The sequence below is a fragment of the Xenopus laevis genome, chromosome 4S, assembly GCF_017654675.1.
Source record: "Xenopus laevis strain J_2021 chromosome 4S, Xenopus_laevis_v10.1, whole genome shotgun sequence".
NCBI classification, from domain to species: Eukaryota; Metazoa; Chordata; class Amphibia; order Anura; family Pipidae; genus Xenopus; species Xenopus laevis.
Genome location: NC_054378.1, coordinates 46053595 through 46197773, shown reverse-complemented (window position 1 = coordinate 46197773; position 144179 = coordinate 46053595). Strand labels below are relative to the sequence as shown.

The 144179-nt window shown below is 37.5% G+C and overlaps 1 long non-coding RNA gene across 1 annotated transcript; it reads right to left on the bottom strand.

The window, feature by feature from the left end:
- Window positions 1-45889: 45889 nt before the first annotated feature.
- Window positions 45890-105999, bottom strand: LOC121393253. The gene is made up of 4 exons (XR_005960901.1): window positions 105892-105999; window positions 97178-97258; window positions 52531-52639; window positions 45890-46229 (listed from the first exon to the last, which is right to left on the bottom strand). It is a non-coding gene; the product is annotated as an uncharacterized LOC121393253 (long non-coding RNA).
- Window positions 106000-144179: the final 38180 nt, after the last annotated feature.

Genomic DNA, 144179 nt, shown 5'->3' with positions numbered 1-144179 from the left:
GTAAAATTCCACAGTCATATAAAGTCAAAAGGCTGCAAGCTGAGTGTTTTTGTAGAGTATGTTGTTTATGTATTTTACAATATGTCTATATATATATCTATAGATAAATGTAGATATATATTCACACACAGTATATATAGGAGGGCTATGTTAAAAGCAATCATCTTTTGCATACCAAGTCTGTGGTTTGGAAAAAAGCAACATTCAGAAAATTGTAATGCAGTGGCATAATATCCTATTTTTAACATTCATAACATGAACCATTGCCCTGCCAGCACTTTGCTTTACAAACGTGTTACTCTCTTCTTTATAGATCTGATGGAGAAATCACAAGAGAGATAATTGTCTATAAACTGGGCTTGGCTAGAGTTGCACACACACACACATCTCATTGCATTTGAGTATGGGGTCTCTGAGCAGGCCCAGCTGGGAGAGCACAGCCATCAGAGCTCTGTTGGTGCAGACAGAAGTAAAGTAAACATGCGTGGTCATTCAGCAGGCAGTTAGTAGACTTTGGACAGATGAACGGGGCTGGGGAAGACCACACACAACCCCCTTTGCAGACCACACAGGGGCCAGACTGAGATGGCTTTGCACGCAACACACACCCTGCCTGCTCTCCTCCCACAGGGCTGACATTTCCTCTGGGCTGGAACCATTAGCTGTAGCCAGAAGCCTGATACCCTGGCCTGCTCCTCTAAATATTTCCTGTCTGCTCCAATGCTGCGAGCAATTGATTCAGAGCAGCGGTTGTTAGACTGGAATTAAGAAAACATAGCCCTGTTATTTACCTTAGTGAGTCCTGTGTGGGTATCGCTCTTCCCTTTGAGCCTTTCTATGAGCACTGTCTAGGGCTTGCATTATCCAGACACTGCTGTAAAGTTTAATCCTCCACTGTCAGAGTTAAAAAGCAATTTGCACATTATTAGTGCAAGCCTAAGTAGAATTATCATTTTTCTTCTTGATTGTTCTCGTTTTATCCATTTATTTCCAAAGCAGGGGAAATTGGTGTAGATTAAATAGTGTTTTAAATCAATGAACAACATACAGGGGCTGATTTATCAACTATTGGTTAATTTTACTAAATGATAATGACAGCGACTGCTCAGCAAAGCATTACCGGTAATTAGATTTAACAATGTATTTTGCATGCTGAAACGATTTGCTCCAATGCAGGAAATAATTTCTGAATTGTTAATCCTTGTATGCAAATTGCAATGGGGATTAACAATGTTCATGGGTAATTGTGTGGAGCACTGGAAAGCGTTTGGACCCGTGGTTCCCTCACCCACACCCCTAGGTCCTACAATAGTGCTAGATGTGGGTTTGTGGGGGCAGGTCTTAGAATGGAATGGTGTGATGTGGGGGGAATTATGGGTCTTTACCTAGTCCCCTCTGTCTACAGGCCCCTCTATCGTCGTAGGGTCTGGTCCTTGTTAGTTACACCGCTGACTGTAAATAAGTATCAGAGGACAGATATAATTCTGTTAGGCATTTGGAACCAGAAGTAATAAGCTTAAGCAGATCATATAGAAGATTTCTCATTAGAGTATCCTCTAGAATGCACTGGACTACTGGCCTTGAAGAGCTATATTTTAATGATATTTTTAAAGTTTTTGAGAACTAAATAGTATATTAGCATGTTTCCTCAACACTATAAATTACTGGAAAATTCTCTTGCTTCTGTAATTCATTTAGGGTGCCTACTTTGAAGAGCTAGGGGGTGCAAAAGAGTCAGTTTTGGCAAAGGCTTAAAAGTCCCTTTAAAGTCCAAGTGACCATCCAATTCAGATTAAAGCAAAGAAAACCATCAGACTTGAAGCTTAGGTTAAAGGCAAAAAAATAAAATCCAATTTTTACTTTCTTTAATGAAAAAGAAATCTATCTCTAATATATTTTAATTAAAAAATGTGTACCGTTTTTAAAATAACTGTATGCAGTGAAATTCCCCCTTTGTGTTATTTGCTCTGACAGCTACAGATAGGTGGTCCCTAACTGCTCTGCAGGGAAAGATCAGACTTTCAAACAGCAGGGGGGGGCCCTCTACCGAACTTCCCTGACCTCGAGCAGCTTTGTTTGTTTCCCTGTAAAGCAATCGGCTGTGTAGAGATTTGTATCCGCAGACCTAGTGCAGTCTGTATATTCTGATTATTAATCAGTCTTGCTGTATCGGCTTCTATGGCAGATAATTTTTGACTTGTGCTGTTTTGATAATTTATGACGATCCCTAAGCTCAACCTCCCAACTGAAGGCCAAACCACACTGAGCATGTGCACGGTGTTGGTGTTGCAAAGATGTTTAACATAGTTACAAGATGAAAGCCCCTTGCGGCCAACTTTGAAAACATAAATTATTTGTTTAATTAGGCTTCTGGTGCAGTAAATTCATGTTTATGTTTAGTATACAAATACAGCATTTCTAGCATTATTCTATTTTAGACTTTAGTTCCCCTTAAAGACCAGTATATAGTTAAATAGGTGATGTATGCCTTTCAAAGCAATGTTGCTCCAAACAGATGTTCCTGAGCTGCCACCCTAGTGATTTTGTAGAATATTATCAAGGGTTAAAATATAATAGCCCAGAAGCTATAGAGATAAGAAATGATGCAACATTTTACCAAATTCCCCAGTGGCTCACTTGATGCAAAAGGTGGTATTTTTGCATTGATTCTCTGTTATCTCTGTATTCACACAAACAATAATCAAACATCATTGACTTGTTCGTATTTTGGAAAAATTCCACCAATTATATTATTTAGTTGTCCAAAGCTTTAGAGTCTTTGTGATTTTAGGGTTCCAGATCTGGATTTGCTAAATGCCAAGGATATGGATTAAGCTTGCTCTATAGGTTCTGAGGTTCCACAGAATTCCATTACAGCTCTCTTTTTGAGTCTTTGCTGACATGTAGATCATCCATGGATAACACTAGTATTTTTTCAATCTAAGTGATTAGGAACACAGAGCAGCACTTTCCCCTGAAGGGTATGTGTCCCAGGATTCAAGACCTGAGAGTGGTGTGAAAGAACATGGTCAACAATATCATGGTTACTGTGGGGCAAGGATGGAGATATTACTTAAATATAGGGATGTCGCGGACTGTTCGCCCGCGAACTAATTTGCGCGAACATCGACAGTTCGCGTCCGCCGAATGTTCGCGAACGTCGCGCGACGTTCGCCAATTTGGGTTCGCCTTAGCTGGCGCTTATTTTTGCCCTCTCACCCCAGAGCAGCAGATACATGGCAGCCAATCAGGAAGCTCTCCCTCCTGGACCACCCCCACACCCCCTGGACCACTCCCCTTCCATATATAAACTGAAGCCCTGCAGCGTTTTTTCATTCTGCCTGTGTGTGCTTGGAAGAGCTAGTGTAGGGAGAGAGCTGTTTAGTGATTTGAGGGACAGTTGATAGTAACTTGGCTTGTAATCTACTTGATACTGCTCTGTATTGTAGGGACAGAACTCTGCAGGGATTTGAGGGACAGTGAGTTTAGGTTAGTTAGCTTTGCTGACTAGTAATCTACCTTCTACTGCAGTGCTCTGTATGTAGCTGCTGTGGGCACTGCTTCTGATCTCATCTGCTGACTGCTGTAATAACCCAATAGTCCTTGTAAGGACTGCTTTTATTTTCTTTTTTGTTTTTTTACTTTGCTACTATAAGAGCCCAGTGCTATTAGTCTAGCTGTGTTGGGGAGTGGGACTGGTGTGCTGCTCCTCCTAGTAGTTCACCACTACCAGCACCAACCAGAGTCAAAATTGTTACAAAGTATCTTATTTGCACCTGTTAGCTGTTCTGAGCTCTCTGCCAAAAGCTAATTAAGTTAGAAACTGTTTTTTTTCTGGCTGTTCAGTTCAGAGAAAAGAGGGACTTTCCAGTACAAAAGAGGGACAGGGGGTTGAGTGGTCAAAAGAGGGACAGTTGGGAGGTATGCAAGTGCCACCTAGCTGTGTGAGCTTTTTCACATTCTGTCTAAATAACAATAATAATTCCATGTCCGTAAACATCACCTGAGTGATGTTTTTACAGCAGCAATAATATATTCCGTACCCACTACTGTATACGTTGCCCTTGCAGGCATTGTTTGCCCAGTCTTTAACCAAGTGCCACCTAGCTGTGTGAGCTTTTTCACATTCCGTGTCCAGAAACATCACCTGAGTGACGTAGTGTGATTTCTGCCCTTTACAGCACAAAACGCAGCGCTGTGTCAACAATGTATTTTTCAGATACATTTTTGCCCTTGATCCCCCTCTGGCATGCCACTGTCCAGGTCGTTGCACCCTTTAAACAACTTTAAAATAATTTTTCTGGCCAGAAATGTCTTTTCTAGCTTTTAAAATTCGCCTTCCCATTGAAGTCTATGGGGTTTGCGACGTTCGCGAACCGTTCGCATTTTTGACGCAAGTTCGCGAATATGTTCGCGAACATTTTTTCCGCCGTTCGCTACATCCCTACTTAAATATTATAAAGATAGAGCCTACTGTATGAGATGAAAGAAAGAATAAGGAAAAAGCTTTGATGTCTGCTGGAAAGAAGCTTTAGGATCCTTCACTTATTTTCAGCAGGTCATTAGGAATCAAATTAAGAATATACTAAACACAACCAAACAGTGAAAGAAACTCCTTAGAGTAGAGCTAAACCAGGTTAACAAATGATTTGTGTAATAAACAGTAAAAAATCAGTCTCATAAACTGTATGCAAACATCAAGCCCATATACCCCATAAGGCTTGCTATGTACGTTTTGGAACATGTAGAACCAGAGCATATATCATCTTCCAGCTTTGCCAGTCAGGCTATGTTTAAAGGGCACCAAATGCTAAACTGTATTCTGGATTGGCCTAAGTGGGGCAGAATTTTGTAGTTTATAGCAAATGGAAAAAGCAGGTAAGCTGAGGGTGAGTAACCAAGCAATTTTCACTTTTACATAATGAGTGGGCTTCCTCCAGGAGAGACTATACCCAGATCCAGGAATATTTGTGTTGTGGGTGTTTCCATTGATTTTGATTCACAGTCAAGCTTATTTTGGCCCTCAAAAATGAACTGAAAAAAAACAGACTCTCCTGCTCCTTGTATTTCTGACCCTGTAGAAGTATTGGAGCATAGGTTGTATGTGTTCCAATGATATAGTTCAAGAGTAATATTTCCCACTCTTTGTTTTATTGCTCTGCCTATACTGTTCCTTGTTTCCGTTTCTGAACACATTCCTTTTTGATATCTTGTAAGCTACATAAAGCATCAGAGCAGGAAATAATATTATACGGTAAGTACATCTTCTGTATCTGGTCCCTATCTGGAATTGTACAAAAATGGCAAACAGTGTGACAAATTAGCTGTCCTGTAAACATAAATCAGAATGTTTCACCCAACATATACTCTGTATATTCATTTCCTTGAAGCTCCATAGCCGGGAAATCCAGTTTGTATCTCTTTAGTTGGTGCTGAACTACATCTCACATCATTTGTCAGGATGTTAATAGGAGGAGAAGTAGTGCAGGAAGGGTACATCTGACATCATGGCTCTACTCTATAAATAGTTACCATTTCAGTGATAGAGAGAAGGTATAAACAGTTTCACTGATCATGCAGCACTGGTATTCATAGATCTCTGGATACTCCAGTTTCTCCCCACACTCCAAGAACATACATGCAGGATTTCAGAAGAAATTGGCCATGCTGGGTTAATGTGTGGACATTATGCCCTAATCTTGACTGAGGCAATTGTCTGTCACTTCTGAACTGCTCTGTGTAAAATGTTTGCACAATATAAACAAAGAATGAAAAAAAAATGATTAGCAGAGTTATACTGTTTGTGTGTGTTAATATTTGTTTATGATACCTACAAACATTGGAAACACATACTTTAACCACCCAAACTATGCTCTGAACTACACAAACTCCAGCCAGACCATAAACTCATGGGGGTATATTCATCAAAGAGTGAAGTTAATAGTGAAGTTCCGCCACTAGAGTGAAATTCCGCCACTTTCCATTCATTTCTATGGGATTTTTAAAGGCATATTTATCAAAGGGTGAACTTTCACTTTCACCCATTGATAAATATGCCTTTCAAAATCCCATAGAAATGAATTGTAAACTGCGGAATTTCACTCTAGTGGCGGAACTTCACTCTTTGATAAATTTACCCCTAGGTCTTTGTTGATATGGCAGACATGCTTTCTAATATGCACAAAAATGACAATTCACAACCAGGGCCGGATTTACTTACCAGGCGCCTGTAGGCCGGCTTTGTAGCCCGGCCCCCTTCCTTCTGTTCCTGTCCCGCCCCCTCCCCTTCGCAGTATCTTTATCCTTCCTGCTCTCCAGACGACTGGCGTGCGGGAGATTTGCAAATCTTTCGCGCATGTCCAGTGCCCATAACTAGGCGGCTGGGTGGCATGCTGCTCCTGAATATCTGCCGCACTAGGCCCGGTCCTTTGTGTCCTTGCCACAAATCTGGGCCTGTTCAAAACAATATTGACTACTTACTAAAAGTGAAGAGGACAATTCGCTAAAGAAAAACCACAGTGGTAGAGAATTTTTGTGCCATTTCGCCAGATGAATTTTGACTCAAACGAACGATTGTTAATCTGCAAATTTATCAAAGTGTAAACTTTCCAATAAGTTACAATTTCTTGGCGAATGGTTAAGATGAAGCTACATCCTCAACATTATTATGTCAGTGACATCATATCCTGTATTCCTGTATGGCTTATTGGTGTACTACTAATTAAACCTCACATAAGTTAATTACAAGAACTATTTTTGTTTTTCTTTTTTTATCATATTCTGTATTAAAAAAAAGTCAGGTGGGATTATGTTTAAAAGTTGTAACTGTTAAATATAAGTTATTTACAAGTTTTTAACCATTTGAAGCTCTTGCCATATTTGTTGTAGGATAGGCTAATTTTTAGGATCTCTTTTGTCTTTTTTTTGCTTCTTTGGACATTTTTAATAATAAGTGGCCACTACCAGCAATTTCACCATCACTTTTAAAAACATACATATGACCTGGCATATTTAAATTGACATAAAAGTAAGTATTTTAACGAAGTTTCACTAGGAAGAAAGTAGCACGAAAGGAAATTTGCTAAGAAACTTTTGCGCCACTGAATTTTCGCTAATGTATGCCTGCGTTCATTTACAGAGACGAATTTTCGCATTTTGAAGAATACGCGTATAGCATGGCGAATTAATGTCTGATGTAGTTGCAAAAAGTATTGTGAAGGTTTCCAAAGAAAATTTGGAACTAAGTAAATTTTCCCCTTTCCATATGTGTCTGCATTGGTTTCCTCCTACACTCCAAAAAGGTACAGGCAGGTTTACTGGCTCCTGCTAAAATGTACCTATTGTGTTTGTGAATACTGTATGATAGGGATCTTAGAGTGTAAGTTCCACTGGGCAGGGAATAATGTATAATCTGTGTAAAGCACTGAGGAAATATGTATCAAAATACAGGAAATAAATACATTATTGCATAAAAGTTTAAATCCTTAGAAACAGGCTCAGCAATGGCATCACATAACAGAATCCTAAATTGTACAAAAACAACATTTTGTAATTTAAAGAATTAATATGAATTAATGTTATTATATCCGAAGATCCCTCCAACAAGTATAGGTCTTATTAAAAGCATGGCATATAAGTAATAAAGCCAGGGGCTGATGCAAACAATGAACAGTCTCTGTATAGCATTGTGTAAACGTGTTGGCACTTTATAAATATAAGATAATAGTAACTACAGTCAAGCTTTGTTAAGATAAGGAATCTTGTGCAATATATTTTATTATATCTAAAATTGCCCTTCAATAAATATAGATGTTTTAAAAGCTTGACATATTAATTTAGCTGTAAGCAGTATTTCCAGGCTGCAGAAAGGTAAGACAATCTGAGTGGTTCCATGGCATTTTCCATTCCTGGAGAAATTTCTCTTTGACCCGGGGCAGGCAGAGGAGTAAGCTCTCAATCACAATTAACATCCAGACTCCAGCTCAATTTGTAGACATGTTCCCCTTGACAGTTGCAGGTCATCTTTAACACACACCAGAGACCCATTTTCACCAGAAAGCTGCAATAAGTTTGAGGAGGGAGTCAGTCAAACTTTTGATTAATCAGCCATATTACCTGTTAAGAAATTGGTTTGCAGTCTTTTATTTATATGATATTCACAATAGAAAAATCAGTTTATTGGCTTATTTTGAGTGGAAATGTATTTCCTGCTGTGTAACAAGCTGAGCACATGTCTGAATATCATGGGGCAAATTCACTAAAGGGAGAATTTTCGCCAGCGACCACTGGCTGGACACTTCGATAAGGCGCAAATGTGTTACCACTATACTAATTCACAAAAATGCGAAGTTGAATCTCAGCAGCTGAACGATAGTGAATTTTCACTAACGTTACTTAGGCTGTGCGAGCATTCCATAGTGAATTTTCTCTAGTGTTCATTGCTGCCTAACGAAACTTCGCTAGCACTCTTACGATTAGGTCAATTTGAATAGGGTGGGTACCTAAAAGCCGTATGTTATTAGTAATGTTGGTGCAAATGTTTGAAGAGGCCATTTTTTCAGACACATGTCCAATGAGCCATAATAAAGACAGAAGAGATCCTCTAATGTCATAGACTTCTAGACCCACCAGTGGCGGAACTACTAGGGGAGCAGGGGGTGCGAGTGGGCCAGGCCCGCACCCCCTCAGGGCCCCCCAGCAGTCCGCGCGCCACATACAAATGCGGCCGTACGCAGGGGGGCCCAGCTGCACATCATGCACCAGGGCCCGCCCCCCCCTCTAGGATAGCTACTGGAGCTCACCCTTAAAAAAATGTGGCATGCCCCTCAGTTCACACATAAATCTTTAATAGTTCAGACTTATGAAGGCAATCCTGCTTAAAAAAGAAAAGTCGCATTTTCCGGCATACAGGATATGATGGCACTGACAGAAGATGTAGCTTCGTTTTATCCATTCACCTGGTCTGAGGTGGCAAAGTAAACTCTAGCGAAAGAGGCAACGTTCAGTAAAATTTGCATCTTAATGGGATCCTGTCATCGGAAAACATGTTTTTTTCAAAACACATCAGTTAATAGTGCTACTCCAGCAGAATTCTGCACTGAAATCCATTTCATTCCAAGAGCAAACAGATTTTTTTATATTCAATTTTGAAATCTGACATGGGGCTAGACATTTTGTCAATTTCCCAGCTGCCCCCAGTCATGTGACTTGTGCCTGCACTTTAGGAGAGAAATGCTTTCTGGCAGGCTGCTATTTTCCTTCTATTTGTAACTGAATGTGTCTCAGTGGGACATGGGTTTTTACTATTGAGTGTTGTTCTTAGATCTACCAGGCAGCTGTTATCTTGTGTTAGGGAGCTGTTATCTGGTTACCTTCCCATTGTTCTTTTGTTTGGCTGCTGGGGGGTAAAAGGGAGGGGGGTGATATCACTCCAACTTGCAGTACAGCAGTAAAGAGTGATTGAAGTTTATCAGAACACAAGTCACATGACTTGGGGCAGCTGGGAAATTGACAATATGTCTAGCCCCATGTCAGATTTCAAAATTGAATATAAAAAAATCTGTTTGCTCTTTTCAGAAATGGATTTCAGTGCAGAATTCTGCTGGAGCAGCACTATTAACTCATTCATTTTGAAAAAATGTTTTTTTCCCTTCACAGTATCCCTTTAATGAATTTGCAGAGTTAAAACCGAAAAGTCACCCGGCAATAGGGTGCGAACGAACGCTAGCAATGGTCTTGTTCACTAGCAAATTGTCCTCTATGCTTGTTAGGGAATTGCCGATGTCCCTGTGGATGAGATTTCTGGCGAATTGTCACTAGCGACGCCACTTCGCCCTTTTGTGAATCTGCCCCCATGGCTGATGTGTAACCTGCTAACCAGAAAGGAGATCCATTCTAAATTGGATAATTGGCCATACGTGAGGCCAGCTTAGGAAAATTCTTATCAATCTGTGAAACACAAAGCATCGGTGCACCACTCAAAGGAACTAAACAGGACAAACTGGAAAACTAAAGCTACTCCATATTTGGTTCATATGAATTAGATTATCAGTGCACAGATACTCTCCAAGCATAATAGGCTCCTGTTAACGAACCAGTCACAACAAAGCATGAAGGGAGGGTGTTGTATATTGATAATATCATTATGTAGTTCACAAGAACCAAATTTAGGGGCTGATTTATTATGTGGAGTCAAAAACAGTGACAAAATTACACATCACCTGGTTTTATAGTGTAAAAAAAACGCATTCGCACAGGGTAAATGAAACACACCTTGATAAATTCGCAATTTATTTTTACACCTTATTCTGCACCTTAAATTTGATTATGTTTGAGGAAAAAACAAAAATACATGTCAGAATATTTATGAAAACTGGAACAGTTGAGGAGATTTATTAAAGAAAAAAAGTGCAATTCTCGTGTAAAAACTGCCAAGTCTCTATAGAAGCGAATCTGAAGAGCTCAAGAAACATTATTTTATTATATTTCCCCTGGGTTATTAAAATAATTAAGATTTTGAGTCTCAATGAAAAGTAAAGGATCAACATGATATACATTAGTGGGCAACATTTTTCCTTGACAAAATGCAATGGGAATTTAAAAAATGCATACATGCATGTTGTTTCCTTCAACTTGAATATTGATAAATGAACAAACTTTGTGTAATTGTTAGAAGAGCCAGCTGCCAACTCCACTAGGAACAGCAACAAAGTAAATCAAGTTCTATTAATTCCAGGTAAATAAGAAGGGAGGAATGTTTATCTAAGACGTTATTATAACTTGATTCATCATCTAAAAGTATCAAAATAATGATTAACTAACTTGAGTTTTTTTCACCATCTTATTTTGGCAATATGCTTTATTGTACATAATGAACTGTTATAAAATAATTAATTTGCATTGAAAAACCAGACACTATCAGTTCATTTAGAGCTTTACGTTTTTTTTTTTTTTTAAAAAGTGCAAATGGTGTTTAGGTGGTTCATGGTGATTTATAGACCAAAAAATTAAGATTACCTGAATGGGAGTGAATTTGTGGCAAATCTGGGCAGAGTATGGCTTCTTATGAATGTAAATGTAAATTTGGTTTACAGACTAAAATGCCCAAAAGTTTCAGGTTGGCATAATAGGTAGTGATGAGTACGTTTTTCAAAAATTAGTGAAACTCGATTTTCAATGCCTGCGGCAATTTTGACACTCGCATAAATTTTGACACTGGCATTAAAGTCAATGGCCATACGAATAGTGTTGAAGCTCCCCAGTTGCTTCAGTGACGCTGGGCTAGGGGCGGCGCAACCCCTCCATAGGCTAATAACAATTGAAAACAGGACTCCAGGATATGGAGTGATCATGCCGCCCCCAGCCCAGCGTCACTGAAACAACTCAGAAAGATGATTTAATGGTGTCAGTATCACTTTAAGGACATTGAAACTAGGGATGCACAGAATCCACTATTTTGGATTCCGCTGAATCCCCCAATCCTTGGTGAAAGATTCGGCTGAATAACGAATCAAATCCGAATCCTAATTTACATATGCAAATTAGGGGCAGGAAAGGAAAAAGTGGAAAAAAATCTTCTTTTGTGATGAAAAGTCACGTAATTTCCCTACCCGCCCCTAATTTACATTGCAAATTAGGATTCGGATTCGGTTCGGCCAGACACAAGGATTCGGCCAAATCCGAATCCTGCTTAAAAAGGCCGAATCCTGGCCGAATCCCGAGCAGAATCCCGAACCGAATCCTGGATTCGGTGCATCCCTAACATTTTGTGCCTAACGCTTGCCATAGAAGCAAAGATCTGATCGTACGATTCCTCGATTCGTATGGTTTTCGGATCGTGTGTGGAGAGTCCCGACATTTTTCATCCCATGGAGAACGGCAGTTTGGACGATCGGACAGGTTGAAAGATTCCTGTCAGCTGCCGATAATATCTCTGCATGTATTGCCGATCTTACGATTTTCAGAGGGAGACTGTCACCAGCTTTTGTCAGACATAAACTTTCGTACGATTGCTGTAGGGGCAGAACATCAGCTCATCTGTTCTTTTTCTACTCTATTTGATCAGAATAGTTAGTGGCAGGTCGGGAGATGGGAAAGTCCGATCGTTCAAGGATTCGAACGATCGGATCTTTGAGTCTATGGCCATCTTTATTTATACATATATTGCAATATATTTAAGATGGCCAACTACGTCAAAGTCATCCCTGGTCTGGCCAGTCCTACACTCAACTTGCATCGTATTCATTAAAAATTCTATTGCTTCATAATACATTTTATAAAGGGACTTTATAGTTTAAGTTTTACCTGCAACTTACTTGCTGCTTTCAAAGTAAAACTCTCAAACTTGGTTGATCTTTTATTGGCCACCAGTGGGATCACCTGACTATAGCTGGAAAGAGTGGGAGCTACAACATGGAGCATTAAGGGTAAGGGGTAGCTTCTCATGCTGCACCCCCTAAATTAAATTAACCCCCTTAATCTTGTGCTATTACCCTTCATCTGTGTTGCTGGAATACCAACATCTTCCATTAGCCCCAGTTACAGAGTCACAGTTTACAAGTCCCTGGGGCTGGATAAAGAGCTCAATTTAATGGAATATTTCTTAAAAATCTTTAAATGTGTGTGTGCTTCTGGGTTACATTGATAGTGTTAGACATTTTACATAACATAGTCAATCAGAATATTTTAAACATAGCCTGGGCTTTGTTTCAGATTACTTTAATAACCAGAAGTGACCCTATGTTGTCTCTAATTATGTTTTGTGGTGCTGTCTAATGACCTCTGTCTCTCATTTCTGTAGACCTACTAGTGATCTCTGACCCTTGACTTCAACCTACCACGCTTTAGCCGCCATGTCCTTATCAACTGAGTTGCTATTCAACTGCGCCCTCATTTGTAAAATCTTCCTGAATCCGGAGTTTTTCGGTATAAGCAACAACAATGTCTCAGTGTTTATATGATTGAAATGTCAGTGTAAGTGAACATCAATTAGATTAAATAATTCTTTTTAAGGCGCATATTTATTGTAAATATGCAAAATAAGTACTTTTATATTTACCCCCTTAAGAAGCTGTATCTTCCCTAGCTAAAGGGTGAAATGGGTCTTAGATGGGTTGGATTAATGACTTCCCTACTTGATAGGATTCCATTTGCTCTGCACATAAATGAGAAAAGGGGCTCCTTACTATAAACACCATTCATATGGAATGATTGGATGTTTAGCACATTTCTGCTACTGATACATATTGCAGAGACTTTATCCCAAGGTTCTGGCCACACGAGCAGATTCGGGGAGATTAGTCGCCAGGCAACAAATCTCCTCTTCTTCGCGGCAACTAATCTCCCTGATCTGCCCTCCCCTGCCTCTCGCCGGCTAAAATGAAAAACACCTGGGGGCAGGCGCACATAGTGCTTCATTTTCCGAAGTCGCCCAAAGTTTCCTCTTGAGGCAATTACGGGCGACTTCGGAAAACGAAGCACTCCGTGTACCTGCCCCCAGGCGATTTTCATTTTAGCCGGTGGAAGGCAGGGGAAGGCAGATCAGCGGCAAAAGAGGAGATTTGTCTCTCCAAATCTGCCATGTGGCCAGACCTATAGGGGTATATTTATCAAAGAGTGAAGTTAATAGTGAAGTTCCGCCACTAGAGTGAAATTCCGCCACTCTCCATTCATTTCTATGGGATTTTTATAGGCGTATTTATCAAAGGGTGAACTTTCACTTTCACCCATTGATAAATACGCCTTTCAAAATCCCATAGAAATGAATTGAGAGCTGCGGAATTTCACTCTAGTGGCGGAACTTCACTCTTTGATAAATTTAGCCCTTAATGTTAGTTGGACACTATGGATTATGGCATTAACGGAAATTTACACACGATTAATAAATGAGCCAAACAAACAAGATCAGAATCACATTATAATATGGTTACACTTGAACAGGACAAACACTTAACAATGGCAAGCTTATTTTATTAGCAGCAGTCACTAAAATGTATTTCTATTCATGAAGGTATAATTATTCATTCATTAAATACATGATTTAATGTTATTAAATTATAAAAAAAAAATATTAATTTATTACAAAAATTATTTAATGTGATGTACACAACAAATCTATCTATGAATAAAATCATTCTATGCATCACAGCTCAGTGAGAAGAAAACTGTTCAGTGTTCAGTCAGTTAATGACAAGTTAATAGGTAGGCTGTACAGTCCCGGGATTCTAGAGAAAGTAGCCATGGGGTCAGCAGGCTGGAAAATCCTGGATGCTACTAATAGAACTGGGGAAATGTACTGCCCCCCTCCAGAGGCCTGGGCTCATCACGCAAAGCTCCTTTCCCTGCTGCTGGGATAAACAGAATCTCCTATGAGACTGCTCTCAGTGGCTCCCACTACAACTTCCAAAGGAAATTGAAGTCATTTTTCAGCAAGTTAAAGGCCAAAACTGAAATGGACTGACTCACAACTTTCCTACATTTTCCTGGTTATTGTGAGCGACTTAGGGCTTATTTCCTTGCCAAGCAAGGAAACATGAATTTGAGCATTCAGCCTTTTATGAATCAGGTCACAGAATATTGTTCCAATCTTTCAGTAAAAGAAAAAAAAAAATCTGAATCTGCATGAGACACATTTAAAGGCAACTGTCAGGTAAGACCAAGTAAGCTTAACACAAGTAGATTTTAGACTAGATGGAAGTATCACAACATAAGCCAACACTTAATCAATGTTTTAAGCATGCTGGGAGCTGTAGTCCAGCTACATTGTATGCTTAAAATAATATTGCATAATAAAACTTCCCCAGCTTTCCAAGTTTTCTATTACAGAACAACAGAAGTGGGTAATATCATCAATACAAAAAGGACACAGAAATCTCCATATGCAACAAAATGAATGATATAGTGATGGTAAACAGAATTCTTACTGCTGAACTCCTTTACATCTGTAATGAATGTTTTGGTCCTGAAACATGTCTCAGAAATACATTTTCATTCCCAACAATGGGAATTAGTATAGGTAAAAAAATATTACAGAAGGCAGTATTTTCATGCAGTTACGTTATCGAAGGGATGGCAATTCCCATCAAGTGCAATGAAAAAGGTCTTATCAGGCCAGCGAGTGGCAAAGAATTCTGTGTGTCTCAAGAGCTCAGGTCTGCAGTGGGACAAATTTATGGAGGGTTTGTGGTGCATTTCAGCTCTTGGTTTAGGGGTGATGCTCTTATGCCAGGGCATTGTTTATTATGGGTGTCTGCAGACATGGGCAAGTAAACTAATATCACATAGGATAGCACCCCACTGAAGATGAACCTATTCATGACAATGCAGAAAATAACCTAATGAAGGCTTTCCTTGGGTTGGGAAGTATAAAAATGTTTTGTATTGTTGGAAATTAAATTACAAACAATTTCTTGGAACTAGCTGGAGAAGTCAAGGTGGGACAACTGCCCCCTTTTGCGTACACCCATGCTGTTCATACTGTTCATACAGTGTTGGCATTTGATTGACCTTTTGAGGCTGTGTTTGTGGCCTGGCATGCTCTGAACCAAAGATTAACATTTTTTTGGCTGATCCCATCAGTCTGATGATGATACTCAATTGATGAGCCAGGTCAGGGGTGGTCTGTGTATAACTATTACACAGGCTGTTGAACACAATTCAAATACTGCTAGTTATTTGCCATCCGAGTAAGACTGATAGTAATGACTGACCCTAGCTGCCTATCTTCTGCAATACCCACACCATACTAGTCTCAAGCTTTTCCTGCTTACCCACATAAGTAATAAACTGCACAAAGTTGCCTGGGTGCAGGAACCCATATCAACAATAGGATATTTGTTTTTAAACAGGTGACCAATGAATGCTCCTGTTGACTGGTTGCTATAGATGACCAGACCTGTAGCAAAAGTTTCACCTTTTATTACATAATCCATTTTATATCCCTGACTTCAAGTATTCCATAACTTTATTATTTTACATGCATAATATTATCATTGGATAACGCCTTGACAAAGCCAGTATTGCGAAACGCTTGTCGGCGTTCTGAGTCCTTTTTTACCTTAAACTATTTATTTAAAGTCAATTGGGTTTTCAAAGTAGTGGAGGTTGCAAACCTCAACCAGTGCTCGGTTCTTTGCTTAATCTATCTGATACTAAAGCTCACAAGAGCCCGTGGATTTGTGTTTTTTTAGGCCTATATAGATTTCTTCCAGTCTAGGACTAGATTAAAATTTGAGACCACAATCCCGGGTACTCTGCCTTCTTTGACTTTGTGGTGTCCCAGGGATAGAAATAATTAGGTAGTAGATTTGGGACAACTCCACCTTCTCCTCTTTTCCATTTCTGACTTATTTTCTGAACCTGAGCATAGTGTGTTTTTTAATATTTATCCTATTTATTGCGGTCTCTATTTAATCAATTCTCTCAACTTTAATTTATTGCTAAGCACTATTGAGCACTTTCAATTTTATGAATTTTTGGTCAGTCCGGATGAAATTATTTTTCATTAATTATTAAGCACTTGCACTTTAAAGTTTTTTAACTCAAAGTGATTGGTGGGGGTTACTATTAACTATTATATATCCTGTAGTAAAAGGATATACACTATCGTGGAATAAGAATTGATTACAGCTAAGGGTATACGTGTACCCAATTTTCTTAACCCCTGTATATATAATAGATGAACTGTATCACAATTATTTAATGAATTCATAATCATTGGATTTTAACCAGTCTTATCTTAGCACAAGCACTTTTTTGGGATTTATATTAAGTAATTAGTAAAATTGCATGCAACTGAGACCTTAATTAGGTAGTTTTAACTACTAGAGACTGCTGAGTGAATTTGAAGCTAGTGGGGTACTTTTTTCTCTTTCAAATCATTATCATTGGAGGTGGCACTACACAAAGAGCCTGTCATTTCATTAACTGCATGTATCAGGTAAATAACCCTTGCCCTGTAATCTTACAGCATATAAGTAAGGACACTGGATTTTTAGCAGGAAAGCAAGCTTAAATTGATCTTTTTTGTGTCAAAACTGTACTGAATTTGAAATGTAAAGTAGTCGGTTAAACCATACTATTATTTAAATGCAAGGCCCCTTTAAAACACAGAAAGTCTTTTGCAGTTCTACTGCTTCCAAATGCCTTAGGCACAGACTTATTGGCTCCTCCTGTTTTTTTAGTCCACTCTATCTAGGCGGCCAGAATATCCATCTCCTGGGAGCCAAAGCTGCCTACACTAACAAATGAGGCATCATCTTGGAAGTAGTGAATACTTCTAGGGAACTTTCCTTGTCTTGCCTGCAGCCTCCTACATTCCAGGCTTGTTGAAGGCACTCAAGGGAAGATTAATGAGTTAAAACTTCATAGAAAGGCAATTGAACACGCAACATGCCTTCCGCTGCTTGAGAAGAACACACTGTGGCTGGGTTTAAGAGTTTAACTAACCTTACAACAAGTGCATCTACTCTAAATACAGCTTACCAGGAAATGTTAAGAATGAGTCTTTCAGTCTAAAAACATAAAATTATTCCTAAATTTATTTAGGCTTATTGTGCTCCTTTATATCTAATAGCATTGCTGTAGGACCATAGCACTTTGGTAATGCACTGGTTAGCCAGGAACTGGTGGGTGCAAATTATTGGTACAGCATAGCAATCTAAAGCCAGGAGAAAGGCCTCTTATTTTGCTGTCCTATTGTCTACTCCAATTTAGGGAAATTGCCAACAATACAAGACCCAATGACTTGATGGTTAAAAGTAGAAGGATAGCTCCAGGGCTAGTGGTAGGTTTCCCCTGATCCCACTCATTTTTTAATTCACTTTTAGGCCTTTTCTTTAAAGATTACCTTTTTAAATAACAACGTAAGTCTAAAATTTTATTTTTATCTGATTACTATTACTAGTATAGTAGAAGCGTTTTCACAATGAAAAGTTGTAGTGAGTTTTGTGCTGGCTTAGGGAAGTTTAAACAAATTATTAAGTCTCCGTTCTTTTTTTCATAAAGCCATAGATTTGCAAAGCTTTATGGACAAGAATCATTTATCTATCAGCAAGCTAGTGTCATACAAGTCAGCTCACTACTAGCTGTTGGTGTTAAATCTGCCTGTTAGTAAACATATGGGCCAGATTACACTAAAAAGGTGCATTTTCTGGCAAAATGCTCCATGTGTGCACAGTGACTGGTGAATTTTACTCCTGAAAATTTGGACATATAAAGGGTGGCAGGGGGACTAATTGGTACGTTTTCTACTAGAGGACAGGAAACTTATCACTTAAAGCATTCAGAACAGAATTACCTGAGATTCTATCTGAAAAATATTTTTTACATTGGCCTGAAAAACATTTTATTGAATAGCATATTTGCTAGTTGCATTGTACAATAACTACTGTTTAATTTGGTGGTTTAACTGAATGATAGGCTTGTTGTTGGATATTTTGCCATTTTATTGCATTGCCAGCCATCTTCTTGCATTTCTTGCCTGTAAAACTTCATAAGAATGGCAAAATTACCCACAATGCCACTTATCCTTATCAACTCAAGCACTAGGCTTATGGGACACAGCAGCAATCAAAATGAAGCTAAGCACTCCTTATACTAGATCCAGAACCATGTTTGGAGTTTAAACCTTGGATAGCAGCAAATGTGCTCACTCTCACCACATTTTTATCTGACTAGAAAGCCATATAATTGCAACAATGCAAAGAGGAACACAATATCTACCAATAAGACATTATGTGGAATCCAAAGTCAAAACCCCAAATCAGTCCCCAGACAAATCAGTCCCTCACTTATTTTGAAACATATGCTTTAAAATCTCTTACCCAACACTTTTGCTTTTATTGCTATACTCATGCCTCTTGTCAGACAATACACATTAACACCAGCCATATTTGCCAAAATGGTAAGATGATGTAGACCTCACATTACAATCTCTAAGAAGACTTGGTCAAACATCTGGGATAGGGTCAATAACACCCATAAGTGCAGCCTCTGAAAGGGCCTACAAAATCATATTTCGATGATCTCACACAACTTCTTGCATCAGCAGGCTTAGTGGCTACCCAGATCTCTCCACTTGCGGGTGTGCAGCAATGTTTGTTCCTGCATACCTGGTGGACCTGTACAGTGGCCAAGGAATTTTGGGGCAACTCTGCTCTCTCAGGTTCTATATTAGACTTTATGAGTAGCCTCACATACATTTTTAGTAAGTATGAAAATCAGAGCAGTTCATTCTAAACAATCCTGCACCAATATCCTTACAGCATCAAAATCTCTATTTGCAGCAAACTGAAAACAACTGCTAATTCCAGGATTGCAGACTCTGATTAGGTAACCTGGATCAGAGCAATGGAATCTATCAGAAATAAACGCCTGGACAGGAGCAATGAAGGACTGCTGGAGTGCTTTCTGTGGGCCCTTCACCCGCTCGAAATTCTGCACCTGCGAGCCAATAATGAGACCTAAGTTATTTCATAAATAACACAATATGCACTGACCTTGGATCTCTGAGTGACTAGAACAGAAACTAAACTCTTTCTCTTTACCTCTACTTCCCTTGTCCTTTTTTTATTTCTTTTCTTTCCTACCCTTCCCCAACCTGTCTACCTCTTCCAAAGCAACATGACATAACCCAAGATGTCATGTGACACAGCCACAATGCAACATCCCTTTGATACTTTATGACGCCTTCTCTATATCTTTGTGATAAAAAAATTGCCACAGTTCTCTCTTTTGTTAAACTACTTGTTTTTTAAAGATATCAAATAAAAAAAGGGCAAAAATAGGGATGCACCAAATCTAGAATTCTGATTTTTTTTAATAGGATTTGAATTCTGAGAAATACAAGTTCATGTGACATCATGTGACATTTATTTAGCCGAGTTTGCAGACCACGGTTCTCTTTAACCCTTCCTGCTCTTATTTGCATGTGCAATAAAGGTTTGGATTTGGTTCAGTGTGAATCATTCACAAAAGATTCAGGATTCATCTGAAAACAGTGGATTCAGTATATCCCTACGCAAAATAATTAAAAATGTGAGTATGGCTTCCTATCTCACTGAGCAAAAAACATGCATTGGTTTGGTTTATTGAATTTTAGTTATTGATTTATTGCCTTCTGCATTGTTATTGATTAATTGCTTTTGCCATAAAACTTTTGTTTGCTATATTTTCATTCTGGTGCATGTATAACTATGAATCTAATTAAAAAGTTAATTTGTGTTGGAAAAGACAACCCCATCAAAACGAATATTAATATTCATATATTATATATACATGTACATGTCCAAGAAATCATCGAAGCCATTCTTAAAGGCATTAACAAAATCAGCCATCACAGAATCATTCAGCAGAGCATTCCACAACCTCACTGCCCTCATTGAAAATAACTGTTTTGGCTACATCAAATGAAAATACTGTTCCCCTAGTCTAAGGGGGTGGCTAGATCCAAAAGGGCATTTTTCCAAGCAGGTTCCTGAACTACCCGAAAAAAAAGTTGCTATTTACAAACCTGCTAGCTTTTTTTTGACTTTGCACTGCCATTATGCCAGTCAATGTCTGGATAATTGAAGTCAACCATAATAACAAGTTGATTTGGCTTCATTCTCCTCTTATACAAGGCATTTATTTGTAGCATGATGACAGCTGGAATCTCTATCCATATGGCTTTGGTACAATTGTCAGTGCCATACTTGACAGTTTTTTTAGTACATGGTTTTAATCCTTTACAGAATGGAAAAAAATTCTCTGCCACTTTTAATTCATCTGTCCCTCTTAAAAAGGGAGTCTAAATTCACAAACCAGTCAGATGTTTAATCAAGGGTCTGTAATACCAACTGTATCATCATTTTCTGTACGTACAATGAACTCTATGTCAGGAGCGCCCGTCAGCACGGTGTCCAAGATGGCGGCACCCATCACATCACGTTTAGGGCAGAAATTCTAAATAAAAGGACGCCGAGGTGTGTGTATTACTGATTTCTGGACTTCTGACCCTGCCTGAACTTTGACCTTGCTACTTTTCTGTCTGCCTATTGAACTCTGGATATTTACTACGATTATTCCTGATCCCTATTTGTACGGCGAACTTGGACTTTAACCCCTAAGCTTCCTCCTTGGTCCAGACTACTCTGGAGCCAATAGGCCCCCTGACACTCTAGCTCTCCCATTTTACCTAGTGAAGGGCTTTTTGGCTCCTTTTAGCCCTTCTCACTGTGACAGAGTTATGTCACTTAAATAAATTTTTCTTTTTTTTGTTGTTAAGATATGTGTGGAGGACAGTACTTTCTTACTTTCTTTCTTCTCTGTCTTTTCTACCTCTGCTGGCCAGCGCAAACTCTCTTTCTTAATCTGCCTTTCATTACTTCTTGTGTCTGTCCTACACCATTCTCAGCCTTGACACATATTTTTTCTCCTGTGTTCAACATGGCAACAACAGGGTTAAAAGCCATGTGAAAGCAGTCTGTTTGCAGCTCTATAAAGTTAGAACATTTAAACATTAGTTTTTCCTCTTAGAAAAGCAACTTGCCACTAAAATATACCCTTTATATTTGAGTTCAAACTTTAACATTTAAAGTTTAAAATACTTACCTGAGTTTCCCAAGTTGATCAGTCTGCACAGGGTTTGGTGAAACACATGGGTGTAGCCTGATTGTTGTCAGCTATGCACAGACATTTCACAGCTTGGAATTCAAACTTTGTTTAAATTTGAGTTTCTTTTTACCTTTTTTATGTTGTAATCCATGAAGACTAATATGTAAATGTATATGTGGAAATTGCAATTATTGTTAAAATGTAACATTTGTTTTTTTTCACTCAAAAGTTTTTTATTTTTACTTCCAGTTCACACAATAAAAACCATATTTTCACAATTGTACAATATCTCCATTGCAGATGTTTAAACATTATGTCCAAATGTAATACAGCTCAAATGTCACTTACAGTACAATTGTATAATAGCATCAAAATAAAAGTGTATACAGTGTATCAAACTGCAATATAGCTCAAATAGTGATTACCGAACCGGAACAGAACAAAAAAAAAGAAAAAGAGAAGAAAAAAAAAGAAAAAAAAAGCAAGAAAAGAGAAGAAAAAGAAGAAGATAGATCCCCCACTCCACACAGTATATAGGTAAAGCATATCCCAAAATGCTACCCACTATAGCTCCACGACATTATTGGAAAGCAAGCTGTTTTGTAATAATATACATTCTCCAGGGTGCCCAAATTTCTGTAAAATTATCCAGATTATCCTGTATATGAGCGGAAAGCTCTTCCATTGTGCAAATCGTATTAATTTTGTGCAAAGTTTGTTGCCACGGTATTTCTGGAGATAACCAGTTGATTGCCAGGGTCCACTTAGCAGCCGAGAGAATATGTTTAGTTAAATGTCTAGCTGACCTATTGAGCAATACAATCGGAAGATTATGCAACAATTCCCATGGATTGAACGGAAATGTCACTGAACAGAGTTCCTGTATTAAAACATGTACTGCATGCCAATGACGTTGCGCCGTGGGACAAGTCCACCATACATGGATTAAGGAGCCAATATCATCGCAACCACGAAAACAAAGGGGGGAATGCAACTGTGAAATTCGATGTTTTCTTTGAGGCGTCATATACCATCTGGTCATGAGCTTATATGAAAGTTCTTTAAGCGCCACATTCTCAGACACTTTCTTAGTAGCCATCCAAATTTCATTCCATCCATTGCTAGGAAGCTGTATCGGCAGATCTCGTTCCCAGGCGATGCAGTAAGCTGGGCTAGCCTTAAAAGTGATTGAGAGCAGCTGAGTATAAAGTATGGAGATCATACCTCTAGTAAGTGGAGAATTTTTGCATAATGCTTCAAAAATAGTGTTGTCCTGAGATGTCACATTGAGTAGAAGACCCTGCACAAAATGTCGGACTTGAGCATAAACATAAACTTCGGAATCCGGAAAATCATATGTAAACTGCAACAATTGAAAAGACTTCATGTGATAAGGACCCAGAAGAGAATGTATCGTGTTTAAGCCATTTCGCAACCATTTTTCAAAAAGCTGCGCTTGCAGCCCTGGAGCAAAAAAATGTAACATTTGTTTAATGTGAGATGTATGATGTCACAGAACCACAAAGCATTCTGGGAACCTTGGGTATAAAAGGCCGCTCCCAGTCAGCAAGACTCTCTGTCTGATGTTGGCTCTCTTCAAGGAAAGACCTAGAGAAACTGCTCTGCTGTTCTGATGCCATGCTGAAATTGAGCTGTGTAATACTTTTCCGTCTGCTTTAAAGAAATAAAGCTACCTTTTTCATTGCCAAACAAGCTTCAGCAACCTCTGTTAAAGGGCCCACACCACACTCACCCTAACCAGGGTCGGTTTCCCATTTTAATTAACAAACTGTTGCATTTATAAACAGACAGCAGAGCATAATACTCTCTCTGAAATATAAACCTTTTTGGCATGAACACATACAGTTGGGCCTATGAAGGTGCACCACTAGCTTCTCCACAATACTTTAACTCCCCTTCACCTTTCCAGGCTCTAAGACATTCTTTCCCATTGCCCAGCAGACCCCCTTCCATCAAGGTACAATCTGTCATGACTATATATTCCCGGTGAGAAATCAGCCCAGGACTATAGGAACCAAAATCCTTATTTTCTACACAAACCCCCATATGTAATTAAAGGTTCTAAGTTTGCCCAGGAGCAAACCAATAAGATGTTGCTTTTAAACAGGTGACCAGTAGTTCTGGTGATTGGCTGCTCCAGGGCAACCTTAGTGCTTTTTATTGCATAATCCTCAAAGAGTTTAGACATTTAGGCATTTAGCATGCTTAGCTACCACTGTCTTCCTGCATGTGGCACCAGTAAAATTTCCAAAACAAATTATACTGGAAGACTTTCCATTAGGCGTAGATCTTAGATTCCATATAGTTTGGTAAATCTATACATATTGTGCACCAAACTGTTCATCAGACCCTTGATATGCATAGATGCATAAGTATATCAAAGGGTGAAAGTTAGCATTCACCGTTAATAAATACACTTCTACAAATCTCATGGGAATGAATAGAAAGTAGGTGATTTTTTCTGTAATAAACGCTAATCTCACATTTATGGGGTGGTTTATCCAGGTTCAAATTTGAATTTTTGGAAAAAAAGAATCACAAATTCAAATTATATTTTCAAAAACTTAAATGTCTTATATTTAGTGTAGGACTCCACGGGCGATTTCCCCGCGATCCAATGCACTGCGCAAAAACGCAGGCATCAAGCCGGATGCAACAGAAATATGGTAAGTAATAGCATTGTTGGATGTGTTGCAGCGTTGATCCTACGCGACACGACTGTCCAATGCAGACGCTGCACACTGCGTCTGCATCCAACAATCGTGTCGTGTTGGATCAACGCTGCGACATCATCCAACATTTCCATATCTTACCTTATTTCCATCACATCCGACGTGACGCCTGCGTTTTTGTGCAGCGCGTCGGATCCCAATGAAATCGTCCGTGTAGTTCCTCCCTTATTAAGCAAAAAAACTCAAAACATCTAATGTAAAAAAAATCGGCATCTAAAGGATGGCAAGTTCATATAGAAGACAATGGGAGTTGTCCTAGGTAAAATTCAAGCCAATTTTTATTTCAAATTTTTGAGTTTTCAAATTTGTAAATTTGAGTTTTTTAAGGCTATAAACTAAAAAAATGTATTCACAATTGTACACAACTGCAGTGATGTAGTAACTACAGAGGAAGCACCGACTCTGTGGCCGCAGGGGGGCCCGGAGGTATATGGCCCCATGAGGCCCTAATTTGTGTACAATTTCAATAAATATTGGTAAAACAGGTCAACCCTAGACATTTAGGGGGCCTGAAAAATAACTTAACATTAGTTACTCGTTTTGGATTTGGAAGTATGGGGCAATGTAAGTTTTTGGTGGCCTTCATATTGTTAGTGGGTCTTATGACATACTGGAGTTATGTAAGAGAAGGCTAGCTTTTTGGGTGCATCTTTTGAGAATTTGTTAGCCTTGGAATCTAAAGTATGCTGATTTTTCTGGTGGTTCTTTGAAAATATGGTAATATACAGCTGGGAGTTTTTGATCTAGAAAAGTCAGAAATCTCTAAAAAAAATTAATTAAATAAATAAATAAACCTATACATCTCTAGAATTGCCACATTCAGGAGACATTGGACTTTTTAAAATCAGTTGGATTTTTGTGCATTAAATAAAATATGTTTGTGATATACAGTATATCTTTAATATACAAGGATTGCATGTTTTCAGACAAATGGCTCTGTTACATCTATTTACAGTATAAGAAGGACTACATTCTTTAGAATGGCAAATGTCCAGGCTTCTCATTTCTAGATTATAAGGAAATCTGATCACTGGAAACCTGTGATTCCCCTTTATCTGGCTGATCTACAGCCAGAGGTTTACTTCTTGGCTTTATCTGGGAAACCACTCTGAGTCCTGAATTCTTAAAAAATAATGTGGTTTCCTGTTCCCTATTTAACTGCGTTTTAGCTCTTCTACAGTTAGGGGTTAATATACAGTAAAAAGAGCATAGTCAGCAAAAGCACTATAGTAGATATTATACATTATATGAATATATGTCTAAATTTCATCTTAATGTACATTCTTATATATATGTACTGAATCTAATTTAATAATAAATTGTGATCCTGGCAATAATGATTACTATTTAGGGTGTTATTTAATACCATGGGAAGCAAGAAGCTGCATAGGGATTTTCGTAAGTAACCTCATAACATCACCATGAATTAAAAAGTTCCGTGTGGATATGCCTCTACACATATGAACAATGAATTGTGGGTAGTGAAAGATTATCTTGGCTTGATAGATGGTTACATTGCTTGTAGTATATTTAGAGGCCATTCTATGCAATGGAAATCACAATGACCTCACACTTCCAGTTAACTTACATAACTGCTCGCTTATGATTCTATTAATATAGAATCTATTATCTGGAATGCTTGGGACCTCGTTTTTTTTGTATATCCATTTAATTTAGATCACTGCCCTTAAAATCATAAAATAAACCCTATAGAATTGTTTTGCCATAAGGATGAATTATATCTTAGTCAGTTATCAAGTGCAAAGCACTGTTTTATTAATTCAGAGAAAAAGTAAATACTTTTTAAAATTCTTAATTATTCACTTAAAATGGGTACTTTGTGAGATGACCTTTCCAGTAATTTTGGATAATGGGTTTCCATATAAGGGATCCCATACCTGTAGTGCCCCATGCTCCAGTTAGGCCAGCGATGTCTGCCACTTTATCAGTATTTTGTTTTGTATATTTTGACATGTTTTAATATACCTATAGAATCTCTGTAAAGATTTTCATTTTCCAATAAATATTTAATGTTATTATATGCAATCGATTAAAAATGATATGTTGTTATTAGTTCATAAGGAAGATGTAAAGGTTACTTGTGATATAAATATGTGGAAAAGTATCATAATTCTGCATCTGTACTTTCTCTGTGATTTAAATTTCTATTATCAAAGGACGAACAGCTAATTTGCTACAGCTTAACAGAAGAGACATCCAGGAACAAGTCACTGGAACTATATTGTTTTCTTACTTTCAAATGTGGGGACATTTTTGTTCACTGATATGCCCCCTTTATCTCCCTGATAGATGTAAAGTGCATGTGTGAGATACTTCAAGAAAATCATATTTCAAGCACGGAGCAGAGTAGTGTGATAAAAGGCCAAATGGAGAGGTAGCGGAAGTGAATATACTGAATCTTGTCCTATGATGTGTTCTGCATATGGTATTTATGCTCTACATCATTATTATTTGCCAGACTAACTCAATTTCTTTTTATGAGAAGTATGGACCTCGATTCTAAGATGGCAGTGGATGTGATTTACTTAGACTTTGCTAAAGCATTTGATACAGTGCCACACAGAGGGTTACAGGTTAAATTAAGGAATGGTGGCCTGGAACATAGTATTTGTACCTGGATAGAGAACTGGCTAAAAGATAGACTACAAAGAGTGGTGGTAAATGGAACATTTTCTAATTGGACCAGTGTTGTTAGTGGAGTACCACAGGGCTCTGTACTAGGTCCCTTGCTTTTCAACTTGTTTATTAATGGCCAATTAATAAATCAATTTATTAATTGATTAATAGGTTCCATGCAGGATGCTGCCACTTTGCAGAGTGATTTGTCTAAGTTGGGAAACTGGGCAGCAAACTGGAAAATGAGGTTCAATGTTGATAAATGCAAGGTTATGCACTTTGGCAAAAATAATATAAATGCAAGTTATACACTAAATGGCAGTGTGTTGGGAGTTTCCTTAAATGAGAAGGATCTAGGGGTCTTTGTAGATAACAAGTTGTCTAATTCTGGGCAGTGTCATTCTGTGGCTACTAAAGCAAATAAAGTTCTGTTTTGCATAAAAAAGGGCATTAACTCAAGGGATGAAAACATAATTATGCCTCTTTATAGGTCCCTGCTGAGGCCTCATCTGGAGTATGCAGTGCAGTTTTGGATTCCAGTCCTTAAGAGGGATATAAATGAGCTGGAGAGAGTGCAGAGACATGCAACTAAATTGGTTAGAGGGATGGAAGACTTAAATTATGAAGGATTCAATCTTTTCATTCAAAGACATCTAATAAAAGCTCCCATGTACTATATTTCATCCCTAATTTTTTATTTAAATGATTGGGTTTTTTCACAGATGTTTTAGTGCTATATGGGTGCTATATGGGTGTGGCACCTATACAGTCCCTGATTGAGTGTATTGTTGTGCCTAGAACAAGTAGAGTTGCTGGATTTTAGAAAGAAGTGCAAGGAACCAAGAAGCCCACATACTCAGTGATAGGAGAAATATATTTCTTCACTACAAACAAGACTGAAAATTCTGTGCAACCTACAATCAAATACAAATTCCCAGCTCATTGAATGTCTGTAAGTGTTCAGGGCCTGGTCTAGCGAGTGCAGGCGCACCGGAGCACTAGGCCCGGGCCTATGTGGCCTCAACACAAATTCCGGCCTGTAAATATTTGTCCTGAACAAAAAGGCCGTATACATTTGTACTCTAAAGAGAGGGACAGTAACTTCAGGAGTGAGGAATTTGGTGCACCTTTAATCACAACTGTTTTCTGCTGCAATATTAAATGTACCAGCAGCTCCATACTTGGTCACTGATATAAGAGCTAAATTGAAATTATAATAAATAGACCAGGAAAGAGCCATGCATTAAATGGAGACATTCTGGCAACAGTGTCAGTCTAAAGACAAATCCAGTATCTACTTTCTAAACAATACAAGTTAAGGAGCCATCTCAGTGCAAATGCTCCTCATTCATCCCCCCCCCCCCACAACTGCCTCCTTAAAAGAAAAATTCTTAATTTGGTTATTTGCCAAGCCATGTCTGTATTTAGGACATGTTAGTGGAGACAGGGTACCAAGCTCCAGCCTATGTCCTGTGTTGAACAGTATGTTACTCAGCCCTTGGATATTTTGTGCCAGCACAGTATCTTATTCAGATGCCATTATTTACAAAATATTCCTAAACACTGATATGCTGTATGTCTCTTACTTTGTTTTAAATAGAGGTCGCCAAGAAATGAATGCGCCCTGACATTATTTAGACATTAAGCTTCTTGGCGAGGGATTTACATTGTCTGCAAATCCTGGTGTCTGCTCTAAAGACTGGCAGAAGCTGTTAAGACATATAGCAGAGGAGCAGTCATAGGATTTTTCAGTCTACCAATAAAATCATGTAGGCATGCAACTGGTAACTGGGTATAGCATGTGCATGGAATCAGAGTACCTACTATGTTCCTTTATTAAGATAAAAGCAGCCTTAATTTGTAAAGAAATAATTAAATTAAAATCAGGTATGATAAGGTTTATTTTAAAATATAAAACAGGCCTATGTTATCACATCTTGTTGCTCTGCAAAAACACCATTCTTCGGTCACTTAAAAAATTGTGCATGTATGTGTTTAATTTTATCCTTTCACTAAAAAAATGTGTAGGTATCTAGCAACACTGTCAGGAATCAATCAGGAATCAATCACTATTATTATGAGTGTAAAACCACGGTCTATTTCTTGCTTAAGATCCCGTTTTAGAAGCAGATCGGTTTCCATAATAATATAATAGAGTCATATTCATTTTATTCAGAAGTGTGTGTGTGTGCATGTACAAGTTGGTGTCTGTACCCATGTTACACATGGCATTTGTATTGTTATAATTTCCAGTAAATAACTGGAAATTACTACTTCTGACATCAGATACTTTATAACTCTAACCCATGGACATTCTTTCTTATACTAAAGCATATCTTTTCATTGAATTCTACTGTTCAATGGAAGTTTCCTCGAGTGACCGAAAATTTGTTATCTTTACACATGTCAATGCTGAAGGTCTACACTTTGAGCCTGCATTTTAATTTAATTTGAAAGAGATTTTTAAATGGTCTAGCTTCAGCTCTGCTCATAATCAAGTGATTTGTAGTAATGGCTACACTTAAGAGTTTTAGGGTAGCTGAGAAAATGCATATCAGCTCTGATCCAACCTCTTTTGCAGTTACAACGACAGTCAGTAGACAGTCAGTAGACACATGGGGTGGATTTAGGCATGAAAATGCAGAGTTTTGCACTTTCATGTTGATTGAAGTGGATTGTGATGTCCCCACTGGTCACATAAAAGTGCCTAAAACCACTACTGCTGCCTTCCATTCACTTGAAAAGAACACAGGTGACCGTGTTGGTAGTGACACTTTTGAAAAACGGTAGATTCTGGCACTTCTATCAGGTTCAGCCTATAAGGTTTGGGTCAAACTATCTCGGCCTGCAGAGAAGAATCATTGTTTCTGCTCGGGTGCAGGGAGCTGTGGTGGATTTTGGCGCTGAAACGCAACATTTTGCATTTCTTGATGAAATCTGCCATGCCTGCAGAAGAGTAGGGGATCACCAGGCAGCTGATTCTTCGCCTGCAGAGTAATTGCATCATCTGGCTCAAGCCTAAGGACTGTGCGGTAGAAGAACCAGTCAACTTTTGTTGAGGCACCAACGTTTTCTCTTTCATCTTACAAAACTTGAGGGCTATTACACACAGGGTTCCACCTGCATTTGAGTTTACACACTGCTGCTGTTTTTCAGTGATATGGATCTTAATGCAACAATGTATTCCTGTCCTTGCCGCTTACATTTCATATCTCAGATCACTATAGTTTTTTTAGTCGTACACTATCTCAGTCCACCAATAACCCCTCAAAGGAGTTCCAAATACTTTTTCTCAGATAAGATGTTTTCAGATTGATCACCAGATTCTTTCCAAAGCTGAAGTTTAAATTCTAACATTCCTCCCTCTGGTGTTTCAGTTTGGCAGCTCAGTAATCCAGAAGCAGATTCTGAACTGTTACAAGTTGCTACATTTAGTTTCTAATTTCTTTGCAGCATCTGTGAAATATTAGCAACTATTGCATCAATTGTAAAAGCTGCCTGTAATGAAACTCATGGGTTCTGCTCAGCAGGGCCAAAGATAAGAAATGTATTAATGTATTAATTACTAATTTATTAATGACTAAAGTATTAATTTAAAACAGTTACAGAGTCAGCAACCCTCCCTCCCAGAACTACTTTAGAAAGACATAAGAATGTGAAAATTGGAACTTCAGTACAGGTATCCCTTATCCGGAAACCCGATATCCAGAATGCTCCGAATTACGGAGACTCCATTTTATCCAAATAATCCAAATTTTTTAAAATGATTTCCTTTTTCTCTGTAATAATAAAACAGTAGCTTGTACTTGATCCCAACTAAGATATAATTAATCCTTATTGGAAGCAAAACCAGACTATTGGGTTTATTTAATGTTTAAATGAATTTCTAGTAGACTTAAGGCATGAAGACCCAAATTACGGAAAGATCCGTTATCCGGAAAACACCAGGTCCCGAGCATTCTGGATAACAGGTTCCATACCTGTATTTCAAAAAGGTCACAAATAGAAAATAGAAATTAACTGAAAAAAGTCTGTATTTCTGATGAACAATCTGAAAATACCTGAACTGATAAAAAGTGTTGGAAGCTGATCACCCCATTTAAATTGGACATTCACCCGATACCTTTATATTTAAAAGGTAAAAAAAAATTGCACCTCAAAAAGCAATTGTACCTCAAGAAGCAAAAGCTCAGTAGCAATTGTGCCTCCTCTCCTGTAGTTGGTCCCCTGGTAACAGGGACATGGAAATTATCTTTCCATAATTACAGCAGTATACTCTACTGTAAATAAACAATAGTCACTGATCTAAATCTTAAGAACTCAAAAAATGAATTCCTCCTATTTTGTGGATACTTCCCTTTATTTTTTTCATTTTAAAATCTCTCAAATAACATTTAGGGGATTATTTACTTAACTCCATTTTTTTCCGGTCTGCGTTTTAAAGGGGGAAAACATTTTTTGTAGAAAAAAAACCTCAAATTTTTCATGATGCAAAGTCCAAATAGTCCAAAAGTAAGATATCATGATCTGTGTTGGGTCATTAATTTGTGGTTTTCAGGCGATTATCCGGAAAATAAATTACAAAAATTGTACCATTCAGATTTTTTCATGATTTTATCGAATCTTTTCCTGCTTAAGATTTTTTCTAGTACCTTTATTGACAAATACTGTAAAAATGTGCATGGGAGTTTGGTTTTATGAAAATATCGAATATTTTTCGGATTTGAGTAAATGACCCCTTAAAGTGTGAAAGGTTGTGTTTAAATATGTGTGTTCTTTCTACTACTTTTTTAAAACATAAATGATGGCATTGCTTTGTAAAAGGATTTGTTTTTTCTAAATTATCCTAATGAATGATAAATGTAAAGAGCTCCATGAAGTCATTGCGCAGTTCACCAGAGCAGCTGTAACCTTTTTAGTTATCTTTATATCTGTGAAATATTCTAATGTCAAGATCACTCCAAAAGTATACAACCTGAACTAGTATTTTTGACTACAGACTAACAATTTCCAACTAGCATGTCATTGCAATTTCCTGTGACCTGGACAACGATTTTGCTGGGAAAATTAGTTTCCTTGTCAGATTTCCAACTGCTGATTTTCCCTCAGGAAAGTAAAATTATCCATTTACATAGACACTATATATAGCAAATGTATTAGGTTTGGGTGATAATGTGGGGCTCACATACTGTACTGAACGAAGGCAGTTTTACGAGGTGCTTCTATAATGTTATTAACATTTGTATACGGAGATCCATAATGATCATGCATTAGGTTTACTTTTTTGCATTAGGCAGTCATAATAAATATACTGAATTACTTTCCAGCTCACCTACTACTACCAGCATCTTCTTGGATGCCCAATATAAGGTAGGAGGACAATTGATTGCTTTTTTGCTCTGTACAGGTAACTGTAGTTGTTTCTTTAAAGGAGAAGGAAAGGTATTTTACATTGGGGGTGCCAAAAGTTAGGCACCCCCAAGAGATTATATTTACTTAGATGACATCCGGGCCGGTGCTCCTATCAGCAGAAATATGCACTGGCCTGGGGTTCTTCCAGCAAGCACCACGGAGCGTTCCACTTCCTTCTTCTTCGGGTTTTTCCATGGCAGACGCGTGCGCAGTAGAACTAAATAGCTGGCTTTTTCATTAAAGTTCGGGCTCTACATACACATGCAAAGCTGCGAGAAGTGGAAGCCAGAAGAGGCTCGCTCCGTGGTGCTCACTAGAAGAAAGTAAATATCAGGTCAGGTAAGTAAATATAATCACTTGGGGCAACCCCTAGTGTAATTTGTCTTTCGTTCTCCTTTTAAAAAATATTTACAGTATAGGTTTCTATAGGGGACATTTAAAGGGCTATTATGCTCAACATGGCTTGAGCTAGACAAGCATTCTGCCTATTGTTTAAAAAATGCTTTTTGTTATTAAAAATGAAACAGCAGCCTTGAAAGTACTTTTTGAATTTAAACTGGATTTTATCTCCATGACCTTTAGACCAATTGTAGGAGATGAAGGGAGCAGATAATCAAATTACCCTTCACGCTGAAATTCCGTGCAATGAAATCCTTATTTGTAAGCCTAAGACACAGCTAGTTAATGGGCAGAACGAGAGACCTGTTTATACAGAGCTCATTATTTAATCTCAGGCAAAAAAATTGGGGAGTTAATAAGGGTAATTTGGCTCAACAAAGAAGGACCGCTCAAGGTTCACTCTCCCTTTTTGCTGCTCCAGTCGGGTGCTCTGTCCGCAGCGTCCCCACTGCTTAAATTCAATTAAACACCAAGAAAAAGGACGGCACTCCGGTACAAAGGAATATAGTTTTATTCCATACTCCTGTAAGGATCCAACGCCCTACGCGTTTCGGGAATCCCTCCCTTAATCATAGGCAAGGTTTAAGGGAGTGATTCCCGAAATGTGTAGGGCGTTGGATCCTTACAGGAGTATGGAATAAAACTATTTTCCTTTGTACCGGAGTGCCGTCCTTTTTCTTGGTGTTTAATTGGTTAATAAGGGTAAGGCATATCTAATAATATATATATATATATATATATATATATATATAGCACCATAGAAAGCCAGCACTCTCGAATAAAAAGTTCATATGCCTGGGTGCAGTATCAAAAATATTATCCACAGAAATCCAAAGGATCCGCACTCACAGGTCTTATGCGTAAAAAAAGTTTTTATTGCAAAGCTTACAGCCTAACGTTTCGGCCTCCTCCGAGGCCTTTCTCAAAGTGTCTTGGTCACATACAGGAAAGCATTATATACATAAATTGGCGGGAAACTACAATGATGATGTCATGTCATGATTAACATAACGAGATAATTAATGTTCATACGTGAAATCCCACTATATACATATTATACCATTGATGTATTAATATATTCTCATTATCACTTCCGAAATTCATTTGGCCCAACAACTCATAGGTAAAGATAAAAACAGGTTAAAAACAAAACACAATGTAACCCATATATATATCCCAAGTTAAATTACTTTTTATACCCTGTTACAATGGTTTTAAGGGTTACTATGTTTCAAAATCTTTGAGGATGTAACTTTTATCCATGGTCACATTTCACTTGTAACAAGCTCAATAGAAAGCCCAATGCACTAAATTTGCCTACTCTTCAGTCGGTCTATATGTAGCGGTATTATAATCCCAGGGTCTTGCTCACCTCGCCCCCTTATTTTGGACAGTATTATCTTCCCATAGTGATGTAATATTTATTGTCTATATTATCTACTATTCCCCTAGGGACCTCCCAAAACCGCCCGTGTTACGATCACTATCAGTGTCAAGTATACTTATATTTGTAAAGGATGTATATACAAAATTAGTTTCCTCGTTTCTTTGGCTTTAACCCCCTCAGTACTAGCCCATGTGATGTATATACAAAATTAGTTTCCTCGTTTCTTTGGCTTTAACCCCCTCAGTACTAGCCCATGTGTTACTTCCCAGTGATATAGTAGGAAATAAATTTCCATACATAAATCTAACTGATGTGGTGATAACAGGGTATAAAAAGTAATTTAACTTGGGATATATATATGGGTTACATTGTGTTTTGTTTTTAACCTGTTTTTATCTTTACCTATGAGTTGTTGGGCCAAATGAATTTCGGAAGTGATAATGAGAATATATTAATACATCAATGGTATAATATGTATATAGTGGGATTTCACGTATGAACATTAATTATCTCGTTATGTTAATCATGACATGACATCATCATTGTAGTTTCCCGCCAATTTATGTATATAATGCTTTCCTGTATGTGACCAAGACACTTTGAGAAAGGCCTCGGAGGAGGCCGAAACGTTAGGCTGTAAGCTTTGCAATAAAAACTTTTTTTACGCATAAGACCTGTGAGTGCGGATCCTTTGGATTTCTGTGGATAATATTTTTGATACTGCACCCAGGCATATGAACTTTTTATTCGAGAGTGCTGGCTTTCTATGGTGCTGTTTGTGAAATAATTTAAGCCTTGCACCCGTGTTACAAGTTTATTTCTATGTTAGTAAAGACGGTGAGCATATATCATATCTAACGATGGGAAAAGCAACATGAAACGATGTTATTGCCATTCCCGTGATCAACATCCATGGTCTACTGTATGATTGAGCCAGATTGTGCTCAATAAAGATTGCCGATGAAAAGCTTCACTATACGCCGCAGAGCCATCCATGATTGGGAGAAAATTGGCTGGTCGCATACATCTGCTGGGTAGCGGTAAATGGAACCCTCCCTCCACAAGTGTCTACCTATTATCCACATCGGCGGAGCACCTTCCCTGCACAAGTGACTTCCCCTGATCCACATGGTGGAGAACCCTCCCTACACAAGTGATTACCCATTATCCACACCGGCGGAGAATCTTCCCTGCACAAGTGACTACCAATTATCCATACTGGCGGTGAGCAAGTGATCTTCGGCCCCGTAATGGGGAGCGCCTCGGGGTTTGCCATATTGTCGGGCCCTGACGCTCGCTGTGTAACTCGGGGTTAGCCGGAGACGCGCCATGTGTGAGGAGCGAGAAGTTTGTAAGAACTGGGTGAGGATAGCTGAAGCGCCACTCTGATAGGGCGCTATTGTGTTCTTTGCTCCTTCATGTCTGCAGATTCAGGGAAATGCCGCAGGTGGGTGTCTAAATTGTTGAACCGATATGGGAGCCGTTTGGAGAGGGTCCGGTCCTGTAAGGGATCACTCAATGCATTAATTTAAGATGGATGCAGGTGAGCCGATTGTAGGGATCGCAGAGTCTTCCTCGTATATGAACATGCTTGTTTCAACATACTACCTGTTTGCTCTAGAGACGGATCATGGATCTCGCAGTACCTAGGTTACTTGGACCCGTGCAATGAACCTTGAAATATGGGTTATACGCATTGATTACCTCAAGTCTTAGAGGATTTTTGCACAATATGAACTTGAATTTTGATTTATAGAATTTTTTATATATGAATTAATACTTGTATGTTTTATCACGGAATGCAGCTCACGTAAATGTATGTTTATTTTTATTGATCCTTACATTTAGTATTTTTTTATATATAAGTGTATTTATTTTTTATATTTATTCACATAGTAATGGGATTTATTTATGAACTTTATAATTTATTTAAATCTATAATATCACCACATCAGTTAGATTTATGTATGGAAATTTATTTCCTACTATATCACTGGGAAGTAACACATGGGCTAGTACTGAGGGGGTTAAAGCCAAAGAAACGAGGAAACTAATTTTGTATATACATCACATGGGCTAGTACTGAGGGGGTTAAAGCCAAAGAAACGAGGAAACTAATTTTGTATATACATCCTTTACAAATATAAGTATACTTGACACTGATAGTGATCGTAACACGGGCGGTTTTGGGAGGTCCCTAGGGGAATAGTAGATAATATAGACAATAAATATTACATCACTATGGGAAGATAATACTGTCCAAAATAAGGGGGCGAGGTGAGCAAGACCCTGGGATTATAATACCGCTACATATAGACCGACTGAAGAGTAGGCAAATTTAGTGCATTGGGCTTTCTATTGAGCTTGTTACAAGTGAAATGTGACCATGGATAAAAGTTACATCCTCAAAGATTTTGAAACATAGTAACCCTTAAAACCATTGTAACAGGGTATAAAAAGTAATTTAACTTGGGATATATATATGGGTTACATTGTGTTTTGTTTTTAACCTGTTTTTATCTTTACCTATGAGTTGTTGGGCCAAATGAATTTCGGAAGTGATAATGAGAATATATTAATACATCAATGGTATAATATGTATATAGTGGGATTTCACGTATGAACATTAATTATCTCGTTATGTTAATCATGACATGACATCATCATTGTAGTTTCCCGCCAATTTATGTATATAATGCTTTCCTGTATGTGACCAAGACACTTTGAGAAAGGCCTCGGAGGAGGCCGAAACGTTAGGCTGTAAGCTTTGCAATAAAAACTTTTTTTACGCATAAGACCTGTGAGTGCGGATCCTTTGGATTTCTATATATATATATATATATATATATATACCACAAAAGAAAAACCACACTCCAAGGTCTTGTTAACGGTGAAAAAAGTGAAAAATTTATTTCAACGTTTCGGCGCACTGAATTGTGCCGTCTTCAGGAAGTTGGCCCAAGTCAGTGCACCGAAACGTTGAAATAAATTTTAACAAGACCTTGGAGTGCGGTTTTTCTTTTGTGGTCTGTTATGCTATGCTATAACCAGCACCCAGGCAGTTACCTACTAGGATTGAGAGTGCACCACTATGGACTGTATATATATATATATATATATATATATATATATATATATATATATATACACATACACATATATATATATATATCTATATATATATACATATATATTTATTTATTTATATTTATTTTTTTTATTATTATTTTTTTATCTAAAAGAATAGGCAGAACACATTTTCAGATTAGGAACTATTTATCTGGCTTATGTTGAACATAACTCTGAAACTTGTCCAGGCTTGCCAGGAGTTGTAACTGAGATGTAAACCAGATACTTCAGCCAGAGATCAACAGCACCTCTGATGGACTTCTCTGCGTTGTTGGTTGACTGTGCAGTTTTTCAAATACTTTAATTCTGAGGCATAAAAATAATTTCACTATCTTTACTCTAGTCCATCTCATCTGTCCTACCTTGTTCTACCTATTTTACTTCCCCTTTCTCTAGAACAGAGCCACCACTGAATCCACAAATAAACAGAAAAATAAAGATTCATACATTTACCAAACACAGGATTCAACAAGCAGTTTGTCTATGAGTAAATATAGTGCATTAGGCCCAGTGCATAAGCCCATAAGTATTTTACTTATTTTTCTGCTTCATAAAATGCGCAAGGTTCCATTTTAATGAAAGGACATTGGTTCGTGTTACATAAGTGCTTGTTGAGCATACTTTCTCTGTGGATGGTATTTCTGGTGCAAGTAAAACCTTCCCACAAGCTGCCAAACCTATTTAATGTAAATGGGCTCTCTATGAGCCCTCCATGATGCAGACCACAGTTAGCGCAGAATTCCCGAGATAAAATCAGCTTAACAAGCAAACTGTGATTACTCTCAAGACCCATTACTCTTTTCTGTGGCTAATCCCTGAAATAATAATGTACATAAACAAACCTGCAGAAATGTCTTGAAGGTCGAGGGTTTACTGTATCTGACTTTCCTTAGTTCGAAATTGCACTGCATTTTGGTGAGTTTAGTGCAGAGCCCCCTTCCTCCCCAAACATGATATACTGTGGTACGAATGCTTTCTGCAACAAGCCAATAAAACAGAGTGTCCTTGTATAACTTCAGAATTCACATAGATACAGGTTTACTACCTCTCCGACTATTTTATGTAGCATGTCGCTGATTCCCCTTTGTTCAATCCTGACATCAAAGGTTAGTAAAAGTTCTATTAAAATTTTTTTTTTTTTAAATTTTTGCTAGGCTGTTAGTTCTCACACATTTTGCTTTAATTTTGACTAGAGGTTTAGATAGCCTTCATGTATGTCATTACTGCTTGCAGAGCCAACACCTGGACCTGTTGAATGGATGTTTTAATGTAGTTCTGCATTTTTAGTTATTGGGTAGTGGGGTTGTCGGGATGAGGCAAGGCCATGGCAATGTTTATGCTTTGTGGTGGGGTTCAGAGTTTCCAACTGTTCTATTTACTGCGGTTTATATCAAGACTGTCAAAATCTATAACTGCCAAAATAATTTCCATTCCCCTTACTGAATAGGGACTGTGGGATTTATTACATGGCACATCACTCACTCTGACCGGCATGAGTTTGGACAGCTGCAAACTAAAATTCATAGTTTTTTAGGGCACGCCGTGGCTTCTGCACATCAAGGACCCATGCTAACTGCTGTCTTTGTAGTCTCTTTAGCAGAATAGAGATATTAATAATCAACAACTTTATCAAAAATATCTCTCCAGCTCTAAAGTTACAACGTAATTGGCCTGTCTATATATATTGCATTTCACCTGGACATACTTGGGTGGATTCTTCCTTCATACAATTCCGTCATCTCTGTCTAACTGTATAATGAATGATGGGTGCTTGGAACCCAAACCAGAAACTTATCTCAAATTCTGGTGGCAGTGCAATATAGCTGATGAGCAATAAAATATCAACAAGATGGCTAATAACTCCATCTGCACATGCTATTAATTTACTGCCCAAACTACAATTTCTTGTCTGAACTTGTGTTTAGTATGTCGGTCATGGCCTGATGGTACAAAATATATACCCTATCAGGCTTTAAGAGCTTGGATTACATTAATCTTTCTTGCCCCCCAACTAATGGTAGTAGCAATAGTAGTTGCAAAATGTACCATTTACATTTATTAAACAATATATATAATGCTATAATGTGTTCATCTGCTACAGTCCAGACTGTTCCAATTCAACTAAAGTATTAAATGTATGTATTGTAAAAAAACATCTTGGAAGCTTGGATCAAAACCTCCAGTTAACTATCAACAAGCTTCTATGATAAATTCTTCTTTGCCCATCTTTATGTCTCTTTTTAACTTTTCGACTGCATTTTTGAAATCAGTTTATATAACACTGCTTTTGTATACAAGTGCACCCAAGCTTGGGGTATGCTGGCGCTCTAAGGATACTAAAAATGATGGGAAGTCTGACAGTGACAATTCCCATTGCAGCTGTATGTGATATAAACAGGGCACTGGTTTTACTCTTCACTGGTATGTGCTTTGCAGTACCGACCCTTTCACCACAGCTGCTTTTTAATACCAGCCCATTTTTTCCAGGATGGGTTATTTTATTATATTCAAAAATTACTATACTATTTTCATGGGAAGGAACAGTTCACCTTGAAATTAACTTTTAGGATAAAGAAGCCAGTGATACTCTAAGATAGTTTTGCAGCTGGTTTTCATTTTTTTATTCTTTGCAGGTTTTTAATTATCAAATACATTGGTCTGCAACTCTTCACTTTAATTTGCAATCTGGCTTCTAAGGTTCCACTGACCCTAACAGCCAGAACAGACAACCAAGCAGACTAGAACTTTAATAGGATATAGGAAAGGGGTTGAACAGAAAGATAAGTTCTAATACAGATATTAGTAACATTTAAATCTAGCTTCAGGGTAAGTTTTCTTTATGGATGCTAGCCTCAGTGGCTTCCACATACGTAACAATTTAAATGTTGGGCTTGAGAAAGACAGAATAGAAAGGAACAGAAAATAAAAAACACCAAAAGCAAATTGTCACAGCATACAGGTAGGACTAGGATGAATAGCCGCTTTAATGGATTTTGCTCAAAAATGTGCTGTGTAATTCTATGATAGTGTCTGGGAGTTTTATAAACGAAATAACAGAATTATAAATTGATGCAGTGTCACTTCTCGTTCCGATAATACATTTATAGTACTGATAAGGGTAAGTGAAAACATATGCAGCAAAGTTTGCATTCCCATTCTTTAATTCAGAAGAATTCTAGGTGGGCCAAAAGTCCTTGTAGGCGACTCAGTCTAGCTTTGGAGGAAATGCTCCTGGAATTATAGAAGGGTGACTTTTAAATGCAATATGTTTATACATGTACAACTATTTATGAACCATGGAAAGGGTTACTTTGCCATTGCATCTCTGTGCCATGCGATAACTGCACACAAATGGGGCATAATGTGCTACACCCACATGCTTAATGGCAATAGTTATATCAGGAACTATTGTTATAAAAATGTGTTATGCTATTAGCATCATTCGAGGGGGGTTGTGGAAGCACTCAAGGCTAAATCAAGTATATTTAAGTTTAATGGAAGTGCTACTTACAATGCACTTCCCTGGTATGCTATTAGCATCCCCTAAATAGTAAGTAATAAAGAAAGAGCAGACATTGGCAAACAATTTGTCGTCATAAGAACTTGCAAAATATTTTCTGCAGCTTCAGGCTGCAGAGATACAATATCAACGACACTATTATGGGTGTGTGTGGGTCCTGGCCTTACATGTGAGTCCAAAGACCACCTCTGTAAATGCCAAAAGCAAGACCCCTGCCCTAAAGCAGAAAACATAACTCTTTCCTTTTAAAATGTACAGTTCAGTTTTAGCCTTATAAAGACATTTCTGCTTTTACACTCTAAAACCACCAGTGACTGGTGTCTGTGACCTCTGTGTTACAGTACTCCCACTAACTAAATAGACACAGCCCAAGAGAAGAGAGACTTAGCATAAATCACTTTGCCTGACAAGGACCACCTGGTAAATTTACCCTGCATTGTAGGTACCTTGTCTGCTCTGAGCTGCTGACTGTGCGGTTTCATAAGTTTTATGGGTGTTGTGGAGGGGAATCTCTCTGTTTATATTGAATGTTAAATGTTCATCTCTATTAGTTGTAGATTCACTCTCACTCAGCAGGAACAAAAAAGTCCAACTTGTTACTGGGACCATCTGTCTCCTTAAAGTTTAATGGAGGCTTGCGGCTCTGTGACTGTGACATTGATCTAAGTTCAAATCTCAGTGTCAACTTCATGTTTCCTTTACAAGGTTTTAGGTTTATGAATTTATATTCTTATTCTGGTCATTTAAGTAGCGTCAACCCATTTTGCACTTTACAAAGTTTATGTCCCAATGGAGCTTACAGTCTATTATACGCAAAACATGCAATGGTCTTCCCCTTTGTGCCAGGAGGATGTGTCAACCAATTAAAACTTATAAAGATGAACTGGGGACAGGTATAGAACCTGTTATCCAGAATGCTTGGGACCTGGAGGATAAGGATTTTATTGTAATTTGAATCACCAGAACTTAAGTCTGTTAAATATCAAAATAAATAATATAACAGTATAATTGTTTTGCCTCCAATATGGATTCATGCTGCTTAGTTACCATAAACAACAAGATAATGTTTTATAATTACAGAGTAAAAGAATTTTTTTTTTTTAAATAGAACGATTTGATTATATTTGAGTCTGGGGGAGTTGTCTTGTTAATCAGGGCTTTCTCGATAACAGATCCTATACCTGTTCTACTATTGGTATCCAGCTTCATATGTTGATGTGCCCTCAAGTTAAGTCAATGTAAAACCTTTCAAAGTGTTGATCCAGAAGAAAGCTCTTACTGTTCTAGTTCTTATTCATTCTTAATTCAGAATAAGGCTTTTTTCTCTTTGTTTTCACATGACTGGGGGCAGCTGAGAAATTGACAATATGTCTAGCCCCATGTCAGAATTCAAAATTGAATATAAAAAATCTGTTTGCTCTTTTGATAAATGGATTTCAGTGCAGAATTCTGCTGGAGTAGCACTATTTAATGATGAATTTTGAAAAAAACATGTTTTCCGATGGCAGGATCTCTTTAATCTTTTGCCTCTTGTCCTGACATCTAGGAAAGTTCAGCAAGCACTGTAATGCACTTAACAGCATTTAATTATCTCTGGAGCAGTGGAAAATGATATATTGTGAAAATAATATCATTTCACTAAAATAACAGTTTTAGAAACCATGGAAAAAGTGGTTGGCCACAACAATTTAATCACATATTGGACCAGTGCAAAAGTTTGGCAACGGCAGTGGAGAGATCTGGTCATGATTACCTACCCAGGAGTACTAAAACAATGGTGGGGTTCACCCAAGGCAATTGATATATGTACGCTGTAAATGATTCTTATTATCATCCTTTATTTACATAGTGGTGACACAATTATCCAGCACGTTAACCCTTTTAGAGCTGTAGATCATTTATTCTGTGGCCTTTACCCACATGCACCTGAGTGCCAGTGCCTACGAATTTATGTTTTCAATCAAACGCCGACCTCATGTTGACATCCAGATGTTGATAAGAGTTTAAATACCAATGAAATTGTATTATAAAGAGGGAGTTTTATCTGTTTCTAAGCCCTCTGTTATAATGTATCCTGGATATGAAAACTGAGGGCTTGAGATGCCACATTCTTAACTAAATGTCCATTTAGTCAACAGTACAAAATTTGGTGGCAGTTTTTGCCAAAAAAGGTATAGCACTGCCATACTAGCCTATGTGACTATGAGCCTTCTGACAACAAATTTGTCTGCCCACAAATGTGTTCATGAACCACCATGGTGGGTAGATAATGCATGATTTAGCTTCACAACAGGCTATAAATCATCAGAAATTCAGGAGTTTATAGTACTTGGGAAATTATGCCCAGACTGCACACAGACGGTCAAAAGCAGTGAATAAAGAAATTTAATTTGGAGCTAATGGTTTTTTATTGTCCTGGATACTGACTTAACTACAGCATGATTATATTATCTCTGAAAACCTTTGCTTGAAAGCAACATCTTTGTCTGAGAGATCTGAGATTCATATGAGGTATTGCTTGCTGCCCAAGGATGGGATAAATGATACCCATGTTTTTGTAGGAAAGCTCAGGTGTCAATCTGAAGGGAACAAGTTTTATGTAAATGCAGAATGTCCAAGTTGCGTCCATCTGGCAGTTATTCAACACGCAGCAGAGCCACCCACCAACCAGTCCTCACCACTATTCATAGCTGTGCTTGTTTTTTTACCCCCATAGCTGTTATTATTATTAATTCTGCTTTTATAACATAATTAAAACCTGCAGTATCGGGCATGTATTTACCCCCTAAAATGCACTGCACACAGGATTTTTTTCATTCAATTAGGCCATTTTTTAACAGAAACATGTAATCATCTGAGTGGCATGAACTGTCATACACCTAATGAATGTGCAAAGGCAGGAAATAGTCTAATGATGCTTTAAATACAGTGTAAGGTCTATTGCAGTGGAGTAACTACCCACCACTGGGCCCAGGTGCAGGATGTTAATCCAAGCAGAACCGCCACCCCCGACCCCAGAATAACACGGCAGCATTTACGCTGAAAAATTCCCTCTTGCATTGTGTATTGATTTTTTATTTTTTGTAATCTCTTTGTTCAATGCATACATCCATTTATTGTACAGAAGTGCTCAACATGTTGGTGAATACTTTTTAATAATAATAATTATACAGGGGCTGATTAAAGGAACAGTAACATCAAACATTTTTATAAAAAAATTTGTTAGTATACAACAAAAAAAAAACACCAACACAAATTAAAATGTAAAATAGCAAAGCCTTTATTAAGAAATAACTTACATAAACTCCACTTCTTGTCCTCTACAGAAAAGGCGACATGGTGACCATCCATCCTGCGGTGCTCGATTTCTCCTCCCTGGCTATTCACTGACAGCGCATCCACCCCAATCTCCTTCTCTACTTCATCCTCCTCCCAGGGTCGGCGGGCTCCCCATTGCCTCCACATGAGGTGCACGAAGGTAGAGGATGGCAGCGTCCGGTGCGTCTCACAAGATCCGTTCCAACAGCTCTTTCCTTTCATTGCGCTCGCACTTTGCACGCAGCGCTACACAACTCAGGCCGCACACAATCTGTGCTTTCCCTGACTGGCCAGTGTGATTGCGTCTCCCCAGCAGTCCTGTCTGTCCCCAGGCTCCCTCCATGATGTCCTGCCAGTGTCCCCCGCCTCCTGCAGCAGCCTACTGTCACTGCACCGTCTGCTCCACCGAGCTGATGAACATGTTGTGCGGACAAAACAGACCAGAGGCCAATAACTTACATCCTCTTGTATGTTGTTAAAATGTGCCAATTATTATTTACACACTTACTTCTTTTGTCTAGACCACTGTACTTTCTTATAGTCATAATAGCTTGGGTCCATTTTTTGGAACTCATACCCGACCCCCACCTGCAACCTGCAATTTGCAACCCGGACCGCAACCCGCATTCTTACCTGCTTGGACCCGCTACCCCACTCAACCCGCAAGTACCTTATCCACAACTCGGACCCGCGACTCACTGACCATCAAGAACCAGGAAGTGCTGTCATTGTAAACTGGAAGTGACATCATCAGAAGTAGGCGTGATCAGAAAAAAGGAGTAAAAATCGCTATTGAGAAGACCTGTGGGCTGAACCACTACCCGCTGTCAGGATCAGCCGGGACTCGAACTCTGGTTTACTCTGTCCAGAACTCTTGCACTTACTGTGTGAGCCACTGGAGGCTCTTGAGGATGCTCCTGACCTTGTCATTGTTGTTCCTGAATCTGCCTGTTTCCAGTATATTTACTCCCTGTTCTCCACCCATCTTGTTTCCCTCATGTGTTTCCTATTCCCCATCTTCTGCCCTTTATAAACCACGATTTGAGCTTTGCTCAGGGCTGAGTCGTTGAATGTATTTTGTTGTTCCTGGATGATCTGCCAACCTTGTTTCCTGAAGACCTTGATTCCTGTTAACCTTGATTCCTGTACCTTGATTCCTGTAAACCCTGATTCCTGTGTGAGTACCTCAAAGTTCCCGTGTTCCCCAATTTCTCATTATCCTGTGGATTCCCTGATACTGACCTTGGCCTGTCCCCGACTATCGCTTTGCCTGTTCCTGCCTTTGATTCTGTTACTGATTGCCATTGTCTGTGCTTCCAGTTATCAATGGCTTTTCCCAGTGGAGTGGCTAACTGCAGTTACAGCGGCTCCTCGCTGTACCCCTTACACCCGCAGAACCGCAGACCCACGTCTATACCCGCACCTTCTACCCGCAACCTGCAGGGTACCGCAGGTTTTTGCGGGTAACCCGCGAGTACCCGACCCGCTGCAGGACTCTAGCTTAAATACCCACTACTCAGTCCATTCCATGTTCTTTGGTAAGGAATACGTCATTGTGCACAACACCCATATACTGTATTATATATCAACCATTCTCTAGAATTCTCAGTATTGCTCAAAGTTCAAATAACTACTTTGCCTTTTCCACAGCCTGAAAGATAACCATGATAGCCTGGGGAAACCACAGGGGCTGTGGCCGCAGAAACTTTCGTACAAAGTAGGGATAAAAGAATAACATTTGAATTCTAAATGTCAAAATTTTTTCGCTCATCTTTATTCCCTCCAACAGAGAAACTACAGTGCTGTTTCTATTCTTGAAAATGAGCAAACATGAATTTCTTTTTCTTAACAGATGGAGAAAGGTCAGGCTACCGTTCATTTTTTGCTGCACAAATCTATATTTCTGTGTAATGGCACAATGATCTCAAACATCTCTGTGGAAGGGTGGATGGTCCTGCTCTGGCTGGATTCCATTCTCTTGTTGGAGCCTTTCAGCAGGGGGATGCTTCCAAGCACTCCAAAAAAAGATTTTTTTTCATGACGTAAATGTAGCAGTGACTCTTCCTCGAGCTATGTATGCTTCCTGCCAGAAAGTGGGAGAGAAAGAGAGTGACTTTGCTTGGTGTGTGTATGTATATATGTTTATATATATATATATATATATATATATATATATATATATATATATATATATATATATATATATATATATATATATATATATATACTGAGTACATTTATTGAACCCTTTGTCATGCCATTTTAACATTTGTGTTCCACATGGCTAGTTAGTGAGTTTAGACTCTGAGAAAGGGATCTGTTTTCACATGGAAATGATGGACATTAACTGACTTATTTTCTTTGCTTCTAAAAAGACTGGGAAAGGGAAGGATTTTCTAAATAAAATATACATGCTCTGCATTTTTGAGAAAACACTTTGAAACATATATCTGAGCAAAAACCTTTCAAACCTGTGGCAGGGAAGCACAAAATGCTTAGAAGATTTCAAAATGAACAGATTACCAAAAAATTCCTTTATAACCAGCTCCTAGCATGGTGAATATTCTGATTCTCTGCAGAACCATTTAAGTTCTAGAGGGATGCAAGCAAAATGGAGATAATTCCCTACATAAATTTAAATCAGTGGGTGTAATCCATCAAATTAATCTTATAAGCAATAGGGACAAACTTAACACATTCACTCAAGATCATTCATTTACACCAGTGTTTCTTAACTTTCTTTTCTACTGAGCCTAATTAAGTTGCAGAATCAGCTCTGTGGTCTAAAACCTCCAGTTACACTATGTGCCTTGTTCTTATTACTATGTTGCATTGCAGGAAGGCATTTTACATTCTGTTGAGTTGTTTTCAGATTGTAAACCATAAACAAAGATTTTTTTCAGTTGCTTTCCATCTTTTATTTTTTACCGTTTTCCCAAAATTTGAGTTTAAAGTTTAATTTTCCTGTCTCTAGTGTCTCAGTCTGGCAGCTCAGTGATCCAGGAGCAGAGTCTAAACTGTTACAATTTTCTACATTTAGTTCTACTATTAGTTGATACATTTCTCAGCAGTATCAGTGGCACATTAGTAACTATTGTATCAATTCTAACAGCTGCCTTTAATGAAGCTCATAGATTCTGCTCAGCAGGGACAAAGATAACAAATGTATCAACTAAATGTATCAATTTAGAACAGTTAAAGAGTCGGCGACCCCCTACCCCCCAGAGCTGCTTTTAAAAGGTGAAAAATGAAAATTTACACTTTAGTTGAAGTTGAAACTTTGGGCGACTTTGAAAAATAAATCGCCGCATGTGATTAGCGCTGGCCTTTTTTTTTCATTTTAGCCGGCGCAGAGTGAGGAAAGCGTTTGGGGAGATTGGTCGCTACAAAAACGAGGCGATTAGTCGCCGGGCGACCAAATCTCCCCAAAACGCCCAGTGTGGCCTGACCCTTAATATTAGAAAAACAGGCATAAATAGAAAATAGAAAGTCATTGGAAAAAGTGTTTATTTCGGGTGATCTATCTGAAAACAACTAAACTGAAAAAGGTGTTTGAAGGTGAACAACCCCTTTAAGACAGAAAGGCCCATTTACACTATAATTATACACAAAATTGACACTATTTACAAAGAAGCTTGTGTCCATACACACCCCTGCCAAAACAGCTACGGTTAATATCAGCATAGCGAGTACGAGTTGCAGTGAAGGGTACTTAGCAAGTGCCGCTCAAGTCACTGGAATTCTGGGTAATAAAAATGCTACATTGTGGGTAATAAACATGTCTATTTACATCCAAATAACGCAATTTGCACAGTGCACTGCATTCGAAAAGAAATAACCTTTTACTTGATGTTAATTAAAGTATCATAAATCTATGTTTTTGACAAAATAATTATTTTTTTCTGCATTCTTTTTAGGGCTTTTTTTACATTATGGAAAAAAAAACCTTATATGAAGAAATGTCTTTACTGCATCCCTGCATGCACACACACATAACAGTCCTCACTGCAGGCTGATGTATTCACCTGTGCTGGGGGCACCTCCTAGTGATCCCTTCTCCTTTAAGAGTAAATTTACACAGTTTGTTATTTATGCTTACTTGCCAGTTCTTGGCTGTCTGAGGCCTCCTCACTAGTGATGAGCAAATCTGTCCGGTTTTGCTTCACCGAACATTTGGCAACACACATTTTGCAAAAAACATTTTTGCATTGAAGTAAATGGACATCAAATTTTTTTTACGTGCTACAATTTCTTTCTTACTCCAAATGCTTTAAAGTCGATGGGCAGTTTTCTTGCGGCGACTTTTTTGTCTCAGCGCTTTTTTTCTCCACATGCATTAAAGTCAAAGGGCGTTTTTCCCTCATGGCAACTTTTTTGTTTTGGCAACAATTTTGTCTTGGTGACTTATTTGTCACAGCAGAAGAGAAAAACAGGAGGTAAGAGATTTCAGCAGTTGAATTTATTACAGGGAGAGAAGGAACAGCCCAATTAGAAGGGAATTACTATAGTAAAGGCAAGACATAGCATGGATTAGAGTTGTGTTCTCTTCTGTCCTTTGCAGTAGCACAAGTGATTTAAATCCAATGTATCCAAAGGTTAACTGTCTAGCAGAGTTAGCAGCAAGAAAGCATGTGAATTTATTTATTTTAATCTCTGTTAACAGAACCTAAACATGACTCCCATGCTCGATTTCTGGCTTTCCAGTGTATGAGCAGTTGCTGTGGACTGGCTCCAACTGCGTATGCACCAAATATCGTTGGCGGCCCCTTTTCCGAAGAAAACTGGAGATGCAAAAGATGGTGCCCTGGAGCTCTGCTTCACTACTCTACATAAAGAAGTGGGATTGACATTTGGGGACACTTTTTGCACTAATGCACTATGCAGGGAGGGAGCAGACTGGGGTGGGTAGTGGATGGAGCTTTTGGGGGTTTAGTTTTCCTTTAAAAGAACAGTAACACTAAAGCAAAAATGAATGACCAGAGGATGGAGTGACCAGTGCCTGGCTAAACCAGCCGTGTGCCCTAGACAACCTAGCAGGCTACGTGTCCTCCCTCATGTGCATGCACGCACCAGCCATCACAAATGGTAAAGGAAGAGCTGCCGGAGGTGGGGGACAAAAGTCCCTGAACTAGGGGAAGCCAGCAAAAGAGGTTTGTGCCTGGAGCCCCTTCACATTTGCACCCTAGGCATGTGCTTTTTCTCAATTTAGGGATCGGGAGTCCATATAACTATTCAACCTGGCCGAAGGGACCTGCCCCAGTTCCAAAGGCAATAGGCGCGCCTATGACTAAGCGCCGGAGGGTGCAAAACGCGTAAGGTGGGATATGTGGGGTAGTATGAACGGAATACTTTTTTAAATGTGATTATCAATAAATTATTTTTGTTTTTACTCTAAGAGGCCTTGGGACATATATCTTTTTTGATATAAACCTTTTTGCCATGTGCTTTTTCTGCCTAACCTTAGTTCCAGCCCTGGGAGTGACCAATTTATATATTTTGTATTGTAAAAGGTAGCTGTGTTATGTATCTTTACTTTATTACTATTTTCACTCCAATAACCTAAAAGATTCCATTTTATTTTCTGTTATCCAGAATGCTTGGAACCTGAGGTTTTCTGGATAATGGATCTTTCCGTAATTTAGATTTATACTTTAAGACTACTAAAAAATCATGTAAACAGTAAATAAACCCAATAGGCTGGTTTTGCTTCCAGTAAGTATTAATTATATCTTAGTTTGGATCAAGTACAAGGTACTGTTTTATTACTACGGAGAAAAAGGAAACCGTTTTTAAACATTTGGATTATTTGGATAAAATAAAGACTATGGGCCTTTCTGTAATTTGGAGCTTTCTGGATATCGGGTTTGCAGATAAGGAATCCCATAAAAATTCCATGAAATCTTCAGGAATCCTTACAGTACAGCAGTCTCATTTGGGAAAAGTAAGTGAATTTAAACAGGAATTGAATACTAGGAATCCAGCAACACTTGACAAGTCTAGCCCATGATTATACAGTGCCCACATTTAGGGCATGTTCATGATACATTAGCCATTCTGTGGTGACTTAATAGATGAGCTACAGTATATTGGACTAGGTGGTCACTGAAGGAAACAGTAGATGTGGAAAAAAATCCAAAGACGATGATCTCATTTTACTCTATCCCCTGTTTGTCAGATTTCTATATAACATTTACAGCAGCTTTTTCAATTCTGTGGCCAGGAGAAATGTAATCTTAATATCAACATCTCAGTTCTAGTGGGAACTAGGTATGAAAGGCATATTTATATCTGTAAGCAGTGGAAGAACAATGTATACAGGTTGTAGGAGCAACTCATAACAGAACTTTGGGCTTAACATGGTGCACCATTACATACCAATCCTCATGTGTAATAGAAGGTTTAAAGTTTGTCCAGGTGCAGTAACCCATAGAAACCAACGAGACAATTGCTTTTAAACAGTTAAGCAGTGCATACTACCTGTTGAGGAGATGCTATATTTGATAAGAACAGGAGCAAACTTTGTTTCTTATACTGCATAACTGCAATTTTGGACACAGTTCGCCATGTTTCTACCCGTAATGCAGGATTTTTTTCCCACGTGTGCATGGATGTGCTCACACTGCAATTGTTCGAAGTATCAAAATGCACATTTCATCAGGTGGTTGTACTTCTATACCAATTTTAAGTAAGGGTGCAAGCAAATAGCACAAAGTTTAAAGAAACAATGAGGACATCATTCTCCTCCTAGCTATTTTTTATGCAACACTATCTTAATTTCCCCTGGTACAACTACATATGAGACCATACTGTAGATTACATTTAGACTTCCTAAACTCAGGTACAGCCCCGTGATTATATTAGGGAATGTGAAAATAATAGTATAAAAATTATCTTTTCACTCATTTTCAATCATAACACAGCACTTATGAGCAAAAAGGCAGAATGGGAGGATATGTAACAGTATCTGTAAAGAAAGTAGGGATACACCTAATCCAGGATTCGGTTCGGGATTCGGCCAGGATTCTGCCTTTTTCAGCAGGATTCAGGGGGATCCTTCTGCCCGGCCAAACCGAATCCAAATCCTAATTTGCATATACAAATTAGGGTCAGGGAGATATTAGGGTCAGGGAGATAGAACCATGTACTCGTGTTTCTGTCATGGGAATGCATACCCCACAATAAATAAATAACTTTGCTAGCTATTTTGTGCTTCTAGAGCAGTGATTCCCAACCAGTGGCTTAAAGGAAAACTATACCCCCAAAATGAACACTTAAGCAACAGATAGTTCATATCATATTAAGTGGCATATTAAAGAATCTCACCAAACTGGAATATATATTTACATAAATATTGCCCTTTTACATCTCTTGCCTTAAACCACCATTTCATGACTCTATCTGTGCTGCCTCAGAGATCACCTGACCAGAAATACTACAACTCTAACTGTAACAGGAAGAAGTGAGGAAGCAAAAGACACAACTCTGTTAATTGGCTCATGTGACCTAACATGTATAGTTTGTTGGTATGTTTGTGAGTACAGTGAATTCTACGATCCCAGGGGGCTGCCCTTATTTTTTAAAATGGCAATTTTCTATTTATGATTACCCAATGACACATACTACTAGAAAAATATATTATTATGAAAATGGTTTACTTACATGAAGCAGGGTTTTATGCAATATCTTTTTATAGAGACCTACATTGTTTGGGGGGTATAGTTTTCCTTTAAGAGCAACATGTGTTTTCACCAACCCCATGGATTTTGCTCAAAGTAGCTTCAAAGCAGGTCCTTAGTTTTGAAATCTTGGTTTAGAGGCAACAGGTAAACTGCCAAACAGAGTCTCATGTTGATTGACAGTCCACATAGGGGCTACCAAATAGCCAATCGCTACCTTTGTTTAGCTTGAATTATTTCATGGTTTGTATTGCTCCCCAAGTCTTTTTACATTTGAATGTGGCTCATGGGTAAAACAGGTTGGGAATACCAGTTCTAGAGCAGCTCAATGTGTGCCCTGCACTGAGCTCCCCATGCTGAAGTAACAGTCTGCCTACTTAGTGGAGAGAGGGTTGTTTTCTCTGGAAAAAAGGCGCTTGTGATGGGACATGATCACACTTTACAAGTACATTAGAGGACATTATAGACAAATAGCAGGGGACCTTTTTACCCATAAAGAGAATCACCGCATCAGAGGCCACCCTGTGGCTTGGATGATTTCGTAGACAAGCATAATATCAAATGCTATTGTGACTCTAAAAACTACAAGATATTTATGTGAGTGTATAGAGGTGTTAGTGTCACTGTGTGTATGTATGAAGACCAATTGCAAATTGTCTCATGCTTTCACTCTGCATATCATAAAGTTAATTTTAAGAGGAACAATACCTTTCAACAATTCGATGAACCATCCTTCAGCTTGATGTGTAACTGGTCACTAGATTCACTGCAAACTATATTAATTTTCAATGTGTCCTGTTAAGTGTCCTCTGGTTGCCTAGAAAATATTCACAGGAAAAATAAATATACATTTTCCAACCATCAGCCTCTGTTTCAGGCGTAGCTTTTAAGTGTGAAAATGTGTAGATTTACTTTTCACCTCCCTTTCTTGGGAAACATCCCTAAGAAACTGCTGAATACTCATATTTAGTAATGACGTATGCTACGCTGGTTCTGTTTATTGGGCTTGAGCATACATATACCTGACATTTTTGATGCCATGAACATCTCAATGGAGCTCATGATTGTTTGCAAATCTCCATACTCCATCACAGAGTGCTTATTATGTTTCTAGTTGACTTAGGAGAAAGACAAACAAAAACAATTGAATCAGTCCCTGTATTCACACATAGCCGTATATAATAATACCTCTAGCTTTGTATTTGCTAAAAAAAAAAAAAAAGCTCACAAGTTCTTGAAAATATTCATAATCAAAGTACATTTCCCAGAGTGTTTTTTTTTTTTTCCTTTTAGTTATGGGCCTATAATAAATATATAATGACAATATGGTCCAAATTATACATATATATGTATTCAAGCTGGAAAAGAAATATTTAAAAAAGACTTTTCCAAGCATCTGAAATTCGGTCATCTCATTTTTTTGGATGTAAGATTGTTTTTATTGATCTCCATCCAAATCAGCTCTGCTCTGTGCTTTGATCATAGTTATAGAACAGCAGGATGCTAAAAACAGGCTTATTTCTATTTTTGCTGCCTTATTACATTAGGAAAAGCACAAGGAATGTCTCTAGGAAAGAGTTTACTCACTAAAAGAAGTTGCCAAAATCAACTCAGAAACACATTATCCCATGTGCCACTGTAACAGCTTGGAGAGCTAATCAGGAAGAACGAAACATGATCCCTCGATATCGCACAACAGGAATTTACCCTGATACTGAGGGAGTTGGAAGTAAATCATCCCAGTTGATTCTAAAATCAGTAGCTGTTAATATTATTATGTTTCAGTTATGCAAATCGTTTCTATAACAGCCCAGGAAAACAAATAATAAACTAGGAATAGTTTTGCTCAGCTTTTTAGCTCTGTAATAAAGGCACTGGCATTTTATATGGACGAGAAATGTGATTTAATAAATCTCTCCCTCGCTTCCATTAATCAAGCGGGATTGCTGCTGTCCGCGTTGCATAGAACCGAAATATTTGTTAAGGGGTGTCTTTTTGAGCTAATTAATTGCATGTTTCCATTCATGTATCATACCATCCTAACAGGGTGAAAAGGGCCATTTATGGAAGTGGAGCATTAGCATCAAACTTCAGACGTAAATTATTGAATGAGTGTACCCTGAGCATGTTCTTTTTTTAAAGGGCACATAAACCTTTTCTAAAATACTCAGAAATGCACTCCATTTTTTATTTTATTTACACTGTATTCAGACATCAGGAGGGTGATTATAGTCCTGTTTAAGTGCTCAGATGTACAGTGAATATGTAAAATTATCCCAGTTACTATTGCATTCATAAAGTAGGTGTACAAAGAGCTGGCAAAATTCTTACTGAAGGATAACCCTGTATTAAGTGAGCTGCTGGCTCTTGAGAGATGAGAACAAGTACAGGTATGGTAGTTGTTATCCAGAATGCTCAGGATCTCTGGTTTTCCAGATAAGGGGTCCCATTGGATCTCCATATCTTAAATCTCCCAATAAATCATAAACATGAAATAAACCCAAACGAATTGCTTTGACACCAATATGGATTAATTATATCTTAGTTGGGATTAAGTACAAGGTAATGTCTTACTATTACAGAGAAAAAGGAATTTCTTAAAAAAACGAGTCTAGGGGAGTAGACCTTCCATAATTTGGAGTTTTGCGGATAACAGTTTTGAGGCTAATGGATGCCATACCTGTATTACAGCAGAATGTTACTTTAAGAGCCCACATTGTCTACTAAACCTCAGCTCATACAGATTATTTTAGAACCTGGAAAAGTGGAATCTACAGTGCTTGGCAGTAAGATACTTGAAAACAAATGGCACATGTTCTACAATTTATGGCAGCTATATTATAGGGATGTGTATTTTCCAAGACAGCACTCCATAACTGTGCTTTAAAACAAACGAACCCCTATGTAATAAAAGGCACAAAGTTTTAAAGGGACCTGAACATTGCAGGTCTCTAGAAAAAACATATTGTATAAAACAGCCTGTATGTAAAACACTGGTTTATATAAACAAACTGTCTTCATATAACTATACTTTTTTAGTCGTATTTGCCATTAAACAATCCTAAATATAAAATTGCCATTTTAAGTACTAAGGGCATCCTGTGGCTGACACACAAACCAAGGGTACTCATACATGCTAGGTTGCATTACCAATAAATGGCCAGAGCTCTGTCTTTTGCTACCACACTTGTTTCTGATACAGTTAGGGGTATATTTATTATGCTGTGTAAAATTAAATTCACTGAAAAAAGCTGTGTAAAATGAATGGTCAATTTACCGAGGGGTGTATCATTTTACGCCATGCAAATGGCAGATTTGACACCGTTATTTTACATTGAAGAAAAATGCGTAAAAAAATTAAGCCATTTTTTACACAATGAGGGTTATTTATTAAAGTCCAAAGCGAAATTTGAGTTTGTTTTAGTGGAAAAAAAACCCTCACATTTTTTGAATTTTATTATACCCCGATGATGGAAAAAGTCAGAATCGGAAAATAAATCTCAGACCTGCCAAGGTTGTATATTAGGCAATGGGAGATGTCCCTATACTATTTGGAAGTTTCTGTGGTCTGTGCTGGAATTAGCCCGAAATGCGATTTTTCTGGGAAAAAGCCCCAAAAAATTAGGACTTTTTGGGAAAAAGCCCCAAAAAATTTAGCTATTCAGGAAAAAAAATCTGAAAAAATTATTGTACGATTTGGATTTTCACTCAATTTTCACGAGTTTTTACCTGCTTTTTATGTGCTTTTTTAATAATAAATAATATCACACGCTGTTCTCTTAATGCTCTTATTTAGCAAACAAGTGCTTTGCGCCAGAATTGTTACCATTGTTTTTATTGGTCCTTGTGTGGTGTATCCTGATTGGCCATATCTCCTATAAAACTATTTGTACAGGGCTGTGCCCATAAAACTATGAATAAGTCCCCCAATAGGCACACAAAGGGGCCGATTCATGAAGCTCGAGTGAAGGATTCGAATGAAAAAAATTCGAATTTCGAAGTATTTTTTTGGTACTTCGACCATCGAATTGGTTAAATTCGTTCGAATTCGAACGAAACGAACGAAAAATCGTTCGACTATTCGACCATTCGATAGTCGAAGTACTTCCCCTTTAAAAAAAACTTCGACCCTTTACTTCGGCAGGTAAAACCTACCGAAGTCAATGTTAGCCTATGGGGAAGGTCCCCATAGGCTTGCCTGTGATTTTTTGATCGAAGGATTTTCCTTCGATCGTTGGATTAAAATCCTTCGAATCGTTCGATTCGAAGGATTTAATCGTTCGATCGAACGAAAAATCCTTCGATCGATCGATCGCAGGATTAGCGCTAAATCCTTCGACTTCGATATTCGAAGTCGAAGGATTTCAATTCGAGGGTCGAATTTCGAAGTATTTTTAACTTCGAAATTCGACCCTTAATGAATCTGCCCCAAAGTGTTAGGCTTATCTGTATGTCCTAAATAAATGTATTTTTAATAATCACTGCTTTCTGACTGTTTGAAAAAATCACAACAAGTATTCATTTGCATTGGTTACTGCAGTAATGCAGTTAGGTAGGATTTCTTTAAATCCATGGTTGACTACCCAGAGATAGCCTTCCTAAACGATGAGAGATGCTTACAGATTATTTGTTCTGCTTTGAATTGAGCTAAAAATATTGAATACACTTCCAAGACAAACACACATGATACGATTGCATTAAAAAAAGGATAGGATGAATTAGTAGAGTACATGGCCATAGACCTAGAATCAGATAACCTCTCATATAAGCCAAAAACATCAGGGCACATTTGTTTTCTGTTTTCCTTCTTATTGGTTGGCTTTGCTCAGCTACTCAAATTGTTCACTTATTTGGTGGAAATGAGAACTGTTGTTTGTGAGGCGAATTAGATTGAACAGATACAATTACAGGCCACTATTCTAACCATCATGGAAAATCCTGCATTATATTAGCCTTTTTCTCTTTCAATTTAAGCTGCACTGCCCTATTCAACAATAAAACAGAATCGCTCGTCTAAGTAACCACATCCATGCCATCTTAATTGGTTTCATGATTTAGGCTTTTTTTCTTAATTAGAATGCAAAAAAGCATATTGTGGATATTACATTGGTTTAACTTTAATGTAATCCAATTTTCTCCATGTGGCATATTTAATCATAAAACTGCGATTTCTGATTTGATGTGATAACCCAGTACTGGTCTGACTGAAATAAGGATAGAGTTGGCTTGGTAAAGCCCGCCCTATGTCTAGCCAGATGTCACTGAAGTGCAGCCCTCAATACTGCTTCTCAAACTGTTTGGCCAGTTTTAAGCTGGCCACAGACAAACAGATTTTGTTCTTTGTATGAGCATTAGTTTCAGTGTAACGATCTACAAAGATTTAAATAAGTAGGAAAAATAACAAATCTGATGATATTCTGTCCATTAATTGACAGACAGCAGTCGTACAAAAATGGTGTCCAAGAAATAGTAGTGATAGTCACACATGAATATCGGCAGACCTGACCTGTCCAATTGACTATAATAAAGATATGAAACCCTGGTGAAAAGTTGGTTGAGACTATCTGTTTTAAATGATTGGAAAACCTTGCTGGAGGATCTCCTCCAACTGAACTGCAATTCCCACCATGCATGCAAGAAGCATAAAGTTATGTAGTTGATAGTTTGATTTCTCTTTCTGTTTCAGGGTTGGATTTGTTCTTGGTAGGTTTGAAGCATTTTAAGGGCAGCGCTCTCTTGCCTAGAGCAGGGATATCCTCTGTCAGGCTTTTAGTTCAGCAAGTGGAATATCTGCAAAATTTGCCAAAAGTATGACCCACATTACATGGAAAGCATTTAGCAGCAAAGGATCAAAAATCGTGTTCAGAAATATTTTGTTTAAGTTGGATAAATTCTTTAATTTGTATACTTTTATACTTGAAAAATATCCTTGTATATTTGTACTACTTTTCCAGTAATTTAATACCACTGGAACTCTTAGGAATATGTACTACAGGATAAGGGTGGGAACTTATTTTTCCCATACATCTGAATGAAATTATACCGATATCCCCCTCATTTGCTTTTACATGACAGGGTCCCCTCTAAAAGAATTTCAAGATTTTACAGTGATGCTTTGAAGATGTTCGAGTATTTGAGGAACACGAGTAGACCAACCAGTGCATATGTGTAATGTGATTTTCTGAGATCATTGAAAGAAACAGCAGTATATGTTTTCATTTCATTTCACTTTGAAAATTGTTCTGTCATTGCTTAACTACCCCCTTTTAAAATAATGAGCAACTATGGCCCCTACGAAGGGTCCCCGGAATGTGGCTTTAAAAGGCTGCTACAGGAATCCACTTCTAAAACAACTCTTGCACAATATAACAGTAAAATGTATCCCTGCATTTCTGTTGCCCATTGCCTTTGCCTTGTTCTTACCTTGATTCTATGACCAAGAGCATATTCTGTCCTTTCTGGGCTGTCATAGAACGTTAACTGTCTCTGCCCTGGGACTGATTAGAGTGCTGTACATATGCAAAATTAATAATACTGTAGGTGCAGGGGACTGGCTACAACAAAAAACTTAAAAAAGATGCAAGATGCAACCCTAAGGTGCAAATAAGTACCTCTTGTGAAAAAGCAATACTTGGGGGCAGATTTATCAAGGGTTGAATTTCGAGGGTTAAAAACCCTCAAAATAAAATCCTTCGAATTCAAATATCGAATTCGAAGGATTTAGCGCAAAAGCTTCGATCGAACGATCGAATAAAAACCGTTCTAATCAAACGATACAAATGATTTTAAGCGATCGATCGAAGGATTTTTATTCAATCAAAAAAAAACGTAGAAAAGTGCTGGGGAAGGTCCCCATAGGCTAACATTGCACTTCGGTAGCTTTAATCTGGCGAAGTATGAAGTTGACGTTTTTTTTAAAGAGACAGTACTTTGATTATCAAATGGTCGAATGGATGAACGATTTTTACTTTGAATCATTCGAATCATTCGATTCGATTGAATTCGATCGAATTTGACCAATTCGATTGTCGAAGTACCCAAAAAAATACTTCGAAATTCGAATATTTTTTTATTCGAACTATTCACTCGAGCTTAGTAAATCTGCCCCTAAGCCTTTGCAAACCCCAACACAGGGTGCAAGGGGCAACAAAAGAGTGTTATATGATATCAGGGACTTGTATCACCTCTACATTGGCTGGACACCCTAGGCAACACAGCCGGGGACCTCTCCCCTCCTCTTTGCACATGTGTGAACATATGCGTATATGTGTAGTGATGTCACAGGGGAGCACACGAAGGTGAGAAGTAGCAGTGGGTACAAGAAAGACCAGACTATGGGTAGGTAGAAGGATCTCTTCTCTTCTGCCTACCCCTAGTTCCGCCCCCCAGGCGGCATCTAGATATGGCTGAGTTTCAGTGCAAAAGTGGTTTGCTGATGCAGTTGTTCCATTGAGCACTAACACATGTATGTCTCTTGTAAGTTGCTGATGGCCTCATTACTTAGAGAATTGTCGGGGTTTTTTATAAACAGGAGGAGAATTATGTTTTTTTCATAATCTAGAAGTGATCCCCAACCAGTAACTCGCTAGCAACATGTTGCTCTCTAACCTCCTGGATGTTGCTCCCAGTGGCCTCAAAGCAGGAGCTTATTTTTGAATTCTGAGCTTGGAGGCAAGGTTTGGTTGTATAAAAACCAGGTGCACTGCCAAACAGAGCCTCAATGTAGGTTGACAATCCACATAGGGGCTACCAAATGGCCAATACAGCACTTATTTGGCCCCCCAAGAACATTTTTCATGCTAGTGTTGCTCCCCAACTCACAGGTTGTAAAGGTTGGGGATCCCTGATCTAGAATAACCACAATACCAGCTCTTTTGTACACTGATTAACCGAGTGCTAGCTGCAGCATAGACAATTCAGCAAGCCTATTTTTGGAAAAAGGAAACATAGTTTTATAAAAAAAAATTGGGGATGCACCGAATCCAGGATTCAGTTAGGGATCCGGCCAGGATTCTGCCTTTTTCAACAGGATTCGGATCTTTCTGCACGGCCAAACCAAATCCGAATCCTAATTTGCGTATGAAAATTAGGGGCTGGGGAGGGAAATCTCATGACTTTTTGTCACAAAACAAGGAAGTAAAAAATGTTCTCCCCTTCCCACCCATAATTAACATATGCAAATTAGGATTAGGATTTGGTTCGGTGCATCCCTAAAAAAATAGATTTTTGTTACATGGCTGCTTCAGTTTTTGGAAAATGTGTATTTCCCCTCTATTATGGCTTTCTGATTTAAAAATAAAATATAATGACATGATGCATCAGTTGGGCTCTATTGACAGGACAGTAATAACTGATGGATTAACCATGTCAATGCCTGCTGGTTATGCACTTCCTTTGAGCTAAGAACCAGACAATGATGTGAAATTTTGTGCTTTTCGGTGAATTTCTTTGTAGAAAATTATATTAAAATCGTATATTGCTTTTGTAAAAATACATATTTTTCAAAATAAAGAAATATATAAGAACACAATTTTTTATAAGTTCAAAAGTACCATTGGTTTCAAAAGCCCTGTTTCTTACTTGTGCGCCAATTCCTAATTTAGTATATTTTTATGGACTAGTATAAATAAAAAACCCACAGCAGTGCACCACCAAATATTCAATTAAACAAGCCAGATATCAGCATACTTTAGACAGCATTGCCAAAATCCCACTAAGAGAAGTTGACCCCAGGAAATCTATATTTTTGGAAACAAACATTTTGAAGAATTCAAAATTGTTCAGTAAAGGTATGGGGTCTGTTATCCAGAATGCTTGGGACCTGGAGTCTTCAGGGTAAGGGATCTTTCCGTAGTTTGTCTCTTCATACATCCAGTCTACCAGAAAGCCATGTAAACATTAAATAAAGCCAATAGACTGATTTTGCTTCCAATTAGGATTAATTATATCTAAGTTTGGATCAAGTACAAGAGTACTGTTTTATTATTACAGAGAAAAAGGAAATCATTTTTAAAAATTTGGATTATTTGGATAAAATTAAGTCTATGGGAGATGGCATTTACGTAATTCAGACCTTTCTGGATAACGGGTTTCCAGATAACAAATCCCATACCTGCAATTTCTTTTTTGTTTTTAAGTAGGAAAAACTGATACATTTCTTTGTGCAATTTTGAAGCAAATAAATCTCAAATAAATGTTAAATTGTTTACCTGTTTTCGTGTATCACATGATGACGCTGATCTACAAAATCAATCATTTTGAGTTTTATCACAAGCCAATATGACCCCAAAATGGCATGATAACAATGTGCACGTGGGGCTGGTGTTAAAGGAAAACTATACCCCCAAAATGAATACTTAAGCAACAGATCACCTGACCAGAAATACTAACTGTAACAGGAAGAAGTGAGGAAGCAAAAGGCAGAACTCTGTCTGTTAATTGGCTCATGTGACCTTACATGTGGTTTGTATGTGTGCACAGTGAATCTTACGATCTCAGGGGGCGGCCCTTATTTTTTAAAATGGCAATTTTCTATTTATGATTACCCAATGGCACATACTACTAAAAAAAGTATATTTACATGAAGCAGGGTTTTACACATGAGCTGTTTTACTCAGTATCTTTTAATAGAGACCTACATTGTTTGGGGGGTATAGTTTTCCTTTAAATGTATTTACTTCTCATAATCACCAGATTTTCAGATGACCATGGAAAGCCAATTTCCCGCCTGCTTATTTTGCTACCCAAAACACCGGAATGCAAAGGAAGTAGGCAGGAAATGGAGACTTTGCACTTCCTTGTAAGCCAAAGACCCCAAACATCTGCCAATAGAGGGTCACAGCCAACTAATTAAGTGTGGATCAGACTTTGATCTGTCATTTAAATATGAGGCACACAAAGTAAACAATGATCAACCGATTCTTATATACAGTATATCTGTGAATGCGAATGGCTTTTTATCATTAAACAAGTTATATTGCAAATTCCTTTTTTTCTTTTAAGAGAATACTAAGGGAAATTATCATTTTGAATATGATAACATATGTAACAGCACTTTTGCAAAATAAAATCTTATTTATTTCATATGCAATGTGTGTGTCTTTGTGTCAGGTTGCCTTTTTATGATTTGAATTATTTTTCATGGTATTACAGCAAATACTAAGGAATACAATCCATCTTTTATCCCATTTTATTTTTAAAACTGACTAAACATATTTAGAATCTGTGTAACTGCTGGGTGTTAGCGGTAGACACAAGCTGTGGCATTCGCTTGGGTATAAATCTATTTCTTGAACATTGCCAGTTAAATGCCAGGAGATTGGCCAAGTCAGCATTTCACGGTCTCACCTCCTGATATCTGATGTAAAATAATCCTTTTACTGAAGTATACAATATCATTCAGCTCATTTATAAGAATAACCCATAATTTTATGACACTGAACCCTGGCCTTGACAACAAAAGATGGATGCAAATTATTTTAGACCACCAAGAAGTTCCGCAGGGTATTGGGAAATGCAAATGCTAAGACTATAGCATGATAAGTATAATGGTAGAGGTGTGACCTTGCCCAAGAGTCCACAGAAAGCAAGGTCAAAGGTGGCACACTCTGTGGTGGACCAAAGGTGACAGATGGATTTCTGTAACAGTTAATGATAGGTGGCAAAGCCAGGTTCAGGTGCTGGCAGAAAAATACCAGTTGTGAAATCATTATTAGTGCCATGCAAGGTAAGAAAGGAGCCTTTGCCATATGATTATTTATTATGTTTAGTATATACAATATGTTGCATACAAATGGGAATACAATGGGGATATTTCATGTATAATATTAATTTTCATAAAGGATACTCCCCTGTACTAATGATGGTCCTATACTTTCATTTAACCTACTTTTATCTAGTCTAAAATTGGTACATGCTCCAATGGTTAACACAGACTTTAATCTTAGGGCACGTTTATAAAATACAAACTGAATTGAAGGTCATCCCAAAAGGTTAAGTTGACTCCTAAAGACTTCTAACCATATGTTTACAATTAGGGGCAAATTCATCAAGGGTCGAATATCGAGGGTTAATTAACCCTCGATATTCGACTGGGGAATGAAAATCCTTCGACTTCGAATATCGAACTCGAAGGATTTTGCGCAAATACTTTGATCGAACGATCGAAGGAATAATCGTTCGATCGAACAATTAAATCCTTCGAATCCAACGATTCGAAGGATTTTAATTCAACGATCGAAGGATTATCCTTCGACCAAAAAAACTTAGGCAAGCCTATGGGGACCTTCCCCATAGGCTAACTTTGGGTTCGGTAGCTTTTAGGTGGCGAACTAGGGGGTCGAAGTTTTTTCTTAAAGAGACAGTACTTCGACTATCGAATGGTCGAACGATTTTTAGTTCGAATCCTTCGATCCGAAGTCGAAGTCGTAGTCGAAGGTTGGAGTAGCCCATTCGATGGTCGAAGTAGCCAAAAAAACACAAGTTTTTTTTCTTCTATTCCTTCACTTGAAGTTAATGAATTGGCCCCCAACTGTCCATTTTTCACTATTTATTATATTTTATAATATTTGTATATAAACCCACGAAAGGATTTAAGTGGTGATAGAAAAATCAATTGATAAAAATAGGTCAAAATTTTATTTTTGACCTTGAATATTATTAAATTGATTGTATTAAATTATACACATAAACTCATTTGATAGATTGAAACAAATAAATTAATATACTGTACAGGTATAGGATCCCTTATCCGGAAACCCGATATCCAGAAAGCTCCGAATTATGGAATGGCTGTCTCCCATTTATCCAAATAATCCAAATTTTTAAAAATGATTTCCTTTTTCTCTGTTATAATACAACAGCACCTTGTACTTGATCCCAACTAAGATATAATTAATCCTTATTGGAAGCAAAACCAGCCTATTGGGTTTATTTAATGTTTATTTAATGTTTCAATGAATTTCTAGTAGACTTAAGGCATGAAGACCCAAATTATGGAAAGATCCGTTATCCAGAAAACCCCAGGTCCCAAGCATTCTGGATAACAGGTCCCATACCTGTACATAGTAATCGATGAATTCATTTAAAATATCATTTTATTTCCCAACAAGAGAGAGCGGTTAAGGTAAAACAATGATGCTGTATAAGGCTTAGAGTATTGACAATTGTAGCATGAAATAATGTGGAGCACGATGATAAGTACTAGCGAAAAGGTGGGAGGGATGCCATGGACAAAGGAGCGTGTCAACGGGCAGGGCCAGATTTACATTTACATTTAAAAAATGATCATATCTCCTGCACATCCCCAATGTTTCTGAACCAAAGTGGGTGTGGGTGGGCAGCATGCCGCCCCCTAAAATCCTGCTGCCCTAGGCCTGGGCCTTGGTGACCTTTCCACAAATCCGGGCCTGTCAACGGGATAAGAAAAGAGCAGATGCGTCTCCATGACAATGATCTCCCTTATGAGAAGCGCGACATATGCACTATTGCCATTGAAGCCTCCGAGAAAGTCGGGTCACAGATTAAATGTGCAGGCGGAACAAGAAGCGATCACCCGACATCATCACCAGGAACCCAGGAAATGGAACACGTGCCGGATAGTCACTCTCAAATCAATAGTTAATGTGCCTGGGTGCAGGATCAACACTTCAATCAACTTACATTCCAGAAAGATCAGCACTCACAGGTCTTAGTCATATTAATAAAAAGTTTTATTTGTAGAGCTACAAGCTATTAGCTCTACAAATAAAACTTTTTGTTAATATGACTAAGACCTGTGAGTGCTGATCTTTGTGGAACACACACACACACACACACACATATATATATATATATATATATATATATATACATACATACATATACATATGTACATATACATATATACATATATATATATATATATAGTCCAAATTCTGGTGCACACAAAACAAGCGCAGCTGCCTAGGTGCTGGTTATAATAAAACAATAAAAGAGCAAAAAAAACGCACTCACAGGACTTTTTGAAGGTGCAAAATCAAAAATGATGTTTATTTCAACGTTTCGGCTATTCACTTAAGCCGTCATCAGGCTATATATATATATATATATAAATTAGTTTTAATGCATACACTTTACACTTTATGCTTATGTTTTGGTAATTGCCATATAATTAGCTTAATTCCTAAGGACAAGAGTCTTTGATAAATAAATACTTTGGGATTAGGCTTTAAGAATGTTTGGACTATCTGAAGGGCATAAGCCACAATAACAATCAATTCTAGATGTCCAGCATATTGTCAGGCCTAAATGAGTATCCTAAAATAGCAGTATAAAGTTTGTTATTGCAGTCAATGCAGCAGACTTGATGGGTTGTAGGGAATCAATGAGAGAGATAAATATAATAGGGTTAGCTGTGGTCTAAAAGTCTTCCAATGAAGAACCAGCCTGTGCACTTAGACAAGGTCATACAACTTTGCTGTCTTTGGGCTTTCAGGCATCTTTTCAATGGTTTGCTTGACAAAAAAGGGCTCATGGAATCCATCACCTTAGTTAAAATGGGATGATGCTAAAGATCAGATTAGTGGATAAGACCACCAAAGTAGAAATCATAGGAGCAGGAAGCCCTCCCAAGTCCATTGCTTAAAGGACAAAGTTTATTATTGTTATCATCATATATTTATCAAGTGTCAACCTGTTTTTGGGGAGTAGGGAGTTGGGGACGCGATGACAAGAAATATGATGATGAACAGATTTTTATATATTATCTGAAGTTCATTCACAGTGTAGCTAGGGAATTTTTTTTCCCTTACACATAGTTGGGTGGCATCCCCACACTTTTATTACCATCATTTTTCTCTTCATAAATCATGACAACAAATAGGCACTGTCTGCTCCTGGTACTGTTACCAATGAGTTAGCCTGAACTGAGACTAAATTGCTAAGACCTACACATTTGTGCTACCTTGGGCAACTAAAATTGTCAATACAGCTCATTCAATTTCATGCCCGAAAATTGGAAATTTAAAATAAATGACAGCCCTTGTTAGACTAGTAGGAAGGGGACTAAATGATTCTAGCCTTGCCATTAATCACACTTGATATGCAACGTACTTTTTCAGAGGACATTTGTGGAATGCTGGAGAAAATCTAAAAATGCTGAAGAACTTTGGTATAGTTAGGACTGAATTGAGAGCAGAAATGATCAGTCATAAAGATCTGCTATTACTTAGGTAGTAAGAATGGATATATGCAGATCAAATTATGTTGAAAGAAATGATGCAAGTCACACCCCTGACAAAGTCAATTTATCTAGTTACTAAAGGACTAGGAAGGGTTAGTAACTGTGGCTTCTGGAAATCGAGATGACGGCTCAAATCCCCATTTATAATTTAGCACAACAGTAGTATATTTAATTTGAACACACAACCTGTAAGGGTGCTGACACATGGGGAGATTTGTCATCCATAAATCTCCCCAATTTATTTTCCACATCAAAAGCTGCATTTCATAAGAAAAACTGTCCTTTATTGGTTGTTGAATATAAGGTTATACTGTGTGTTATAGGTCACTCCCTCGTAGCCAGCAATGTGGTTGTACATAAAGGGAAATACATGATCTTAGAATATTTACTATGTGTACCCAGTTTATAAGGGTGTTTTCTTGGTCATTTAACCCGAAGTAAGACTGCTGGCAGCCACCCAAGCATGGTTCCAAGATCAGGGAACATGGATTTATCTTGGAAAAAAAAAATGCAGTGTCCTTACCCAGACACCTTGATAGACACACTTCTAACAGTATTAAACATGGGTCTTCAGAGACCAGCTCATACTTGTCAACACCTAATTTTTAGCATTCAGCACTTTGTGAGATTTAACATACCATCACCTAACACCTCTCACATCACAGTGGTTGCTGAAAGTGTTGAGCAGTAAGCAAGCAAGAAAACAGTCAGATCTTTTGTAACTTACAGTAATGCAATCCTCCCAAAAGTGGAATATTTATGACAGCACATACTCATTCAGAGGGTCATGAAAACCCTGGCTGCCATTTTATTCTTTGATCTTTCTCGGATAGTGTAGGGTTTAGCAAGCTGAGGAATATCATTTATTCATGGCATCACATCCTATTTAGATTTAATTTCTTTTCCTTTTTCATTACATTATAGAATGCCACCTAGAATGAGCTCTAGAATGACCTGCAAATCAGTGAAGCATGCCACACACAATGCACGATGATATCTTCACTTCATTTGCTTCTGCTCTGTTCTTAATTAACAAAAATTAATAAAGCTTTTTGTACCCTAATGGCTTGTATTCAGAGCCTCTGTCAGCAAATTCAGCCAGGCTTGGTGTGTGTGTGTGTAGATGCATTCACAGTTACAAATACACTGAACGTTTGAAAAAGTACTGAATTTCAAGATAGTAGAAAAGGATGAGTAGAAGAACACATAAAGGGGCAGATTTACATAGGGTCGAATAATTAACCCTCGATATTCGACTGCCGAATGTAAATCCTTCGACTTCGAATATCAATCGATATCAATCAAGCGATCCAATGAAAAATCGCTCGATTGAACTATTAAATCCTTCGAATCGTTAGTTTTGAAGAATATTAATCCATCAATTTTTCTTCAACCTAAAAATTGATAGAAATTAATTGATAGAAAGCCTATGGGGACCTTCCCCATAGGCTAACATGGCAATTCAGTAGGTTTTAGGTGGTGAAGTAGGGGGTCGAAGTTTTTTTAAAGAGACAGTACTTCGACTATCGAATGGTTGAATAGTCGAACAATTTTTAGTTCGAATCGTTCGATTCGAAGTCGAAGTCATAGTCGAAGGTCAAAGTAGCCAATTCGATGGTCGAAGTAGCCAAAAAAACTTCGAAATTCAACGGTTTTTTTCTTCTATTCCTTCACTCGAGCTAAGTAAATGGGCCCCAAATACTTACAAATCTTCAACTTGTATTGAAAATTATTAAAACTTTTTTCTATAATACATTTTGGCATATATATATATATATATATATATATATATATATATATCCATTCTGCAAATATTGACAGCACTCCAGGGATATTCACAATGCAGCGATAATCACTAACAAACGGTTATTATCCCTGACGAAGGTTCCAGTAAGGAGCCGAAATGCTGGATCTTCAATAAACCTTCACCTGCTTGTGATTATCGCTGTGTTGTGAATATCCTTGGAGTGCTGTCAATATTTGCAGAATGGATTTATATGTTTTGGACTAGCACCCAGGTTTTTTGTTTTCTCTTATGGTTGTGCACTCCACTCCCTGTGTGTGTGTGTGTGTGTATATATATATATATAATGGACAAAATTGTGTCGGCCAGCCATTAACAAGAAGCCCACAAGAAGACCAAAGGTCACACTAACATAAACATTTTCTGGTCTACAACCCATAGCAACCACCAATTGGTTTGTTTTTAAACATCAGACCAGTAAATGCTTACTGCTGGAAAAATTGTGACATGAGTCCAATATAGGAAAAGTACCCAGTTTTTTAAATAGCATTACTCTAGCAGCCTTATATTGTCTCAGATGCTATGAAACCCTTCGAAATCTGAGTCTATAACTGATTTAGAGAGACAAGCCCACAACTTTACAGCTTTTAATGTAACTCACTTCCATTAGGGGTAATGCTTCCATTTATCGTGCGGTAGCAAATGTAGCAAATTTATGTGACAAAAAGGTGATGCACAAAACAAAGTAAACATCAACCATGCCCCCTATAAGAAGAATGGTATGGTTATGTTAACTTTAATTTTGCGTATTCATTTTTTAATTACCCTCGCCGCTCTTTTTATATTTTGGGACATCTGCTTCTCAACTTCTGATCAGATTTTACAACACTGTACAGACTGGAGCCAACCTCACACTCCCCAAAGGATAGCATGCATTATATTTAGTAATATAGGATAAGCAGAGATAAAAATGGAACCTGAGCTGGTGCAACTGCATTGAATAGATTGTGAGAGCAGTTGATCATCTCTTTAAAAAAAAAGGAAAACGTAACCTGAGCTTGTGCAATCACTTTAAATAAATTGCAAGAGTAATTCTTATATTGCGTCTCATGGGATCATTTAATCAAACACTAACTATCATGGTCTCTAGCTGAAACGTTCATATACCAGCTCATTAGTCAAGCACCAGTAAATGGCACTATTTTCAAATAGTTAAGGCGAACAGCAAGCACAAATATGGGCAGCAGCAATGTACACACAGCTGCTTTATTGAATCATCCTGTCAATGGATTTCGTATATTAGTCCCACGAGGGCACTTTCATCCCTTGTACTTGTCAGTGGTCTTATACAACTGCTGTTTTAAGACACTCAAATCCTTTAATTGGCACACAGTAAACAAAAGCAGCACATTGTTTAAAAGGGTAACGTGATGCCAAAATAATAATAGCTATAATTATTTTCTAAATAGTCCTATCTTTTTAATTTGATTTTGCATAAATATGGGGTTATTGCAAATGTTTTGCACCAAATATATTTCCACAAAGACGTGTTTGAAGACATGTTAAAGTGCTGGACCAACACAGAAATGACCTGTAGTTTTTTGAGTGATAATATAAATCTGGATACACGATTGCAAAGACACTTGCAATCAACTGGAATTAATTTTTCAGACACGATACCTAAATTAACTAATAAATCACCTAAAGGAACAAAATTTGCCCATAAAGTGTTGGAGGTTGGAGCAAGAAGAGATGAGGAACATAATCATGGTAAGGATACGATGACCCACCAGGCAGATGTGAAGGCTCGTCACCCAGCGTACCAGTACCAAGCATGTTTGGAATCTCATTATTTCATGATATGATCTAATATAGTCATGGTGCAAAGCCAGTACCTTCATTTGTACACTTTTATATTAACTTGTAGTATGATGTAGAGAGTGATATTCTGAGACGATTTGCAATTGGTTTTAATTTTTTATAATTTGTGGTTTTCGAGTTATTTAGCTTTTTATCCAGCAGCTCTCCAGTTTTTCAGTTTCAGCAATCTGGTTGCTAAGGTCCAAATGCATTGCATTCTTTTTAATAAGAGACTGGAATATGAATAGTAGAGGCCTGAATAGAAAGATGAGTAATAAAAAGCAGCAATAACTATACATTTGTAGTTTTGCAGAGCATTTGTTTTTTAGATAGAAAGCTGGAAAGAGTCAGAAGAAGAAAGCAAAAAATTCAAAAACTACATAAAATAAAATATGAAAACCAATTGAAAGTTCCTTCCTTATGGCCATTCTATAACATACTAAAAGTTAACGTCAAGGTGAACCAACCCTTTAAAGTTAGCCACAAATGCCCCTTAATCCAGAAGATGGACTTTTCTTAAGTTTGACTTAAAATGCCACTTTGGAAGCATCGAGGCCAGTGTTCGTCTGGGCAACATCTGTTCATGATGCAAATTTAATAGTCAGGTATAGTAATCCAAAGCAACCAATCATTTGTTTGCTTTTAAACACCAGACCGGTAAAAGCTTCCTGCTGATTAGTTGCAATGGGTCTACTAGAAAATCAAACTTTTCACGTGTTATTTCATATGCTATCACGCTGAGTAACACAAGAATATAATTCTATTCATATTTATGTGGGACAGTCTTCATTTATGGGCCTTAAAAAGGCAGTGGGGCTTATAATTTTAAAAGTAAGTGCTCTTGGTGGACTAAGTGTGAATGAGCATAGTTATGTGTGGTCACAGTAGGAGGCATGGCCTTAAATACCTTAAATGTGATTATCTCTTCAAATGTTGGTCGGTATGGTACAGAACAAGGTTTGAATTTTTAAAAAAAGCAATAAAGTGATTCAGCTTTGCAACCAAAAATTGGCCTAAACGATGAAGGAAAATCGTTGGGGTGGCAATATGTTACATGAATCCAGTGAATTAAATTGTGTAGCTTTTAACCAGAGAACTCTCTATAGCTGCACCATACTGCCATCTTACCTGTCTTTCCCAGTCATCCCTAGTGCACAGTTAGATTAGCTCCTGTGCAATATAGTAACATTTTCAGATTTCTAAAAAGTAGAACCAGAATAGAAAAAAACATTTTGTTTAGATTCACTGGGGGGAGGTTGCCTAAGAAATTGGCAAACCTCAGAACTGGGCCAGAAAGAACAGGTACCAAAGGCCAGCACCTCATGATACAACTTTTTTAAATTACTATTCTCTATTTTAGAAAAAAACTGCACACTATTAAAGCCATCATGGGCACCCACTCTAAAAATTCTTGTTGTTTGGGGCCTTTGCTCATAGGTCCCAGAATCTCAGATATATGTGAGTCTATTTCTTTTTTTTTTAGCCAAAAACATCTAGATGGTATTTTATCTTTAAGTCTTATGGACATTGTATTTCACTTCTCAGAGTGGTATTTCACTGGGTTATATATGTTCGTATGTGGCAATTTACAAGGTGTAAACTGTGATTTATGTGAGGTTGCACTCCCTCCTAATATCCTTTACCACAATGTGCAGTTTATTTATCATTAGAATTCCATTAACCTCCATATGATTATGTCAGGTGATAAGATACTAGAATCTATTTATCTTAAGGTTTTGTTGATTTTAGGCAGTTAAGATTAATTAATTCAGCTGAACCAGCAATGTATCTAGCTCTATTTGACTTTTAGTTTATTAAAGATGGTCACATCATATAATGACTAATAACTTATGCTACACTCTTATACACACATGTTATACCATCAGCTGCATTTTAAGTGGCCTGTGTCTTTTATGATTATATATATAAATATAATAACATTAGGGCACTTGCTTTATAAGAAATGCAGAAAATATCTTGATTGGTGCAAAGGAGCAGAGGTTTCACTATTGCAGGATTCAGATTCCATACTGCTTAGCAGTATTTGGTCAGGATCCATTTGCCAATAAAAAAAGTCACATATATGTAAAAACATTGAAGTTTCTGTAAATCTTGGTGTGTAACCCCTTTCCAGTGATGAAGAATCTACAAGCCAGTTATATTGATTCTTCATTTTCACATTCTGTTTAAATTCAGGGCTGCGATCAGGGGAGCACAACAGATCCAAAGGCCAATGAAAGGAGCCGAAAGCCAACTTATGGAGCTGGATCTGACGAATGGAGCCAAAGCTGACGAATGGAGTCAAAATCTGAAGAATGGAGCTGAAGAAGAGGACAAGGAACTGAATGGAGCAGAAGAAGAGGAGAATGAAGAAGACCTTTAAAGGTAAGTTCCACTGAACACACCAATGGTCCCCAATGTTTTTATAACTTATAGGGGGCCCTGGCAACTAATCACTTTTTATAACTTGTGGGGGGCCTGGCCACCAATGTTTTTTTTAACTTCTGGGGAGCCTGGCCATCAATGTTTTTTTCTACTCTTGGGGGAGGCATGCTACCAATATTTTTTTAACTTATTGGGGGACCTGGCTTGTGAAGGGTCTGGCCGCCTACTCTTTTTTTAACTTGTTGGGGGGGGCTGGCCATCAATATTTATTTTTACTTAGAGGTGGGTTTTGGCCATTTATAACTTGTGGAGGGCCAGGCCACCAATGTTTTTTTTAAAACTTGCAGGGAGGCCCTGACCACCAATGGCTTTTTATAACTTGTGGGGGGGGGGGTTGGGGTATTACTGTTTTAGCTCTGATGTCTGTGTAGCCTTTTTACTATGGTGTGGATGGGATCTAGGGTGGGGCTTTGGGCCAGGCTGGGGTGGACTGGAACCAGGGGGGGCTCAGAAAATGAAAAATCACAATATCAATTTGTAAAGAGACAATATGCATAGGAAAAGAAAAGCAGCTACATCAATTGACATTTGTCTGCTGTAGAATTCTATCAAGAGGGTGGGGCAAGAAATAATATCATTATTTATTCTAAGTAAGAATGGATAGGTAAAGGCATAATATTTTGATATGTACATAGTGCATAGCAAAAAGATTATTTCTTTGACAGGGATTTCTGTGGCCGGTCCATTGATTAAGCATTATTGGTGCATGTCGTTTCTATTCCAGATGCTTCCATTAAACCTTTACTATCTGTATTTTTCTTCATACAGCCCAAGTAGAATAGGGCTTGACATATCAGAACCCCCAACAGACAGTTACAGTTACACCGTAATAAGCCGCAGTTCCACATTCTAGAAAAAGATAAATTGCCACAGAAAGGTGAAATCCAGTCCAGTCAATATGCCAATGTACACATATTTAGTGGAGAAGGATCTAAGTGACCAGAAACATAGTATACACTAAGCTAGATATCTGAAACCTGGAATCCACTCTAACAGAAATTTTGGGTTCTGGCCCATACATTAAGCTCTATAGGCACCTTTGTTATGTATAGCAAATCTGATCTAATGCTATTGATGGCTTTGTTTTCACAAACAAATGGCAGATATTGTTGTTTTATATTATGGCAGGGATCACAATGGCATCCACAATTCAGCTAGTCTGATATCTTAAAGGTTGGCCAATGTATGATCAGATGAAGTTAATCAAAGTACTGTATGTTCGAGAAACATTTTAGCATATCTATCTGCAAATAATATATCATTCTTATCAGTGCTCAGAATTATTTTTTTAATTTCTGCGAAAAAAAAGACCCAAATCTAGTGACCGCCATTGAAGGAAACTAGTTTACAAAGGCAGGAAAGAACTTCAAACAAAGCCGCTTGGCAGCCTGTGTTCTCCTATAGTGGCTGTCAGAGTTCAAAGGAAGGCACATCATTAGGAAGGTAACATGTAGCAGGATCTCTCTTTTTAGTACAATTATACCTTTTTGTTAGGGAAAAACTGGCATATTAAAAATGACTAAGAGCATGTAATTATAGATTAAAATCCCAGGTCACTTGGAGGGTGAATTGGTTCTCAAAAAATTATTCATTGTTTCAAAGCATACTGGGAATAGGTTGTACAGCTTCATCTTAACATAGAGGAAAGCAAACTGGAAAGGAAAGAAGAAAGTATACTACTAACCAATGTATGTAGTGATCTGACACTGAGCACAGTGAAATTAAGTATACTATAAAGGTTTGCCATCTCTTTGATTAATCTGCTAAAGTCATTCAACACTGACTAATTATTTAAAAAAACAGGGAAAGCATATGATAGTAAATTTTACCTGAAAGAAGGGAATATTCAGGAATACATCACTAATATGGAAACCATTTGTCAACATTGGTGGCCAAATAATCTTATTGGGTATCACTAATTTTTCAATTATTTTCAGCAGACTGGTAGGTATGGTGATCCAAATTACAGCAACATCCATTATCCAGAAGACCTCAGGTCCCAAGCATTCTGGATTCCAGATCTATACCTGTAGTAGATAAAGCAATTTTGATTTTCATATTGCGCCACATAACAGGTCAAATCATAAATAGTATTTATTGAAAGAACCTTGGAAACATTTGACTCACTGGGACATTATAGAATTTCTGAGAAAACACAATTTTTCACTATGGAGAAAAAGTTGCAAAAAAGTGCAATGTTATATTCCTCATTTGATTAGTATTAGTATTATTGCATTACATTATTTTATTCATTACATTATAGAGCTTAAGGTTGTTGCAGTTTTGTGGCAAAAATAACTTTTCATTGGGAAGGTTTGTTACAAACACTCATGTTTGTTACTTGCACTAGAGCAAACTATCAAATCCACAGTCTTTCTTCCACTGCCGCATTAGGTCAATAAATACTTTTTGGATTCACAAAAGCTATGTTAAATTTACACAAAGGTAAAATTGATTGCACAAAGTAAAATTGCTCATATTATTTTTCATTAATCGTTTTATTACTGCATATTCCCCATACATGTGGAATACCAAGTAAAATGCATATGGTTATTGAATACCTGAATACCTTTGCATTCTCTTTTAATTAGTTAATTATATAAGGCCAATGGCACACTGGTGGGGAATCCACCAAAACTACCCCTCCATTGCAATGACCTTCTGTGGCCTCTGATAATTACTATAATATTTGTTTTTGATTAATGTCGTCTGCATGATGGAGGGGAAAAAAGGCAATACTTCTTCCAGTGACAATGGTTCTATATGATGCTTTACGTGATAGATTTAGCAATGGTTGGATTGGAGGAAACCCGCCTTGTAAGTAACTTCTTTCATGACTAGGGGAAAAATCTGTTTTCCTGATGTCTTGGATGATTTCCAAAGATGTTCTAAGGTACTGAACAATGTCCAGCAAGTGTTCCATTGATCCTTCTCATTTTGTGGTTGAGTAAGAAGGAAGGCAGGGCTGTGTTTATACTATGCTTGAAAGTCTGAAATTGCTTTAAGAAGAAATTTTGCACAATAGTTCCAGTTGTAGTGGATGTCTGACTCTGAACCTTGCTTGTTCTAAATGATAAAATGGAAAGCAAAATAGGACGAAGGCCCTTACTGGCAATCTGTGGGTTCTGGCAAATGCCAGAGGGGCTGCTATAAGGTCCCATATAAAGTCAGTATTTAGTGGGCTGGTGGGGGCTGTTTGGGTCTCTATGTGGGCTGATTGGGCCTCTGTGTACCTGAAATGCCAGGGCCTATTTTAATTCCCAGTCCGGACCTGGACACATGTAGCTATATGTATTTAATTATTTGACCTGTAATGTATTTTTTAAAGTTATCCAACAGGTACAATTACAGATTAGCTAAAACCCTCATACTGTCACATTATGAAATCAGAGTAGTTAAATTTCCCTTTAGGTGTGTCAAGTGCACTGCTGTCCAAAGTCAGATAGCTACTATAGTATCTTGTTGGTACACTTTTTAATGAGGTTTTAATCTAATTTTGCTTTGTATTTCCAAGGTGGTTGCTGGGTAAGTCAAATAGATGGGCACTTAGCCCCTTTTCCTTATTTTAATCTCTCCCTGCATCTCCTACTTTGCCTGTTGATCTCACATTACACTTTACAGTACAGACAAATTACTAGGCAACCAAACCAAATATTGCACTGGGTTAATGTCACTTTTAATAGCACTAGGAAATTCACATCTTGAAGATTAAGATCCTTACATTCATTCATTAGCTATTGCACCTGGAACATAAATTCACAAAATATACAAAATTACTGGCATCTAATGCAATTTCCACAACTAACGTCTTCTACATATATTGAAAATTGTTTTTAAATTAATCCATTTGCCAATATACAGAACCTCTATAGCCCTATCTATAGTTCATGTTACTTTTAGATACTAGGGGGTCATTTTTACAAAATAGATAAATAACTAGAATCCACTATTTGCCCTTGTTTATCAATAAAAAAACTCAAAAAAATCAGGAAAAACTTGACTTTTTCAGATTGTCGCGCCAAAACTCAGATTTTTCGAGTTTGACTCCGGAAAACCACATGGAAAACCAGTGTCAAACACCGAAAACATTTTGTGAGGGTTAAAACCTCTTCAAATAGTTAAGGGGACATCTGCTATTGACTTTTACATGAATTCGGCAGGTTTTAGATGCACTTTTTTCAGTTTTAGATGGCAAAACGGATGCCGCGAAAATGCAGTGGCCTTTTAATCTAACAAATTTTTCGGAAAAGTGTATTAATAAATAAGCCCAAAAAACTCGTGCTGATTTGGTCAGAGTTTTTTTCAGAAAATATTTAGATAAATAAATTTAGATATAAATATCTTTGATAAATAACCCCATAATTTTTGTGCTTGAAGGCCAAATTGTCATCCCATCAGATATTTATATTTTTGTTGTACTATTATTATATTATATATTAAAGTTCCATAAAGATCCCATATGTCTAGTGATGGGCGTATTTATTCGGCAGGCGTGAATGCGCGCAATTCGCAGCCAGCGAATAAATTCGGGAAACGCCCGCGAAAATTTGCGTCAAAAATTCGCCGGCGTCAAATTTTTTTTTTCGAAAAAACAGACGCCAGCGTCAAAAAAGAGACGCTGGCGCCGTTTCGCGAATTTCGCGCGAAATTCGTGAATTTTTCGACGAAGCAAAACGGTGCAAATTCGCCCATCACTACATATTTCTGTTCTTATACTGTATTTTCTGTTTAACATATTTAGTCAATTTATGGAATTTTTGTTTCTCTAATAAATGTTTTTACTTCACCCAATTGCTAAAATGTCCATTCTGAGCTAACCACTATTTTTCAGCAAGGTTCTCTTGAGCTGGTACAAATGAATTAATTCTCCAGAATAATCAATTCATTCTTCAGGAAGTACATTTATTTGGAAAGAAGTATGGCTGATTAAATAGGGGCCTGGTTAAGTAGTATTCATTTTACTTAAGCACTTTTCAGAGGATAGGAGATAATTCCTCTTCACCCATATTGACGAAACCCTCCGGTACTGGAAAAAAAGTATTACTCTCAGAAAATGGCACACGGATTCCAAATCCAAATATTTGTGCAACCATTTGTTATTTAAAGTTTTACTGAGCAGAAGAGCAAAGGTATAAAAAGAGTTTTATTTTTATGCAAAATAGGGTAAATAAAAATAAAATAACTTCATCTTAAAAAATTCAGGATAAGTAAGATCCTTGCTTACATGAATTTATTTCAATGATATCTATAGTTCAGTTGCCCTTTTTTCTCAAAGTATGTCTCTTAATTTGCTACAGACCCTGCGGCAGCAAAAGGGGGTCCTTTTCTTTATAAAGTGTGCAATATACGTAGGAATGATTATCAGCATATGTTTGCAAGCGTCAATGCCACCATTTGAATGGCCTTCCGAAATGATTTTTGAGGCGTGGGATCTGCTGTATTTGCTTTTCTTTACACAGGGACACAATGATTGCATTGACTTCACATCAATGGCTGAAAGTGAGCAAAGGAACCTAGAAGGATACAAACATACTAAAAAGAAACTCAAGTTCGTGATATAAACAAAAGGTGGGTGGCAACCCCCAGTGCTCTCTTTTTTTTGACAGCCAGTGGCAGCAGTGATGAATTTGTAAAGTTATCTAATTTTCCACTGTTTTAATTAAAGGCCTGGGCTCTGAGGACTAACAGCTGGGCTCTTTGTACTGCTTTCTGTTGCCTGACAGAGAAAAATTTCTAGGCTTACTCCAGCCAAGCTTTCAGCAAATGGAAGTTCTGCGATTCATAAACTTGTGGCTTGCGGACAGATTGCTTTTTTCGGAATTTCTCTCTGAGCACCTCAGCAGATAGATTACAATTTGCATTTGTTATGCCAGTATTAACGGAAATATTTTCGCACTAACATATTGTGCTAAATATAACTGCTACATGAATGCAGTTGTTCCTCACCCAATAGTCACATTTATCCTGTGCCTCTTTTGTCAGCCTCAGGCAACACTACAAGGGGCAGCAAAAACGTTACACGTATTTTTTAGAGCTGTGGGCACTAAGTGGTGATGGTAGTTTCAGAATCTATGTTTGAATTTTATGAGATACTTACTAGCAGTCACAATCAATGAGCATAAGGAACCATTAGTCGTGCTACCTCACATAGTTAACCTATAACCCTAATGACTAAATTAGGAATTAATTTTAAACAAATGCTTCAGGCCACACTGATTATGGTACCGTGGAGAATGCACCCACTGAATTGCTAGACAATCATTCATTTTTTAAAAATGCAATGTATTTTATTATAAAAGGATGAAAGGTAACCCTTTGAAATATCATACAATAATGAAAACTCATTGGTTCGTTGGTGAAGAAAGTCACAATTGCACAACTGAGAAAAAAATCTTTATACTGAAACATTTTGGAAGATGACTCATCATCATCTTCAGTATAATCAAATACAAATTAGGGCAGGGGTCACCAACCTTTTATAACCATTCAATGTAAAATGAGTTGGGGAGCAACAAAAGCATTAAAAAAAGGTTTCTGGGTGTGCCAAATAAGGGCTGTGATTAGCTATTTGGTAGCCCTTATATGGACTGGCAGCCTACAGTACACTTGTTTTTTATGCAGCCAAAACTTGCCTTTAAGTCAGAAATTAGTGCTTTGAGGCCACTGTGAGCAACATTCAAGGGGTTGTTGAGCAAAATGTTGCTCACTAGCCACTAGTTGGTGATCACTGTAATAGGGAATTGGGTGATAAACAGATATAACTGGGAGTTGAGGGCAGGAGACAGAGACACAGGGAAGGGTAAGGTTATTCTCTATATTCTGCTTTTATGTCAGCAACAGAAAGAGCAACTGGTAAAACAATGTGTTGCATACTTCTTAGCCTTGCAATTGCCAACCATGACTACTGAAATGGCTACTGGAACTAGACAGATGATACTGTATATATATATATATATATATATATATATATATATATATATATATATATATATATATATATATATATATATATATATATATATATATATATGTCCAAGTAAATCCGCTTATGCTTATGCAATTTCCCCAGTGTAAGGTAAGGCTTATGTCTGAATGCTTAAAATATACAATAATCCTGAGAACCTGATACCAATATTTAAACACGGGGATGACTAACAAAGGTTTAGGAAGTGTCATCCCTAGTGTCATCATCATTTTTTATGCTAGAATTAAAACCCCTATGTTAACCTTTTGGTGATAAGGTTCATCCAGTGCCACAAACATTATTAATAGTCAGAGATATCAAGTCATGGGCAAGAACCCTAACGCACTATGTCCCAAATGTCAATCTCCAGATGCAGGGTTTTGTCCACCTAGTGTGGATGTGTCCGCACATATATAATAATTGGTCAACAGCAGTTAAATACCTCCGACCGAATTTTATTACCTGGAATTCTAGCTCCAGAAGTGTGCTTACTAGGTTTGGTAAATAAATAAATAAAACCAGAACCCTACTCAAAACCCTATACTTTTATGCTAAGAAACAGGTTGCAATGAAGTGGATGAGCCCCCAAGCACCGACCGTGAAACAATGGGTGCAACTAATAAACAGCAAACTGCCTGCTACCAAATTAACATATATAGCCAGGCAATGTCCTCAAAAATTTGAGAAGGTCTGGAATCCCTGGTTGGAAGCTAACCTAGAAGCTGACCCTTAAGCCTGAGAAGGCCAATTTTAAACAGGTAACCTATCCTAAGGGGCCATCCCATTGTCTCTCTGCCATTTGCCTTACTCGAACCCTATTCACCATGATGTATTATAATACCATGTATTTGTAAATCCTCATGTTAGAAAAATCATAGCAGTGCATGTTTTTGTGTATGCTTTGTTGTGCTGTTGGAAAATGAAAAATAAAAACCTTTAAAAAATAGTAAGAGATATCATTTTTAAACACAAGGGGGCTCATTTATCAACACTGGGCAAATTTGCCCATGGGCAGTTGCCCATAGCAACCAATCAGTGAATAGCTTTTTAAAGCCAGCTGCAAGTAGAACAATGAATGCAACAATTTGATTGGTTGCCATGTGTTACTGCCCATGGACAAATTTGCCTAGTGTTGATAAATGACTCCCACTGAGTCACCTATACAAACAGTGTTTGTCCTTGGTAATTTTTTCACAAAACTGCAGCAAAAAAATTGCCACAATAAAATTTGCTGCAACAAAAAATTTGCCAAGACAAATTGTTGCCAAGACGAAAAAGTCGCCATCACAAAAAATTCCCTTTGACTTTAATGTATTTGGGCAAAAAGTTACCAAGACAGAAAAGTTGCAGAGACAAATAAGTCACCACAAAAAAAAGTTAAAAAAAATTGTCTCCTACTTGAATGCATTTTGTGAATTTTTTTTAGAAGTTTCACAAATTGTTCTGCAAAATGGGACAGATTCATTCATCACTAGCCGGAACTGCTCATTTGACAAGGTTGACACAATTTCATCACGCACAAAAATAACGATTAATCATAGACTGGAATCCATAAAAATGCATCAGATGAGGATTGCATCAATGAGCTAATGCAGTCCTTGTCCCGCAGTCTTTTCCTACCTACTGATTTACAGTATAGCTGCCTGATTGTCACCCAGATATCGATTGGGCAGGTCATTTGTTGGGTCCAATACACAAGCCAATAAGCTGCGGAGTCTGGAGTGGCTGAGTTGGCAGCTATAATATGGCTGTCAAGGCTTGTTGAGTAAGATTACTGAGATCTAATGAGTTGTCATCTTGTGATTGGCTAAATACAGTGCAAATTATCCCAAAATTTGCAATATTCCAAATGTGTGTAATGATTTTCAGAAAGTCAAGTTTATTGGGTTCTGCTACTCAAATGCATTAAAGTCAATGGACTTTTCTTCTTAAGGTGAATTGTTTTGTCCAAATGCATTAACGTCAATGGACTTTTTTTTTGTCTCTGCAGTTTTTTTCTTGCGCGACTTTTTTATTGCACCAGATTTTCTGTGGCGAAATTTTGCCGCAGTTTTTTTGCAGATGGAGAAAAACGGATTTCAGTCCATGAAAAAATGTGCTTTAACATATACAGGGGAATGTAATAAAAATCGCTAACGGAAAAACTATTCGCAATGCGAAAAGTTATGCCTTTGCGCGAACAAATTTTGCTTTGTGCGAATTTAATATAGCTTTTGTGAGCCCGGAAACTGTTTAGCGACCACTTCCGACAGTGAAAGACCGTTTGCGAATTTTATAGTTTGCGCCAATGCGCAGTCAATGTAATAAAACTTCTTACTGAAAAAGTCGTTATGTTTGCTCCAAAAGATTACGACACCTTCAAGCACTTCTTATGAGTGCGCAATTAAAATTCGCAATGTGCAATTAAAATTCGCAATACAATAACAGATTAAGGAACAATATTACATTGCGAGATGTGGATTTTTAGTCTTATTGGTGCGAATTGTTTTGCTCTTTGCAACTTTTATTACATTCCCCTGATAAGCTGTTTCCTTAACTGGAATGTGTATGCAGCCCCCCAAGGTTAAAAACAATTGATAGATCTGGATACGCTGACCAACTGTAACTTTCTCAGTATTTTTTACTTGACAAATGGAACAGGCCTCCAATCCATGAGTTACTTCCTATCACAAGATTCACTGTACAATTATGGCATAAACATTTTCCTTGCCGTTATTGCAGCTCAGGGCTTTAACCAATCTTACCAGACAGAAACCACAGATAGAAGGGGTGTCACAAATAACTGATGAAGATACACTTACCAAAGTATAATGTGGTCCAAGTGCACACCCCCAGACCCTCAGCTTGGGGGGCAGTATAAACCAATGGCAATATCATTGTTTGAGGGGTTTCAGGCACTCTGAAAGAACCATGGGGCCTCAAACATATAACATAGTATAAAATTCACGGTATAAAATTCAATGTCTATTAAAAATGCCCCATGGTCATGAGGAAGGGAGTTGCAAGGTAATACATGCAGCTGTTCTGGAACAATTTATGTTTAGGTGCAGGGAGTTGCAAGGAAATAAATGCAGCTGATGTTCTGGAATTGTATAACATATAATAACAGATGCAGGGAGTTACAATAGAAAACCGAAAAGATGTTGATTGCTTTTTGTATACAACATAATACTGTATAGAAAATTACTGTGGTATTTACACTAATTGCTGATATGTATTGCCCCCAGAAAAGTATAAAATACTTTTAGCAGCAGATTATCTTCTATTTATACAGAAGTTTGCTTTTCTTTTTTTTTATTCAATTATTGCAGGGCAAGGGAAAGAAACAAGTAGTGAAGGGAGGGGGGGGAGGAAACTGAACAGGGCAGGGAGGGGTTAAATGAATAGGGCAGAGAGGGAGAGAAACAAACTCTGCAGGGAGGAGTTAAATGAACAGGGCAGAGAGGGAGAGAAACAAACACTGCAAGGAGGGGGTTAAATAAAAAGGGCAGAGGAGAGAAATGAACAGTGCAGGGAGGGGAGGGGGGAAAGGAACAGGGCAGAGAGGGACAGAAAAGAGCAGTTCAGTGAAGGGAAAACAAGCAGTAAGGGTTAATAGATGGGTGCAGGGAAGGACTGAGTATGACATCACAAACACATCAACTCCTCACTCAGGGGCTGCTGCTCTGTAACTTGGGCAGAAAGAGACGGCAGCTGCAGAGCCTGATACTGGAAAAGTCCTGGACAGGAAGTTGCAAAGGGGGAGGGCGGAGTACAGTTTTCAAGCTAATACAGACATTTTTGATCCAAAAGGTATTAAAATAAAAACTATTTCTTCTATTTTACATGATTTGATGTAATGTGAAAATTTATTCTATATGTCCCCTTTAATGAAGCTGAAATTTAAAAAAAAAAAAAAAGGTCCACACTAGTCCACACCATCAAAAGGCCCACACTACAGAAAGCTTCACAACTTACACCAGCACAGTGCAATACAAGTATAGGCAATACAGAATTCTTCACCCTCATTTTGTGCCATGGCTCGCTGCATAACCAGTCATAGAACACATGCAACTTACATGATATGACCATGCACTATTGAATTAATTGTTTGTCCAGAGCTGCAGAATAAAGGTTCTTTATCTGCTCTGAAGACATAAGGGTGCTGCAGAAAGCTCATGCTAGAAACTGTGACCCATACATTAAGGGGGTTATTTATCAAAATCCCCAAATTTCTCAGAATTTTCTGAAAACTACTCTGACCCAATCCACATGGGTTTTCTCCCTTTATTTATCAATACATTTTCCCGAAAATCTCTTGTGCGGAAAAAACTTAATTGTGAAAAAATTCACTGGTTTCTTTTTTGCACTGTTATTCCTCTGCAGGACATTAGATAAATGAACCAGTGCCCCTGTGAATGGCCTTTTATTACACTTTCCAACTAGATTAAGAACCTTTGGTGACTTTGTCAAAACAGAAGTCACTGAACTTTTTGAGTTTACACTGAGCTGTTATAACATTGGGATAATTGGACTCAAGTGCCTGTCGCAAGACTTTAATGAACAAACTGTACAAACTTTAAAAAGAATAAAGGAAAAGTCCTGGTGGGAATCCTCTTCCCACATTGAATCAGTTTTGTAATCACTGAAAGGGAAAGTTGTCTAAGCATTCCAAAATACTTTTTAAATTCATTACTCCTTTGGATAACTTGAGTTAGGTTAGGTTCAGTGTCACTTGACTGTTAACAGTTGTCTCCCAATGTAGTGATTATAAATTAGTTCTATAGAAGAATCTCATGCAATTATTTGTTGTTTAAAACATGTATGAGATAATGGGTTTACTTTTGCAGGCACAAAGAAACATGATTGACCAAAAATGAGTTCTGTAGTCGAGAATGAGGTTAAGAGTCCAAAATGTACAAGATAAAGTATAAGAAGATTATCTCTTGAATAGAAGCTTTCAGATCTGCTGGTGTGATGTATTCAGTTGTCAGTGTACGCCAAGGTTTCATCAGCTGACGAAGCAGAAGGAGTCTTCACCTATACATCCTTTGCAAAAGTCATTGGGCTAATTTATCAACACTGGGCAAATTTGCCATGGGCTGTTGCCGATAGCAACCAATCAGTGATTAGCTTTATAAAGCCAGCTGCAAGAAGAACAATGAATGCAGCAATCTGATTGGTTGCTATAGGTAACAGCCCAGGGGCTAATTTGCCCAGTGTTGATAAATGAGCCCCTGTATGTGTAACAAACAGACTACATACAAACACAACTGATTCCAGTGTAAAGTCCAGCAGGTGCTTCAGAATTCTTTGCAGAAATTGAAGATCATCAATCACCATTTTTAAACTTGTTTTTACCACCTGAATTTACACCCGGTTTTCTTATAGATTACACTATCAAGATCATGGAGTTAAATACTGTGATCGTATTGACGTCTTACATCATATGACGTAAGAGAAAAGGACTTTTTCACTTTTAAAACGTTCTGCAACTTGTGCAGTTTAACCAGTTGACAGATTTTATGTATTTTTTACCTTGTGTGACATAGTTAAGTGCATGACATTTTAACCATTTGTCTCTTGAAAATGCTTCCTAGAACATCATGCTGTGTCTTGTTTACCACTGAAAAAACAATAAAAGGTGTTGTAAACCTTTCATAAAACTGTCCCCCTGTGCCCTTTAATTCTGTCAAAATACCTACTTAAAGATGCAAGAACATTCACCAATGCTGTTGACCATCAGTGGCATAACTACCGAGGAAGGGTCCTGCGGGGATCTGCTCTCATGGTTTTCATCCATGAGATCGGTCATCTTGCTGTAATCTAGCCAACACTTTTGTGCGCATTTGCCATTGTGATTTTGTGCTGCAATCAAACATTGGAAGAGAAACACACTGCTGTTTATTTTTTCTGTAATGAGAAATCTGTGCTTATGGCTTCCAGCTCATGCTGCAGAAATCAGGAACATTGAACTAGATTTGCACAGATCAATTAATGTTCTCACTGGTGAATTCTTTTGCATTTTAACCAGACCACTGACCCTGGAGAGCTGGGGGAAAGTTTTAGTGTGCAATACTGAGTTAATCATACAGCCATTATGTTGCTGGACTACCAGCTTACTACCAGTTAAACAACTGCCAAAATGTTGCTGTATGCTGTGATTTGCAGTCCAGAAAAATGTCAGTAGTTTCTTGCACCCTTAGGGAAGGAGGCACATCAGACTTCTAAATCAATGGACTCATCTGCTTAGCTCTAATAAAAGTAGGGGCTATGTAATTTTTGGCATTTTTGGTATTGGAGTATTTCGCAAGTATACATAGTGATCTACCATTTCAAAACCAAATGTCGATTTAAATGTTCTGCTGGAAATCAATAAGTTGAGGAATGAGCAGGGCACAATCTTATATACCCTCTTCTCACTTGAAAGAACAATTTTCTTAATAACTGGCAGACATGGACACAAACCTTGTTTGCTCATAACATTGAAGCGTGCTGCCCTCTGTGTGATGGAATCAGGCAAACATGAACAAGCAATTAATTATGATTCTTGCAAAGAGAAGAAAATCTGCTCAGCTTCCATAGAGTTGCACAATAATAAAGGACACTATACCATTAGTGTTTAAAGATGCAGTATATACAACTTTATTTTAAAGATCAATACGCACCCATTTATGGCATGTTTAATTCAAATAAGAAATTATGTTAATTTTCTATAATACATTCTGTCCCCTTGTTGTGGCCTTATTTTATAGCCTGGTTTGACAATCTGTTTTTGACTTGAACAACCTTCACCCTTCTCTGTCCTTCCTATGAAATGACTAGGGGAAGCAACAATTACAAACAATGGAATGACTCTACAAGCCCTCCGTGGCACGACCTTTCAGCATCTGCTATGAACTGCGTATACCATATACCCATAAGTCACACTTTCTCATTTAACTGTTGCAAAATATCATGCCATAATTCCCTTTCTTGTTTAGTTCATAAATAGTTCATCTGCTTGTCTTTAATGTTAATATATAATGAACTTCCTTTTGGGAGTAAAGAATGGAAAAGCAGCGGAGATAAGGTATCATGAGGACAGCGCGGATAAGTGCAAGGGTCAGTTGTGCCAAGACAGTTTGTAATTCACAGTTTCAAACTGATATAAACTGCATTTGCCTGAATGTGTGCACTCTCCTTTCATGTATGTAGGGGATCCGCAGATCATAAGCACATCATAAGTTGGCCTGTCACACTATTAAAATTTCCTTTGATGTGATGTTATCTTCTTGCACTGACATACCCATAAACAAGACAGTGATATTGTCTTCAAAAGTAATCATAGAGTATAATAAATTACAATGAGTGTGCCCTCTGAAAGAGCTATAAAATTATTCTTTAAATGTATTTGTGTCTGTTTCAATTCTATATCGATGCTAAATATTCCCAATAAAACTCTGTAAGTCAAAAAAGGGTTAACTAGGAAGAGTACATAAAATGATGAGAAATACTCTTATCAGGAAACGTTGCCACGGCCTTCATTTCCAATGCCAAATCTCTTAAGGCTACAAAGTAATATCCCAGCTGCTTGTGCTCAAAGGTCTCAATGCAAATGACCCCAATGCTGCCTGTGGGATCAGCAATGAAATTAAGGTTTTTTTTTTGAGGCAAAATTAATGTAGTGCAGTTAGATATATTTTTTTATAATTCAAAGGTTTTTATTGTTTTAACAGTTTCAAACACAGCCTCACAGTAAACACCAGTCAAGCATTGGTATAGCAGAGGAAACAATTAGTTAAGTTGACTTGCTGAAGGACTAGCGTCCCACTAGAGGCTGTTAGAATAGAAGAGCAAGACGAGGAAAAAAAAAAAAGATGAGAGAAGAAGGAAAAACAAAGAAAAAGAGGGGAGGGGGAGGGAAGGGCAGGGGGGGCTATTGACGTTAGAATAGGGCTAACCTACAGATATGGGGCCTGGTGGCCATCAATTCTTCCATTTGTCTTCGCCGGGTATGGGTCTATGCCAGTCTGCCTATCATCTTGTTGGCGGGGATATTTTCACGTCTGGGCTTGGAAGAAATAGGCTTCTTTCCATCGCTTCCACATTTGCATTGAGGTTGAGCTGAGATGTATTTGTTTGTTGGATCCGAGCGCCATCTGTTCATATGTGAGATTCGAGTCAATTAGGGTTATCAGTTCCCGTGTGCTGGGCACTTCGGTCTTTTTCCAATATCTGGGAATCAGGAGCCTGGTCGCTGTCAATATGTGAAAAATCAGGTGTTGTACTAGCTTCGGATACTCGTTAAGGTTGTAATTCAACAGCGCAAGCGTTGGAGTCAATTGTATTTGCAACTGCGTTGCCTGCACCAGGATTTGTTCAGTGGCTAGCCATAGATCTTTAATCTTAGGGCATTGCCACCAGATATGTATTAGGTTGCCTTCCCTCTTGCAGTCTCTCCAGCAAACATTAGGAACATTTGGGTAATATTGGTGGAGGACGGTTGGAGTCTTATACCATCTGTAAAACAGTTTTCTCGAGTTTTCAATATGATTCACACATTTGGAAAGTTTATACGCAGTGTTAAGCATTTTTATCCAGTGTGGCATGGGTATTGAGACTTGGAGATCTTGTTCCCATTTCTCGAAATGCTTCGGTTTAACTTCTATATCATCTGCTGTGAGCAGTTTGTAGATTTGTGCTATGCCTTTGGGGCTACGTGGATTATGAGCAAGTAATTTTTCAAATGGGGTGTGTTTGGTGCTGCTAGTTGACCTGGTAGTACCTAACAGGTGTTTTATCTGGAGGTATTTGTAGAAATCATGTGGTGGCAGGTTGTATTCCTGGGTTAGCTGTTCATAAGTTTTAATGAGGTTACCATTGTACAATTGGCCCAGCGTAGTCAGGTTTGTTTTTTCCAGTTCTGTAAGTTTAGGTTTGGGATGTTGGTTTCTAACATCTCTAATCCTGCTTGATGTGCTGGGTAGTTTAAGAGTGGTTCTTTTTTAGTGATCCTAACCCAGATAGTCATAGCAGTCTGAGTGGTTATGGCACGCTGTGTGTGGCAATGCTGCGTCTTTCATGTTCTCAGTCCATATGAGTCCTTTAAGCTTGAGGGGAGATAGGAAGTCTTGTTCCAGCTGGAGCCAGTGTAGTTCAGTAGGTGCAAGATTCCAAGCTCTCATTTGGTCCAATATTGTGGCGTGGTAATATTTCTCTAAACAAGGAACTCCGAATCCTCCTTCTCGTGTCCCTCGCCGCATAAATTTTTGTTTAATCCTAGGTTTTCGTTTAGCCCAGATAAAGTCTTGAATGGTTCTTTGTGCTTTGCGGAAATAGGTTAATGGAACGGCTATCGGTAAGGTCCTGTATAGATAAATGAATTTAGGCAATATCATCATCTTAATTGTTGCAATTCTGCCTAGCCAAGACATATATAGAGGAGACCATTTCCGTAGTTGTTCCTGTACGTCCGCTAATAGTTTGGGATAGTTTGCCTCATATGTTTCGGCTACGGTCCTGGCCAGCTCAACACCTAGGTAGTTTATGGAGTGAGATTGCCATTGGTAAGTATATCTGGCTTGCAATTTTCGTATGATCTCTCTCGTCATTCCGATCGGTAGAATTTGTGACTTTGACTCATTAAGTTTATAGTAGGATATAGAGCTGAAAGTTCGGAGAATCTGTGTGACGGCTTCCAGCGATGGTTCGGGGTCTGTTAATGTTAAGATAATGTCGTCTGCAAACATTGCGAGTTTGTGCTGTGTATTCGCCACCAGTACTCCCTTTACAGAAGTTGAGTTTCTAATTGTTCTAGCAAGGGGTTCCAAAGTGAGGTTAAAGATGAGAGGTGACAATGGGCAGCCTTGTCTTGTTCCGTTTGTTATTTGAAATGACTTCGAGAGAAATCCCATGTTATTTACTTTCGCAGAGGGTTTTGTGTACAGGGATAGTATGGCATGCTTAATTGGGCCCAGGAACCCATAAGATTGTAAGGTGGAGTCCAGATACGTCCATTCTACTCTGTCAAAGGCCTTTTCGGCATCCAAGCTTACCAGTATAGTTGGGTCCTTTCTTTTCTCTGCAACTTCAATGAGTGCCAACATTTTCCTAGTGTTGTCCGGGCCTTGTCTACCTTTGGTAATGCAGTTAGATATATTAACATCTCAAATGCAGCACGAGTTATCAAGTTTGCACTATTTCTAACTCTATTTTTGCCCCATTTCCTACAGTGCATTTTAAATAATAAACATATTTTGTGCATAAAACAATTATTCCTTTCCTTTGTTACCACCCATATTTCTGAGCATTGTTGTTATAACACACAAAATTCACAAAACCAAAAACAAAAGAAATTAGTATCAAAATTAAAACTCATATAGTGAAATCTGCTTCTGTAATACCCTGGTTGTAGGTCATCCTTTTTGGCCAGATACTTGTTTCCTAAATGGGGTACATGTAGAACATTAAGCTGTTTACTCAGGCTCCACTAAATTTCAGAATAAGAATTTTGAATTTAGCCTTGACCCTCAAATCCATGCCTTGAAGTACTTGTGGCCTGGAATATTAAATACATTACTGGCCTCCATTAAGGGCATTCAGTACCAATATATTTTGAGCATTCAACAACAAAACATGCATAGTAGATTACCCACCATTCCAGATCTAGCCCAGGAAAAATGAGGGATGTCCAAATCCATTGTGTGGCTGTTGAGAGTGCCTACATAGCAAAAAATTATTTCCTTTGAATTATAACAAAGCAAATTACTACAGTTTCAAAGCAAGCATTGTGTTTACTGACTCATTTGCAGCCACAAATCTGGCAATGCTTCAGGCCAAATGAAAGGACTAAAAAATCAACATCTTACTTTTATGAATCATGTATTGCAGTGGGGCCCAAATTATTCACATTGTGGGAAACATGTAAGGGCTCTGAATACTATGAGAATGATATGGGGGAATGTAATATGTATGCTAATGTTAGCGTCCATGTTTGCATCCTTTTTGACTTTCAGCTTTTTGACTTATGATTTAGAACAGTGATCCCAAACCAGTGGCTCACAGTGCTCACCAAACCCTGGGATGTTGCTCTCAGTGGCATCAAAGCAGGAGCTTTTATTTGAATTCCAGGTTTGGAGGCAAGTTGCATGAAAACCATTTGTACTGCCAAACAAAACTTCCTGTTGGCAGTCCACAAGGAATTTTGGATATTCCTCATTACATGGTCCACACATGGACCATCATCTAACACTGCTGTACATCAAGACAAGTTTGCATGCAGCAGGTTTTTAATGTACCCTGTCTTCTGACAACTTATTCACTTAAAAGGCATATTTTCCATGGGAAGCAATCGGCAATAAAAAACTACTACACCTACTGTAAATCATATTTTCTACATGGATAAATATATAGGTATAACAGATATAATTCAAAGTACAATTTATAATAATTTTAGATACAGTGCAAAATAGAACACCGGGAATTGTTTTTCGCCATGTCTCCTAAGTTGAGGGAACCACTGTTAGTATTTTAAATACAGAAGTAATGATATCATGGGGTGAACACGTTCAGCCTCTGATAAGATCATTATATTATTATATTTATTTTGTCTTACAAGTATTGGGGGGGATAAGAAACCTTTTAATTTTCCCCTTATTTATTGCTGTCACTTTATACATAATTACGGCCAGATTGGGTTATTTCTTGTCTTAAAAATTATAAGTAATTTTCCAAAACTGGGAAACATGTAAATGAACTCACCCCAACCTCTTGCAAAGAATTGGTTGTGTCTAGGAGTATGCAATAGAGTAGAAGCGAACACACTGAAAGTTCTATGGTTATTTACATCCTTTCCATGTAAATATTTTGAGGTTAATTTTCTTATGCACCCACTCAAAGAATAAGTGGTATGACAAAGGAAGGTTTGAATGAAACCTTCAGAGACAAAGATTATTATTCCTCTCTATAGGTGAAGAAAATATTCTAAAAATAGCTTTGTGGCTCATTGTTTAAAAGTCCAGATAGCTGGTTGAAATAGAGTCAGACGGATTAATATGGTTCCGTTTTTTTTTGATGCATTGCATATACTAAGAGGACCCTTGGGCCATGTACAAACATGTCTACCATGCAAGATGCTTAGACTTTAATCAGTGATCACATTCTTCCTACTGTTTGCATACAGTTCAGCTCTGTTACTTGGACAGTTTTGCCACCAAATAAAGATTAAAGAGTTTGTCATAGTGTCATGCTATTATTACAATGCCAATACATGTTGTTTTTTGTGAAAGGAAAGCCCTGGAGCATAAAGCGCAGGGCCTGTATGACAAGGGATCCTAATGGCCAGATTACAATGGTCTAGGTTAGAGATGGACAGAATCACATGTAGCTGTGTTTAGGTGAGAAGGAATGAGTTAAAGCAGGAGATGGCCAGACCCAGGGGCAGAGTAAGAGAGGGAAGTGATGTCATGGGATGAAGCAGTTTGCTTCCTTATCTTCTGAGCAGGTACAAATCATCAAGACACTGCAGATGCAGGTCCGGCAGCAGGGCTGCTGAACTTCTCTCATGTTGGCGGCACAGCATAGTAGCGATCTCTTGTCAAGTCAAGAGTCAAGAGTGTTTAATTCTGGCTTTAGAATATTGCTTTGGGTTAAGCTGGCAAGGTCCTATTTATTTGATAAAATGTGAATAAATGCTGTGGCCATTTTACACCCAGCTCTGTCTCCTGGTTTCATTAAAGGGGAACTATCTCAAAAATGAAAATTGAATATAAGCTTCAGCATACTAAAATAAGAAACCTTCTAAATACAATCAATTAAAAATTCTGTACCGTTTCTGAAATAATCAAGTTTATCTTCACTATTCCTCTCTCAGCATCTGCTTCTCCTTAATCTGCCTTCATTCAGGAGTTGGGTGTCAGATGAATAATCCAATATTTCCTATATATCTTTTACCAAGAAGATGTATTAGAGCTCACTCTATTAAAATCACCAGACATCTTGTCTCTCTACATGCAGAATTTGTGCAAAAGGCAGTTGTTTTGTTAGATTTGGTTTATACTGGAATCAGTTATTTGAGTGAGCTCTAATACAATTGCTAGGAAAGAGAGCCCCCCTATAAGATATATTGGATTATTCATCTGACACCCAATTGCTGCATGAAGAGAGAATGAAGAGAAGATGATGCTGTGAGAGGGATAGTTAAGATAAACTTGATTATTTCAGAAACAATGCCAAATTTTTTAATTGATTTTATTTAGAAAGTTTCTTACTTCAGTATGAGAAAGCTTATATTAAATTTTCATTTTTGGCATTGTTCCCCTTTAAGATATTATAATGGGGTTCAGTGGGATAGCTCAAGGAAGGGTCAAATTGAGGCGTCCCCTTGTCAAGTTGTAATTTATGTACTATGATTTTAATATATTTATGTTTTCAAACTCCTAAAGCATTTGCAAATCATTGACTCAGCAAGATAGAAAGTGTTGGTTCCTTTCCTGATGGTAGTGGGAAATAAATCTTTGATACTCACACGTAAGGGCTTATAAAAGTTCTATTTTTCCCCTGTCCCAGTTACAACAAATACCATTTCCACCCTATTTTATTTTACATGACTTTGCCCATAATTTCTTGTGATGTGGTTCAAAATCACTCTTAATGGCTTTGAGGAAATGCTGTATATGTGGCAGAGGTCACGTAAATAAATTCATTTTTATGAAGGCTGTTTACTGTATGTAATTTACAGAGGAGTACTACTCTTCAGAAGTTATCATTTATTATAGGTGTGCATTCAGTGAGGCATGAAAATAACTATTTTAAGATGGCCTTTATTGTATTTGATGTACAGGTATGGGATCCGTTATCCGGAAACCCGTTATCCAGAAAGTTCCGAATTACGGAACGAACATCTCCCATAGACTCCATTATAATCAAATAATCCAGATTTTTTCAAATGATTCCCTTTTCTCTGTAATGATAAAACAGTACCTTGTACTTGATCTAAACTAAGATATCATTAATCCTTATAGGAAGCAAAACCAGCCTATTGGGGTTATTTAATATTTACAAGATTTTCTAATAGACTGAAGGTATAAAGATCCTTATAACAGAAAGATCCGTTATCTAGAAAACCCCAGGTTTTTTTTTATGACAAGTGGTTGCAGGCTACAATCGATTGTTAATAGATTTTTACTTTCAGTACCAAAGTTCCAGTTATTTGTTAGGCAGGAATAAAAGTACATAAAATAATGTTTGAAATGGGAGAATTTCTCATTTTCACACACATCCTCCGTTAGCCTTTTGGGCATGATGAAACTTCTTGCAGATTATTGCACAGGGTCATTATCCTGACTAATTGCAGAACTCAAAAATAATAAATGATTTCCATGACACATTTTGATAAGTAAAACAAGGGTATTCCCATGTCTGTGAGGTCTTGAGTTCAAAAGTTATTGTTCGATAAAGCCAAGAAAACATTCCACTATTCTTGATCGTTTCTTGAGTAGAGCATTGTTTCATTCTAGACTGTAGATAATCACTGCAAATGATATGGTATTTGTCACTGAATATAGTATTACAAATAGCTGATAAATACTTTTGCACAGAAAAGCAGGCATATAAGTTTATAAGGACATTACTGTAAGTTGATAGCGGCCTTCTTCAAACCTAAAATCCCCTGAACATTGGGTTGTATATATTATTATGCTTTATTTATACAGAACCAACATATCCCATAGCACACATATTAGATACCATTTGCATTACTCCTTGTCCCAGTGGAGCTTACAGTCTAAGACCTTTATAACATTCACATACACTACTGTCAATTTTACCAGGAGTCAATTATACTTTCTTTGAGTTTAAGGAATGTAAAAATAAACTGAAATACCCAGTTAGTGCCCTGGCTAGACACCTAGTACTTAAAGTGGTTGTTTTCATTTGATGTAGATATTGACATTCTGGGACATTTTTCAGCAGCTATCCAGTTGCTAGGGCCGTATTTATCTTTATTGGAAACCAGGCAGCACTTTTAATGAGAGACTGGAATATGAATAGGTGAGGGACTGAATAGGAAGTTAAGTGATATAAAGTAATAATAACAATAAAATAGTAGCCATAATTTTTTGGCTGCCAGGGACAGTGACCCATATTTGAAAGCTGGAAAGAAGGAGACACAGAGGATAAATAATTCAAAAACTATTGAAACTATAAACTATAAAAAAAAAAACGTGACCTCAAATGCAAAATTGCTAAGAATAGGCCAGTCTAAAACATACTAAAAGTTTATTTGAAGGTGAATTAGCCTCTAAGGACAACACAGCATCACAGTGCTAATCTACCATATAGGCTCAGGCTTAAAGCTGTAATATTGAAATGTTTTCATGCTTTTTTTTTTTTTATAGTTTCTTGTATAAAGTTGTATTAAGATTCATGATTCAGGGTAGGGCTTAAACAAGAGCAGTCTGTGAAGCTAGAAGACGCAGGGCCTTCTTCTCAAATTACTGGAATACATAGGTTGAAAATAATGACGATTTAGGGAGGTTTAGCTTCCCAAAAAGAAACAACTGCCACATATTCATACAAAATTATATATTTTCAAATAGAAAGCCTTCTGTTAGAGTGGTAGAACCTATAACTTATTTTTGCAAGATTTGTTTCACCTTAACTTACATTGTCAGTTGGGTAAGATCAAATGTAGCTTCAAGTTACTTTTTAATGTCATTGTAGTGTTATGATTCTCTACTAATGGAATCAGGAGTCCTAACCCATACGCATTTTTTTCCTCCACACAACTTTATAGTGAACATTATGCATTCAGTTGGGTAGCACATGACAACAGTCCAGTGACGGAATCTTTACACCACATAGTGATATTAGGCTTGTCTTTGGCCAATAACATAGTTACATAGTTGAGTAGGGATGAAAAAAGACCAAAAAGTCAACCTTTTTTCTGATTTTAATGTCCCTCCCCTTGTTTTCTATTGGCTGATGGGTGTGATTTATCAATTGGTGGGTTGGGTATATATTGTTATACCAAACCTGTTCAATCTATAATTAAAGTCAAAAAACGTGTAAGACTTTGTATATTATCTGCCTAAGTAAAGGCTGCAGTTCCTTTACATTGCCTTTCCGTGTGATCTGTGAGTGCCTGCTGTTTCTTTCCTTGATCTGATCCATCAAGTTTAACCACTGTAAACATACCCCAGGGCATATTCAGTATATACATGTATTTATGCTAACCTATCTCACATACATAAACAATCTATACCCATATCTATACTATGGTGAATAGTTCCTGTGCTGATATTGCTTCCAAAGATATTTTAGAACTTGGCAGTGAGTGTTCTAACTGAGGACAGGGTTCTCATATAAAATGCTTTATCACAAGTAACAGAACTCCAAGGTAACTTTTACATCATTTTTTTTATAATATACGCAGGGGATGTTATTATGAAGGAAGCATATATTATTATTATTTATTTCTAAAGCATCAACATATTCCTCAGTGCTGTACAATAAATGACTGGGTATGATGACCACACAGATTCCATAAAAAACAGCCAGTAAACTACACAAGAGAGCCCTGCCCAAAAGGGACAGGAAGTAAGGGCTCTTTTTAGGCAATTGCTGCTGATCTTACAGCCCTTAACTGAATGGTGATTGCAAACAACTAAAGCTGCTCAAACAAAATAATTTGTCCTCTTTTGGTGAAGTCACCATATGAACGCTATATTGTGTGCTGAGCCATGCCGGTCCCCCAGGCCAACTATCATATCGTAATATGCAATATGTAGGCACCTCTGAAGAGGACCACATCAACGCACCCATAGGGTTCCCCGCCTGATGACGTTTTTAAACCTGCCTAATAGATATCAGAGAGGCCGTTAGGGAGAGTTTCATATACAGACTGCAGACTCAGTCTAAAGAGGCCAAATCAGTCCATGTATGGCCATCTCGGGTCCCAGAACATATCACTCCCTCTGCCTCTTGTTACTGTATGCCCAACTAAACCCCATTTGTCATGTCCTGACTATTTGACCTTTCTACCCATGGCACTAGCTAGTTCTGTTTCTTTAATTTGCTCACATGTGCATGTTCCATAATAACAGATTATAATGGCATTTGTACATATATAAGATACAGCAGCATTTTGGATGGCATTTGGACACAGGGTCAAAAAAACAGAACCTGTCTCCCTTTGCAAAGAGTAAAGTGAGGAATGCCAGGGCAGACAATTTAATGTGATTTCCAAATACAGTGTCAGACCATAATCAAATGAAAACGGCCACGCCAAAGTTTTTACATGATTTCAATTGACTTAAGCGGGAGGCTGTGACATATGAGGTATGTTATGAGGTATGCTAAGATGACCCCTCTGTGTGTTATTAACCCGAAAAGGCCCATTGTCGTTGCTGCAAGATATTACAGTGAAGAGTGTTATAAGTGACATATACATTAATCTGTTGGCATTCTGCCTCCCCAGTGTGTGTGTATCACTGCGTAAAAATTGTGACACATAAAACGATGAATTTAGCCAGGTTCATCTTGACAAGGCAATAAATAATATTAAAAGAGGAGAAACATCTGAAATCAATTAAAAGGGTAATCGGTACATGTGACCTGTTGGCAGAACAGCTGCTTTGAGCTATTTCCCAATCCCTGGTGTCCGCATACAAGTCTGCAAGTTGCCTCAAGAAGAATTTCGCATTAAACCAAAATGGCTTCAGATGCACTGAAAAACTATATTGTTTTTGCAAAAAGTGTTTCAAAATACTACCTCCGGATTGGCCACTATGACTTACTGCACTTAGGCACGCGTGGGGCTTTTTTAAAATTTAAAGTTAAAAAGCCCATTCAGGTAAAATTATGAAGATTGGCAAGCTTTTTTTTCAGCATGAAACCTGCTTGATCAGTAGACACACAGGTTTCATTAAAGTTTACTCATGTCAAAAGGCACAAGCAATCATATATAAGCCCCTTAGGGCATTTTATTATATAACCTTATAGTTCTGAGAAGATTGAACAGACTGACTGAGGCTAAGAAAAAAAATAAAACCTAATTTACTCGTTGAGCCCACAACTGGCAAGCCTCTAGCTTGTGCATCATGCAGTAGGCACAGAAGAGGAGCATCAAAGTAGGAAAGGCTGTAGGGGATCCAGTACTTACCTCCTACTTACAGTTACTTTTAATATCAGGATCTTTTACTCCCATCATTGCTGTGCTCTGTATTCTACACTGGATGCAGCACTGGAAGGACAAGAAGCAAGAATTTTGTGCCTGAAGTTATCATGACAATGATTTTGTTAAATGTTCTTTGAGAATCCTATGCTATGTTAAATAAACAACTCGGGGAGGCCCATTTACTAAGAGTCGAATATCGAGGGTAAATTAACCCTCGATATTCGACCATCGAAGTAAAATCCTTCGACTTCGAATATCGAAGTCGAAGGATTTACCGCAAATACTTCGATCGAATGATCGAAGAAAAAATCGATCAAAAAATCGATCAAATCCTATGAATCGAACGATTCGAAAGATTTTAATCCATCGATCGAACAATTTTCCTTTGATCAAAAAAAGCTTAGAAAGCTTATGGGGAAGGACTAACATTGGTGCTCGGTAGGTTTAAAGTGCCGAAGTAGGTAGTCAAAGTTTTTTTTTTAAAGAGACAGTACTTCGACTATCGAATGGTCAAATAGTCGAACGATTTTTAGTTCGAATGGTTCGATTCGAAGTCGTAGTTGAAGGTCGAAGTAGCCTATTCAAAGTTTTTTCAGTTCAAATCCTTCACTCGAGCTTAATAAATGTGCCCCTGTGTGTTAGCTATTGGTTTCTTTAAGGGTGATAGCAGATGGGGGCTTTGTCACCTGTGGGAAATCTCCTATCATCCGGGTGATACAGTGTCTAACAATACCTGAATTGTAACCACATTACATGAACTGTGCCTGTGTAATTGTGAAAACGGGCATGAAGGCACTGGTCCCTGAATGAAAAGGGTTTTTCATCCACCAACTTTAATTCATTCAGAGGCAAACATAGTTTTGGGCACATTATGACCCACAGAAGAGGAGTTTTCACAAGGAAGACACAGTTCTAAACATGATCGCTGTTGCTTTTTTCACTAATTTGTTTTATTTATCCTCTTTACATTAACTTTTATTCATTTATAATATGCAAGAGCCATGAATATCCGGTAATTTATATCGTTATAAACGGTGCCGAGTGATGTCATCAGTTAAAATGGGTGCTTAGTGTATTGTAATAAATAATGTACCCCATGTTGCAAAAGAAAAGGATATTAGAAATCAACTGGAAAATCCCATGTTCTTTATAAAAGTCAAAGAACTGTTCTGTGAAATACTATGGCACATGTGATGTTTCCATACAACACGGGATGTTCTATATGTATATGTTAGTGGTCATCTGTTTATATATAGTGGTCAAAAGATGTTTGAGAAATATATGAGTCCAATGCCACTTCTAACATTGGCAATGTCTATCTTTTGCAAGATAAAAAAAAATCTATTTTTTCTATCAACAGTTTTGACTTTAGGATTTCTTTTTTGATGAACTTACTATGGGCTATATGGCTGGGTAATGGGACATTTACGCTCTTTTTTCAAACTTGAAACCACATTTAAGTAGCCCTTCTGAAATAAACAGCTGCCATGCAAATAGCAGAGTCTTTGGGGGAGAATGTATGGATACAGGATTATCAAGATTTGGATTAGCAAGCAATTTCCTGAGATTTTTAACTCCATAAATGAGGTCAAAGGGGTCCATTTTGAATGGAGCCCATTAATCTCCCTGCTGTTAGCGAGGAAATGTTGAAAAGTGCAGGTGTTAACAGTCTCTATGTTATTTTTGGGAGAATGTGAATTGAAACACTCACAGGAAGCGCAGTATTCCCTTGCCAGTATCACAAGTATTATTTTAGGCATCTGTACTAAGAAATGTATGCAGGGTTATGCTTTCATCACACCTTTTGGGATAAATTGCCCTGTGTACAAGAATTTGCCTTGAGCTTCTAAAGTATTAACCAATTACTTGCTGGACTTTCTCATCTGTCTAAACTAATTTTAAAAGATGTAATGTTTTCTAAAATCACTCTGAAATGTCTTTGGGGAGAACAAAACTTGTCAATGTGTTGTCTATCTTAATATATTTCACAAAAAGGAGATTATAATAAAATGTATCAAAAGAGACATAACACTTTATTTTGTGCTTTCAAACTACCAATATTCTAACAAAATAGGGTAATGGCAGACACAATAGTTGCTCCAGGTCTTGCAACCTACAGCAAACCAGTCAGCTTTATTTTCTACATGATGATTGGTTGCTATGGGTTACTACATTTGGACAGGAAACAGGCAAAGCGACGCACACTCTTAACCCTCCCTCTGCCGGATCACCTGGTGCACACGTAAGAGGGTACGGCAACCCCCAAAGTTTCAATGGAAATAGGAAACACTGGCCCTGCATTCTTTTGACTTGAGTGCTAGTATTTCCTATTTCCATTACGACATTTGGAGCAAACTTTGCACTTGTGATTATAATCCTTAACTACTGCATTTGCCATAATATCTTTGCTTAGGAGTCAGCCATAGCATGAAAGCAATGGTAGTCCTAGTTCTTAATGGGGGGTCAGGCAAAATAATGAAGTTAGACAACATACTGTAGTAAGCATTTTTTGTTAAAAGGGTTAAGGGGAACATAATGACTGTTTATTATTTATCTGCTTTAGCTGATGTGTCCAACAACGGCTATGTACTGTTGACTGATTTCACAAGTGAATAAGAAATAAAATATTTCACGGTTCTGATCTATTTGTAACCACCAAAGCTTTTTTTAAAAAAAGCTTTTTTAGAAATAAAATATATCACTATTCTGGTCTATTTGTAACCACCAAAGCGTTTTTTAGGAAAAGCTTTTTAAGAAATAAAATATTTCACTATTCTGGTCTATTTGTAACCACCAAAGCTTCTTTAGGTAAAATATAGGATTACAATATATCACCTGCTATCTTGCTACAAATATACCTATAGGACCATTAAAGCCCAAAAATTATAATTATTAGCTGATTCATCAACTCAGACGGAAATATGTGTGTCCTTAAGTTAGGGTCCATTTTTTGAAGCCCGTACCCGACCCATACCCACAACCCGAACATTTAACCCACATGTTCCCGCTACCCACCCACAATAGGCCAATTAACCTTCCGACCCGGGGGAAATGAGAAACCAGAAGCAACGTTATATTTGCCGGAAGTGACGCTGAATTTTCCCAAAAAAATTTAAAAACTGGAAGAATCACAAGGGTGGGAAGAATCAAGCCAGCACCTTTATTGGGTACCCAGCCGGGTAACCGGCGGACTGCCTGCACGGCCAAGGAATCGGGGACTTTTTGCCAGAAACCCGACCACTTTGCCTGTATTACGTGGGTACCCGCGGGTAGCCAACCAGATGCAGGACTCTACCTTAGGTGGAATGGCTCAAAGGGAGGCTTTAGTCTACACCAGTGATTCACAACCAGTGGTTTGCAAGTGACATGTTGCTCACCAACCCTTTTGATGTAGCTTGCAGTGGCCTCAAAGCTGGTGCTTATTTTTCAATTCCTGGCTTGTTGGCAAGTGTTGCATAAAAAACAGCTTTATGGCCAAGCAGAGCCCCCTGTCAGCTGCCAGTCAACATAGGGCTACCAGAATCCTTTGTTTGGCACCATCCAGGCTCATGGGTAAAAAAAAGGTTACGTAGCCCTGGTCACACATTAAAATGTGTGTGTGTGTCTGCATGCATGGCTGTCTGTGCATGCTATTACAATTTTCTTATGATCAGTACTGAAAACCTCCAGTTTAATTACTGTACTATTATTGTTTCAACCGGTCCATTGATCCTGGGCCAAAGAGCAATGAGTCTCAGCAAATCAAACGTTTTCTGATTTAGAAACCAGTCATTGCGGAGAAAAAGATATGGTTACAATTTTCTCATTTCAAATTTGCCAAATTCTGTTTCATTTCATACATATTTTGCTGATTGAGGTTTTAAAGTGACTTGTGACATTATAAATTCTTCAGGGTGTAGATGATGTGCATCCCAGCTCTACACCTGAGTCTTTACATTTTGACATCATTTTACATACCTACATTTTACATATAGGAATACCTATACTGAGAACACAGAGAGCAAAACAAAATTTGTTAATCTCACATAAAGTCTTCTCATAAAAAATAGACTTTGTTAATAGTATGTTCCATTGCATAGTCTTATATTGAAACACTGACATTGTAAGTATTAAGTCCATCCCTCTGACTCATATGAGCCACTGTGCTCACACACAAACCACTGGAACACATACCTGCTAGCTGATATCAGCCAATGAATGGACAGAGCTGTATCTTTATCCCTACACTGCTTTCTGCTATGGTAGCCTCAGTGGCAGATTAATGGCATGTAAGGCCCCTAGACTTCACTTTCTACTTCTAGGCCACAGGGGTGAATTAATAACGAATGACTCCCTCTCTGTCTTTATTTTTATTTCTGCCAGGTCAGGGTCACAGCCTCACGGGTGCACCCGGAGACATAAGGGGCTCATCTAGCTTTTTTTCAAATATTTGTATTTCCTTTTCTTTCTGTCTTTCTTTTTATCTGATCACAAGAAAGGAGAATGGAGTTTCCGCACACCAGAAGCAGTTGGAATCCCAAAAACTTTTAGTCCATAGTCATAGGCACACACAGCATCACACTTGTGGAAATACAAAGCCTATATATATATACATAAGAAAAAGACCGGAGAAGTTGAGGTTATATTTAAGTATAAAAACATGAAATTTATTTAAGTAAAATAAAGCGATCACAGTCAGTTCTAATTTTAAATCAAACATCACAGGTAAAACGTTTAAAAATCACACATATAATAATTGTTGCAGTAAAAACTTCGTTTATTTATTTGAATGCAAGTCCTGATATAAACAATATGTGGGTCGCACAGTTCGTCCTCTTAAGGACAGAATAAGAGAACATCTAAATGCCATAGAGAAAAGCGATCTTAGATCCCCTATTGGTAAACATTTTAGCCTGTGTAGTAAACGTGGTGTTTTGGACTTAGGGGTCAAAGTGATTGAGAAGGTATATACCCCTTTAAGAGAGGGTGACACATTATGTTTGTTCAACACACGTGAGGCCTTCTGGATTTTTACCTTAAATACACGTCATCCATCTGGCCTCAACACTAGATTTGATATCTCTTATTTTACTTAAATAAATTTCATGTTTTTACACTTAAATATAATCTCAACTTCTCCAATCTTTTTCTTATGTATATATATATAGTCTTTGTATTTCCATGTTTTAACATGCCATAGTATCACTAGAATATCCCCAATAGGGGTCACTGTGGCAGATACCTATATATACAGATCCTATGCCTGTTCCTTTCATGCTTATGATTAAGGGGCTCGCGCCTGAAATGCGTCAAGTGTGATGCTGTGTGCCTATGACTATGGACTAATAACGTTTTTTGGATTTTAACTGCTTTCAGTGTGCCGAAACTCCCTTCTCCTTTCTTGTGATCCAATACGATGTGGGTGCCAAGGGACTCCAGCACCTAATACTACATCCACGTGCAGCCTGTAATGCGAAGAAGACCTGCGGTGAGTCGGAGCGGTATTCTGTAACCAATTTTCTTTTAATCTGCGCTGCTGGGCCTGGGTCTATTCTGGGGTGCATGGTACCTGCTGGAAGGCAGTGAAGGCATATGTCTTCTTATCATCTCAGTCTCGATGGATTGCTTTGCCTTGCATGGCTGCCTAATCTTCTCCCCACAGGTACAGTGCACCAGACTGGACACAGGCTCAGCAGCACAGATAATAATAAATACAGGTATTTCTCCTATAGACTCCATTATAATCAGATAAGCAACATTTTTTAAAGTGATTTCCTTTTTCTCTGTAATAATAAAACAGTACCTTGTACTTAATCCAAATTACGATATAATTAATCCTTATTGGAAGCAAAACTAGCCTATTGGGTTTATTTAATGTTTACATGATTCCCTAGTAGACTTAAGACATGAAGAACTAAATTACGGAAAGATCCATTATCCGGAAAACCCCTGGTCCTAAGCATTCTGTATAACAGATTCCCTACCTTTATGAAAGAAAAGAAAATACGAATAATTGCAAAAAACTAGAAGGGCTCCTGATCTGATAGCTATATATTCTACTTCATCAAAGCTCCTTCTCATCCCCTCTATCCAGGCATATAGCCCAAACTTATCCGGGGTTCTAGTTGACAATGGCAGTTGTAAGGAATGTTTAGCAATAAAAATTAACAAGCGATGGTGACAACGCAGTGTTAAGTCCTTATAACATTGGACAGGTCATTCAATTTGTTCAGTTAAAGATTATTTCCGTGGATGTGACAGGAGAAAAAGCACTAGAATTTGCTATGGGGTTGTAATAATTTACACTTGTTTTGCTACCAAGGCTTGCAAGTCATCACATACTTTACCTCTAACACGGGGAGGCACATTTATCAAGGGTCGAATTTCCAATTCATGTAAGTTTTTTTACTCTCTTAAATTCGATTGAATTTGATTAGGGGAAATGTATTAAACAAATCGAATTGTTAAACCTCGGATTAATTTTTCAGATCCGAAAACTCGAATCTCCGAAAAAAACTTGAATGTCAGGAAAGCTACAAATATCACCAAGTTAGACCTCTCTCATTGACTGATACAGTAATTCGGCAACTTTTAGGTGGCGAATAGACTAATTCGAATTCTTAAAAGGACAGAGTATGTTAAATCTCAAAAATCAAATTTGAATTTTTTAAAACACTCTAATCGAGTTTGGATAATTTCCCATTAAAAAACTTGACCATTAAAAGTTTTTGAAAATTCTAATTTTAATTCTAATTTTCATTTCGACCCTTTATAAATCTGCCCCATACTGGAGACCAGGGATACCCAACCTTTTGAACCTTTGAGCAACATTCAGAAGTAAAAGGAGTTGGGGAGCAAGACTAGCATAAAGAATGTTCTTGGGGTGCCAGATAAGGGCTGTGATTGGCCATTTGGTAGCCCCTATGTGGATTGTCAACCTACATTGAGGCTCTGTTTGGCAGTGCACCTGGTTTTTATGCAACTAAAACTTGCCTCCAAGCCTGGAATTCTAAAATAAGCTCCTGCTTTAAGGCCACTGGGAGCAACATCCAAGGGGTTGGAGAGCAACATGTTGCTCATGAGCTACTGGTTGGGGATCACTGCTGTAGACAATATCTCACAGCTGCAACAGAATGTAGCACAAACAAGATGAATACAGTGATATAATTTATGAAGTGGTGCCTTTTAAAGATTGCTCCAGCTTTAACTTGAACAGAGCCACCTGCCACAGTTTACTGCTGATATACGAGTTCCAGTGCAAGGTATGGCGTTTGTATAGTATTGGGAAGACAAGGAATAGAAACCGAAGAGATACTGTATAACTTTTGCCAAGTCAGAGTAGTATAAGTCCCATTTCTCAGGCACGCTTCAATCAAAAAGTTACTGGCAGTAAAGCCAAGCAAACATTCTGTTTATTGTAAAACTGGCCCAGAGGATTCATTCTTTGGAATGGAAGACTATATCTCATCATCTTGGCTCTGTGAGCAGTATGGAAGCTCCCACACATATTTGTAGATACAAATATGCAGATAAATATGTCAATTTTTTTTTTCAGAATAGTATGCACGCATTTGTCTTACTGCCCTTTATATATATATATATAGAAAGTGAAACAACAAAACCAACATGTAAATAATATGTAGTACTTTAATAAAATTGCAATAGGTGCCTATATGGAAAAACTGTATGAGGTTCAGAGAAATATTAAATTGCAGAATTTGCGATAAGGGCATAACATGGTAAATCAGAGGTGAGTATAATGATTAATCCATTCAGTCAGCCAGTGATTTGGCAAAGATAAAATAGGCACATAGTCTGTGTGAGATTTTACAGAACAGTTTGTGTGGGCCAGGTGGTTCTTCCTATTTTCTTTCTTTAAACACAAGAATTCAATGCATAATTATACCCAGGATTTTACATTAATAATGCAAAACACTACAGAGACATCAGAGACTTGACTACAGATGTTGATTTTTTTTTTTTTAAATTCTGCCTTATAGCTTTTAGCTGTAACAATAAATTCATTACTTGTGTGACATTCTCGGCAACGCACACTTTTCTATTGTTATGTTTTCATGCTATTCCAAGAACAATTTCAAGCAATCTTCTCAATGTGTGATTCCAAAGATTTCTTTTGATCACAATCAGTTCACCTAAATTAAATGATTCTGCCTGATGTTTTTAATTAGCTGGCTGGGAACTTCCCAAAGTCAAGTTACCGCACAGTTGGCAATGTTTCAACCCAGCTTACAAATTACTTAGTTAAAAACTAAAAGCTTCAGAAATCCCTGGGATTAAGGAGAGAGGCACAGGGAGGCCTTGTAAGGATGGGATGGGAGAAAAAAAAGCTGTTTTTATTTACACTGGTTTAAGAGCTGATGCTGATCGCAGATGGCAGCAGGACAGTCTGGAAGCACAGAACATTGTGTCTTTCTTCCCAAGAATAGCATCAGGCACTATCTGGGCTCCATCTACAAAGGACAATTCAGACTATTGTTCTACCCCCCCCCCTCATATCTGCTCAGCAGATTCTCAAATATCTTACTATGAGAATAGTTGATCAGCCGTACCATTATGTGTAATTGCCAACATTTGAAAATAATTTTCAGGGATGCTTTACTGCTGGGCTGGTGTGATACAGAGAGTCTTTAGAATGGTTCATAATGACCCACTTGTATCATAAATTATATTTCAGAGCATCATATGTGCATATCAGTTACCTTTTTCCCATGGGGATTCTGTATTACTTCAGGCAGCCTGCAATACTTGACATTCAAGGGTGTGCTTAGTGCTTGTGCTTAGTGCCAAAAGGGCAGATATTGTGCCATAATGCTGAAAGACATGGAGAGCAGATTTTTATGTTTTATGAGTTTTATGCTAACTGACATAAATAAAGTTAACTGTAAGTGCTGAGAAAGAGTGGACAAAATCATATCTGGTCACAAAAATATGTATACCCTTTTGTACAGCTGGAAAATTTGAGGAATAGTTGGCATTTCTAGATACAAACATTTCCTAGCAGAAAAATAAGGACTATGCCTGGAAAATGAAGGGCAGGCATCAGTTGGCAGTCTGAGAAACCAATGGCTGTCTGTTCCACCTTGCACAAACACATTTTCTCTGTCTAGCAAAAGTGCAGCAATGTGCCATGCCAAGGAAACCTGGTGAGTTAGTAAATGCTAGCCAAAATGTCTGGCTCATTTACTCTTTTTATGAGTAGTGCAGTGATGAAGTGTAACATGGAAAGAGGCAGGCCTGGGGGAGTACAGTTAGTAATAAGAAATCAAAATCAAAAAAGCATTGTTTTTATAATGTTAATTTTAAAATAGCCTCCAATGACATATGCATAGACATACATGTACGTGCTAATCATCATCATTTATTTCATCATCATTTATTTATATAGCGCTGTCAAGATACGCAGTGCTTATGCTAATGCAATTTACTGAACATTTCGTAAAAATAATTTTTTTGGGCTGCTTTATAACCACATTCATCCTGTAGTCGTATGAGTAAGTTTCACTAGAGACACTCAACTAGGGTTGACACCTTTTCTGAAAAAAAATACCGGCCTTCCTATATATTTTTCTTTTTTCTTATTTTTCTTTTTTCCCTATTAATAACATTGGGATCAACCATCTTTTTTACCAGCCAGGACGTTAAAATACCGGCCAGGTGGCAACCCTACACTCAACAGAAACGATGACTGTAATCAGTGATATTTAAGATCATGCTACAAATGTAAGTTCTTAAAACCAAAAAATTATATAAATCCACAATTTGCAGCGGGGGTGGTAAAAATCAACTGGGTTGGGTTCCATCACCTCCAACCAATTGGCTTATGGAGTACAAGTAACAAAAATGTCACCTAGAGCAGGGATCCCCAACCTTTTGAACCCATGAGCAACATTCAGAAGAAAAATGAGTTGGAGAGCAACACAAGCATGAAAACTGTTCTTGGGGTGCCAAATAAGGGCTGTGATTGGCCATTTGGTAGCCTCTATGTAGATTGTCAACCTACATCGAGGCTCTGTTTGGCAGTACACCTGGTTTTTATACAACCAAAACTTGCCTCCAAGCCTGGAATTGAAAAATAAGCAACTGCTTTGAGGCCACTGGGAGCAACATCCAAGGGGTTGAAGAACAACATGCTGCTCACGAGCTACTGGTTGGGGATCATTGACCTAGAGTCATAGCTTAAAAATACTCTGCAGTGAACTATTACGAATGCTTACATTGATTGCACAAGGGCATCCATTCCATATAGAAAAATGTTTAATCTTCAGCCTAAAGATGGCAAGGCTACTGGCATTAATAGCTGTATAAATACTAATATGCTATGACTTGACCTGAGTTGCTGGTTTGGACCCCACCAGATGTTTTCATCTTGCTTTGAATGAAATATTATTATGATGTGTTATGCTGTTCTTTATAGAAACTGCTCAATATTCATTCCACTTCGGTAGTCCCCCAGTACAACGTAAGGCAAAGGGCACATTCTCAGCCTGTGGATAAAGCAGGTAGAGAATCAGCCCCTACTTTCAAATCAGTGCTCTTCTGTGCCTGCACCCATGTGTTGGTTGTGGGTTCAAGCACTGAAGAGTGCTGATTCAAGCGTAGGGGATGATTCTCTACCTGCCTTATCCACAGGCTGAGAATTAGCCCAGTGTGGCCTTGACCTTAGGTCCCTATCAGAATAAGACACAACAGGGTCAATTTAATCGGTGACAATTTCTGTTCATAGACAAAGTAGAATTGTGGCAAACAGTGGTTATATTAGAAACAGCAAAGTAGTGGCGCTAACCAATGAGCCGCTACAGTGCCACATACAAATGGTTCTTCGTCATGGACTATGTGTCACTGGTCTATTGTGGCTATTTCAAGAAATACTAAAAAAACAAACTTAAACAAAGTGTTATGCCTAATTCCAATGTAGTGTATTTACACCATTGGTTGTCAATTTCAGCACAAAATACAACCATACATGCCAAAGAAAAAAAATAATTACAGAATAATGATAGGGAGACAATAGCCTTTAGCTTAATTTTTTACACAATTTAAAATATTCACCAGGGAAACTGTGACATGGTAGGCTCCAAACAAAACGTCATAAAATGCAGACTGACAAAGCATAACCAGACCATATAGTGTTTCGTCCTTGGTCTTAGCAAATAACCTATTAAACCTGCACTGCAAACTCAGAACTGGTTGTTACTATGCTACTGTGTGTTAAAAAATAAAAAAGTTTTTTTAACTGTAAAACAAATATCAGTGGTGCATTGAGTAGTGGCTCAGAGCTCCTCAGTGGACACTATTACTTTTCTTTCATCTTGCTGGGCAAAGTATTTACATTATTGGTAAGATTTTAGTTCAGTCAGGTCAGATTTTGTGGCCAAACTGCACCGATTCAAAGAAAGGACAAGCAAACTCATTAGAGGGGTTCACTCAGCATTCAGGGCTCACCCAATACTGGGCCGATGCAAACCCAATACATACAGTATGCTCAGCACAGTTAACACCTTTTTCTTTTTTGGGGAGTCAAATATTGCTCAACCAGAGTGTGATTAGTATAATCCCTTGCTGGGGGGGGCACAAATCTACCAAAGCATATACAGGGGAATGTAATAAAAGCTGCAAAGAGCAAAACAATTCGCACCAATAAAACTAAAAATCCACATCTCGCAATGTAATATTGTTCCTTAAACTGTTATTGCATTGCGAATTTTAATTGCGCACTCATAAGAAGTGCTTGAAGGTGTCGTAATCTTTTGGAGCAAACATAACGACTTTTTCAGTAAGAAGTTTTATTACATTGACTGCGCATTGGCGCAAACTATAAAATTCGCAAACGGTCTTTCACTGTTAGAAGTGGTCGCTAAACAGTTTCCAGGCTCGCAAAAGCTATATTAAATTCGCACAAAGCAAAATTTGTTCGCGCAAGGGCATAACTTTTCGCATTGCGAATAGTTTTTCCGTTGGTGATTTTTATTACATTCCCCCAATAGAGTTTAGTTACATACTAAGTGAACTGCAGGAAATCTTGAATTTAAGGCAACACACACTCACAATTGATTTTTACCGTTGATAATACTACTATTTTTACTGTTGATAATACTGTTTCATGGTTGAAATGCATATAATTTTGGGCTAAGGCTTAAACCTCAGATTTTTTTTTTCATGCCAGTAATTGGTCGACCACAAATGTGTTTGAAAACAAATATTAGAGAAACACCATATCCTGAATTGGTTTAATGCGAATTATTTGTTCCCTTTGGTGATGCTGCCAGTCTGCGTGCCAGTGGGTACTTTCATTACTTTTCCGGTTTCACAGGTTTTGGTGTTTAGTTTGGTCTATGGCCATATTTTTTTAGGAAAGGATTTGAGAATGGCACAGCTTTTAATAACTAAATTCAATGTATCTTTTATAAATATATGACAATGGGTAATGCAGTCAGACTCTGGTCTGCATTAAATAACATTGCCTTAACATTTGGTAAAAATATATTATACAGTGTATATACATTATGCCTTGCACACTATATTTCTAAATATAAATATATATCTTTCTATAGATAGCTATTCTTTTTTATTTTTAAAATTAGGTAACTCCCCACTCAATTTATTAATATGGAACGGGAATGTTTAGAGAAATATTTAGGGCCAAATTTACTTATGGTAGAATATCGAGGGTTAATTAACCCTCGATATTCGACTGCCGAATGGAAATCCTTTGACTTCGAATATCGGAGTCGAAGGATTTACTGCAATTTTACTGGATTTTAATCCATCGATCGAACGATTTTTCTTCGACCCAAAAAAGCTTAGAAAGCCTATGGGGACCTTCCCCATAGGCTAACATTGACTTCGGTAGGTTTTAGGTGGCGAACTAGGAGGTTGAAGTTTTTTTTTTTAAAGAGACAGTACTTCGACTATCGAATGGTTGTATAGTCGAACGATTTTTAGTTCGAATCGTTCGATTCGAAGTCGTAGTCGAAGGTCGAAGTAGCCCATTCGATGGTAGAAGTAGCCAAAAAAACATTCAAAATTCAAAGTTTTTTTTATTCTATTCCTTCACTCGAACTAAGTAAATGGGCCCCTTGATGTTGCATTTTTGCATTTTTTGCGACAGATCCATTTAAGAGCAAACAGGAGCTGAACAGGGCTACTGAAGGGACATTGTTTAGAAGGAGTCCTAATGGAGTTTGACTTTGGCTCTTCTAGAAGAGGTGTTGAATTTCATGTTTTGCCTGCATATATACAATACAGGAGATCTCAATGCAAAACAAATCCCTCAATTGTATTATTAGCGTTGTGCGAAGACAGAGCTTTGGCAAACAGCCATTCCATACGTGCAGCTGTGATAAATACGCCACAATGTACAGTCAGTGGCAGTCATAGGTGTTTCATATGTATAACATCAAAAAGTCCTAGAACATTTCAAGACAAGACGCATATTTAGAAAACGTAATGCTATGCAAGAATCATTCTCAGGCAGCTGAAGAATAGGCGTATCAAAGCTACAATGTCAATGAAGGCGAGCAGTCCTCACTACTAAACAAACATTAGGTAGGATTGCAATGAGGCTTTGACCACAAAATCATACAGACAAAGACAAAAGATCCTCTGCACGCATGCAGTATTAATATATTTAGGATGTTGAGACATTTTGTGCATAAACCTATTAAAAAATGCCCTTCCCTTGTAACAAAACATTGATTGTCCATTCTGTATATTGCAATATATTCAAGCTGACCATCTACATCAAAGTCATCCCTGTCATCATCTGGCCAGTCCTGCACTCAACTTTTAAGCTGATTCATTTAGATTTGATCTTTTAGATCATTTAGATTTCATTAGAATTACTTTTTTTAACTAAATAGATGATAGATAGAGTTTTGCCTCATGTGGCCCCCCTTCAAGTCACTGACTAACTCAGAGTTAAGGTGGCCATACACGGGAAGATAAAAGCTGCCGACAGACCGAGTCGGCAGCTTATTGGCCCGTGTATGGGGCCCTCCGACGGGCTTCCCCAATCGATATCTGGCCGAAAGTCGGCATGCTGTCGATCGGACGGGACTAAAAATCCGGTCGGATCACGGACGCATCTTTTCGTTGATGCGGTCCCACGATCTGCCCGCCCGTTATCCATCGTTAGGAACCCAATTGTTGGGCCCAGGATCGGATCAGCCCGATATTGCCCACCTCAAGGTGGGCATAACGGGGAGAGATCTGCTCATTTGGCGACATTGCCAAACGAGCGGATCTCTCCTCTCTTTACCTTTAGAGAGCTGAAAAGCTTTCTGTTCTGTTAGACATCTGCTCATTTCAGTCTTTATAAATTACATTTTTGGCTAACTAACGATATTAGAAACATTTTTCATTATGCATAGCCTATCAAGCCTATCTATTTATCAAGTTTTTATTTTTACACTGAACTATTCCATTAAGGAGCTGTCCAGGTGTCATGTTTGGAAGAAATTGGGAAAACATTGCCTATGCTACAAATGAGTTGTAACATAGCCGAGCTTCAAAGGAGTTTCAATAAATATTGAGCAATGTATATGATATTGCTGGTCTAAATATGCCTTAACTGCAATATAATTTTGCCTTTCAATATATTTCTGCAAAATTTACAATTTTTTCAGCATTTTTGCCTATTTTTCAGTGAAACGTGATAATTTCACATCTCTAACAATATTTTGGATAAGTATATACATACTAGTGTTGTCTGTAATGAACCCATTATTTCATTTCTAATTACTATTATTACTATGCAGTTTATAGCACTGCTCAATTTATGCATGCACTGGAACATATTGTAGTCAGAGGCTATACATTATTCGAATGTTTTTGCAAGATTATTTCACGACATAAAGAGGGATTTAAAATGATTTAACTTACAGTTCCCATAAGTAACATTATCTTGTTAAATATGTTAACCCCCAAGACTTCCAAGACTTCAGCACTGGATACAACTCGTAGGAGAGACACTTAACAGGGAGTGGAGTTGTCAAAGGTCAAGAAAATATTGATTTTCAAGATGGCTGTTCAGCTGTCATGGGAACACTGAGAAATTTTATGAGAAACAGACTTTTCAGAATTTTGTTTGCAAGATTAGGAATTATAAAATGTTAACCACGCTGTGAGATATGTATAAGTATTATTTTTATACATAAAGATACGTATCTATAAACTAAAGGAGGGATCTTCTTTATAGTTAAAAACATTTTAATATATAGTTAGTTAAAATTGATATACTGGAAATACAAACTAATATTTAAATAAAAAAAAATAATAAGCTTTTTTTGTGGTTAAATAAAAAAAAAAAAATGTTTTGTCCTAGTAGACACAATAGGATTGATGTGATCTCGTATGTAATATAATGTATTTACATTTTCTGGATGAAGCTGCACAATTTGCAGAGTTTTCTTCAGTAACAATAATTAATAAACTCCACACACACCATCAGCAGTTTCCGGACACTCATGGAAAATTGAGCAAACGATTTAAGCATTGATGCACAGGCTTATATCTTATCCAGAATGCTAGGGACCTGGAGTTTTCCTGATAAGACAGTCATTTTGAGCTCTCAAAGCTCCATAGATTAAATATATTTAAAAAAAATCATGTAAACATTAAGGGGCAGATTTACATAGGGTCGAATATCGTGGGTTAAATCCTTCGACTTCGAATATCGAAGTCGAAGGATTTACCGTAATTCGTTCGATCGAACGATTAAATCCTTCGAATCGAATGATTAGAAGGATTTTAATCAATCGATCGAACGATTTTTCTACGACCAAAAAAACCTTAGAAAGCCTATGGGGACCTTCCCCATAGGCTAACATTGAAGTTCGGTAGGTTTTAGGTAGCGAAGTTTTTTTAAAGAGACAGTACTTCGACTATCGAATGGTCGAATATTCGAACGATTTTTAGTTTGAATCATTCGATTTGAAGTCAAAGTCTTAGTCAAAGGTCGAAGTAGCCAATTCAATGGTTGAAGTAGCCAAAAAAAACATTCGAAATTCAAAGTTTTTTTTATTCTATTCCTTCACTCGAGCTAAGTAAATGGGCCCCGAAATAAACCCAATAGGATTGTTTTGCCACCAATATGCAATCATTATATCTCAGATGGAATAAACTAGTAACGTTTCAAGGAAATAATTTAAAAAAAAATTATTTATTTGAATAAAATTTAATTCATTGCAGTTGGCCTTCCCATAATTCGAAGCTTTCTGGATGAGGGGTTTCTGGACAACAAATCATATACCCATACAACTGTTGATATGATATTGAACAGGAGAGTTGAGGCCATAATTAATTATTTCAAAATATCTTGGTAGAACTGATAAACCTAGCAACATTTTAGGGCCCTAATTTGAATTTGCTGTGGGGCCCAGTAACATCTAATTACACCACTGCCCTTGTCACATCTGATGAAGTAGCTGCTTGTGCCTTACCACTTTAGTGCTGGCACACATCTATGGATGATACTGTATCATGCATGATCTAATTTGTATGTATGTATGTATAACTGTAGTTGTAAGGCTCTAATAAGGAGCCGCAGCACTGTACAGTGCATAAAAGTACAATATCTATATAAAAGTATACATGGGGGAGACAAATCACATAATAAATATATACAGAATCATAGGACAAAGAGCTTAAGTGCTAGGTAGTAAGAGACATAGTGGGAAGGAGGTCCCTGCCCCGTAGAGTTTACGGTCTAAGTAGGGTATGTGTCATGTGCAGTAAAGGGAAAGAAAATGAATTTGGGGATATGCTCAGCACCTACTACAGACTAGAATGTTGTAGAAACTAGGACTCCTCCTGACATAATATTTCAGAAGAGTAGCTAACAACAGAAGGATAGCCTGTTCCCATAAAAAGAAAAACATATAATATGCCTATAAAATTTGCTAACTTGAGAGGCATGTCTCTGTGTGTTATTGCTTGGCTTGAAGTCCAGTGTGTACATGGTTCAGACTATAGGGAGACCCAGGAGAAGATTATACAGGCATCTTGAATTCCATTGACAGCAAATATATCAACTATGTATGTACAAATAATATTAACATTTTGGTAAAAATGTAATCCCTCTGAAATTCCTGCATTTGCCCATTCAGAAAGTCACATGGTAACTCCTGCTTAGCACAAGACAACACCTATACTGCATCTCTCTACACCCAGTTGCTCCATATCCTTATCTGCATTTTTGTTGCTAAGTATATGGAGATAGACCCCAGCTTTAGACGCTTATTATATGGAACCGATTATCCAGAAAGCTCTGAATTACGGAAGGCCATCTTCAATAGCCTCCATTTTAATCAAATACTTTCAAATAATTTTTCTCTGTGATAATAAAACAGTGCCTGGTACTTTAGCTTTATATCCAAATTATGGAAACCCCCAGGTCCCAAACATTCTGGATAACAGGTCCCATACCTGTACCTGTAACGTACTTGTTGCATTGTGTCTTAGGGCTACACAGTGTGCAGGTCAACATGCCAATGGCCCCTCAGTGCTAGGTATATATCATCCAAATCATGGTATGATGTTCTTCTACTAACAATTATTTAGTTGTTTGTTTCTTTGTAATACTTTTTGTTATTTGCTTCTCACTATAAATCTCTCACATTTCTATTCCCAGTAGGTTACATCTATGATATTTTTCCTTCCTAAACTGCATGGTATATGTCATTACTATGATCAGCTTACTGTACGTGGTTCAGCTACATTTTATGAGTATTTATGTATTTTTACAATTGGTTCGGATTTGTCTTCATTCACTGTATATTATTTATTTTATTAGGATATGTATATTATTTCTTGTTTTATATATTATTTATTATTTCTTCTTTTCAGGGAGTCATGAGATATCACTAATCACCTTTGCTGAGAATATATTTTACTGCTTGTTTATGAATTTTGTGCATCAACATTTATTTATATAGGTTGAACAAGACCCACAGCTGCATACCTTTACATGGCCACAGATCTCGTTGGTGATAGTTGTTATAGTTTCTATACTGCTTGTTAGCCACTTATTTTTAGGGCTAATTAAATCAGCTCTAGGCTCTTAAATTTAAAGAATTTTTAGTGGGGAGGACCTCTCCTCAATTGTATTTATAGTAAAAGATTCTTATAAGTTTGGGCACTGACCAATGAATTATTTTCCTTTTGCCTTTCTTTCCGTAGTATCTACTAACTAAGTTTTAGCTCCTGTAAGCCTCAATTCTTTATTGGTTGTCTATAACCTTAATTATCTTTGATGAAGTATAGATGGAGCATGGAAGAAACAGGTAGGAAAAGAATAGAAAGATGATATACAACCACTACACTACTAACTACAGCAAAAACAATGCCATAGGTTCACTTATCTTATACCATACTGCTCAATATTTTAAAATTAAAAATATGGAAAATTTTGGCATATTCCCCAAAACACCCCAAGCCATGATTAGTCACTCAACCATGACCCTTATCTGCTCCAAACCTCACCCCCTTTGGCAAGTTCCACTCCATTCTGGAAACATGATTTGGGCCAGTGCCAATTAAGGGGCAAATGGAATGTACCGTATATACTCGAGTATAAGCCGAGTTTTTCAGCCCCCAAAATATGCTGAAAAACTCTACCTCGGCTTATACTCGGGTCAAGCGCAAGAATATTCGCCGGCGCCTAAGAATATTCGCCGGCGCCTTAGAATAGTAGCCAGCGCCTAAGAATAGTCATCCAAAAACGAGATTGAAACTTACCAGAAGCTGCTGCTTTTCTCACCCTCGGCTTATACTCGAGTCAATAAGCTTTCCCAGTTTTTGGAGGTAAAATTAGGTACCTCGGCTTATACTCTGGACGGCTTATACTCGAGTATATACGGTATGTCATAGTTTGTACAGAATTCTAATAATAAAACTATATTAGCAAAGGCGTCCCCTGTAATAATCACAATTCAGCAATTTTAGAGCTAGCATTTATATAAACATATCACTCCAGGTTTTTAAACAGATGTTTATTTTCTTATTCTTTCTGCATACTTTATTTTTTAAAAAAAAGAAGCTAAAACTGCAGCAAAAGAAATAGCATTATTGATGAATTTATGGTGAAATAAACGGAGACATGTCAGCGAAGTTTAATAGATGACAATTCCAGTTTTTTCATTTAGATTTTAAAATAGATCAACAAACTTTTATTATAAACTTATTGTGGAGGTTTTCCAGACAGTGCTTATATATTGGTACATGGGTTTATAAATGTATGTAGTCAAGTAAAACAAATAATTTTAGGGAATTTCTAGCAAAAATGGGCTAGAAATAACAAAGGAACCTAGGAAAAAAATGAAAAGCAAAATATTTTGGCCTACATACCCTTCAGCAGATGCATGGGAATAGGGCCCAAAAACTTCATGCATTTAATTAGCTGAGATCATTTGAAGCCTGGCAAGTCAGACCACAATTACTTTTGAGATCTTCCATGCTAAAGCACTAATGTGGGCAAAGTTTACCCCACTCCAGTACCCATAGCAACCAATCAGTAATTAGCTTTGATCAGTTTAATGCAGATAGAATGCTAAAAGCAAGTTTCTTATTGGTGTCATGTTTTACTGCATATGGTGATATTTTTCTCTCCTTTTCTAAATAAGCAACTTGGTGTTCTCAAAACTGAGAAACACTTGACATACATAGGCAGCACTGTGGGTCGCTCTGATTTAGGGTGCAGAGCAGGGGTGCACAAAAGGTAGGCCAGGCTTTACCAGTAGACCTTTAGCTGGTGATCAGTAGATCTCAAGACAATGCAAACAGATAGCTTCTCTAAATTACCCTCCTATTTCATGCTTTTCATTCAGATATTTATTATGTTAAGGTTACATAAGAAATAATTGCTTGTTGAATAAAGCAATATACATTTTCTCATTGATCAATATCTAAGTAATATTTTCCATGGAACAGAATGCCAACAATGCTTTTATGGATGTAGATCATGATGGGACAACATCGGTAAAAGTAGATCTCGCATTAGTAAAATAGAGGCAGTCCTGGTACAGAGGGTTTAGGGCATTAATCCCCAACCAGTGGCTTGCGAGCAACCAACCCCTTGGCTGATGCTCCCAGTGTCCTCACAGCAGGTTATTTTTTTGTAATTACTGACTTGGAGGCAAATTTTGGTTGCATAAAAACAAAGTGTACTGCCAAACAGAGCCTACTTTATGCTGCCAGTCCTCATAGGGGCTACCAAATCACAACCCATGTTTGGCAGCCAGAGGAACTATTTTCATGCTTGTGTTGCTCCCCAACTCTTTTGTATGTGGTTCATAGGTAAAAAAAAGTTTGGGGCCCCTGGTCTAGGGTCCTGATTTCAACCTAGACACTATCTGTGTCTTGAGGGTCGGAATGAAGAATATAAAGGGTGATTTTCTACCTCTCTGCTCTGCTGGAAGCAGAATTGTCACAGGGACGGAGCACAAAGATGTCCAACCCATAAATATAGTGTTGGATGTGATTGGCATCACTGTATTCATAAGGGGCAGGGGACTTCCTTCATCCCACCCCTTTCCATACTCTAACTTGCACATATTTTTAATGTGCATGTTTGGTAATGATGGCACCAATGCCCTGCACTTACTGTCTTCCCTATAACAGGCAGTAAGAAGTGCATGCATTTTTGCCATTTCATACGCCTGCACTTCTGTTTGGGCTATAAGCAAATTGCCTCTATATTCTACAAGACTATTTTGTGAATTTAGAGAAACAGGTATAGTATGCTTTTATTCTAATCTAATACACAATGTGCAATTATTGTAAAAAATTAGTTGAAAAGTTAATCTCAGTCAATTTTAGTATATTACCTGCGCTTGAACCATTACAAAATATATGGATGGGAGGGAGGGTTCTGCTTCAAAAGTGAAAGCTATAAGTGCATGGCTGTTCCTATTGTTGCCTATACAACTTGCAAAATGTTGGGCCATGTGTACTGTAGCAAAATAGGCAATAATGGCCTGAATCATTGTTGTCAAGTCTAATTCCTAGTTGCTATTTCTTTTGTTTCTTTCTAATTCCTCCTATTACTAAAATGTTATTGCTTTCTCAAGTAATTGTCTAGTATAGTGGAGTAATTGTTGTATGTAGTAGTGCTATATAGTGGAGTAGTAGTGAAGTATTTTTATGTCTTTTTTATCTTCAATAAAAATAAAGTTAACAAATATGAAGTGTACAGGAAACTCTGTATCCTTAGTATTCCCAGCAACGTCAGTGGTAGGTATAAAGCTAAACACTCTTATCCAACAGGTGTTGGCTATGTCAAAGGTTGCTCTGTGTATGTAACCTTTATTCCATTTGCAACAATGAAAAATATCTCTCCTTTTTATTATAAACAACTATTGGCTTTATTAAACACCAAGAAAGAAGGTCACAGGAATGCTCATTCACATTTGTTTCTCTTTTAAACACTAGTCCAAAGTAGTTTTTCTCTTCTGACTGTTGATGTCGTTTCTGGAACATGGTAAAGTTGTTACTGTTTATGAAGAATAAAAAAAAAAAGATAATATCTCCAACAGTATCTGTTTACCTAATCCTACTTCATTTGTTTCATACAAAGGAATGTGTGTTAAGATTTCCTACATGCCTATAAGTTTGTGCCCTGTAACGGAGGTACAGCTTCTTGAAATCACAATTCCTGATGTCTTTCAATCCAAATATGTTTACACACCGCTGCACTTAAAACCTTAAAAAACTTTTAAAGTTATAAAGTCCTCACACTTGTTTTAATGCCTTATATAATATATATATATTTGGTTTATATAATTCCCTTGGTTTAAAGACTAGCTATATACCTTATTGGCTGGACAGTTTCATTGAGGACCTTCTAACTGTTTATCTGGCTTTTTGAGTACATATGGACATCCCGGGCACCACTGAGCACATACAATAGGTGCTTTAAAAAAATCAGTAAAAATAATGCTATTTCACTGTTTGACCAATGCATGTGTATAGCTTTTAATAAAATTGAAAGTGTTTTATTTAGACACTTTATAACATTTTGTAACAGAGAAGAAAGATTAAGCAAGCATCAGAGCAAGAATGAAGGGTGACAGCTAAAGCATTAGACAGAACGTATTATTTGAATGAAACCTAGAATTATATGTTAATTATTTTATATTTCTATAAGCTCATCAATCTGCCATTGTGTGACTGACTGCCTGTCAGATATTCATTGGGCATTTTAGCAGGATATTAATTGTTCATTTTTTTTTTCCATTCAATATCAGCTTCTTATAATGTATAAGTTTTCACTTTGCACAATGGATTTTGGTCAGGTGATTTCTTGGGATAGATTTATCAAGGGTCAATTGAAAATTAAAATTTTGAGGTATTTTTGTGTACTTTGACTAGGGTAATTCAAAAATTACAATATCGAAATTTACTGTCTCTTTGACTTCGACCATTCGCCATTTAAAACCTGTCGAATTGCTGTTTTAGCCTATGGGGACCTCCTAGAACATATTTGAAGCCAATTGGTGGACTTTGAAAGTTTTTTTTTTTTTAAAATACTTAAAGTCGAATTCAATCTTACTTTGATTCGAACAACCAAATACAGCCTATGCACCCGCAAAAAAAACCTTGAAATTTTTTAATAAATTTTGGTTGGTCTTTTTTTATTCAAAGTTATGGGAGCTCAAAAAAATTCCCATTACTTCAAAATTCAACCTTTGATAAATATGCCCCCTAATGTGTCTTTATTGCAATAGAACATCTAAATGTGTCTTATTTACTGATGTATAAAAAGGTATCTGACTGTATACCTCTAAGTTTCCTTTCTGCATAGTCAGCTCTATTATTACTTCTAGACAATGTATGTGATGCTTCCTGTACAAATCTGGAAAGGGGTGCCATCATGATTCTAAAATAAATTAAAGTTTTGGACCACCAATCCCAGAGAGCCTCCCCATGAGATAAACAACAATGTGGTTAATGTTACCCTATTAAAATTAGCAGCTGGCATGGAAATGCTTGCAAATCCCATTAATTGAGTCACTGTTGCATGGAGAAAACACTGAATGCCAAATATTACTCTTATAATACAACACTGTGCAAGATTTATGACACAAACGCATAATTTGGAGATGCAAATCATTAACATTTGGAATCAATGAAACCCTCAGTAAAAGATTCATCTAAATACAATACCGAATCCAAACTCTAATTTTCATATTCAAATATGAGCAAAATATGGTTTTAAAAAGCACATTACCTAAAAAAATGTCACATTAATTTATCCAGTCATTTTAAGGCACAAGATAAGGGTTTGATTTAGGCTTGGCTGCAGTAAAGAGGAAAATAATTAGGTTTTGTAAATACAAAGTCAGGCACCAAATTCAACTGAGCGGGCTTTCCACTGAGTACGAACAGCCGCTTATAACAGCAAAGGGGTGTTCAAAATACGGCTGTTCCTGGCAGTGTGTGGGGTCTTGCGTGCAATGCAAATGCTGAATATCAGTTTTCAAATATGAGCTTGCAGTAATGTCCAGGCTTAATGTAATGTCTAGAGCCAAAAATGTCCATTTTCATTTTCTTGAACAACAGCCACAAGTGAAAACCTATCCTTTATATTGACAGAAAGACAGTGAAAAAACTCAAGTCGGGGCTAAATGTTAGAAGTAATATTTAACAAATTGAATTCTAAATGGCACATGGAAGAAATTGGAGTGGATAGGAGAGGGAAGAAAAGTGTAATTATGGGTTGTATCTGGCACTATTTCCTATTTATCCTTGTGCAGCACATTACACATGACCTATGTGATCTTGTAACCTAAATAAATCTGAGCTTCCATTACATTTCAGTTTAAGAGGCAGATATATCAAAGGTCGAGGTGAATTTTTGAAATGAAAAAATTCGAATTTCGAGCTATTTTTGTGTACTTCGACTAGGAAATAGTCCAAATTCGATTCAAATTTCCAAAAAAATAGAAAATTCGAATATTGAAATTTATCATGTATTTTTTTCATGTACGACTTCGGCCATTCACCATCTAAAACCTGCCGAATTGCTGTTTTAGCCTATGGTGGACCTCCTACAACCTAATTGGAGTCAACTTGATAAATCAAAGTTTTTTTTGAGAATCTAATTCGATCTAATGCGCTATTCCATTGATTCGAATTCAGCCAAATACGGACCTGTTTGATCAAAAATGGACCTATTCAACCCAAAAAAAACTTAGACTTAATTTCGGTTGGTCTTTTTGAATTTCAAAGTTTTTTCAATTTGAAATTCGACCCTTGATAAATATGCCCCTAAGATTTGGTGCACAGTGCTGAAGTTATTATTAAAATTATTTTCAATGTTTGGAGGTTCAAACTTAGTCAAACTCCCTTTCTGGGCAGGTATGCCATCGGAAGGGTCAGTTCTGACTGATCGTGTTGTGATCCTCTTGGTTAACGGGTGATGGATCCTTTTTTAAAGTTTATCTGCCAATGAACGTTGATGGGTAAGAGGCTGCACCTTCTCTTCAATTGCTGCAATGTTGATCTGCAGACTGTTGGCTTGACAAACTGAATGATATCTGTTTGTTTGACCCATGGGTTGCCAGATAATTTGGAGGATTGACTAGTGCAGTGTTCCCCAACCAACAGCTCACGAGCAACATGTTGCTCTCCAACCCCTTGGATGTTGCTCCCAGTGGCCTCAAAGCAGGTGCTTATTTTTGAATTCCAGGCTTGGAGGAAGTTTTGGTTACATAAAAACCAGGTGCACTGCCAAACAGAGCCTCAATGTAGGTTGACAATCCACATAGGGGCTAGTAAATGGCCAATCACAGCACTTATTGGCACCCCAGGAACATTTTTCATACTAGTGTTGCTCCCCAACTCCTTTTTCTTCTGAATGTTGCTCACGGGTTGTAAAGGTTGAGGATCCCTAGACTAGTTTATGGCTGCCTATTAATGCTACCAATGCCCCAGAGATAAACTGCAAAGAATTTTGCAGTTGAGAAGTTCCTCAGAGGATAACAAATGGAACACAGTGACTGCTTCTGTAGCTAGAGCAACCATGTATGTTCAGATAAGTGCACTGAATAAGGCTAACTTGTGTCTAAGGGATATTTAGACAAAATTTAGTACAGGTACAAGGAAATACCTAGGATGGCATAGTGCAGAAGCAGATCCCAGTGACCTTAATAAGAGCACTCAGAGACAGCAGCTTGCTTTTGTGCAAAAGAGACATTCTCTGTTGGGGTGTTATGATGGAACTCCCTTATCTCTAATCAGACAATGGATGGCATTGCTAAACTCCACCAACTCTATAAAGACAATCACATTTTCCAGACAATAAAAACAGGTAAAATATGTTTTACTGCATTTGTGGGATTTTCTTTCTAAAGATATTCCCCTTTTACCCATTTATGTAGGGATCTATTACTTTCTTTTAGTCTTTATGCTGCTAGTTTCACTGTCTCCACTAAAGTTTCTTATAGTATGTTTAGCATGCAATGAATCTTATTTTACTAGGGCTATATATCTATATAATTATTTACTGTCTCAACTGTCCTCCCAAACAAAGTGAATCGAAGTGTTATCTTGATTACTGTACATACAACTTGTAGTCAGCTTGTTTTATAAGGGTTATGTCCCTTCTACCCGTTGCCGTCAATGTTATTTTACTGTCTGGAAACCAAGACAAGAAGAAGGGCTGTAGCCTGCTAAATGTACAGCCAACAGGCTTCAAGTTGGAGGAAGCAACTTTGTGTGGGGTTAGGGGTTGACAGCAATTAAGATGTCAGTCATTTTCCTAGAGGCAAAAAACAGGAAATCAACAGACAACATAAGAGCTCTTCAAACAATGGAAGAAATGAAGGTCTAAATAAAATAGCTAAAACCGAAAAAGAAACAGAATATTATTAGAAATAATTATTAAATTGCATTGAAAACAGCCATTTATGGTAATTCAAAATATGACATTATTCTTAGGCTATTGTTGGCTCTGTGTAAAGGGGATGAGGCTGAGACGACAGTTTGAATCATCCCCCTGCAGCACACTTCTCTGAAACACTTCTCTGAAACACTTCTCTGAAATACTTCTCTGAAACACTTCAGGTCACAAATTGTGCCACCCCCAGATAGTTTTTCAGAAGTGCCACGTTTTTCATTACTGGAAAATTAAAATTTTTTGTGCCAAATGTAGCGAAGTCCATTTGTGGACTTTCTTTGTTTTTTCTTGCATCTAATGAATTAGGGGCAGATTCATTAAGCGCCGAATTTGCGCTAGCGTCTGCTTCACTCACATCGCAACACTTCGGCAGGCGTAGATTCTCCAGGACAACGCTAAAATCTGAAATTGCGTCCAGGGCGCGGAACGCTGCGAAGTTGAGCTAGTGTTACTGCCTAATTTGCATACGACGGGAAGTTACATTTCAATGGACATATATGTTGCAGCAAATACATTACACTACACAAGCCCAGGGAACCTTAATAAAATAAAATAAATTTGTTATATTGCCCTACACATGAGCCCAGTGTATAGTTTATGTGCCATATGTTAGGAAATGTAGGCGGGAAGGCGGGTACCCCAGAAAAACTTGCCTATCACCCTGAAAAATGAAAAGTCGCTAGTGTTTTTTGGGACTTAGAAAAATGTTCAACAATTTTTTGAGGAAGTCCTATCTACTCTATTGCACTTCGCCTGGTCTGAGGTGGTGAAGGCAAGTCTGGTGCAAGAGGTAACGTTCAGTAAAATCCACATCTTAGTAAATTTGCGTAGTTATGTCCATTCGCCAGAGTGCAAGTTCGCCAGGCGTAAGGGAGCGAATTACCGCTAGAGTCTATCTCCTTCACTATCGAAGTTACGCCTGCGCCCGTTAGTAAATCGGCAAAGTAACAAAATGACGTTGCGCTGGCGAATTTTCGCTAACATTAGTCATTTCGCCCTTTAGCAAATCTGCCCCTAATCAATGGGCATATTTTCTTGCATTTTCTTTTATGCAAATAATGCACTCTAGTGCAGATCGGCAACCATTTTCGACACTCGTAAAAAATGCTGCATATAATATATATATATATATATTATAGCACTTGGCTGTGAAATACTTGATGCAGTACATTACCCAGCTCAAGGTTCCCACATCAGGACTTTGTATCTGCTGTATATAAATCATCATTGACCTTTAAAAAAATAAAGCATAATAAATATTTTTATGTATTTATTTGTGAGGGGGCAGTGTTATACACACGTTCCTAAATCAACTTTCAAATAAAATTAACATGCGGTCAGTGACTCATGTGAGAAGGGCTATTAGCTTCATGCATGAACTTTCCTATGAGCCAAGCTAAACAGATCAGCAGAAATGTGTTTGTTGTTATTACAGTTTATGGATATTCCGATGTACCAAATAGGAACTAATTCTGTATTTTTTAACATCTACTACAGCTACGTTGGATTTCCTCGTCAAAGACTAGAAACTGGAGAATAAATTAAGGGAAAATGTAAGAAGATAACTGCATTTCCCTAGAAAAGCCTCAAGCCCAGGTGGCTTTCATTTCAGTTAACCCCTTAAGTCCTCAGGCTGAAAATATATACATAGACATAGAGCATCCATTGTTTGTGTTTTTTGTCATTTATTGGTGGCACCTTAACATGTAATTTCAATACAGATCATTTATAAAGAAGCTGCTGCAAGCAATGGCATCAGTTATGGCTCACTCACATATATTTGATAATGAAACATGTTACTATTACGTGTTACTATTACATTTTTGGTGCAGCTTTAGAAAAATGGGTCCCCTGTACCTACTGCCTGTCTTGATGCAGTATATATATATCCATACACAGCCACAGTTATATGCCAAGAAATCCCTGAGCCTATTGCCACATATATTTTTGAAGTATATCTAGTACATATCCAGAAAGGGTTTCATTATTAATAGATTGCCTTAATAGTAATGCACCAGTATGTTATCCAGTAAGGATGACTATTTGCCAACATACACACTAATCAAGAAAGTTGAGTGACACTGGCCATACCAAGCCAGATACCCCTGCAATATGCTCTGTGGTGTAAGTCATCACACATTGGAATGGCCAAATGGAATATAGCTATGAATCATTTATCCTTTCCAGGGCTGGTTTTATTTACGACACAGAGAAGCGCCCATACTCAGAGGGGCAGTTCACCTTTTAAGCTTACTTTTTTTTGTCATTTGTGAATTATTTGCCTTTCATTTTTGCTTCTATCTACTTCAGTATTCAGGGTCACTGACCCCCGCAGCCAAAAACGAAAGGCCCCCATACACGATAAAAGCTGCCGACAGACCAAGTTGGCAGCTTATCGCCCCGTGACGGGCTTCCCCGATTGAAAGTCGGCCAGATCTCGATCGGGCAGTGTAAAAAATCCCCTCGATCTGAAACCGCCTGTTTCGAATGCATTCGGATCAGCCCGATATAGCCCACTTCAATGTGGGCATAACGGGGAGAGATCTGCTCATTTGACAGTAAATGAGCGGATCTCTGCGTCTATGGCCACCTTTACTGTGATCTGATCTGTGAAGTTTCAATTTTATCATTTTCTATTCAGAAACTCTTATTTTCTTTGTATTTTTCAGTCCCTCAATCAAACCACTGCCTGGTTAACTAGGATAAATTAGACCCAAATAGAAACTGAAATGCCAGTTTGTTTTTTTTCTCACCACAATTAAAAACTCAGGTGACATCATAAACCCTATGAACACTTCGGGGGTTATTTTAGTCCAATTTTATCACAACATTTTCTGCTGCAAATTCTGATCAAATCCGCTCGGGCTTTTTACGCTTTTTTATTACTAAATTTTTCCAATTTTTTCAGATTTTTCACCCGAAAACTCCGAACTCTTATGTTTTTGGCCTGAAAACTTTGGTGTTTTGCACGAAACTCAGGGCACATCAAAAAAAGCATTGGGACTTCTCCCATTGACTTATATGCAACCTTGACAGGTCTGAGATGCCGAATTTTCTGATTCAGACTTTTCCATCCTCAGGGTTTAATAAATTCCAAAAAAATCAATTTTTGGGATTTTTGCATTTGTTAGTTTAGTTTATAACCCCCTTAGTGTTATTTAATAACGTAGCCAAGTAAAAACATCATTATTTTACATCTTCCGTTGTGCATGAGATGAAAACTTTTCTGTCACGTAAGCGAATATGGTATTGAGGTTGTTATGGGCAGAGAAGGGTATGTCAGAATTTTATGATTTCTAGGACTGGGAGAGACCTTTGCACTGAACCACTACGGTGTCTAAGGGCATTGTGCTAATAATAGTAAAGGGATACAATCATCACATAAATACTTCTTTTATTTATAGCTTTTTCTATGACATTGTTATTTTTCTGTCAATTCTGTTGCGGGCATCAAACGGGGTCGGGGGACAGAGTTGGGTGCAAGTGGGAGCTACTTTGGCCCCTCCGAAGATTTTTTTACTGGTGGGGGGGCATGCACCCTCTTGTTATGCCACTGGCAGTGTCCCTTTAATCCTAGGGGGGAAAAAACAGATATTTAATTTTTTTTATTAAAACTTTAAGATGTTAAATAATTTAAGGATAAACTGGCAATCCATTATAGCCTCAGAATGAAGGCAATGCATCTTGTTTATAGGCTTTTGTGCATGTGCTTGTCCTTTTTCTTTGTCAATATTACAGGTATAGGATCCCTTATCCGGAAACCCGATATCCAGAAAGCTCCGAATTACAGAATGGCTGTCTCCCATAGACTCCATTTTATCCAAATAATCCAAATTTTCTAAAAATGATTTCCTTTTTCTCTGTAATAATAAAACAGTAGCTTGTATTTGATCCCAACTAAGATATAATTAATCCTTAGTGGAAGCAAAACCAGCCTATTGGGTTTATTTAATGTTTAAATGAATTTCTAGTAGACTTAAGGCATCGGAATTACGGAAAGATCCATTATCCGGAAAACCCCAGGTCCCAAGCATTCTGGATAACAGGTCCCATAGCTGTATTAGTATTATTAACATGCATTTATAAAGTAACAATATATTCGATAGCACATAATAATAAATGGATAGTGATGGGCGAATTTGCGAAAAATTTGCGAAAAATTTGCGAAACGGCTCCGGCGTCTCGTTTTTGACGCCGGCGCCCGTTTTTGACGCCGGCGCCCGTTTTTGACGTCAGCGTCCGTTTTTCCGAAAAAAAAATGTTGATGCCGGCGAATTTTTGCCGAGAATTTTCGCGGGCGTTTCGCGAATTTATTTGCTGGCGGCGCCGCGAATTCGCGCCTGGCGAATAAATTCGCCCATCACTATAAATGGATCCATACATGAACATAAGATGTATAACAAAGCAGCCAGTAACCAATACAAGAGGTATTGGGGGGGCTTAAACCTAATTAGCTGGCACCCTAAAAGTTACTTTGAATCTATGATGAAAGAAGTGACCTAGATGGGTAACCTTTCCATTCCTGCGCTTGATACTAGCTGCATTGTATGCCTGAGTCACTGTTTAAAACATTCAATTTGCATCCTGTTTTGTTTCACATAATGACTGTGCATCAGAAATACCTTGGAAAAAAACATCCTTTCAATTTAATGAGTGATCAAAGAACATTTTCCTAATGCCTGAAATTTGCTAGAGAAAAATCACTTTCTCACATGCAGGAATAATGAGTAATTTGGCCCCCAAGTCTTTTAAATCCACAAGGGTTTAAACGACTGCTGCGAGGCTAACTTGTCTTAAGTTTTCTAAATCCAGCAGCCGTTAATTAAATTCATAAGAATATATGGTCCACTTCATGTTTGAGCTGATGGAGTAATTGGGCTGTAACATAGCCGTCATAATATGTTTACCATAATTAACACCACCTCATTCAACCTGATGAGATCAATTCATCTCAGCGAGATCTAATGAGATGTTCCTATTACATGTACTTTGTACACCGCTAACCGACTCTTTCTGTTTAGGGAAGAAATTGGTGACCACCCACGTAGCTCAGGCACATGGGAATCATATATGCTGAAAAATATTCCTCAATGAGCGAATTTGTGTTGCACAGGATGGTTGGATGAATGTTCTCCTAGAGATATGTTTTCTCCAATAACATCATGCTTTTAACCCTTATGGTGGCCAAGTGAATATAAACATTCCATGCAAGTCAAAGGGTTAAGCAAAGAACAATTTACGAACTCTCTCCAGATTACCGCAGGCTGCAGAATGAAACTAGCCTTTATAATAATTCTCTTTTACGGGGCTGCTGAAAATTTTTAGGCATTACCCACAGCTCAGTTAGAAAGGAGCACCATATTTTCTCTCACAGGGGGCAGCACAGGAGCTCACTAGATATGGTTTACATTCAGTAGGAGGCAAGTTTTTGTTGTTCAAGGTCAGAAAGCCCATATGAGAGAAGAAATGAAAGTAAGCATTGGAAGACTGAAGATATGGACTGGGAAGGCATGAAAAAGAAAGGTGAATGCTATATGGGAGTTGTACTAATTGACAGTGACAGTTTCTGCATCAAGAAAATGTGTGGAGGTGGACATAGATATGCATAAGAACTACAACTCCCGATGTCCTTACAACTGCAGGCAAATATCATTGGGATGCTACTGTTGAATAGAGCAGGTACAGGTCAGCCTTCTTTGCACAACACATACTGTACATATGGCACCTATGTGACCCGCCAATCCCAGTTGATATCCATGTACTAGGAATATTATTCAGTTTAAGACTACGGCAGTTTTTAAAATGTCATTAGCCAATGCATGATGTTGATTGGTTCGTTATGCTTTGGCAAATGATACAGCTCCTCTTCACTTCCTGCTATTCTGGTTGTTTGTGATCTTTGCACAAATAAGGAAAACAATAGGAAGCAAGGAGTACAGTAGTGACCCCTCACCAGGCCGGATTTGAGGAAAGGCCACCAAGGCCCGGGCCTAGGGTGGCAGTATTTTAGGGGGTGGCATGCTGGCCAACCACAGCCACAATGGTTCAGAAACACTGGGGATTTACAGAAGATAAAATAGTTTTTATAATTTCCCATGCGCCAATCCCCATTGCTCCGGTCCTGAGGATAAAAATTTGCGTGAATAAAAGGGAGAAGACAGGGGAGATGAACGAAGCAGGCCGAGGGGTGCCCACTATGTAAATCCGGCCCTGCGGCCCTCACACATTCTTTGTCTGTTCAGCCCATGGGCCAACAGGGTACAGAGTGTCCCAAGTATGGTTGCCTTTAGGAATGATGAGTATTTTCCAACATAGATATTCCAAACCCCAAGCCCAACCCTAAATTCAATTAAAGTAAAACCTTCAGAGGACAGATTGGCTGCTCTGATTTTTTTTTTCAGTAGTGGGGCTGAATGACTGATACAGCTATATTTTTAGATTTTCATCTGAAACTTTGTTACATCATAAGAGGACCCATGAACATGACCACAATTCTAAGAACCATTTTATATGACTATATGACTTTTTTTAAGGAGTTAAAATTGCATATAACAAGCAGACAAACTACCAATTAGAGCTGGCATCTATCTGTGTGTTCTGTTGGGTGAAGTGACAGCATCAGATCCAAGAAATCCAAGGTAAAAAGAAAGCTTGCTTTGTGCATCTAAAGTTAGGGGCAGATTTATCAAGGGTCGAAGTGAATTAGAGGGAATTTTTGAAGTAAAAAAATTCGAAATTCAAAGTAATTTTTTGGATACTTCGACCATCGAATAGAATACTAAGACTTCGAATTTACTTCGAATTCGATTAGAAGTAAAACAGTTCGAATATTTGACGGTTCGATAATCGAAGTACTGTCTCTTTTAAAAAACTTTGACTTCAATACTTCAAACTAAACCTGCCGAAGTGCATGTTTAGCCTATGGGGACCTTCTACAGCATTTTTCTAAGTTTTTTGAAGTCAAAGTAAAATCGTTTGATCGTAGGATAAAATCGTTCGAATCGTTCGATTCGAAGTATTTAATCGTTCGATCGAACGATTTTACTTCGACCGCAGAATATACAAATTACAAGTTCGAATTTGATATTCGAATTCGAAGTATTTTATTTCGATGGTCGAATTTCAAAGTATTTTTTACTTCAAAATTCGACCCTTGATAAATCTGCCCCTAAATCTCTGTTGTTTAAGCATAATGCAACATATATGTGCTCTAACAGCAAATTAAAAAAACTATATATTCTCACCCACTGAAATAACTATACTGTCTTCCATAAATATAATTTGGCTCCAGGTTAATAAATATATAACAATCCAATTCCATTTGTTATAAGCAATTTCTCTTTAAACTGGAAGAATAGAACAGTAACAATTTATATCTATGCATAGCGCTAATACCAATAGTGAGACACGTTTTATGGTGCTTTCTTTCTAAATTTAGTTTGACCCTATGAATTCATATTTTGTCATTATTTTTTTTTAAAAAAAATTGTGCATTGTGTTTTGTGAGCCCTGACAAGTACTGAACTTTGTGTGTGCATGCACAACTTTTAGTACACTGTATGCAAGCTCATGGTTTAGAGGGAACAGTCTATACTCCCTAGAACCATTCAACATATGCTCATGGTATGTAGGGTGGATGCCCTCCACTAGAAATAACAGGCCAAGCATCTATCCATACAGTTGAGATGAACACAGCTGTACAGGCACACGTACATTTCAGCTTTTTTTATTCATGTACTGTGTCTAAAAAAAACACAAAACCCCATAAAAATATTACTTATAATAATCTACATCTCCATTCTATCTTACTGCATTTTTATATCACCACATTAAGATTAAAGGATTCTGCAAAGACCAAAATCATACTCAGTTGCTTAAAAGTGGCAGCAGTGGTCTGTTCCTGCTAAACTAGTCAACCACATATTGTTAGAAATGTTGGGCATTAGACAAATGCTAAAATGAATATTGCAATATAAATAATACAAATTAGCACTGGATTCAGCTCTATGCCAAGTTCAGATTCCAGTTTGTATATTCCAGTAAGAGCAAAATCCCCTAAAAATTCAGTTTTTGGTAGTTTAGTCACATGAATGTAAGAGTTCTTTCTGGCTGAACTCCAAATCTGGTGATGGGATTTAAGGTCGCCTCTCTAGTTGAATTTTTATAAGTGTATACACAGGTATGGGACCTTTTATCCAGAATGCTCTGAGCCTGGGGTTTTCTGGGCTTTCTGTAGTCTGAATTGGTTTAAAGCAGATCAGTGTATCTCCCATAGCACCTCAACAACTTTATATATATCTATATATGATTCACCATGCACTAATAAAAGCCTTTTGATATATATCTGAAGAGTCAATGCCGTAAGTGCTTTCACTGGACTGATATTTATGAATTTGTTTAGCACCCGGCTCTTAACTATATGAATGTGTAAGTGCCGATTTACTATATATATATATATATATATATATATATATATATATATATATATATATATACAGGTATGGGACCTGTTATCCAGAATGCTCCTGGGGTTTTCCGGATAACGGATCTTTCCGTAATTTGGGTCTTCATGCCTTAAGTCTACTAGAAATTCATATAAACATTAAATAAACCCAATAGGCTGGTTTTGCTTCCAATAAGGATTAATTATATCTTAGTTGGGATCAAGTACAAGCTGCTGTTTTATTATTACAGAGAAAAAGGTAATCATTTTTAAAAATTTGGATTATTTGGATAAAATGGAGTCTGTGGTATACAGCCATTCCGTAATTCGGAGCTTTCTGGATATCGGGTTTCCGGATAAGGGATCCTATACCTGTGTGTGTGTGTATATATATATATATATATATATATATATATATATATATATATATATATATATATATATATATATTTGCATGTATACGTAGTTGTGTGCAGAAATCTGAACAGTGAGTGAACCATTTATGTAAAGTGATTCCATTTAATAACAGACCAATATATTATGAGCTTATACAGCAACAAGGGAGTTAAGGTTTCACTTATATCATTAGTCTAAATGGATTCTGAGCAATACAAATAGGGTATCATTGCAACCAGCACGTCACTGCTAACTAGAAAGTACTGCAGCTTCCTATTGCTTCAGGCCAGTCACATTAGTGAAACTTTCTTTGCCTCTCTCTAATGTTAATGGATTGTGACATTTCTGATGCCAGCTTGGATGGTTGCTCCAATTTTACTTTTATTTAATAAAGGAGATGGAAAGTACAATGGCTTATATTTGATTTCTTGAATCTGGACAGAAAAAAATATATATACAGCAGGTTTAACGTTTCTCCATATCAAGAATAAGCTCCCAGATGTTCTTATTTCCCAGAGCGAAAAAGAAAGAAAATCTAAAACTCGTCTCTAATGGTGAATGTCAGTCCGGGTGTTCCACTCAATTTCCCGCAAGGATCTTTAAATTTGTCTTATGAAGGTTGGATGACCAATCAGTCCCTTTCCCACATGCAGCTGCCATGTAATTCTGCAGAACGAAGATCTCATTTCTAAAATGCAAATGTGGAGCAGATGTAGGGGTAAGTGTTGGTTTATTTGTAGCAGCCCAAGTCATCAAAGTTTGATCAGAAAGAGTGCTCACAGGAAACAGGCATTTTAGTGGTTCTCTGGAACACTTTTCTACCCAACATAAATAGAGGACTTTATTTTCCCTTGCCTAAAATAAGGTCCCTCATTTATTGTATTTAAGCCACATGTGCATGTGAAAGGGAAAAATATTTTTGATATAGGTTCATTCACTTGAACTTATGTAAAAAACAAAAAAAAGGGCAGAAACGCTTCCAATAATAAATATATTATACATAATATATAATTTTTTTTTCTCCAGACATTTCTGATTCCTGTGATGGACTCCCTCTGAGCCATTATTCACAGGACTTAGCCTGGCTGTATATTAAGTATATAAAAATGTAAAATAAATAGATTTAAATGGCTCTGGTTGACTTGGTTGATAAAAGTGGAAAATCCACTGTAGTTTTCTGTCCAGGCCCATTATATGGTTACATTGATTTATTATAAAAGAAGTTGTTTGGGAACTGCTGCTATCTAATGGAGAGTGCTGTTTAACAATCACACTAACTGGGGCATAGCTGTCTTTAAATCTTCAATAAAGACCCCGTGCTCTCTAGTGATGAAACTAGCTTGATATTTCGCTCTTCAAATATTGTGGTTACCTGGTCTGCCTGGATCTTGATTTAGATGAAAGTCATTTGGTCTGTAACAATCTTTTTAGTACATGTTGTGGTGCTTCTTTAGAAATATTCAATTTAGCTGCAGTTTGGCACTTAGTTATTGTTAGTTCAACTTAGTTCAAAGTGTCTGAACTCTGTACTCAATGGACCAGCACACCATATCTTTTCCCACATTGAGGCTTCAATCATCTTTGATGAGAAAAGTCTGAAATTTTGGCTATACAGTGATGTATGAATACATTTTGAATATTCACAAGATACAGTTAGCTGGTCCATTTGAAAGGTTTATATTTAAACACAGATCCTTGAGAAAGGTTACAATGCAGAAACATCAGACCTTGCATATGATTTAATAAATATTTTTTTATTTTTTGCCAAAGACTCGTGAGTGCAGAAATTTTTTGAGCATTTTTTTCTTGCATTGAGTCACTTTTTGTGTGCTTCTCTGTGCTGTAGATAGATATATGATAGATAGATAGATAGATAATAGATAGATAGATAGATAGATAGATAGATAGATAGATAGATAGAGGCAGATTTACTAAGGTGCGAAGTGGCTAACGCTAGCCAATTCGCTAGTGAAAGAGACCGGCACTAGCAGTGATTTGTTCTCTATCGCCAGGGGACTTTTCACTCTGGTGAACGGTCGTTACTCCGCAAATTCACTAAAATGCGGATTTTACTGAACATTACCTCTTTTGCCAGAGTTGCCTTCACCCCCTTAGACCAGGTGAAGTGCAATAAAGTAGTTAGATCTCCCTTTTGTCACTTACATCATATTCTGTGAGCCAAAAATGCATCAAAGTCCAAAAAACGCAGACGACTTTTCCTATTTTTAGCGTGATTGCCTGCAAAAGTCTTAACTTAGACCTTTTTTGGGTAATCGGTTTTCCCCATACATTTTCAAACATATGGAACATTAATTTTATAGTGGACACATGTGTAGGGCATTGTCTTTATTAAGGTTCCCTGGACGTGTGTTTTAAAAACTGGAATTTGTAAATATCTGCACCAACATTTAACATAAAGACGTCCATACAACTTTAAATTTCCCACCCTATGCAAATTGACCTTAGCGCAAGGTCACTAGGGAATTTTCGCTAGGCAGAAAGATGCTTGCGCATCTTCTCTTTGAAATGCTCGCACTGCCGAAGTGAAGCAAGCAAAAAGTCGCAAGGGTTAGGGACCCAGGACGAAACTCCGCATTTAGTGAATTTGCGCCTGGTGAAGTGGTGCTATTGGTGCGAAACAGACGCTGGCGAAAATTCGCCAGTTAGTAAATCTGCCCCCCAGATAAATAGATAGATAGATAATAGATAGATAGATAGATAGATAGATAGATAATAGATAGATAGATAGATAGATAGATAGATAGATAGATAATAGATAGATAAATAGATAGATAGGTAGATAGATAGATAGATAGATAGATAGATAGATAGATAGATAGATAGATAATAGATAGATAGATAGATAGATAGATAGATAGATAGATAGATAGATAGATAGATAGATATGATAGATATGATAGATAGATATGATAGATAGATAGATAGATAGATAGATAGATAGATAGATAGATAGATAGATGATAGATAGATAGATAGATAGATAGATAGATAGATAGATAGATAATAGATAGATAGATAGATAGATAGATAGATAGATAGATAGATGATAGATAGATAGATAGATAGATAGATAGATAGATAGATAATAGATAGATAGATAGATAGATAGATAGATAGATAGATAGATAGATGATAGATAGACCTGTTGGTTATGGACTCAGACTTTTCAGCCTTCCAACAGCAACCTTCTGCACTCCATCTCTTGTAGAAATACAACATGCAACATTCCCCAGCAAGCTGAAATGGATCCTGGGAGGTGGAGAGCAGCTACTTGCCCTTTTACTGGCTCAGCACACCATGAGATTGCCTGGCCAACCATACATTAGAAAACAGATGTTTCCTTAATACCAAATGTGTTTATACTTTTCTGATATGATTAGTTTGCACTTGAAATAATGGTGTTTGGTCAAATTTGAAGAAACTGTGGAGAGATTAATCACCCTCTTGTATTAATCCTCATAATAAATGGGACTGGTCACTGGTACGTGAGTCTATAATGGCATTCCTATCTCCAATCAGTCTGCTCTTGCTCTGACCAATTCATCAGGCGACTAGGTCAGTTATCAGTTGGCATTTACAGGATATTAAGCATATTCTAATGGAGTTTTTATTCTTTTCTTTTTTTCTAAGGCACAGCAAAATGTATTTAAAGAGCATCAAGTATAGCGGGTTGAAGAGAGTATGACAATAGCCATCTGTGTGACATGAGCTATTCAGCTATCAAGTCTGCAATAAAAACAAACAAGCCTTTCAGACTCTAAGACACTCATTTTTCTCAGGTAGAGCAGATTATCTCTTAACATTAATCACTGACTCTTATCACACACTCCCTGTCACCTCTCTGTGTCATTTGTCTGTCTTTTATTGGATCATTAGTTATCGGTGTGGGGGGCCCATTTATTTGGATCTCTCCGTTAAGCTATTCATTTGCTGGACAGTAATACCAGGTGCTTTTTGCCAAAATATCTTCTTACTGTGTGAACATTTTAACAATAGTTTTGTCACATTAACAAACAAAAATATGTATGAATGTTATTATTTGAGTCATCTGAGTTACATTCATTCCATATGACCATTACAAGAACGTGATATATATTAGTTGTGTTGTTCTATTCAGAAGCAAAACAAACCGGGCATCTTTTTATGAGACCATCCTTTTTTGTGGAAAATAAAGACTTTTACCATCAGGTTTTTTTTTTTGGCTTCAGTGTAAGAAATGTCAACGTAACTTTTCATTGGTACTCGCACCAACATGACTTTACTATGCATGTAACAGGAAGCATTCATGATAAATGTATTGAAGCATTTTGTAACCATATGAAATGTATCAAAGATCAAATAGGACTTATAGCCTTAAAGTCTAGCATTATGAGTAGACTAGGTGGGCCAGATGCATGTCATCAGCTCATAGTCTCTGTTTATACAGACCTGCCTCCCAAAACAGAATGTCTAGTGATATGTTTACGGGTCTAGTTAAAAAATATGGAATAGTTAATACCAAGTCCAAGGATTGTTGTGAGCAGCCACAGCAGTGCAGATCTATAGTTTTATATAGCTGATTTCACAGTATATGGGTCATGTTTTCTGCCGTTCATCATAGCATGGCTCTATATGAGGACACCCAACAACAGGAAATAGCTTTCCGGCAGCAGTGATTACCAGAAAGAAAATTCTCACCCCCAGTATTGGGGTAGGAAGGATAGTGCTGAATGATAGGGTAGAGCAATGTAATGCAGCACTGCTCATGCATCTATTCATTCATTCATACAAATTTACATTATTTGTGATTTATACATCTTTATATCATTTGAATGACATATTCATTTTATTTTCTTTGGCTGTCAGGTTTCTAACTGAAGGTGTAAAGTATGACACAGTAAAATGTGCACAATTTATGCTGCAGCCAACTGGAAGACATTCATATGTTAAAGGAGCAGTTTACCTTAATGAAATGTATTTTATTTTAAATCATACATAAAATTATAATGATTTTATTCTCATTGTTTTCTGGTGTTACTGTTTTATAAAATTCAAGTCGTAATGATCATATTGTTTTCTTTCTCCGTCTTGTGGTTTCCAAGTAGCCGATCAGTTAATCAGACTGCTGACTTTGTAAACTGTTACAATCTGATACCTTAATTCAAGGTTTTCAAACTTTCCTCCATCAAGAGATATTTAAAGCCCCCAGACTGCTTAAGATCTCCACTAACCTCTCTAGACAACATAAACATTGTGTTATAATCTGGTCTCCCAAATGTAACACACTGAATAATGACTCTACTATATGGAACCAATTGGACAACATTGCCTTAGATCAGTGTTCCACAACCAGCGGCTTTTGAGCAACATGTTCCTCACCAACCCCTTGAATGTTGCTCCCAGTGGCCTCAAAGCAGGTGCTTTTTTTTTTAATACCAGGTTTGGAGGCAATATTTGGCTGCATAAAAAAACAGGTGTACAGGTATAGGATCCCTTATCCGGAAACCCGATATCCAGAAAGATCCGAATTACGGAATGGCTGTCTCCCATAGACTCCATTTTATCCAAATAATCCAAATTTTTAAAAATGATTTCCCTTTTCACCCTATTGATAAAACAGTAGCTTGTACTTGATCCAAACTAAGATATAATTAATCCTTATTGGAAGCAAAACCAGCCTATTGGGGTTATTTAAAGGGATACTGTCATGGGAAAAAAAATTCAAAATGAATTAGTTAATAGTGCTGCTCCAGCAGAATTCTGCACTGAAATCCATTTCTCAAAAGAACAAGCAGATTTTTTTTTATATTTAATTTTGAAATCTGACATGGGGCTAGACATATTGCCAATTTCCCAGCTGCCCCAAGTCATGTGACTTGTGCTCTGATAAACTTCAATCACTCTTTACTGCTGTACTGCAAGTTGGAGTGATATCACCCCCCTCCCTTTTCCCTCCAGCAACCAAACAAAAGAACAATGGGAAGGTAACCAGATAGCAGCTCCCTAACACAAGATAACAGCTGCCTGGTAGATCTAAGAACAACACTCAATAGTAAAACCCCATGTCCCACTGAGACACATTCAGTTACATTGAGAAGGAAAAACAGCAGCCTGCCAGAAAGTATTTCTCTCCTAAAGTGCAGGCACAAGTCACATGACCAGGGGCAGCTGGGAAATTGACAAAATGTCTAGCCCCATGTCAGATTTCAAAATTGAATATAAAAAAACCTGTTTGCTCTTTTGAGAAATGGATTTCAGTGCAGAATTCTGCTGGAGCAGCACTATTAACTGATGCATTTTGAAAAAAACATGTTTTCCGATGACAGGATCCCTTTAATGTTTAAATGATTTCCTAGTAGACTTAATGCATGAAGACCCAAATTACGGAAAGATCCGTTATCCGGAAAACCCCAGGTCCCGTGCATTCTGGATAACAGGTCCTATACCTGTAGTATCAAACAACCCCCCTACAGAACTAACTTCAAGAATGTGGCTCACGGGTAAAAAAAGGTTTGGGAGCCTCGCTTTAAATGATGCATTGCTTACCATAAGCAGCAGAGGCTGTGGCCCCTATTCTGCATATTCCCTGACTTTCCTAAAGTCTGTAAAACAGCAACTGTGTGACTAGTGATGCACAGGTTGACAAAAAGTAGAGCTGCACATGCCCCTAAACCACCCTTCCTAACCTGAAACCAACTCTGACATCAGGAGGAGTGAATATATAAATGAAGGACTGCTATGAGAAGGAGGAGGTATTGGACTGCACTGATATCACAGGGGCAGAGTTCCCACAACTCACCGGAAGAGTGATGACAATTCTCTAATAATAACAACAAATGTATCAAATTTTAGCAGTTAGTTAAGTTGATGAACTGGCTCACAATTTTTGTATAAAGCAGGAATATGAAATGAATTCATTTTTAAAACCTACGTTTTAGAAAAACAATGAGATTTAAAATAAAAATCAACAAAGAAATGTCAATATTTGTGACTTTTTGAATTGAGAAAGCCAGTTAGAGAACTGGTGAAACTTCTTGAAGAAAAACACAGCAAGTCCAGTAGATTTGACTTATTACTACAGATATATCATGACCTGGACGAATGAGAATCTCCACAAAATATTTGTGACTGATGTTTTATTGCCACTAAGTTGTTTTGAAGAAAAGCTGGTTTATAAAATACTTGTCTCCAGATTGTATTTTTCTTTTGCCTACATAAAAGGAGTAATTCAGCCTAAAATGAACTTTTAGTTTGATGTCAAATTGCAATAGCCATTATTTGTCTAGTTGGTTTCTTTCACTAGACTTGTTTTACTAATTCATTTTGGGAATCTGAATGGGAACACTTGACCCAAATGAACTTGCAGCATCATGAATTAGATACAGGTATAGGACTTATTATCCAGAATGTTTGCAATCTGGTTAAAGGATATTTCCATAATATGGATCTCCATACTTTATACCTGCTAAAAAATCTGTAGACATTAATTAAACTCAATAGGATTGTTTTGCCTTCTACGAGGATTAATTATATCCTAATTAGGATGGAGTACAGGGTATTTTTTTATTATTACATAAAAAAAAGGAAATAATATTTAAAAATTTAAATTACAGGTATGGAACCTGTTATCCAGAATGCTTGGGACCTGGAGTTTTCCGGATAATAGAGCTTTCTGTAAATTGGATCTTCATACCTTAAGTCTACTAGAAAATCATGTAAACATTAAATAAACCCAATAGGCTGGTTTTGCTTCCAATAAGGATTAATTATATCTTAGTTGGGATCAAGTACAAAGTAGTGTTTTATTATTACAAAATAAAAGGAAATCATTTTTAAAAATGTGGATTATTTGGATAAAATGGAGTCTATGGGAGACAGCCTTTCCATAATTCAGAGCTTTCTGGATAATGGTTTTCTGAATAATGGATCCCATACCTGTACTTGATTAAAATGGAGTCTATGGAAGATGGTGTTTCCATAATTGGAACTTTTTGGATACAGGGTTCCTGAAAAACAGATCCCATACCTGTATTGTCATCAAGACTACTAGAGTGGTAGGGTGAAAAACATTTGCATCTAATATGATCAACTCATCCCTTCATATTTCATCCTAAATCTGAAGTCTTTAAGAAAGTTGCTCAAAGGGACAGATGAATTGACAGAAGCCCCTAGGAAGCAGAAGCGATACTGTCCTTCAATGGGAGACTCCATATTAAAGGAGCAACTATTGAAAGAAGGTGTAAAAGAGGGTGTTGGTGCAAGAATCTACAACCATATTTACTTGGAGTCTTGAAACTCACATCTTGTTAAGAACATTGATTAAGCTGGGATGGGCTATGGCAAGGTTATCAGATAATGTGGCATGGACACTAGTAATCAAGCCAATTAGATTGCATGTATTGCATTCATTTTAAATGCAATGCACATTCAATCACTGCAGCCCAGGAACTTGGATTGATTAGAAATGTCTCTGACATGTTCAGAGAAGGAAAACTGGATGAGACGATGGCGCACCTGTTGTTAGTTAGAAAGTACTTTGGAAAATGAGGTGTTATCCTATTCCGAGGCAAGCAAAAGTGTCGGAAGGGAAATTTGCCAGAGGAATTCTGTTTGAAAGTCTTGAAATTAAGGGCTTCCAGAGAAGAATATTAAAAGACTGGAAAGAACATTGGCAAAATGTGGACTTGCATTGTTTATAACCACCATGATTAATGAATGTCTGAAAATAGACATTTTTGTGGGTGGGGATATGCCCTTTCAATTGTTACTTTTTACTCTGCTACAAAGTGTGTCTTTGGTAAATTATACATGTGATAAAACTAAATTTGGTAGCCAAACATGTGCGCTATACTGCATGTGATTATACCGATAATGCCTGAGAGAGATCCATAGATACTTAGCAGATATATACATATATACATACTCACTATCCATACTAATAATATACACTTTCCTTTCTCCAAATGAGTATTAGATAAATGGGAAGATATTAATTACCTTAATTTGCCTATAAAGACCCTGTTCCCAGCCTGTATCCTCTACTTCTTCTATGTCCTAATTCTGGGCTGCAAGTTCTTCACTTACTACAGCCCTGGCACCTCTGTGTACCTAGGGTTGCCACCTTTTCTAGAAAAAAATAATGGCCTTCCTATATATTTATCCTTTTTCCCTATTAATGACATTGAGATCAACCATCATTTTTACCGAATAGAGGTGAATGGATTCAACAAGTTCAATCACGATGCTTCCGTCCAATAAAGCTGATAATGCAAAAACAAGAGGTGTGATGAACTTCAGTCAGACGCAGTGGATTGCTGCAAAATTGGTTGTGTTTTATTTAACATGTTTCGAGGCTAGCTCTACACTTGATAAAGAGCTAGTCTCGAAACATGTAGTGTTAAATAAAACACAACCAATTTTGCAGCAATCCACTGCGTCTGACTGAAGTTTATCACACTTCTTGTTTTTGCATAATTTTTACCGGCCAGACCGGCTCGGTGGCAACCCTATGGGGCAGATTAATCAAGGGTCGAATTTTGAAGTGGAAAATACTTCGAAATTCGACCATCGAATAGAATCCTCTGAGGATTTTATTCATCGTACGATCGTATTCCAATCGTCCTATGATCGTACTTCGAATCGTACGATTCTGACAATTTTATCGTTCGATCGTATGATTTTCCTTCGAATAAAAAAAATGTAGAAAATTGCTCTGGAAGGTCCCCATAGGCTAACATAGCACTTCGGCAGGTTTACATTGGCGAAGTATTGAAGTCTAAGTTTTTTTAAAGAGACAGTACTTCGACTATCGAATGGTCAAAAATTCATACGATTTTTACTTCGAATCGAAGTTGAAGTAAATTCGAAGTCGTAGTATTCTATTCGATGGTCAAAGTATCCAAAAAATTACTTCGAAATTCGAACTTTTTGTACTTCAAAAATTCACTTGAATCTTAGTAAGTCTGCCCCTATGTGTACCTACCTTTAAAACCACATCCAGATTTGGGGGAGCTTCCTGCTCTGTGTCCTTCAACCCCCCCCCCCACAAACACACTACTACCCCCAGTGCCAGGCCCCCTCTTATCCTGTGTCCTACAGTGATAGTTATGCTTCATAGTTTGACAGTTGCTTGCTGCCCCATCATGGCGGAATTCAATTAAGAGATAAGTCCAGCTTACACAATCATCTTTATGTATTACACTTTCCTTACCATGCCCTATAAAACCATAACCAGTATGTAGATTTAGACATGACAGGCTCCCTTTTTTGAGCTGTGTACCCCTCTAGTTTAATAACTCACTTGTTACAAAATGTAATCTATCCCATCCTCACTCTCTCGTTTATCATGTTGCCCTTTTTTTATACATAACTGTGGAAAGTGCTGATACTTTATTATGAAAGTAGAATAGCTACTCAATATGTTGGCGCTATATAAATACATGTCAATAATAATACATACTTCACTAGCTTAGAAGGGCACATTGTCACACCCTGGTGTACATAAATCATATTTTATATGCATTATTCGTAAAGGTAGAGAGATGAGGCCAATAAACCTATCGAGACAGATGTTTCCAGACTTAAATTGGTTAAATGGAACTTAAAATTAGTAGCTTGTATTTTGGGAGGCACATGTTTAAAGGTTTTTTTAAAGGTATTGGAAATGACTATGTTATATTTAAACAGATTTAAAAAAATAATAAAATTACAATTACTTCCATCTCAGGTCACATAAGACTTCACCTTGAGGTCACTTGGAGACTGACTCATCCAGTGTCACATATAATGTGCTTAGACCTTTCCCAAGGCTCATTTAATTTGTATATAATGGTGTTACCATGTATACTTGTGTGTTTGTAACCTAACCTTTTCATTTGGTAACTTCCGATCCATTTCCTGGCATCTGAAACTCACTCTCATTGGGTCAGTAAATGTGTTGATTGAGGGCAAGTCAGAGACCTCACTTGGTGAAATATTGAGAAGTTTTCCCTTGTAAATAAAAATAAATCACATTTCATTAGAATTTTTTAATTAAGCTTCTCTAACCTTACCTAAGGGTACTAGAGTTTTTAATTTTCACTTAATATCTATTTGCATCATTATTATTATTATTATTATTATTATTATTATTATTATTATTATTAGTATTATTATTATTGTTATTATTATTATTATTATTATTATTAGTATTATTATTATTGTTATTATTATTATTATTATTATTATTATTATTATTATTATTATTATTATTATTATTATTATTATTATTATCCTCTACATTAGTGGTTCTTAACTTTTTTTCTCTAGAGACCCAAATTATGTTGAAGGATCACAACACAAAAATTTATTTGGTACCACTTACTCACCTTATTTTGTTCAATCTGTTTAATAGCAAGAAAATATTTAATACACAATACCCATTTAAAACATCATGGAGACCCATTTTTGCATCTCAATCCAGAGGTTAAGGATCCCTGCTTTACATAAACAGTGCTAATGCATTATGTAGCACTTTACAAAGAATGTTTATTCACTCACACTGGTGCCAAAGTGAAGCTAACAATCTATGTTCCAATAAAGTATGTTCACTCTTAAAAGAGGAGAACTTAGATCACATAATGCCTGTCATCAAACCCATTAGACCCACCCACAACAACCACCGTACCAGTGTCTTATTCAAAGACTAGTAGAAAGGATACGGGGTAGTTTCCGATGATCCTAGATACACTAAGGGGCACATTTACTAAGCTTGAGTGAAGGATTTGAAGTAAAAAAAACTTTCAAGGTTTTTTTGGGTACTTCGACCATCAAATAGGCTACTACGACCTTTGACTATGACTTCGACTTCGATTCGAAGTAAAAATCGTTCGACTATTCGACCATTCGATAGTCGAAGTACTGTCTCTTTAAAAAAAACAACTCATTTTACATTTGATTGTGGCTCACAGAAATAAAAGGTTGGGGACCGCTGTTGTAAATCATAATCCAGAAAATGAGCTCTTAAATCTATGCAAAAAATAAAACTGCCTATTAACAAGGAAATGTAAAAATATACAGTATGTAAGGCAAGTCCTACTTTAGATACTTTTAGAATTAATTAAGAATACTTTAGATTGTAGATTGTTATATTGTATTATTTAATATTCACATTTAGGATTCTATTATTATTTGGTACATCCCTTCAGATACATCTTGTTTCTCTGGGCAGAACAAAAAGTTTGCAATAAGAAGAAGCAAAATCATTTGGTTCATAA